The sequence below is a fragment of the Fundulus heteroclitus genome, chromosome 13, assembly GCF_011125445.2.
Source record: "Fundulus heteroclitus isolate FHET01 chromosome 13, MU-UCD_Fhet_4.1, whole genome shotgun sequence".
In the NCBI taxonomy this organism is placed as follows: Eukaryota; Metazoa; Chordata; class Actinopteri; order Cyprinodontiformes; family Fundulidae; genus Fundulus; species Fundulus heteroclitus.
In genome coordinates, this window is record NC_046373.1 from 15,225,475 (window position 1) to 15,368,751 (window position 143,277).

The 143,277-nt window shown below is 39.1% G+C and overlaps 4 protein-coding genes across 9 annotated transcripts; 1 reads left to right on the top strand and 3 right to left on the bottom strand.

Moving 5' to 3' along the window:
• Positions 1 to 1,548: 1,548 nt before the first annotated feature.
• On the bottom strand, positions 1,549 to 85,295 carry LOC105935149 (ras/Rap GTPase-activating protein SynGAP). 5 transcript variants are annotated; one of them, XM_036145179.1, is made up of 20 exons: positions 84,073 to 85,295; positions 72,489 to 72,592; positions 50,329 to 50,417; positions 50,114 to 50,235; positions 43,868 to 44,021; positions 42,214 to 42,312; positions 41,881 to 42,120; positions 41,458 to 41,793; positions 39,954 to 40,098; positions 37,517 to 37,661; positions 35,545 to 35,781; positions 31,349 to 31,550; positions 29,380 to 29,570; positions 27,567 to 27,774; positions 24,945 to 25,535; positions 15,569 to 16,102; positions 15,312 to 15,458; positions 13,663 to 13,874; positions 6,773 to 6,845; positions 1,549 to 4,029 (listed from the first exon to the last, which is right to left on the bottom strand). In XM_036145179.1, the coding sequence occupies exons 2-20, from the start codon at positions 72,586 to 72,588 to the stop codon at positions 3,991 to 3,993; spliced, it is 3,864 nt and encodes a 1,287-aa protein (XP_036001072.1). In that variant the 5' UTR covers positions 72,589 to 72,592; positions 84,073 to 85,295; the 3' UTR covers positions 1,549 to 3,990. The 5 variants fall into 5 exon arrangements, with proteins under 5 accessions (XP_036001072.1, XP_036001071.1, XP_036001075.1 ...); XM_036145178.1 differs by having other exon boundaries at positions 41,881 to 42,132; XM_036145182.1 differs by lacking the exon at positions 72,489 to 72,592 and having other exon boundaries at positions 41,881 to 42,132; positions 85,080 to 85,295.
• Positions 85,296 to 104,707: 19,412 nt separating this feature from the next.
• Positions 104,708 to 110,729, bottom strand: vps72a (vacuolar protein sorting 72 homolog a). Its single transcript, XM_036145183.1, has 6 exons — positions 110,409 to 110,729; positions 107,442 to 107,594; positions 106,775 to 106,895; positions 106,412 to 106,588; positions 105,983 to 106,127; positions 104,708 to 105,199 (listed from the first exon to the last, which is right to left on the bottom strand). The coding sequence occupies exons 1-6, from the start codon at positions 110,523 to 110,525 to the stop codon at positions 104,809 to 104,811; spliced, it is 1,104 nt and encodes a 367-aa protein (XP_036001076.1). The 5' UTR covers positions 110,526 to 110,729; the 3' UTR covers positions 104,708 to 104,808.
• A 3,610-nt stretch (positions 110,730 to 114,339) lies between these two features.
• On the bottom strand, positions 114,340 to 121,844 carry LOC105935086 (leucine-rich repeat and immunoglobulin-like domain-containing nogo receptor-interacting protein 1). Of its 2 annotated transcripts, none has more exons than XM_036145184.1 (2): positions 121,550 to 121,844; positions 114,340 to 117,081 (listed from the first exon to the last, which is right to left on the bottom strand). In XM_036145184.1, exon 2 carries the CDS (start codon positions 117,071 to 117,073, stop codon positions 115,244 to 115,246), a length of 1,830 nt encoding a protein of 609 aa, XP_036001077.1. In that variant the 5' UTR covers positions 117,074 to 117,081; positions 121,550 to 121,844; the 3' UTR covers positions 114,340 to 115,243. The 2 variants fall into 2 exon arrangements, with proteins under 2 accessions (XP_036001077.1, XP_012730768.2); XM_012875314.3 differs by having other exon boundaries at positions 114,340 to 117,085.
• A 3,632-nt stretch (positions 121,845 to 125,476) lies between these two features.
• On the top strand, positions 125,477 to 142,493 carry LOC105935107. Its single transcript, XM_036145870.1, has 16 exons — positions 125,477 to 125,693; positions 127,760 to 127,883; positions 127,973 to 128,095; positions 131,033 to 131,185; positions 131,288 to 131,512; positions 131,833 to 131,998; positions 134,005 to 134,110; positions 134,188 to 134,284; positions 140,714 to 140,761; positions 140,959 to 141,087; positions 141,178 to 141,300; positions 141,393 to 141,542; positions 141,629 to 141,850; positions 141,934 to 142,099; positions 142,180 to 142,282; positions 142,350 to 142,493. The coding sequence occupies exons 2-16, from the start codon at positions 127,761 to 127,763 to the stop codon at positions 142,447 to 142,449; spliced, it is 2,034 nt and encodes a 677-aa protein (XP_036001763.1). The 5' UTR covers positions 125,477 to 125,693; position 127,760; the 3' UTR covers positions 142,450 to 142,493.
• The last annotated feature ends 784 nt before the right edge of the window (positions 142,494 to 143,277 follow it).

A 143,277-nucleotide genomic window follows, 5' to 3' on the forward strand; every position in this document is an offset into this window, starting at 1 on the left:
ATAAGAATTAGTTTTTGCCACAACTTTAACATGCCTGAGGGCCTACCCTTGATTTTATTACATTTTACATATAAGAATAGATATACATTAAGCTATTTTATACATTTCTTGTAACATAAACATTTAACCTTTTATCATTTATCTTGAAGTAAAATGTATTTTTAAAGGCAAGAGGTTAAGATAAAATATATCAACAATGAAATTTGTAATGTAAATGATTCTAATAGAGTTAACCGACACACTGCTTATTAATTCATCACCTGACTACAAAAAGTACATTTAATATACAAAGTTTACATTTTTTTTTTTTTGTTTTACTTTTTTCTTTGTATTGGTTTAGTTATTTTGGGCCCTGTGTGTACAGACTGTAAGGCAGTCAAATCATATGCACATATATACTACATATCCCTGTTTCTTAGTCATTAGATGTTTTAATCAGTCCATTTCTCTCCATTCATGTTGTGTAATGCAAAAGGCTCAGTGCCACACTCTTCTGGATAAAAAAAACGGAGGAGCCGACAGGTTAGCTAAAAAAATATGCCTTACAAGGAGAAAACTGGCTCAAAGCATGGCAATTGTAGCAAATTCATAGACTTACAGACTTAATTTTTCTTGCCACCAAAAGCACATGCAGAACTGATGCAGATGTATGCTTCAGAAACATTAAAAAAAACAAACAAACAAACAAAAAAGAACACAAGTATTCCAAAGCTTATTTATGTGTTAATTGTTAGCAGGGTTATAGTCAAAGCTATTAATATACATTCTTATGGCACATTTGAAAATAGTGTTACAAAGTAACTGGCATAAAAAGGTAAACTAAGATTTTCCTTTAAAGATATTGTAAAGAGGGGTTGTCTGAACTAGTTATGAGTAGTTAGTAATGGAATGGGAATCAGGGAGGAACTCTAAAAGGAGAGTCTGATAACTAAAAGCCAGAATCAAACTAACAGCCATTCGAACTGAAGCTAACACAGTCAAGCAAACAGCTACTCAGAGTCAAGCTAGCAGCTACTTAGAGTCAAGCTAACAGCTACTTAGAGTCAAGCTAACAGCTACTCAGAATCAAGCTAACAACTACTCAGAGTCAAGCTAACAGCTACTCAGAGTCAAGCTAACAGCTACTCAGAGTCAAGCTGATGGCTACTCTAAGTAGAGCTGTCTGCTACTCAGTCTGTGTTCTATTTGTCTTGGAAGCCGAATCTCAGATCTCAGAAATAATATCACACCAGCGCTGACTGTGTTTATGACCATAAAAGATGTTTATATAGATGTTGTACAGTCAACACTATGTTTAACTCACTGGTTTAATAAGATACAATTTGTCAGAACTGCCAGTAAACAGTTTATACCTGTAACTTTCTTAAAGGTTTATTTGCTCGGCAGCCATATTAGATATTAATCTCAGGCTGCTCTGTGAATTTGGACTTTCCCACTTGGAACTCTAACTTCATGGGGAGGTGTTCCTGTTTTTCTAACTGTGAAATTGAAATATTCTTCTCAGAGCTCTCAAGTTACATGAAAGTCTTGCATGAGATTTATGTGTACACGCGTGCATGTGTGTTTGTGTGTGTGCCACGCTCTTTGCATTCTGAAGTAGGCAGAGCTGTCAAGTCTCATGCACTTAGAAGCCACCATCAGAATCAAGCTAACAGCTACTCAGAACAAGGTTGATTTAAAGGAGCAATAAGCGAAAGTTCACCACTAGGTGGGCTGTTGAGCACCGTCTGTAGACCAAAACATGATGTGTGACATGCCATGACTCTATCTACCCCGACTCAAGCTGCAACCCAGCCCCCCTTACCCCTCCCCTTCTCACCCGCGTCACCTCATATGCACATATTTGAAAAGGATAAATACACAGAAAAACATCATGACATTTCGGGGAACATGTCTGGAGAAGAAGTAAGGAACTTATAACTTTATAATGCTGTTAGCAAGCGAACACTTTGATCCACGGCGCATGCTCTTCGCCATTTTGCTCCTACGCTACGCTGCTCTGACAGTGGCATTTTATGGGCAGGAAAGGGCTAAGCCCTGAGTAGCAGCCATTCACATGAACGTACATGGCCGGCCCTGCTTTGTAAACAACAGACTGAAGAACAACAGAGAGAAATGGTGTGTGGAATTATACCATAGTCCATCTAAAAAGACACCTATAGTTCTTCACATCACAATTTTTTAGTTCTCTCTATGTAAAATAATGAAATTTTGCTTATTGCTCCTTCAAGAATAGATTATGACCAGTGAAACAACTTTTGCTTTACACATTTAATACAAATTTGTGATGCTCACAATTTTGCACTGCCCAATTGCAATATTAATCAGACCTGCTATGGTAAATAAAACATCGGAACACTTTTCATCTAAGTTTGTGAGAAATGTATGTCATCTGCTTAACTTACATACATCAACTGTGTGTTCTTTTTGCTTTTGTCACCATTAAAATCTGACTCTACAGATGACTTTGGATCAAGCCAGGGGTGGGTGGTGGCTAGTTTGTCAAGGAAGCAGGATTCCTTCAAACAGTTGTAGAGGGGATGTTGTTTGGTTAGGAAAATGACATTTACATCCATCTAATATGTCAAAAAGGGACAAAGAACACTAATATCTGATGCTGTCTTTGTTAAACTTGTTAATAGTTTTTAATATGAGTTGCATTAATTTGGCCCTATTCTGCGCAGCTGTTAGCTATACTCAAAACTCTCTCTTGTCCTCCAAAGTCAGTTTGGTCTGAGTGGTATGTACAACATGTACACACACATGTTGTACACACTGTAGATACTGACTGCTAATACCCAAACCATACTTTAATTTACCCAAGGGTATACATATTTTGTATTTTATTATGGTTAGAATTCATAGGAGCTTCAGTGTTTTCCTTAGGTGCCAAAAAAACTGAATTGAGATTGTGTTCAGGAAAGTTCTGTAAAATCTTGGAGCCATCAAATAAATTGCCAGTTAACACATTACAATAACGTAACAAACGTGAGCGTTTATGAATTTCACTACCCAATGAAGTTTGATTTATAGTATTCTAGTTCTCCAATGCATTGTAGGAATCTATTCTCAGACATAATACCAAAGTGTGCAGTGTCCATGTACTGTTGTCACAGTAGACTTTTAGTTCATCTGTTTGTACCCAGCATTTTCCCTGGGTTAGGGTTAGAAAAACACAATTTCTCATCATAATATCCATCATTATTAAAATTAACATTATAACTGTTATAAAATGAGATTGATTTAAGTGCTCCATTTTTAAATATATTTAGGAGATTTAAATATACATTTCTATACACAATGAAGGTCAAGCATTTGCAATATTTTTCCACTGTTAAAAAATAAAATCAGAGAATTCAGATTGTACTATAATCAGCTGATTGTAGAACTTGCCTGCTTTTTTTCAGATGAGATGGCTCTAATATAAAGAAGCAAAAAAAAAAAAAAAAAGAAACGAAAAGAAAAGAAAAATTCTACCAAACCTAAAGTAGAAAATATTTAGTGATTCAACAACATGCTTGTCTCTTGTCGAAGGCGTCACTATGTAGGAATATTGTGCTTGTAAAAGCCTCTTTTATAGATTGTATCCTCAGCCACTGGAGTGGGAAATGTCTTGTAGAAATGGGGGGAAAATAATCTTGAATCCATCTTGATCCCACTGTTTTCGTCCTTCCACTGTCTCCAACAGAAACTCATTAGGAACAGTATTGCCATTAATGTGGCACTGGCTTATATTTCAACCAAACAGTGCAAAGGATTTGCTGCACCCATTGGTCCTCTTGCTGAGTTGATTGTCAAGTTCTGTTACAGGCTAAGTTTTAATATGTGCAACAGTTTTTAAAATACTGTTAATGGATAATGTTGTGAGATGACACCATCAGTAGTCCTTTGCAGAGCTTTGATTTGACAGTCCTTCAGAATGAGCCGGTTTGATCCACCTTCTTACACTCGGGTGACCATCATGAATTCTGGTCACCTTGAAAGTGGCAGTCAGGATCCAGGGAGGCCCCCATAGACCTGGCTGAGAGACTGCAGGAGACAAAAGAGATGTAGTTATTATTATTTTTTTACAGTTTAGCAGAGATAAACATTTAGAATCATAATTTAACATTTCTTTAAAGGAGCTATAAATAATACTGTCACCTTGTGGCTCAAATAGGTCCAACAGCTTGCCAATCATAACAATCTAATATGTAATTTTTAAACGGTATGGTACAGTTGTGAATTTTTACTTACACGGGATAGTTATATGATGTTGTATGCTGTTCTATTTCTGGATTCCATGCTACCAGGCTGCTGCTCTTTTGCCAAGATCAAATACCAGGATGCAAACATAGGCTACAGTCTAAACCGAAGTAGTTTCCCACTGTATTTCTAAGTTTGAAAGGAGAAAAACCTGACTAAGGCATTGTTGATGGAGAGGACCAATTGTTTATAGGGAATGTTACTTCCATTCCAGGTGACAAATGAGAATGATTTAGGTTGATTTTACACTAAATCTCTTACTTATAGCTCCTTTAAAACTGTTTCTTTTCCCCTTTACAATGAGATAAATGAGATGGCAGATGTCCCTTAGATGCCTGTAGGATAAATGCTAAGACATGAGAGCTGGCTAACTTAATTTAAAACACAGGAAACCACAGAGAGTTAGACTATTATCCAGGCCTAATGTTGACTGAGACGCTTCAAGATGGTCCCTTACATTTCCCCACAATGTTGAAATGAGATGTATTGTTCCATGAGGATTATTTATTTCAAAGCAGGGATGCAGAGAAGCCTTCTCTTTGTGGAAACAAACACTATCCACAAGTCCACATCAGCTATGACCAAATGACCATATTCCTTTACAGGGTTAGTGTCCATGTATAATTTAACATGGAAGTACCAATCTACTATCTGGAAAATCTTATTTTAAGATATAATATAATATAATTTAAGACCCAGTAACCAAACCACTAAAAAGAGGACTTAATATCATCACTCTGAAGACAAAATGGAGTGACATGATGGGAAAAAAATTCAAATGATTTGGATATGATAGGATTTGTGCTATGCTAAAGCACATTGGTTAGTTAGGGATCCCGAAATAAAATCTTGAACTAATGCCAAATAGCAGCAGATATGGGTTGTTGTTTCTTTTCTTTTTCTTGTTTGCAGGGAAAATTTGACAGGAGTATATATGGGTAAAGAAAGGTTCCCCCACAGTCTCAGGACTTCAGACTGGATTACAATTCTATGATATTGAAAACTGGATAACATCATTGAATATCTTTAATAGAAAAAAACAAGAAGTTTAGCATAATTCATTTCATATTAGCTTCAAAGGAACCAGACTTTTATAATGCACATCAAATCTGTTTTTCTCAATATCTAGATTTTATCTTCAATATCTAGAAGCTATTCAGGATTCCAGTGTCACTACAGGACTAGTTTCACATTTCACACCAGAACACGGTCATCTCTGGGGCACATAACCCGTCACCCTCCTGCACAGTAAGATGACTAGACATTCCTGTTGTTTTTATATGTGCATATAATTGGAACATGTTGGGCATGGCACCTTCAGGCACCTAAAGCTTGTACTCAATGAACCAGACTTGTGGAGATCCAGTTGTCTTCATGATATCTTTGCTGATTTGTTTTGATTTTTCCCTAATGACATATAAGGAAGCAGCAAGCTTGAGGTGTGGCCTTATGTATTTGCAGCTTAGCCCCTATTTAACTTAAAAGCAGCAAATGTATACAGAGTGTGTAAACATCTGGTTTTAACTCTTCACACATCCCTCCATTTTAAACAATAATCCTATGACTTCAAACTAATAGCCAGGGGGTGTCTGGAAATTGAGGGTTAGTAAACAGGATTTCATCTTTGTGTTTTGACAAATAAAATGAAAAAAAGAACCTCATATTAAAAGAACAACTTTGAAAGACCCTCAGGGGACTTGGAAAGCTACTAAAGTCTGGCTTCTTAGAAGGAAAATAGAAATCTGAGATGACAATTTTCACAGTACTCTACTTCTGACAGGGCTTTAAACCAAAGATTGGAGGCTAATTCCACAGAGCCACAACTAAACTATCCCACCAGACTCCAAATCAGATTGCAGAATTTGGACATTTAATCACATCCCATCGTATTTGTTTTAGCTTTTTGGTGTTAAGAAACAAATTCGCAGCCGGCCCGTTGCTGAAACGTTTCTGTATCTGGCCGTCTTTCAAGACCCAATTTCATCCGTTTGCTTGTGATCTTGAGAGCTGGGGAGAAGGTGACGGTGTATTTCAAGGATAGCAAACGTTTCCTCAGAGTTATTTAAACACGAACAGCCTCTTCACCTGCGTCATCGATCATCCCACATGGTGCATTCAGAAACTTGAATTGCACTGACGCTGTTGGTGAGTCACAGCCCCTCAGAGATAAATGCATTCCATACAATAATAATCTCTTTGAGGTAAATAATATCTAATTTCTGCGATTTGCTGTTCCTTCCCAGAAATGGGATTATCTTGCCTGGCCACTATTTTGCTTTTTAGTTTGTATGATGTGCAATCTGTACTTCCCCCACCCTCCAAACCTAAGTGTGTGCAAAATGTGGTGAAATGTTGCTTTTCGATGCGACAAAAAACAGTGGATTGAACAATGGAGGTGGCTGACGTGCGTGGCAGATGCAAACATCTCAACCTGCGCTGGCTTCTGCAAGAAATGCCGTCGGATGCGATGCAATAATGAGGCAAACTGATTTAGGACATGACTGGTGGTGTAGACACAGGCACAAACCTGGTCTGTGAGGATTCGAGGCTTAATATCAGGAATGGCACCCCCCCTCAGCTCATCTTCCACAGCCATGAGTCTGACAACAGGGAAATAGAAACAAACATACCGGTTGACAAAGGTAGAGTTACGAAGCCGGCGTTCTTCAGATGTACTGTGAGATCGTGCAGCCATATGATGATATTAAGGTCCTGGAGTGTTTCTGGGTATCCTCTGAGATGTCTGAAGGTGAATCTGGGCTTTGTTCAGGTGCATAAAATGTAAAATGAAAGTGTGGAAGAGTGAAGTGTTCAGTCATCTACTTGGTGGGTTACTATCTGGTTACCGAGACATTGTGGTTATTCAAAGTTATATTTCATTACAATCTAGACCGCTATGATCGTAATTTAGCCTGTCTAGGTTTAGTTCGTCCTTCTTTTCAATTATACATTCGAGACCTAACCACATTTTCAGTTTTGTTATCTGTTTCAAACGGTTCTTTCTGTTTGAAGTGTGTTCCACATCTTTTTTATGGCAGTACAAAATTGTTTACAACATAAACATACAAAAGTCAATGAACAGCTAACAAAACATGAAGGTAATTCAAATCATCATGTAGGAAAATGAATGAACATTAAAAGGAAAACAGAACAGAGTTTCACTAGTATGTCTTTGATAGTGGGAATACTGGGGTGCAGAACAAGTCTTCTCGGATGGCACAAAAGTATCCACAGCCCTTTTTTGTGTGATAAGCAACGTGAAGTAAGAAATAACTGTAACGTGGAAACAATAGTCATACATTTTATTGCACCAATCTGAAAAGTGTGGCGTGCATTTGCGTTCAATCCTTTTGGGAAAAAAGCTGAAACACTAGCAGGAACTGAAATGATCCAAGTTGAATTTTAACTGATTTCAAGAAAATTAGAGAAACATTAGGTGAACCTCTGCCCAACTTACAAGTCCTGCAGCCTCTAACAGGTTTTCCTTCATGCTTGTTCAGTATTTAGCCTAATCTCTCTTCCCATACACTCTAACCAGTTTTCCTGTACCGACTGACTGACAGCATAATTACTGCTACGTTTCATAGAGTGTGTCCTTGTTGATGTGCAATGTTTGCCGCCACACACCGCATTTAGAATGTGTGTTAAAAGGTTCTGTTTTTGTTTCATCTAACCAGAACACCATCTCTCAGTTCCCAGTGGAGTGGCTTTCTTATAGTTACTCTTCCTTAATGACCAGATTGGTGGGCAGATCTTGAATCTTGTCTACAGGTTCGCCTGCCCATGCAGTGCATCTCTGCAGCTCCTCCAGAGTTGCCGTGCTTCCCTGATTAATGCTTTCCTTTCCCATCCTGTCAGTTTAACTGGATGACCTTGTATTGGTAGGTCTACAGTTGTCCCAAACGTTTTCTATTTTCAGATGATAAATTGATAGAGACGCTCAAAGCTTGGGAAATATGTTTTAATTACCTTTCCCCACTTTACACAATTCCCTTCCCACTCCCATTTTTATTTGGAAAAAAGGTAAAAGCCTGTTTCATTTTCCTTCCACTTCAAAATTATGCTCTATGTCATGTTGGTTTATCACATAAATTCCCAATGAAATTCATTAATTTTTGAGAATGTACATGAGACTTTAGTGTGTGGGGGGTGGGAGAGACCTTTAGAGGAACAAATACTTCTACAAGCTATTCTTTATATAATGTAATTCTTAACTTTAAAAGTGTGTTATTCTTTAGTTTCATTATTTTTCCCAAGTAATGGACTGATACCAGAGTCAACACATCAATAAGTCAGTAAGCACCGATGGATCTGACACATTGGCTACAAATAATGCAGTCCTTGTGTCAAGCAACTCTTAAAGCAGAGGAAAAATTTTGAAATCAAGGTCCCAGTGGAGAGGCAAATAATCCAGGTTGCTTGAAGTCCAGTGTAAAATTTCCACAGTCAGTGATGGTTTGGGGTGCCATGTCATCTGCTGGTGTCGGTCCACTGTGTTTCCTGGAGTCCACAGTCAATGCAGCCGTCTACCAGGAAATTTTAGAGCACTTCATGTCTCCTCCTGCTGACAAGCTAAATGGAGATTGCCTCCGTTGCTCGCCCCATTGATGCAGTAGTTCATGCAAAAGGAAGTACTGAGAGGATAGAAATGAACTCTTTTCAGAAGCCATTTCAGAAACATTTCAGTTAAAATATCATTTTTCTACATGATTTAATGTAATATTCTCATTTCCTGGGACTCTAAACTTTGGGTTTTCATTATCTGCTAGACAAAAGCATCAAAACTACAAGAAATGAAGGCTTGAGTGCTTGAAATACTTTCCCTGTATGTAATGAATCAATATAATAAATGATTTTCACTTTCTGACAGTAAGTCAGTAAGTAACAAAAAAAATATTTGAATTTCAAGGTATTCTAACTTTTTTAGCTGTACTTGTAGAAGTAACGATGTGCATAAACTATTTGAATGAAGGTTCAAAACTGAGTTGTTGCAAGATGATAGAAATGTACTTTTATCTTGGCCTTCTCTGACTAGCCATAAGCTCCAAAATTCAGGTAAGATACGGATCGCTCATGACCTCTTAGCTTAATCATTTTCCAAAACTTAGAATGCACCCTTATTGTTAATAATATCTAATAACGCTGCCCATAATGAACCAATTTATTTAAAATCTATGACATGAGTTGATTTTCAAAGGAAAGCAGATTAAGGTAAGAACTACATTTGACAAATAATGTTTCAATAAACATAAGTACAAAATGGAGTAAATATGCTGCTGTTGTTTCTTTAAACATATTTATAGTTGTCTTGCCTTGATATCCCACAATATAGCAGGAAACTTTAATCAGGCACAAAAAAAAACACTGAACAAGCAATCGTGAAATTTCAACATAACTGTGACAGATCGGTACAGGGCTTTTATTACGGGGTCAAAGATAAGTATTAAGTTAGCAAAGGCAGAGTACAAAATGATGGTAGAAGTTCTTAGGATAACAACTAAGGAGTATACTACCAGATGCCTTGCAAAAGCATTCACGTCACTTTAACTTTTCCACATTTTGTCATGTTAAAACCACAAACTGCCGTGCATTTTATTGTGTTTTTATGCGATAGACAAACAGAACGTAGTGCATGACTATGAGACAGAAGGAAAATTATGGATGGTTTGGATTTTTCTTTTCACAAACAAAATGGTGAAACGTGTGGTGTGTTTGTTTGCGTTCAGATCCCTTTTAGTCTGATACCCTCGATAAAATTTCAGAACAATTAACTGCCTTCTGTAGCCGCAGTTTATTCTCTGTAAGATTCCGCTGTATTGACAAGGCTTCAGACGTTTGTTAGAGAAAACATTAATGAACAAAATCAATGGAAAGAGTACGACACAATTGCAAAACCTGCAAAGACATGGGCGTGCATCTGAACTGACAGATCGGGAGCAGTCACAGTACAGAATCAGTGACAACGCTTGAAAATTGTGAACTGCTTCACATTGCTCTATTACCAAAAAATCCTAATAATAAACTATAAAGTTTTGTTTTTTTTTTATAAATGTGACAAAATGGGGGGAAAAAAGCTTTCTAGTGGTTTTAAAATACTTCTGCAAAGCACTGCAGGTGCTACAAACCACATTTTCACCCAAACAGCTCTGGAGAAAAGGCTTCACAGCAGTCCTGAGTCAGACCATCACAGCTGGAGCCTTGTGCCTGCATACAAGCTTTCTCAGGTTTATATGTCTATCTTTAATCCATCCTTGAGACAAGCCTCCGTTCCAGACTGCCTAATTTCGGCCCCCTCGTGTACACACCCAAAGAGAAAACTCAAATTTACAGCAAACAGCACTTAAATCCATCCCAGAAAGCGCCTTCCGAGTTTGATTTTCCATCAAATCAAAGCCAGCCTCCCTCCCACGTTTGATCCTCACCAGTTTCCGCAGAGGACAAACAGAATCACTGAAGAAGCCGCATCCAAAGCTCCTCAAGCTGTGCAGACTGCTATGGGAGAGTTGTTGCTGTGAATGCTTTGCAAACGACTGCAGCTCAACATTTGGCACCATTACCTGAAATATTTGTGCGGGTTAACGGGCTGATTTTCCCCTGCCACTGGCTAAAGAGGTTCTAATTTTCCCTCCATCATCCTGATCGGCACTAGCTCTCCACAACACAGTAGCTAAGCCCCTCAATGTGCTTCCTCTACGTCTACAACTGCAGTTCACCCCAACCAAGAGATGAGGTCCTAACTCAAAAGTTACAGTTCTCAATCGATACTTCTCACAAGACTGGTGGACCTGTTTCGGATTTCATAAATATTTAAATATAATATGAAGATCTAACCTGAGGAGATACAAAAAAAGCGATTTTATTTAATTTACCAAGAGAGTAGAAGATATCCAAACCAACCATGCCCTATGTAAAAAAATAATTTTCACCTGAATCTAATATCCGCTTATTATAGATCAGAGGTGAAAAGAGCAGAAATCCAGTTTCAGTCAATTATACAATTAGGATTATCATGATCGAATGGCTGAGAATTTATACCGTTAAAAAACTGGTTGTACCCACCGCGTTGGCTACAACTCCAATAGAGCATTTCCGATAACATGCGAAAAACATTATTTAAGGCACATCGGAGGGTTTTCAACCAAGAACAGCGTGTTTAAGCTCATGCAATTGCATCTCATTGGGATTTAAGTCTGGATGTGGATAATTTTAAATAGACTGAGTTTTATTTAGCGCTTTTCTGGTCATAATGACCATTCAAAGTGTTTTGACCTAGAGCCACATTTACTCAATGGCACTCGCTAACGTATACACCCACACGCAGTTCAATAGGCAACTTGAGAACACATTCACAGATGAAGCTGGAATCAAACCGACAACCTCCTGATTGCAAAATGACTACTCCCCTGAATTTGCTGGATTGCTACCAGTCATTGGCTGGTTGCAACCCGATCTAAGGTCTCAGACTGGTGGCTGGATTTCCTCCTTCGGTCTTTTCTGGTTGCTTTAATTATGGCGAGTCACAGAGATCCTGAAGCAACAAAGCAGCACCAGACCATAATACTACCTCCACCACGACTGGCTGAAGGTTTATTTAAATAGTTGTTGTTTTTTCCATGAGGTGAAATTATTTAATTTGAAAATCGTCGTTAGTTTTACTCAGGGTATCTTTGTACCATATTGTTTGATGACCTGAAACATTTAAGTGTGACCACAAAAAGCAAAAATTGAAGAAATCTGTGAGGGAGTAAATACGTTTCACAGCCCAAACTAAAAAGCCACATTTATAACCTTTGTTGTAGTAGGTATTATTTTAGTAGCCATGGTAATGGTATTTGAAATTTTAAAGGGAATTTATAAGAAACAGGCATTTTCAATATAATGGAATATGCATTCCAACAAGGCAGGTTTGTCAGATTAAAAGTATTTTTTGAAAATAAATGCTTTTAAGCATATAATAAACATATTTTATTAAGCCTAAATTTTAGTATAAAAAATTTACTTTTTTATTTCTGTGATGTAATTTTCTAATCTTAAAAGTCATGTTTACATTTGCTGTAAGCGGAAAATAAAAGTAGAATTATCAGAATGATTGAAGACATTGATCTGTGTATAACTGATCTCATTGTGTTTAGCTCTGTAAATAAACTTTTCAGTAACATTCAAATCTATTGAATATGATCGTTTATTTTCAGTTTATTAGTTTTTAAAACTGCCATAAAACAAAACTGGTACTTTTGAAGAGGCAGCTGATGCCTTCAGGCTCATTCCTGAGTTTCTTCTCTCTGCTGACCTCTCCTGGACTGAACGCGTAACAGCGGCCTTCAATAGAACTATGCATTTCTACATGAATTTCAGTTAAATCAACCCGAACCGCCGATGGCGCTCAACTGCTTCTTCCAGGAGCGTGCGCCGATGACCTTCAGCTGCACTGGAACAGAAAGCAGGAGGCTTTAGAGGATCACAAACCGGCCTTCTCTTCTCCTATGGCTCCGCAGGGCACACTAACATATGGTTTCCTCGCTCCCACTGCCAAACACTACAGGTTCAATAAAGACACTTTAACCACACTGAAAATGTTTCTTCCTCAACGTCACACACACACACATACATCTCTGTTATGAAAGTGTCAGAGCTGGGCCAATGTCGAGCCAGACAACGTATAAACTCCAGTAACAAAGGGAATACTGGACTACATACATTACGTGGCTCATCATTGGTCAAGGTCCTCATGTTTCTCTACTGACAAAATCTAATATCTGCTCAATTTTGTATAATAATGCTATTTTTGTGTTTGCATATTCTAAATGACGTTTGAATGTAGAAAAGTATCTAATTTAAATGGAAAACTTGCATGTTACGGTGCAAAGTTGAATCAACAAAGAAGATTTTGTGTTTTCTTTTTTTTCTCTTGGTTATGAACAGCATTTGCCACGTATAGATATTAAGGATGCACGACATATCGGTATTAACATCGTTATTGGCCAATGTTAGTCTTTTTTTTTTAACATATTGCTATCGGGTCCTCAAAGTAAAACTGGACCAATGTTAACAACAGAGGTTTATTATCATCTTAATGTTATGGTAGGGGGATGGGAGGGGAGGGAGTTGGCCAATGTAAAAGGCAGCAAAATGGTAGGGAAATACATGTAATATGGTTAAATATCAGCTATTGGGCATTGCAGCAACATCAGTAACGGATATTGATATCAGCCCACATTTTCATATCAGAGCATCCCTAATAAAAGCAGATTTTATTTTTAACACTCCTTATTCTTGTTGTATGTGGATATTTTGCTGATTTTAAACTTTACGAAAGAATGTGTAACACTCACCTGAAACACCTTTGTTTTGTGTGACAAACATGAAGACAAAGAGGGAGCCAGGCGTTACCTTCTGCTCAGCCTGAAAACTAATCACCTGCTGATGATGCCTGTGATCTGAGAGTCCTTCTCTAGCTGCTGCTGCTTCAGGCGCCGCTCGCTGTCCTCCAGGCGGTTCTGGTACTGCTGCAGGATCTTGCTTGTCTGCTGCTCCTGGCTCATGAGCCTCTGCTCGTACTCTTCCAGTTTGCGATGCGACATCTTCAGCCGCTCCTTCAGGGAGTGAATTTCCTCCTCGTATTCCCTCACCTGAAAAGTGAACCAAATAGCATTGCAGCGCTTTACACAAAACGTTTCAGGGTAATAGGGGGTTTGACTCATAAAGTGCATCGGAAAGGTATTCCTGCTCCTTGTCATGTCACAACTAGAAGCGTCAATGTTTTCTAACAGATTTAATGTGGAAGGAAACTTATTAGTTTTCTTCAACTTTCTATTTTATCAACATGCATAAAATAGTCAAAGTGCAGGGCATAGTGATCCAAACGTATATATTAAAATACATTTAAGTTATGGAAATTACTTACTTTTTTATTATGGAAAAAAATATTTTATGAATAGGAAGAAGTTATTAATCTCAGTGGACCCAATCTTAACAACAGTGGTGGAAATGCAGCCATGACAATACTACTATTAGTACTACTACTACTACTACTACTACTACTACTACTACTACTACTACTACTAATAATAATAATAATAATAATAATAATAATAATAATAATAATAATAGAACTGCAATAGACCAAGGGTGTACCCCACTTCTCGGCCATTGACAGCTAGAGATAGGCACCAGCACCCCTCGCAACCCCACAAGGGATACACATGTTAGAAAATTGATGGATGGATAATAATAGAAATTCTATATGACTTTAAAAACATTTTCAAATGAAAATCTTAAAGTGTGACAGGCGTTGTATTCAGAACCACTGCTTTAATTCGCTTAGAGCCACGTTTTGCTGCAGTCACAGCTGCAACTCTTTTGGTATGTGCATAAGCTCTACCATCTTTTTACATCTAGAGATATGTCTATTCTCCTTTGTGAAGAAGCTCAACATTATTCAGTTTGGATGGACAGAATCTACACATCTCAGTTTTCCAGTCTTGAAATAGATTCTCAATTGGATTTAGGTCTGGACTTTGACTAGGCCATTCTAAATAAACTATTCTGTCATCAATTTGGATAGATGTTTAAAATGGATTCTTCTTGAAGGACAATCTCCACCCCAGTCTCACGTCTTTTGCAGCCTCCAGCAGAATTTCCTCCCGGATTACCCTGGATTTACCTCCATCCATCTTCCCATCCACTCTGACCAGCTTCCCTGTTGCTGCTGCAACAAATGCTTCCCTAGAGCTGCCACCACCACCACGTTTCACTGTGAGGGTGCAGATTCAACCCACTTCACAATTATGTGCACCTACACGTTGGTTTAGCACATAAAATCCCAAGTTTGAATACTTTAGCAAGGTGCTGTATATGACACTGGTGCAAACAGTGAGAATAAAGCTCCTACGTGACTAAAATCCCACTGGGCGCTGCTTTGGGCATTAACTTCTAAGAGAAAGGTTAATCAAAACGCAAATACATCACTACCAGTCTGGGAAAACAATTTCTAAACCAGCAGAGAACTCGTCACAAGAGATCGGCAATTCTTTAAAACGTTCTGACGCGTGAAAAAGGATGCTGACCCTCTCTAGTCGTGACTCATCCATACTCTTGGAGTACTCTTTCAGCTGGCCCTCGCGGTCCGGCCGCAGGCTCTCGATGTCGGCAGAGAGGTGTGGCATGTTGGACACCCAGGCGACTGTCCGCTCGTTCATTCCCGGGCTGTTACCCTGAAACCGCAATCGAGATGAGATTATACCAAATTAAACAGTTTGCGCTTTAAAGCTATTCCAGAGAATGCGGCGCTCGTCATCATGCAGAAGGTTTCTGAGGGTTTCACCTGTTTGTTCGGGACAGGTTTCAGCAGATGCTGCTGCGGCGGCTGCAGCTGTGACGGCTGAGGCTTCTTGGTGCTTTTTGTGGGCGTGTCTGTGGACTCCTCTGCAGCTGCTGCGGGAGCCTGGTTTTCTTTGGCGGAGCTCGTCTGGTAGGGAAGCCCCGGAGCCGGGCTGTCTGTGACGGACAGCTGCCCGTCCTGCTGCACCGGCGGCTGCTGCGGCTGTTGTTGCTGCTGCGTCGCTTGCTTCGTGGGGCGGGACTTTGGGTGACTGCCGCTGAAGCTCGCTTCCGAGGAGTTGAGCAGGAGGTTCCTGCTCTGCGGACGAACCTTCGGAGGCGTGCCGGTGGCTGGAGTGTTGATGGAGCGCTGGGACTTGAGGTGCTGAGCTGCGATGGACGACTGGCGGGACGGATGGACTGTCGTTGGAGGTGTAGCCAGGGAAGCAGGCGTCCCGGTGCCGGTGCCAGTGCCGGTGCCAGTGCCGGTGCCGGACTGAGATATGATTCCCATCAGGTGATGCTGCTGGAGAGACTCCTGAGAGGGAAGTAGTTGCAAAGGAACAGGATGAGTCGCACTGTGAAGCAGTTTCAGGTAATTAGCTGAAGATTTTCAGAGGAATGTTCACTTTTCTTTGTTGTGCTTCTGAACTTCAACCTATAGCCATGAGGAAAAACAGCCTGGGTGTTTTTGTCCAACATTTTTGGACCCAGGGATAATTATTATCAATTTTTAAAACTACTGCGAATTCCAATTAATATACGCATGGACTAAAACTCAATATAGATCTAAAAATTATCTGTAAAATGTTGCTAAATTTACAATTTCTAGCCAGGAATAAATTTGACAATTCTCATTTTATTTTTCACTTAAAGATGCTAAAATGGCACGTAGGTTTAGGAATTCTGAAGAATTTTTACCTCGTCTAAACCTGAGACGTTAAGTTTGGTGTTTATTTCTGAAATACGAGTGAGCCCCATGGTGAGGTGCAAAGAGCTTTCCCATTTTTTCCCCCCAATTACTGTATGGTGAAAAACACAATCTTTGACTTAAGGGATTAACCAGTTTTGTTTCTACACCCTGGTTGTACTCACTTCACCTTTCTGTGTATGTTACTATCAGTGTTGAAAATATTAGACACACTTCCACCAGACGGGGCAACCTGATCCAACAAACTCTTCATATCTCAGATCTTTCACCTGATTATAGGGCTGCTCACACCTTCAGGTTACTCTGGCTGAGACCTTCCATCTGTTCCCAAATCACAGTTGCAGACAACTGGGTCAGCAGATGCTCATGGAGACGCGACCTTCCTGATCTTTTGCTAATTCCAGCAGATGTTTCTTAATAATCATCTTCAGTTTCTCTCCAAATTTGATGTCTTCTGCATATTTTTTGTGTGACTGCAAAGCAATCTGAACATTTTGTTTTGATTAACATCCTGAATAACTACAATCATTTGTGATGGATGGATAGATTAATAATTAATTCCTAAAGCTCTGCCCTGAATGCACCATCTGTATAAATAAGCAGGTGGCTTGCAATGTTTGTTCCATTAAGGCCCACGCAGCGGGACAGAAATAGCTCAAGACGACACGACAGCATCATTAAGCACTGTAATTTTACATCCACGCCTCATAGTAAACTTATCAGCCTGACGGATCAACGGCCCGGCTGCATACCAACCGAGCCGTTAAGTTCATTCAAATATGCATCAGAAAATACAGGCTTCTCTCGACTGCATCAGACAGTTCAATTAAAGCTGAAACGTGTTGCGTTTGAAACGTCTCCGTCTTTGCTCTCCTGTAGAAGCGCAGCGACACATCTGCAGGACCCATGTGACAAAGAAAGACAACGATTATGTGCAGCATCAGCAGCTCTGGCGCTTTTATCTGCCCCGTTGGCTGGCCGACAACCAATAACCAGCGCTGTTGAAACAACGACGCACATAGCGGCGGCCGTCAAGCGCCCTCACAGGGTTCAGCCGGGCAGGCGTGGGATTTATTTGGATTCAGAGGGTTGTCTATTGCAGAACAAGGGCCTCTTACTTTACTGCAGCATTTGCATATTACGTCGCTCAACCAAAGGCCTTTGATCAAACACTTCACTGGGTTCCTGCTGATTTCAATTACTCAAACCTAAGCCAACCTATAATTAAAGAATACATTCCAAATTCTGGGGTAAACAGGGCAGTTCCATGTGTTACACAAACCGCTAAATATTGACATCTCTGTCAGCCTATTACAATAATCAACCCTAGAACCACCAAAGTGGGTTATTTGGAGCCGACATTTGAATTTAAAGGTCATAGCTACAACTTTTTCATCAAAATGTTTCATTTTTCAAAAATAATGCATCCACAGAACTTCTAGAGTGGTGCAGAATAAAAGTATTAATTTAACTGAAAAAATAAATATATGGTTTATAAATAATTGTTTTGTAATTTTTGACAGGACCAAAATATATAAATATTTACTTTTGGTTACGATGCCAACATAACCAATAGGTTGAAGTCACATGAGATGGAGCTCAAGCGTTGCCAGAACATAGTAGCTCCACGATAGGGCTGAGAAATAGCTTCCTCTCTACGTTATATTTCTCAAGTTCCAAAAAAGAAGCAAAATGAGGGTGAACATCGGTCAAGCCTCTGAGCATTGGTGGCAATTTAAGGAAGAAAAAGGGGCTAAGATGCCCCACAGTGGTTGCCACCTTTCTTCTGGACAGGTAAGTTAAATGTTTGCTAACGCTAACCAAAGGACTTGGCAACCGGCTGGGAAACAGCAACTGAAGGTTGGAACGAGAGCTGGCGAGTGCGCCGCCAACTGGCTGGGAGGACTTACACTTGTAGCTATCTCCTTTAAAGGGCTGGTGCACTGATCTGTTTAAACAGCTTTTTAAACACAAGTAGAAAAAGTGTCTTGGAAAAAAAAGAATTGTTGAACTGAAACTGAAAGATTAGTAAGAAAAACAGTTTTGTATGTTGTAAAAAAAAGCATTTAGAGTAAAGTAACTGTATTGTTAAGCACAGTGCTTCTGTGTCATCCTTGATTTAGGTTGGCCAACACTAAAAAAAATCTCAGTCGTAAAAAAAAACTGAGTGAGTCACTGTATGAAAAACATATTTTGAATGAAAACAAAAACATACACACCGGTGAAACATTTAGCGCAGTGCATCATCATGCATTGTTAAAAAGATGATTTTGGGACTGTTTTTGTATAATGCTGGAGATGTACTACAGAGCTCACAGATGACTCATACTGGTGCATCTCAGTAAATTATAAACCAGGAATTGTTTTACAATTTTTCCATTAAACAAGTCAATCTCTTCTATTGTTTACATTTGAATACAAATATTTACATAGATAGTAAAAACAAAGATAGCTATTTGTTTCTCTTTCTGTTGGACATCAAATCAGACTAAACCTTTCCTGTTTTAGGTGAGTTAGGATTACCAAAATTTGAGAATTTTTTATTGTTTTTTACTGCATTCATATCACAGCTTCCATATACTACTGTAAGACTACTTTTAACCAGCTTTGGAAAGAATGGATGGTGATTACTTTATAAACTTCTAATAAGTTCAAAAAATTTGAGTTACATTGAAGCACACCTATTGACACTTGTGAATTTAAAGAAAGCTAATTATGGGATTCTTCATAAATAAAATTAATTCTGTTAAAAATAAAATCATTGGTATCCTCCCAAACATGATTACTTCGTCCTCAGTAAGTGTGGCAGCGCTGGAGGAATCTTCAGAACCTGATCAGTGTTTGAACTGTTTAGACGCAGTAGAGCTTTCTGAGTTATCTACAATTTTGGCTTCATCTAAACCTTCAACTTGTATATTAGATCCAATCCCAACCAAGTTATTTAAGGAAGTATTCCCTTTGATTAATGCCCCTATTTTAGACATGATTAATCTATCCTTAGTAAATGGACATGTACCACAGGCTTTTAAAGTAGCTGTTATTAAACCTTTCCTTAAGAAACCATCTATTGATCAAGGTGGCTTAATAAATTACAGGCCTGTATCTAATCCTCTTTTCCTATCTAAAATTATTGAGAAAGCAGTTCCTAATCAAGTATGTGAACAATTACAAAGTAATGACCTATTTAAAAAGTGTCAGTCAGGGGGAACCAGTCTCCTTGAGAGGGGCTGGACATTCTTCCACTCTGGAGTTGCCCATGGTGAGAGGCGCCGAGCTGGGGTTGGCATACTTGTTGCCCCCCATCTCGGTGCCTGCACGTTGGGGTTTTCCCCGGTGAACGAGAGGGTGGCCTCCCTCCGCATCCGTGTGGGGGGACGGGTTCTGACTGTTGTTTGCGCTTATGCGCCAAACAGCAGTTCAGATTACCCACCCTTTTTGGAGTCCTTGGAAGGGGTACTGGAGAGTGCCCCTCCTGGGGACTCCCTCGTTTTGCTGGGGGACTTCAACGCTCACGTGGGCAATGACAGTGGGACCTGGAGGGGCGTGGTTGGGAGGAATGGCCCACCTGATCTGAACCCGAGTGGTGTTTTGTTGTTGGACTTCTGTGCTCGTCATGGATTGTCCATCACAAACACCATGTTCAAGCATAAGGGTGTCCATATGTGCTCTTGGCACCAGGACACCCTAGGTCGCAGTTCAATGATCGACTTTGTTGTCGTTTCATCTGACCTGCGGCCGCATGTCTTGGACACTCGGGTGAAGAGAGGGGCGGAGCTCTCCACCGACCACTACCTGGTGGTGAGTTGGCTCCGATGGCGGGGGAGGAAGCCGGTCCGACCGGGCAGGCCCAAACGTACTGTGAGGGTTTGCTGGGAACGTCTGGCGGAGTCCCCTGTGAGGCGGAGCTTTAACTCCCACCTCCGGGAGAACTTTAAACACGTCCCGAGGGAGGCGGGGGACATTGAGTCTGAATGGACCATGTTCCACGCCTCTATTGCTGAGGCGGCTAGTCGGAGCTGTGGCCGCAAGGTTGTCGGTGCATGTCGTGGCGGCAACCCTCGAACCCGCTGGTGGACACCAGCGGTGAGGGAAGCCGTCAAGCTGAAGAAGGAGTCCTACCGGGCTTTTTTGGCCTGTGGGACTCCGGAAGCAGCTGATGTGTACCGGCAGTCGAAGCGGCAGGCGGCTCGGCTGGTCGCCGAGGCAAAAACTCGGGCGTGGGAAGAGTTCGGAGAGGCCATGGAGAAAGACTTCCGTACGGCTTCGAAGCGATTCTGGTCCACCATCCGGCGTCTCAGGAGGGGGAAGCAGTGCAGTACCAACACTGTTTACAGTGGGGGTGGTGTGCTGCTGACCTCGACTCGGGACGTCGTGCGTCGGTGGGCGGAATACTTCGAAGACCTCCTTAATCCCACCAACACGTCTTCCATTGAGGAAGCAGAGCCTGAGGACTCTGGGTCGGGTTCTCCCATCTCTGGTGCTGAGGTTGCCGAGGTTGTTAAAAAGCTCCTCGGTGGCAAGGCTCCGGGGGTGGATGAGATTCGCCCTGAGTACCTTAAGGCTCTGGATGTTGTGGGGCTGTGTTGGTTAACGCGGCTCTGCAACATTGCGTGGACATCGGGGGCAGTTCCCCTGGATTGGCAGACTGGGGTGGTGGTCCCCCTATTTAAAAAGGGGGACCGGAGGGTGTGTTCCAACTACAGAGGAATCACACTCTTAAGCCTCCCTGGTAAGGTCTATTCAGGGGTTCTGGAAAGGAGGGTCCGTCGGATAGTCGAATCTCAGATTCAGGAAGAGCAGTGTGGTTTTCGTCCTGGCCGTGGAACACTGGACCAGCTCTACACCCTCAGCAGGATTCTTGAGGGGGCATGGGAGTTTGCCCAACCGGTCTACATGTGCTTTGTGGATCTGGAGAAGGCATTCGACCGTGTCCCCCGGGGGATCCTGTGGGGGGTACTCCGGGAGTATGGAGTACCGGACCCTTTAATAAGGGCTGTCAGGTCTCTGTACGACCGGTGTCAGAGTCTGGTCCGCATTGCCGGCAGTAAGTCGGACTCGTTTCCGGTGAGAGTTGGACTCCGCCAAGGCTGCCCTTTGTCACCGATTCTGTTCATAACTTTTATGGACAGAATTTCTAGGCGCAGCCAAGGTGTTGAGGGGATCCGTTTTGGTGGCCTTAGGATTGCGTCTCTGCTATTCGCGGATGACGTGGTCCTATTGGCTTCATCAGGGCGTGATCTACAGCTCTCACTGGAGCGGTTCGCAGCCGAGTGCGAAGCGGCCGGGATGAAGATCAGTGCCTCCAAATCCGAGACCATGGTCTTGAACCGGAAAAGGGTAGAGTGCCTTCTCCGGGTTGGGGAGGATGTCCTGCCCCTAGTGGAGGAGTTCAAGTATCTTGGGGTCTTGTTCACGAATGAGGGGAAGATGGAGCGGGAGATCGACAGGCGGATTGGTGCAGCGTCTGCTGTGAAGCGGGCGCTGTACCGATCCGTTGTGGTGAAGAGAGAGCTGAGCCAAAAGGCGAAGCTCTCGATTTACCGGTCGATCTACGTTCCTACCCTCATCTATGGTCACGAGCTTTGGGTCGTGACCGAAAGAACGAGACCCCGGATACAAGCGGCTGAAATGAGTTTTCTCCGTAGTGTGTCTGGGCTCTCCCTTAGAGATAGGGTGAGGAGCTCAGTCATCCGGGGAGGACTCAGAGTAGAGCCGCTGCTCCTCCACGTCGAGAGGAGCCAGTTGAGGTGGCTCGGGCATCTGGTCAGGATGCCTCCTGGACGCCTCCCTGGAGAGGTGTTCCGGGCACGTCCCACCGGGAGGAGGCCCAGGGGAAGACCCAGGACACGCTGGAGGGACTATGTCTCCCGGCTGGCCTGGGAACGCCTTGGGATTCCTCCTGAGGAGCTGGCCCAAGTGGCTGGGGAGAGGGACGTCTGGGCCTCCCTACTGAAGCTGCTACCCCCGCGACCCGACCCCGGATAAGCGGAAGACAACGGACGGACGGACGGAGTCAGGGATCAAAGCTCATCATAGCACTGAAACAGCTATGGTGAAGGTCACTAATGATATTCTCATGGCCTCAGATAATGTACTTGTGCCTGCACTTGTCCTGTTAGATCTCAGTTCTGCATTTGATACAGTTGATCACAATATTCTCCTAAAAAGACTTGAACATTCTGTAGGGATTAATGGAAAAGCAATGGGCTGGTTTAAATTTTATCTTTATGACAGACTCCAGTTTTTTATGTTAATAATAAATCTTCAAACTCTAGGGCCACTTGTGGATATATATATATATATATATATATATATATATATATATATATATATATATATATATATATATATATATATATATATATATATATATATATATATATATAGGATTAATTTCCACTGTCATGTGGATGACACCCAGCTATATGTATACATAAATCCTAACGAATCTAATCAATTACTTTGACTACAGGCATGTCTTAATGACATCAAAACCTGTATGACCTTACATTTTCTGCTTTTAAATTCTGACTGACAGAAGTTCACATCTTTGATCCAGAGTCCTTAAAAATAAACTTTGTAATCGATCATCTAATAAGAATGGCATTAAATTGGCCTCTGGTAATAAAGTAAAAAAAAACCTTGGTGTTATTTTTGATCAACACATGTCATTTAAATCCCATATTAAACAGATTTCTATGGTTTCTCTTTGTTAACCACAGGAATTTTGCCAAAATTAGAAATATTCCGTCCAGGACTGACATTGAAAAACTAGTCCATGTATTTGTTACTTGAAGGCTGGACTATTGTGATTCTTTACTATCAGGAAGTCCACAAAATGCAGTGTGAAGCCTTTAGCTGATCCAAAATGTGCAGCAAGGGTTCTGATGAAAATCAACAAGAGGGATCATATTTCTCCAATTTTAGCTTCCTTTCATTGGCTTCCTGTTAAATCAAGAATAGAATTTAAAATTCTCCTTCTCACGCATAAAGCTCTTAACAGTCAAGCTCCATCATACATCAGAGCTCTGATTACCCAATATGTTCCTTTGCTCTCAGACTGCAGGTCTGCTGGTGGTTCCTAGAGTCTCTAAAAGTAGAATGGGAGGCAGATCCTTTAGCTATCAGGCTCCTCTCCTGTGGAACCAACTCCCAGTTTTGGACCGTGAGGCAGAAACCTTGTCTACTTTTAAGACTAATCTTAAAACTTTCCTTTTTGACAAAACTTATAGTTGGAGTGGCTTTGGTACCCAGAGCTATCTCTGTAGTTATGCTGCTATAAGCTTAGGCTGCTGGGTCTATTTATCTCACTCTGCTGAACTCTCCTACTGTTCCTCAATTTTGCTTTGTTTGTTGTTATTCCAACTTTTAACTTTTTGTTCTCTGTCATTTTTCTCTTCACAGTAGGTACACCTGGCCTGGCATTTTGTTAGCTGTGACATCATCCAGGGGGGCAAATCATCCTCCATTACCATATAACAAAAAGGATCCCTCTGTGGCTTTACACTCTTTAAGGAGGAGTGAATGCTGCTTGTCAAGACTCGATACAATGTGCAGGGTTTCCTTAGATAGGAAACTTTTTGATGCAGAATGATTTGATTGAATTTGACTTTGTAAAGTGCCTTGAGATTTAAATCCAATTACTTCCTACTCTCATTACTTTATGCTGTTTAGCAAGTAGTGATAATTTTGTTAATATTGAATGTACGTTGTTATGTGTGTGGATAAGAGTGTGTGCATGTGGGGGCACTAGGCTGGGAACGTGTGAATGTGTACCTAGGTTTCTGTTTGTCTTTTTGTCAGGTTAGGTTTGGACTGCCCCCTCTCCTGGGATATTTCAGGTCACCACTAGAGGACCCCCAGAGCAAAGGCCCCTTTGCTCTGGGGGTCCTTTTGTGCGTCTGGGATTCTGGTTTACCCCGTGTCTGCCATGGCTCCTTACAACCCAAATTGAGCATTTTTTATGAATAAACCTTACATACACAAGTGCGCTCTTACAAACGCCTATAGGTCTACGGATCTAGGTGCTTACAGATTCACTTCTATACAGAAAACCTTATAGTTAGGTTCAGCTGTCAGTTTATACATCTCGTATTAAATAATACTATGTATTCTTCAGTGATGCTATCAAGACGTTGGTTGTTTGCACCTGTAATATTTCATTGGTTGGTGTTGCTGTTCTTTACTACATATTAAGAGCGATAAAAAATCCTTTTGTGTTAATACATGTGGTGTGGTCCACCATGGAGAGTATTGTTGTTATCTTAAAGTATTTGATGGATACTTAAGATTTTCTTTACATCTGTAAACATTTTATATTTGTAAAAAAATTAAAGTCATGCTCTTTTTTTACTTATTTATTTTCTTGCAATAAATTATTAAAGTAGATGCACATTCAATGCATTAAATCACCTTTCTGCATGTGTGAAAACAGTGGAGCGGTTCCTACCTGCACCTGCAGAGACAGCTGGTGCCAGGCATAGTCGCTGTTCTGATTCTGCCGGGTGAAGTCGTCGCTGTAGCTGTGGGAGTGTACAATGCTGGGCTGCACCAGGCTGCTCTGTGACTGCAGGGCAGAAAGGTCCTCACTGCGGGAGAAAACACTGTTGCCAAAGGCGGGCGGGTAGTCCGGGTGGCCGTTCTCAGCCTCGGGGGTGAGGAGCAGGGGAGGGGGGACGGCACCCGGAGGAGCCTGGGACTGTGCCGGGGAGTTCTGGGCAGCCAAATGGAATAGCGGATTCTGGAAAGACAGGGGATAATGCATGGCTGCAGCTGCCTGCTGTTGCTGCTGGGAGATGGATTCTGTGGGTGCCCCTATGTGGCCCATCTGGCTCAGTCTGAGGCCAGAACCGGATGAACCTGGGGGCAAGTGGCCCCCCATGCGCAGAGGAGCTCCCAGGTTTCCGAAGCTGTGGCCGAGGCCAGCAATGGAGGCCTGAGAGGAGGCCAGCATGTCCCCGACAGAGTTTAGGTTGGAGATGCTGTTCATTCGAGAGTCCTGAAGGTCCATCATGGAGACACTTTTGTTTACACTGTGGACCTGAGAGAGAAACAAAATTAATACTCACTGTTCCTATCATCAGCCGCGTGACACCAAGGTGCTTAGTTATGTGAACCGCAATATCAACACTCTCTCCCAGTTCAAGCCTTAACCCAAAACCCATCTGTTCAAGAGGGATTACTTTAATAACCCTTCCAATGAAAGAATAAATTAACAGAAAGGCAATTAAAGCTCTTAAGTTTCAAACTTTAATTTTAGAACTTTAATTTTAAATCTGGTTTAATTATATCTGATTTTATGTAACAAGGATCCTAATTACAGACAGGCGTGAATGCATTACTATTTATTGAAACAGAACAACGTCCTCTTTTCAAATAAATCCATAAATGAAATGAAAATATCCATCCTTTATGAATATTTTCATATTCATACAGGATATACAGGAAATGAAAACTCATTCCTAATTTCCCCCCCAAAAAATCCTAACCTTTAGACACAAAGAGTTCTGGTTTCCTACAGTGAATTATAATTTCAGCATGCCTACAAACTATCATTTTGCTATCTTTTGAGTCCTTTACATTGGACTAATGAGATTAGTGAAGCACTGAAATACTATTTTCCCCTAAATCTTGTCATCTGAAGAGAAAACGTTGACTAATACAAGGGTGACAGAGCCGGTCGCAAACATTTGCTGTGTTCAAACCACTCAGGGACTAATTTATCTCTTCACCCGGGAAATAAACTGCTGCCAAACCAAACAAAAATAAACCAAGGCCCAGCAATTTGGTATGATATAATTTTCTAGTTTTGCTGAGTGACCTGTGACCTAGGTGTGACCATCTTCCCCAACAAAGATTGATTGCACGATTGACTGATTGGTTGGTTGATTGATTAATTCAAAAGGCACGTCTATTTGTACAGCACATTTCAGCAACAAGACAATTTAAAGCGTTTTACATTATAAGAGTGATTAGAGATGGGCCTGTAATTTTGCAATAACTTATCCAGATTTTGCTTTTTCAGTAGTGGTTGATTTATTGGCTCGTTTGCCGATCCATTCATTCAATTAATTACAGGAAAGCCTTAATCAGGCCTGAACCATAGAGGCACCTCTGAAAGAACTCCAGAGATCCAAATGTCAAGTGGGAGAGTCTGATGACAGGACAACTATTAAGTCATCCACTCCAAAACTCTGAGAATCGTGGATGAATGGCTTGATAGAATGCCGTAATAACTCCAGTTTTCAGTTTACTAGAAGCCATGTAAGGGACACAGTTAATATGTGGAAGATTTTCTGGTCTAACTCTTTGCATCCTTAACGCACAATCGCCATGGTGAAACATGGTGTTGGCAGTATCATGCTATGGGAATGCTTTTGTTCAGCTGTCTAGAGGCTGCTGGTCTGTCTACGGTGAACGTTCACCTTCCAGTGTGACAGTGACCCAGACATAAAGCCAGAGCTATAATGGAATAGTTTAAAACGTGTTTATGTTAGGACGACCAATTTAAAGTCTGGGGCTGAATCCAACTGCGACACGACTGGAAGATTGGTGATCAGAGACGTAGTCTACCCAGTCTGACAAAACCTGAAGAATTTTTCAAATAAGAGTGGGTAAAACTTTACAATTTGATGCGCAGATGTGTTTTAGACATCTCACATAAGACTGCAGTTATTACGGCTGTGACAGGAGGTTCTGCTTTGTGTAGGTCACTGGAAATATCCAAGTAAAATGCAAGAGGTTTGTAGTCGTGTCGTGACAACATTTGAAAATGTTCACGGGGTATGCAGGCTTTAGCGGTAGAGGTCATTCTTATTTTTATCTCTAGTGCGTTAAATGCAAATGGATTTTCAGAAAGCCTATATGGTCGGCACCAAGTGAAAATGGAGCAAATATTCTAAAACAAGTTATCCTAGAAAAATCTTTTTAATGTCAACTTTTTAATTTTCTGAAGCTTGACATTCACACATTAGCAGACAATGGCAGTTTTTATTTAGATTTGAGAGAGCATTAAAACAAGGTCTTGACATTAGACGAGGAAATAAACATGCCAGGATCTGGTGCACTCTACCTTGGGATCAGGTTCTGTGATGTCCGAGCTGCTGGTGCAGTAGGCAGGGCTGGATCGTGCCAGAGGTGGGCGAGTGACGTAGAATACTTCCCTAGATGAAGAGCGGAGGTCTCGCTCGGCCTGTCGCCTCATATTCAGATTGGAGGAGAGGGATTCTACAGCCGAGACTCCAGTCGTGGGCGAGGGGAGGCGAGAGATGTCTATTGAGCTGCAGACAGGCAGAAGAAGTGATGTAACAGAGTTCTATACCATGGAAGGATGTCCCTCAGCTCTGGTGGATTATATATTCGTCATCAAACACAGCCTGACTTTTATTTAGGACTAGGGCTGCAGAATTGCTCGGTTTTGATCCCACACATGTCTGTAAGACAAATGTGTGGGATCAAATTATACCCATGTTTAAATATGTAGCTATTGCGTAACAAACCGGATGCCTACATAATTTTTCACGGATATGTTTCAGATCTTCAAAACCCAAATTTCAAAAGTTTTCAGCACTTGATATTTATTTTAAAATGTAATATATAAAAGTTACCCATAAAAGTATGGCAGATACTCCTAGAGACTGTGTAGGCTCTAAATATGAAACCTGGAAAAACTGAAAATAGTAAGGAACGAAAGAAGATGAGGAGGACAAAAGAAATAAAGAAAACAAAGTACATAGAAAAGAAAGAGAGTGAGAGCACAAGAAACGGAAGAAAGAAAAGAAAGTATTAAAGGAAAAAATAAAGAAAAAAGGTAAGGACACAAAGATAGGTAGAAATGCATAAAAATGGGAAAGGAAGGAAGGATACAAAGAAGGACAAAAGGAGAGACAGCAGAAAAGAGCTAGGACACAGGAAAGCCCTCAAATAAGGAAAAGAAAAAGAACACAAGGAATGAGGAAAAGAAAGGACACAGAAGTAAGAGAGGTATGACACAATGAAGGAGGGAAGGAAAGCAAGGAAGAACTACATAGGGGAAAATTTAAAGAAAAAAAGATACAAAGAAGGGTACAAGGGGAAAAAAGAGCAAGGAAGAAAGGAAGGAAGGATGGAAGGAAGGAGGGATACAAGGGAGAACAGAATAAGCACAAAGAAGGGAGCAAAATAAAAGGACAAAAAGACAGAAACAAAGTAGGAAAAAACATTTAGAAACACATTAAATTTTGTTTTTGCAGACAAAGAAAACACTGAAATCAAATTCCATAGTGCAGGGTTCCTAGACTCTGCATTCAGGGTGTAGGAACCCTGGGCATCGCTGGTCACAATAATAGAGCTGTCAGAGCCACCTGAACCAGATTCACATCACCATAGTGCAACGTAATCCTCTAATGATGACCCTCCTAATTATGGTCCTTTTTATTCCTATTAAAGTCCAGTGCAATGCAGCAACTGTCTCCTGACAATCCTGGAAAGCAGCAAAGAATTAAAACCAAAGTGAGAAAAGACTCAGGAAAAAAAACAGATGGTTCTGGCAATTAGGGATTGATAAACGACTCTGAAAGCCTGTTGAGGTGCATTAGCATTAGCATTATGGGCTTTTAGAAATACACCGGGGTTGTTATGAGCCGCCGAACTCTCGCTCCCTGTGTACACTTGCCCTTTTTATGAGTCCCTGTTAATAACACTCTCGCGGAGCTGCAAATCCTCTCTTTATGCAGCCTAGGTGCACATTTGCAATCACAGCCATGCACAGGGTCTTTATAGAGCCGCAGCAGGGACCGATCCCGCTGGCGCTTTGTTCTATTTGGGGACATGCAAATGTAGTTTCGTGCCCAGAAATAATGACAACAGAAAATGTGGAAAAACAACAGGGGACCATTATAAGATACCTGTTTAAATCACGCATCATAAGGCTTTGGAAATCGGAGGACATAAGGCGATTGAAGGATGGGCGGGAGAAGAGTCTGTCCTTCGGTCTCTCCGGCTGGTGGTTTGTGGGCATGTGGAGCTGCGGATTCCTCAGGGCAACGCTGATGTCGTTCAGCAGCCGTGGCAGGGGTCCGAGTTTGAGGATGGCATCCTGCAGGGGGGATTTGAAGGCGCAATCCTTAACCTTTTGCAGGCCGCCACAAACGTTCGTACACATAACCACGAAATAATGAGTAAATACGATGCTGCTTTCAGCTTGAGGAAAAAGTTCTCATATGAAAAATGTTCTTGTTTGCTTTCTCAACATGTTCAAGAAAACAAAACATGCAGGACTAATTTTGCTTCTACATTGTGTGCGATTTTATTTTATTAAAATATTTCTGCACAAAACAAATAGTTCTTTCTGAGATTGGAAACATGGAACAGTGGGGGAACTTTTCCAGGAGAAAAATTACTCCGAGAGAGCATCAGCGGCTCTTCCAGTAGGTCACAGAAGAGATCATTACTGTCGTTGCTCTTCCCATCAGTGTCAACAGTTTTGGTCCATATTCTTACTGCTGGTTGTGTTGTGCTATTTTTTTTTTTTTCCATTTTTGTTAGCTTTGGTGGCCAAAGGAGGATTTGTGTAGCATCTGGTTGTCTATATATTTTCTTACTGTCTTTGTCCTTTCTCTTTCCCTCTTACTCTGTCCTTGTTGTCCCTCTTCCTCTCATCCCCTTTCATGTTTGGCATCAGTTTGTACATAATACCTAACAGAGATATAATAGATCATCATGGGTTGGGCATCATGGAAGGATTTATGGTTGTAACGTCTCTCATGGTAAGACAAATATGTGTGGCATAACTACAGCAGCCAGAGAGCCATCCTGCTTGCCTTGGTAAATATGGCAATATCTACCGATTACAATCTCTGTCCGATTGATTGGTGCTTCTCAAATGATGGGGTTTGTAGTTTTTTTCACAGCATAGTAACTACAAATCAATAAGTAAATAGATGTCACATAGATCATGTATCAGATTTATGACAGAAGGTCAAGGCTTAAGACCAAACAACGAATATTTTAGGAGCTGTTGTGACATTTTAAGGCTGAAATTGCAGTTGTTGAATTTCAGACTTGATGAATTTTTTCAGCGCTTGGAGAAACTCTGCAAATACACAAAACTGGTTTTCCTGCAATGTGGTGCAATTTCATGATTATCCTTGTGTAAAAAAAAAAAAGTCAAAAATAAACATAATAGGGGGGCATAAACTATCTGTGAAGGAAATTATTTATTTATTGAGTTTTATCTGCACTAGCACCTCTGTCCCTCACAGGCTCGTCATACTCTGGATAAAAGTATTATGTTGTTAGTTGATTTTTTTGCCATGAATATTTAATTCCTAACATACTCAACAAATTTAAATATGCTTTCCGATGAGGCTCTGTTGACAGATTAAAAGTACCTTTTGAAAATAACCTTTCTGCAGGTATTAAATATGGTTTCACAGAGTCCATGTTTCTTTATTAATTGTTTTTGGGGTTTTTTTTGTATGTTGTTATATTTTATTCTTAATTGTCATGTTATCATTGGCTGTAAATGGAAATTCATTATGATTAAGAGTGAAAAAGGTTTGGAAACATTGGCCTGTGTATAATTAATCTATGCAATGTTTTTACATAGTGAACTAAGTTACTGAAATGAATGAATGTTTCAATAATATTCTTATTTATTGAATGGGTCTGTATTGGTACACAGTAAAAATTACAGAATCACATTTGGCAAAGCTTATAGTTTCATCTCTAACCAGTGCCAAATTCCTACATTTATTCACGCAGAAAAGCCACAGAAGAAGCTGATAAAAGTTGATCAGATGACTTGTAGGACGATTTAAAGCATTGCATAAGATTATCAGAACTTTGTTCAGGTCATATTGAAATTCGACCCACCTTACTCAGCTGTCCCATGACTTCCCACAACAAGCTGTGCAGCATGGACAGCTCCCTGCCGAGGTCGATGTAGCCCTCAAAGCCTCCGGCGTTTCCTCCGGTGTCCATGTTGGAAATCTCATAGAGGAACTGCTGCATGGAGCCCCACTCCATCTCCAGAAACTCGTTCATGAAATACATGTATTCCTCCTTGGGTCCAAATCTGGAAAAGTGATAATTACAAGAAACAGGAAGAAATGTAAAGGTGGTCTACTCAGTGTTAGTGGCTGGCTCCTGTGAAAGAGGCACTCCACAAATGAAGATGCCAGACAGGTTTACATAAAGCAAGAATGAGACGCTGAACTCTCTGATCTGATTAACTAAAAATCCAGGCTGCAATGACTAAAGAGTGTGTGCTGAGGAGATCACCGAACCGCCTCTTGTCTGACCAAAAACATCAGGTCAGCCTAAGAACTGACAAGAGTTTCTTCCCTCAAGCCATCCACCCGGTTCAACTCTAGCTCGAGCACTAATCTATTTTCATTAAACATTTTTATTTTACGTCTGTTATGTTTATCCTTTATATATACACAATTCAGTTCGGTTTGTCGATATACCGCCGATTCACAAAAAAAAATGTCTCAAGGCTCTTAACAAAAAGATCCAATTGATAAACATAGTCAATCCAATCCAAGCTCCAGCTGTGACAAAAGTATCTGTGGCTGTCAAGAAAATCTGATGTCAGAGTGTCTGGAACATCATTGGTGCATGGGTTAAGTGTTAGATTATATCAATAATACTAAGATCTGATGAAAAACAAATTGTGATTTTTATAGCATATAAGATGTCACTGACTATAGTGACATATTATTAAAAGAATCCCACAGGTTCGTGATCTGATTGTGAATTATTGACACTGTCTCTCACTTCCTAATGTTCATTTGCACACGTTTAGCTTCTCAGGGAATCTTTGGTTGGACATCCATGCAAATGGCAGTTCTTTAACTTAAAGACTCAAATTTTTGCTAATGCCTATTTGCACACTTTTAACCTCTCTGGGAATCTTGGTCTGATACAGTCATGCAACTGCCCAGTATTTTTATGTCGTCCTGTAACCTGACTGCTATCGGCCTTTTTGACTTGAGCATCAAATGACTCGCACATTTCAGTTTTTGCTAATTACTATTTGCATACTTCTCAACCTCTCGGGGAGGGTTTTGTGTCATACATTCATTACACTGCACTGTAATTCACATCGTCTGTGAAGTGACTGCTGTCTTTTTTTTTAGTCAAACATTTAAATCTTATCAGATGCGAAGGACTATTTGCACACTATTAGCTTCTCGGGAAGTGTTGTCGGTGCATTCAACTATTTGAACAGTATGTCTTGTTTTGTGTCTGTGTGTTATGTGTGAGTCTCTTTGAATTCTGAGCCGGTGTCTCACCAAAATTTCATTATGGTGACATAATGACAATCATGTTTCTTGACTCTTAATGAGCCTCGCTATCGACAAATAAATAACCCTAAATGAATCAGATTGGTGACTGGGAGAAATCAAATTTCTAGTATTTCCTTCGAGTGGGAGCTGGCATCTGGCTTCTATAAGAGAGGTTTCTATGAAGAAAAGAAACTGTAAACACTTCTAACATTTATATTGTATATATCATTGCAGTTGTGCCGGTGAACAACTTGGTATTTCTAGCTGTTGCTATTGTTTTAGTTTGTCCCTCTTTTCTGTCCTCTCACCTCCCAGGTGGACCAAAGAGACAGAGGCTATTTCTGATTCTGCTGGAGTGAATTTCTCTTTCCTGCTATCCCCCGCCTCGCCGTGCAATCTCACGATGAGATATTAAGTCGAAGGAGTGATTCATACAATCCCTCCGCGTTCAAACAGGGATTTTGTAATTATACTAAATAAATCCATCGAATCAGGCTGCACTTAACTGAACTGGTTTACAAATGAAATTGATTAGACTGTAAATAACTGGATTTCAATCAGGCCTGTTTACTTTTTAAGTGCCTCATCTACTGATTCATTTGTTTTAGATTAGAAAACTCTATTAAGAAACAGACATCACGCGAAAGTTGGTGTTGACTGTTTGAGGCATAAAGAAATACACACCTTAATACTGCTCCGTACAAATTACTGCAGAGTACTGCAGTACAAATTGCCCTGCAGTACTTTTATGCCAGAGCTGCTTTTGCATATTTACCTTGTTTTTAAGACAATGAAGGATGTGTATAAAGTATGCAGCATTGTGAAAAAGTGTTTGGCCCCTTGTGGACTTTTTTTGTTTGTACTTTCAAAGAAAACTAGAATAAAACGAAATAGATTTTTTTTTTCAAAAGATGACTCCATATATACTGGGGAACAAGCTATACAAACCAAACTGGCCCTAAGTGACAAAATAAATTGCTAAATTAAATGATTTAGGTGTTGTTTCACTACTCTAGTCAAACCCTGGCCTTAATACTGCCTGATCTCTAGAACAAGGAAATCACTTGAACAGAACCTGCTTAATAACATGAAGCAGGCAACAACAACAACAAAAAATCTAAAACTGCAACACGTCATCACGCGGTCTAAATAAATGCAAAAACAGATCCGAAGCCCTCCTCATTATCCACAAACGGAGGAACCAGTGGAGAAGCTTCCCAGAAGTTAAGAAACCTCTGTAAGGCATGTGTCCAGCGTTCATCTAGCGTAAAGCTAACAGCGTTTCAGAATATAGTGTCAAACAACATAATTCCAGCAGTCAAACGTGGAAGTTGTAGCGTGATGATCTGGAGCTGCTTTGCTGCTTCAGGTCTTGATCGACTTCCTACAATCAATGGAACCATGAATTCTGCTCTCTAGCAGAAAACCTTGAGGGCGAATGCCCATCGTACATTTGCTTATGATCATAAGGCCAAGAACAGCAGGACAAAGACTGAAATCACATCCAAAAGTCAACCTAAGAAGGGGTCAAACACCCTCTAAAGTGGCTGAATTAAAACAATCCTCAGAAGAGTGGACCAAATTTCCTCCACAGTGATTTAAAAGACTTAATGCATCTTACACCTGATGGCAGCTGTCAGCTTGGTTCGGGTAAGGTTTTTTTTCCCCTCTCCATAAATGAAAACATCATCTGAAAACTGCATTTGTCTTTACTCGCATCATCCGTATCTGGAAAACATCGGAAACATTTAAGTGTGACCAAAAGTAATCTTAACAGGGTGAAATTCTTTTTCACTGCACTGTAGCTTTGAAATCAAACTGTGTTCATTAAATATCCATTCAGACACAGTAAAATATCAATAACATAAGTTTGAGTACAATATCAGTACAATATGATGACCATGTTCTACATATATTTTATAGAGTCCATACTCACTTTCTCTGCCATCTGCTGGTTTGCTCTTCTTAACGTAAAGAATAAAAATGCCATATCCAAGATTATCAAGGTATGTAGTAAAATCACAGGCGTCCAACAGAAAAACATGACTGAAATATACAACGAGCAGGTAATTAGGAAGGCTGAGTCCATCTTGGATAATTACACCCATCCCTTACACAACCAATTTCAGTTTCTACCCTCTGGTTCCCGTTTTAAATATCCACCAGCCCGGACAAATAGATACAAACACTCTTTTCTTCCCTCTGCTGTCCAGCTGCTAAACGCTACCAGGAAAAGCAGATAGTCATACGTTGCATACATATAGGCCCTCGCTTTATTCATTCTCTGCGCTGCACATATTTATATATATTTATTCACCTTACCTTTGTATTTTATGTGTTTCTTGTGTTTTTATGTGGGAAGTGTGAATGTTTATTACTACTACTGCACAAAAATTGCCCATATTGGGACAAATAAAGTTACTACTACTACTACTATATCAAATGCTGTTCGACAAACTTGGATAAATCCCAATGACGACTTGCAACTAAACTTTTGAAGCTTTAATCGCCGGTGCTTCTTTAAGCCAGAGGTTTAAATAAACACGTCAGTGCTCCGGTTTAAATCAGAGTGAAGAGCGCAGACTGAAAGGAACGTGTCGCTGCAGCAAAGCTCTGAGCTCAGTGTGTGAGTAACAGCCTAAACCCTCACAGGAAAAAAACTGCAATCCTCTATTTCCGTGATGTTAGGCCATCCCACACGACAAGAGCGCGAAGCGTCTGCAGATCTGAAAAGCGAACCGCATCGAATCCGTGTGAGAGAGCCGAGGGGACACTCACTTGTTGAAGCAGGCCAGGTTCTGCATCACCTTGGCGATGAGCGTGAGCGTGCGGGACGTGCGCTCGGCCGGGTACTCCTGCATCAGGTTGAACAGCGACGGCGACATGATGGCAGGGCACATGAAGCGGAGGAACAGGGAGGAGCTGATGAGGCTGTCGGCGAGATCCTCTCTTCCTCGCTCGGCGCATCTGGCTCTCCATGAGGCGAAAACCTCCTTCAGCTCCCGGGGGAAAATGCTAAAACAAGAATATTGTTCTTATTACAGCAACTGTCAGGAAGTACAGCGAGGTGGAAACGCCGGGAGACTGACACTTATAGAAAGTCACCCAACCGTATTACTCTCCTCAAAGTGGAAATCTTTCCGTTTATTTCATTTGTTCATTGATTTGTTCATCACAGCAGCCAACCGGGCAGCCAAAGTGCTTTTCTAAAAAATATCATTGAAATCATTCAAAAACAGATACAACAAATAAAACAGACAAAAGTTTGAAAAGTTAAATAAAATGCCAAAGTGGCACTGAGTATTAAAAGCCTTCCTGAATAAAACATCTTGAGTTTGGATTTAAAAAGACCTAGGTCTGTGGTTCTGGAGTCTGGGTGCTGTGACTGTGAAGGCCCGGTCACCCCAACATTATTTTTTATTTCTCAGAACAGTGAAGAAGAACTGGGACGATGACCATAGGGAGCTACCTTTCTCGCAGAGACTCAATAAATCAGAAGTGTAGAGTGGGACTAGACCATTAAGAGCTTTAAAAACAAACAACAAAATTTTAAAATGTGTTTGTAAATGGACAGGCAGCCAGTGGTTGTTGTGCTTGCATCTGGAGTTGTCAGTTAAAAGAAGTGCAGCAGCATTTTGGACCAATTCTATCCTGTTGAGAGATGACTGAGTGACAACCGCATAAAGAGCGTTACAGTAATCTGAGCTGATAAAACCATGTGTAGCCTTCTAAAGATCACAACTGTCTGATAAAATGGTAAATGGCTGTACTTGTTTAGCATTTATCAAGCCCTGAAGAGCCTAAGGCAGTTTACACTGCATTTAGTCATACACTCATTCACACACTGACGGTGGTGAGCTACATTGTTGCCACAGCTGCCCTGGGCAAATTGACAGAAGTTGGAGCTGCCATATAATTTGTGCCATTAGCCCCTCTGACAACCGGCAGCAGTCAGAGCAGGTGAAGTGTCTTCTTGCCCAAGGACACAACAACTGAGACGATCGGAGCGGCTTCGAACTGCCAACCCGCCGGTTACAGGATGAACTACCTAGCCCCTGCGCCAGTCTCGCCCCATTAATAAAGGCTTAACTTTAGCTAGAAGCAATACACAAGAACACGGTTAGCAAAAACAATTTGCTATTTTTTTTGTGTTTCCATTCGCTAAGGGCCATTTATGCAAACGGATGATGATGTCTGGTGAACTTGTGAGGGAAACTGCAGTACCATTCCGGCCCAGTGAGTGGCGGCAAAAAGACAGCATAGGTCAAACAGACAAAAGCAGACTGAGAAGCTGCATTCATGTCCTCCTGCCACTCATCCGGGCTCCAGATAAAACAGGATTGACAACTTTTGCAGGGACTGGTCAGTAATGATTGTTTTCTATAGAACAGTTAATGATCTAAAATTTGTGGACAGCTACTGAGGAAGAAAAACGGTCTAAGATCCCTTTCTCTACATGCTTCAACCCGGTGAAATGTTAGTATAGAGGACTAAATGCTGTCCTACTAGCAAAGTAGGACTGTAAAAACTATTTATAACATGGGAGTCAAAAAGTGCAGTACATATAATTTCATGTAAAATATAAATGACTTGATATATGATAAAAGATTAATCTGGAATAGCCCCTGGAGAGAATAAGTAATTAGTGTCAATGATTGTGTAGAGTGTATTACACAGTCACAGAGTGTTTATGTGCAAAACAGACAAATATAAATTAAATGTTAGCAGTAAATGTGGAATAAAAACTGACCAGAGGGAGTTGATGATCTTGCAGAGTAAAAGCTCGCAGCACATACGTAGGTTGGCTTGGTGGTCAGCGAGGACTGATGGCGGGACACGCATCGGGTCCACCTCACAGTTCTCCTCAGACTCATATAAGGCTCGAATGAAATCACCTGAAAGTTGGACAACACAGCGTTTTTGCATTTCTGGGAAAAAATCATGTTGCTAGATACATAAAATTAAATAAACAGAGTATTGGGGCAATATTTATTGTTTTTTAAAAGAAGTTATGAAATAATTAAAATTCATGTGACAGGTCAAACTTGAACTTCTCCCAGATATGCTATGCACCACAGTGTAAAAGCAACCCATTCCATATTAACTACAAATTCTTCCACCCTTCTCCTTCCTTTTACCTGCATCAACCTTTTCTTAATAACCAAGAGGGTGTCAAGGTTGTCCAACTTGCAACTTGGAAAACTGCCCATAACTCCAGCTAAAAATCATCGCTAATCCGCTGTCTTTCCCATGTCACCTTTAACGTCAAAGTCGAAGATTGGATTTGGGAACTGTCACACCCGAGTTCAAAGCGCCGTAGTAGCAAGTCATAAAACCAGAGGCAGTTGCTGACTTTAGGTTACTAAAATCTTATTAGCATTACAACCTGATAAGAATGTATTGCAACACAAATGTTTCCAAAAAGGTACTGCTTGTGTATCTGCTGAAATGAGATACAAACCACCAGAGACAGATTGGCACCTTCAACGTTTCCATTATTTATTATGCATGGCAGCCATATTGGATACGGAAATTGGGGTTTCCTGAGGACCTCCAATTTTCAAGTCAGAAAACCTGACTTCAGATAGATGTTTTTGTGTTAACTTTATAGTACAACTGGAAATTTAGAAAATCTAGGTTCCCCTGTTCAAACGCGCCATTATGCCCCTACAACTCTGGCAAACAAAAATGGTGGATAGACAATGGATGGTCTGAATATAGGGTAGCATAACATCATATGAGGACAATACCTTGTACGAGAGGTCGGTAAGGTGGAATATTTGCTATGAGGTTTGTCAAACATCTATGGTTCCCCACTAGGGAGTCCAGCAAGAGCTAGGGTGGTATATAAAAGAAAAATTCTATTCCTTTTCCATTACAAGCCCCAGGATTTAAAGCCCCAGACTTTGGTTTCCCGAGGTAAACCAAAGTCTGGCTTATTGAGTCTCCATTTGCTAAGGGCCATTTATGCAAAAAGAGTTATGACGTGTGATGAAGTCGTGAGGAAAACTGCAGTACCACTCCGGTCCACTGAGTGGCGGCAAAAAGACAGCATAGGTCAAACAGACAAAAGCAGACTGAGGAGCTGCATCCGTATCCTCCTGCCACTCATCCAGACTCCGGAGAAAACGGGGTTGACAAGTTTTGCAGATGGAGTTACACTTCCTTAGCCCCTTTCACACTGATCCTGCCCTATTGTTCAGATTTGCCGGGCTTTATTCTATTCTACTCCTGTTTGTATAAATAAATGAAAATAAAGCACAGCTTCTCTCTGTGTGCGCAGGGACCACAGTGGTGTGGCATGGGGCAAAGTATATAGCACCTCCCAAGATAAAAATCCCAAAGTGCTTTACAACACAAGATAAAAACACAGAAAAGGATAAACAAAAGCAGATTTAAAAACATGTGTTTTTTTAGCTGGCCTTTAAAAGAAATCTCAGAGTCTGCTGAACAGTCAGCAGGTCTTGATCACTGGACCTCAGAGCTCTAGTGGGCATGTAGGGGTGTAATAACTCTCTGATGTCCATGCAGAACTCTTCAAGTCTAAACTAAGATTTTGAATGCATTCTATATTTAACCCAGAAGCCAATAAAGCTGCTTGAGAAGTGGAGTGACATGACACAATTTAGACAATCTTAAACTACTTTTTGTGCTAAATTAAAGTTATAAAATGATAGGTTTGTATATACTAGTCAACTCCTTACTGTTCCTTACTCCACTATAGTTTTTGTTGCTGCACGCAACCCCGCCCCATCAAACCCTCAGGCCGGCGATAGCAGAGCAAGGTACTGGGTCGCTTGAGGGACCAAAGGCCCAGGAAAATAAAGCCCCAGTAAAGTTAAATTAGCCGGGTGAATGTGTATGGACATGCTACACGTGATTTGAATCCCAAGGTTTCTCAAAAGCTCCAGGCTTTTGAGTGAGAATGGAAAAGGGACTAAAATAATGCAGTTTCCATTTCCATAAATTTGCAATAACCTTGATAGATCTACTTAGCCATAATCTTACCAGAAACACTTTTTTTAATTGTTTGTCAACACGAAGGGCAACTTAACAAACAAAAAGGCAACTACTCAATGTATTTCGGTGTCTAGATGGGGAGGCCACCATCATGTGGCAAGTCACCATCTGTATTTTGGACATCTTAATTTAGATGTTTCTCATACCAGAGCTGCTTGAAGACTTACCTATAGCTTCCTTGAGGTATCTGTGACCTATTAGTTTGAGGTACTCCTCCACAGCCTTTGTAGCAAGTGTGTTCTCACGGAAGATCAAGTGTTCACGGTCCATGAATCGATCCACCTCACACATCGCCATGTCTGAAAGAAACTCCTACGAGGAGACACAACGAGATGTTAAATTAAATCCATAAGTTCCAGGTAACGAAAATGTATCTCTTTAGCACTAATAATAAACAAGATAATTCAAACTACGGTACTTTAATTCAAACTACACAGGTGTTTGGATCAAGGTGTTTACAGATCCACTTCTATCCAGAAAAACTCTATGGTTAGCTTTTGCTGCCACTGAAAACATCTTGTATTAAACAATGCTGTGTATTTTCAGTGATGTAATCAAAGGCATTGGTTGATTGTACCTGTGATACTTTTTCTGTTTTTTTTTCTATATATCCTCTTGCAAGTGTAGAAGCAGACTCTGAGGATGTTACCTTGCACCTCTTTTCCCTCTACTCTATTTTGTCACCTTCTCTCCCTTTTAACATCTTGTCTGACCTTTCTCTCTTCCTCTCTTTCTCTTTTACCTTTCTGTTTCTGCTTCCCTTGAATTTGAAATAATCCTTAAATAATAACCTGTCCAGTCAGATTGATAATGTGTAGTACTCTCCATTCTGCACATTATCAATCTGGGACTGCTCCAATCCAAACCATTTGGGGAAAGAAGGGACATTCAGCAGAACTTTCCGAGCTGATAGGGGGAAGTGACACCTAGTGCCCACCTACCAAAGGTTGGTTTTAGCCAATCACAGTATCAAATGAAAATGTAAACAGCAGTCACCATTAGAAACCACAACAAGTTACGCTGCTCAAGGCACGTTTTGCTGTTCTTTCAAAGAAGAACTCATGGATTCTGACAAAACAGAAGTGATAGCAGCAGCTACACGTGCCTATAATGTGCTGTGGTCATAGGCAGACAAAAAAAATGTGTCTATGTTTGATAAGAGATTTTTTAATTCTTCATAATCTGAGTGAGGGGAAACATACACATGTTAATTTAAAGTGGGTCAAGATTGCAGCCTTGGGGGACCTCACATATGACCGTTGTTTACTCAGCTTAGTTATTACCAAATGACAAGAAGCAGTGCTGCCCTTTTAAGTGAGCTATAATAACAAGCTAGCACAGTACCAGACAATCCTACCTACTTTTCCAATCTTTTAATCAGTATTTGTGGTCAACCGTGTTAAATACAGCACTGGGATTCAGCAATACCACGGCAGTACTGTAGCTCTGTAAAGGTATATTTAAAACCTTTACCGATACAGACTCTATGCTGTGATGTGGTCCAAACTTGACTGCAAAGCATTAAAGACAGTTTTCTTAATGCAAAAGAGTAAATTTGTTAATTAATTACATTTTGAAATGATATTAACCAAAAATGAAAAGTTAAGAGAGTCTTCTTAAAAACCAGGCCAATTACTATATGGATGGAATAAATTTGATAATTATAATTACCTTTGTTTTCCCTGTGCTCTGAAGAATGTGCACCAGAGCAAATGCGACCTCCTCTTTACTCTTCACGCTCAGCAGCGGCTCCAGTACTGCGCACAGTGTTCGGTAGTTGTTGGTGATGTACTCAGCAAACTCCTTGTACAGCTCCATTGGGAGAATATTCATCGTCTGGTAGCGAGACTTGATGCGCAGCGAAGCGTTGATCACTTTGGTACTTCCAACGCCACCACTTTTGGCTAAAACACTGGACTGTATCACCGGGTACCACTGCTCGACGAACTGCCGGCCTGTGATGCTGGATATTGGGATGCTGACAAGGCCAATGTATGTGCTTTTCTCCTACATTTCAAAGAAGCAAAGTTCATTTTAACATTTCGTGCTTTTTCCAGGCTAAACATATAACAGGTCGTAAACTGTAACGTTTACCTTGCGTCTCTTTTTGTCGGTCTCTTTGTAGAGGTGCAAACGAAGGCTACGAATGGTTGGCAAATTGTTAAACTCAAAATGTTCTCCCCAGAAGACTGTATCGGTGCGGGGTTTGCTGGTGGTGCGTGCATACAGCATGTCATCCAGACACAGCTCGCAGTAGTAGCGTTTCTTAGCTGGAAGATCTCGGGCCTCGATTATCCACAACTTGAGCACATTCTCCACCCGCCTGCTGTTGTCCTGAAAAGATTGCTATTACTGCGTTAAACAACCCTGCAGGGTTAAATGTTAGACTTAATTGATGCGAACAAAACAACAATCCACTGAGAATACCTTGTTAGGTTTGACAGCTCGTTGCAGATTTTCTATCCATTTGTCTCTCTCTGAAGCTGATCGGCATGCAAAACACTTTGTCCCTGAATTGGTGGTTACCTGCAGACAAAAAGCAACACTTCTTTTGACACTGATATCTTCCTTATTGGGTAAAACTTCATTTAGTTTAGAAACATAAATTTTTTTCAATCCAAACAGCTATATGTGTAAAAAGATTCAGTGACATCAAGCGGTAAATATGCAGATTATGGCTAAATTAGGCTTCCGTTGCACATGGGCTGATTAGTTTGCAGTTGCTTTTTTTTTATTTCAGTTCTTTTCTTTTTTTTTCACTGGGTATACAATGTATGAACCAGTGTTTTTTTTTTTTTTTTTTTGCTTCCTAAGAGGCTATAGTGAAATCTGTATATCTCTGAGTGAAACACAGCTTTTGAGCTGAGCTAAAAATAGTCTGAGGTAAGAGTGGCTCATGTTCATTAATACGGAGGCGTGCTGTGTGCGAAGGTATTTATGACCCAAGCATTTGCCTCCAAGTTATAGCTCTCTATTTAGCACTAATTAAAAAAGGGCTACTTTCTTAAGGATTCTGGACAACGTCTAACAACCTGCTGTCCAAAATATAAAGCACCTATAATGGAAAGTACTGATCTATAATGATCTACGGTGAACAGAAATTCTCTAAAAACAAGTTTGAGATTAATGAAGCCTTTATTGCTTGCTCAACACTGCTTACACATGCTTACTCTTGGTGAAGTATTGCTGCAAAATCAGTGACTCGATGCAATTGGCTTGCTTAGACAGACAACTTTTCACAAATTGGCATGATAAACTGACTTTTACTGCATTGAATTTATAACTAGGCCACACAGTTGCATGGTCAGTCAACACTGTTGCCTTGCAGTAAGAAGGTTCTGGGTTCAAATCCCAGTTAGGTGCCTTTCTGAATGGTGTTTTGCATGTTCTCTCTGAGTACTCTGGCTTCCTCTAGAAGCACATACACATGCATGTTAGGTTGGTAAATCACTCTAAATAGTCCTGTGTACCTTTGTGTTGGGCTTGCAACCTGCAAACATCATCAAACTTACATGGATCAAGCAGGCCTAAAAGGATTACACTTTGATTAATTTTGTTGGCACTAGTAACCTTTATTTAACATCAAGCTGACAGGAAACGGGGTTGAGAAAGAAGGGGGAAACATGCAGCAAAGGCCCAAAGGCTGGGACAGCCACAGCGAGGACTGAGACCTTCAAACACGGGTTGCATGCTCTACCCCTGCACCACCCCCATGGCCATTTTGAATTTATCTACATGACTGATTTGATTGTACATTTTATGTGTAAAATTTGGATCAGTTTGTCAGGTGAAGTGTTTTGTGAAGATGACACACTACACAAACCCCCCAAAACCTGCAAATTTGAGCATTAACCAATTAATATCTCTACATTTCTGCTTAACAACAGTAAATCAATAATTTATTAGGTTTTATCGGCTCTAATTGAGTAATAGGTCAACATATTCATCAAAGACTCTAGAGAGAAATGAAGTGGCTTTGCAGTTGTGCCTCAAACATTGCAGAATTTCAATTAAAGATGAAAAAAATTGCGACAGGCAAGCAAAAACACGGGAAATAAAAAGGTTAAACAGATTAACACACCTCAAAGCAGTACTCTTGTCCTAAAATGCTAGAGTGGACAGGCTTGATAATGGCGTCTTCATCCAGAACTAGGTCTAGAGCCTCTGCAGCACTGCTGGGGGAAAGGAGGGACTCGTGGGAGTGGGATTCTTTGAAGCTTTGCATCAAGCGGGTCCTGGGGAGAGAGGTAGACATCGACTTATATTCAGAATTCATATGGATTTTTTTTTTTTTTACAAGATGAGTCACAGCAGAGGGAAATCATTAAGTGCCAGCTTGTATTCCGGAGCATTTCCCTGAAACAGTCCCTTTATTTCGTTTTTATGGAGTCAAGACGAGCAAAAATGATTTTTTTTTTACAGTTGTATCAGTGGAGTCCATCAACATTCAAAACGGCTGACATGAAGAACAAAATATTCATAATAAATCAATGCAACGACCTGCTGAGAAAATCTCGGTTCCAGGGATTCATTTGGATGATACTTCAACACCCATCAACAACAACCTACAGCACTTCGCAAAAGTATTAACACCCTGCAGCACATTTACAAATTTCAAGGTATTTTATTGGGCTTTTATGATACACCCATGCAAATTATAAATGACAGTCCAAAGTGTGCAGTTGTATTCAAGCCCCTTTATACTGATCACACTAAATAAAATTCAATGAAATCTATTCCCTTTGAATGTCACCTTCTTTAGGCTCAGCTCCGTAACTGAGCCGACTCGGCTCAGTTATGAGTGTTTCAGGAGCAGCTTTTCTTTTTTTTTTAGGGCCAGCCCGGGGTTCCTGCGGCTCTGCTGAAGAGCCGGGTCAAACCGCGCTGACTCGAGAGGAGTTTTGAGTAAACGCCCCTCTTTTCAGCGATTGGCCGCGGGGCGAGGAGAAATGAGAAGGTTTTCTCTGAGGGAGTCCAGCAAAACTGAAGAGCGACGACATTAATGTTAAGGACTACTATTAGTGGGTCAAACCGAAATGCAATTTCCACAATTTTCAAAGCATGAACCACGCCTGAAGGTTAAAAAAAAAGAAAAAGGACACTCCAGCTTTCTATACCCAGTATCATTTATCAAGGCTTTCCCTCATTTCACACTAAAAGCTGTTAAGTTTTGTCTGTGAAGTGTCCATCCATCCACCTAGAGCGGTTCAAGGTAGTGGATGTCTGCCTCTCCCCGCTGCCGGCCCGGCTTTCTGTATAAAGCACTTGGGGGGGAGCGGCAAGGCGCTTTCGCAGAGGTGCCCCGCTGAAAGGAACTCAATCACGGTCAAGCTTCACCCTCCCTCCGCTGACATCAGCAGCCCGCAGCCTGGGGTTAAGTGAAATTATTACTGTGATTCAATGTATTGTCCAACTTAACAAACAAGCTATCGAAATGCAGACAGATCAAACAACAAAGAGAAGTAAAGAAATGTATAATGTGACATGAAATGTAGGAAAAACCGAACTTTAATTGTATTGTTTGTGATTGTTTGTCCTTGGTGAGTCGGTTCAGAGGCTTTTTATTCATTTGTGCTTGGTGCTCCATATCCTCAGCAGGACCATGTGCTATTCTAGCATCATAAAAGAGACTCTTAAGCCGCAGAAGCCGAATAATAACGGAGACTTCAGGGCCTCGGTTTCACACAGAATATGGCACTACTGGATGATGTCCTGATGGGCGAGAGGTGTCCTGAGGCAGGCCCCCACAATGACAGGCAGAATGAGTTATTGTTGTGGCTGGTGCATAGTGGTAGAAAACAGCCCAGAGTCGCTGCTACTGTGCAGATGTTTGGAAAACACGGTGCTTTGATTTGCTCTCACTTATTTTTAAAGAGAAAATGTAACGTACGTCTGCTAATAGCAGCTCAGCACTCGTAAGGCTGCAAAAAAAAAGAAAAACACCACGGAGCTGAAAGGTGGGAGAGAGAATTACGGGCGTGCACATGAAACAGGGAGAGGGTTTGTGACAGACTCAAAGCTGATGATGGTGTCATGACTTTCTAAGCTTCTGTGAGCTCAAATCCCAACATTTGACTGAAACGGAGGCACGCCTCTAGATGCTTTTTTTTTAAGGCAACATGTCAAACAGACTTTGTTCATGTGTGCCACCGTGGGGAAATCAAATCAAACCTAACAAGATATCAGAAGGAAAATTTGGGACCTCCACTAGTCTGGTTCAATTCCCAGATACCTGAAGGCGCTCATCTGTTAAAGAAATTATACCCGACTATAAAAACCACAGGAAAATTATGCACAGTGTAATGACTCCCACAACAACAAAGGTTCCCAAGGAGGAAAGAGTCATAACTCCAAAAGAAACATAAAGAGGCAGACTGGAGTTTGCAAATACACTCAGGGAGACAGATCTTGAGTTTTGTAGTCATGTCCTGTAGCTTGGTGAGACTAAATTAGAAGATCCTGGCTTTATTTCCCAACTATGAACTACCGTCATGATCACCAGGTGTTTGATTGATTATTGGTTTTAGGTTCCTGAAATCAAACAACTTTCTGTTGTTTTCCCTTTTGTGTTTATGTTTATTAGTGGATTACATTAGACTTTGTATCTTGTTTCTGTTTATTGTCTGTTTTCCCTGTCTTCAGTCTTCCCCTTCAAAAACCTGTGGTTTTTCTCTTTAATTACTTTCATCTGTCCTTCTGTTTTCCCTTCTGTCCTTCCCTCTCTATTTAAACCACCTGCTCCTCTCCCTTACTGTCGGATCCTCCTTTGTGCTATTTCCTCCTTTCCTAGTCCTTGTTATCGCCTGCCCGGCCTGTAGGTTTGTTGCTTTCATTCATTAAATTGTGCTTTATTCACCCCATCATGCGTCTGCCAAGCTCCTGTCTGCACTTTGGTTCATCTACCACCCCATTAAACATGACAACTACGGGAGTGGCAGCGCTAAGCTAGCTTTATACTTAATGCATTGTACAGGGCCCAAGGGTGCACTAATCAAAAGTGACAAAATCGTACCGCCGACTTGCGCGGGCCCCCACGCGTTGTCGTGGCGTGAGATTGTGCACCTCTGAGATTTAACTTGGTGCGGAGCGAGCGCGAGCAAGTTTCATTCAAAATGGGGGAATTCAAAGGATCCCTTGCCGACCAAGTTCACCTGTACTGACATAAAATGGCACAGAAACTTCAAGCAGCACAGCTTAGTTAAATGCTATGTTGTTGGTGTTTATTCCGTGACTGAAACCAGCATACGCATATTATCAGCATGCTTTCAGGGGTGAGTTTAATGGCCAAGTTTGTGGGTACAAACAATGATTTTGACTTCTGTTTCCATCTCTTGCAGTGTAAATCGAGTCTAAAACAACAAGCCACATTATTTATAGCAATCAGCTTTCAGTTAGTAAAGGTAAATATTTTTTAAACCTTTTATTTAAAAAAAAAAGATCACTATGGGCTTTACAGAGAGGCTGTATTTCCCATCTTCACGTCTTCCTGTATGCAACAGGTGAGCATATCACCTTCTTCTACATCTCTAACCCTTTGCTTATTTATGTTTAGCAGCCATAAACACACCAACTATTATTTAAGATTTACAATACTAAACGTGGCCATTTTGTGTGAGCGACAACCCAACGTGCAAGTAAAATGGAGCCTTTATGTTATCGGGAGGTTTCGCTGCAAGAGGAACTGGTGCACTTAGCACAATAGATTTAATCAAGAAGAAAGAACATTGTGTGGAAATATTGAAGCCACATCTTAAGAAATGAGCCAGAAAGCTACAGCTTTCCTGCAAACTAGACATCTTAATTTAAGCAAGATTTCTGTTAAAGAAAAAAAAAAGTATATATATATATATATATATATATATATATATATATATATATATATATATATTTATTTACTAATTTTGGTAATCCTAACTGACCCAAAACATGAAATGGTTAGTATGATGGTTACTGTTGAAATGTCTGGCTTCAAGGGTTCTTCAGTACAACATAATAGTTTTATAAAGGGTCCATGTTCGCATTTGGAGCTGGCAAACTAACAGCTTGAAAAATGGATGTTAATATGCAATATTTTCTAAATGCTCTGAGCTTTTATAGAGCATTTTAGGAGTAGCTGCCTTCCCAGTGCAAACCTAACTGCACAAAACAGCACTGTCCACAGTTCAGTTTCCTAGTCCCTTTACATTTCCCTTCAAAGCATTGAGACTTTCCTTTAATCTTTTCAAGTGGATCTTCGGGAACTTTGCTGTTAAACAGGGGAAACCCTTCATTTAAGCTTGATCTGGAAATTGTACTGGTAAAAAGACTATATATCCTGTGGCACGTCCCTCGTAAAAATCGGTCTGACATAAAATAATCTCTCAAGGAGGAAGTGGGGGAACTGGATTCAGAAAGATGAACCAAACTGAAGCGCACCGCAAAAATAAACCTTATTGTTGAGGCAGGATGGGAGCGTTATCGTCTCGGCTAATAACAGAGTGCCTGCTCTTCACTCTCCACTGCAGCGTTTCAGGGTCAGGTGAATCAAATTGAGACTGAATAAGAAGCAGTAAATTGATTTGCTGGCACACAGAGATAGGAGTTTAGTAGCAGGAAAAAAAACTATTATTAGGCTGGTCAGTTGGAAAATTCAATTCTCTCTCTTCATCTTCCCTATGAGAGAATTTTTTTTTTCTCCTTGTAATGTTTTCTCATTTAAGAGCGGGACTATTTTCAAAAGACAGGCAGACTGACAGTAACAAAAAAAGTAAGATCCTCATCAAGCAGTTGATGCCTGTGCAGCAACGAGGATTTACTGTTGATCATCACTGAATAATCATGACTGCAGCGCATGAGAAATGCTCTGATAAAACCAACCGACTTGGCAGCTGAGGCCGAGCAGCTGCGTCAAAAAAAAGCTCAAGTGTGAAGTTGGTTGCTGAGGGTTTACAGCAAAGTCAACTTAACGCTACGGAGTGAATTAAGCGTGTGTGTGGGCAGGACTCAAAGCGAGCTGTCTGAGGCAGCGGCGAGAAGGGAGCTCTGACTTAAACCCCAACATCGTTTAGCTTTCGCTCCATCGCTGCTGCCCCCACACATTCCACACGGTTAATTTATGATTTGTTTCAACATCTGAAACATTGTGTTTTAGAACAAAATGTTTTCCCACATCCTCTGCTAAACGGCACTTTCCTCGTTTTTTTCCCCCCACCGGACCTCCACACCAGCCCCAAATATGTCTGTAAAGTGTCTCCCTCTGTGACGGGAAAGTGTGGCGTCAGCACTACATTTTTACTCCCTGTCGACATCTTTGTATTTCCCATATGGGCTTCGTGACTGGATTGTGTGAAGGTTGCATAAAATTTTGAAGAGCAACATCTAGCCAGGGATGTGACCCCCCCCCCCCCCCTTCCCTACTTCAGAATATAAAACAAGTAAAGAAGCCTGTCAAGAGACACTCCGAAGCTACCAGCTGCTACATCCTGACATGATGTGGGGGAAAAAACAAACTAAAAAAAGAAATAGAAAGTCTCTCAGAGGAGGTAAATGCAAGCACAGGGTAAAGCATAATTGTTTAAAAGTCTGTTATCGAGACAAAACGTATCACAGTTGCACATGAAATTATTCGACGCCCCCACTGCAAATTTGTTTTAGCTGCACAATTTGTTCAGGTGTTCGCGATAAACACATTACATAAGAACTGTTTAAATAGCTTAATGAGATTTTATCCAAACTTGACGCTAAGTCGTACTTTCCATGGCTACCCATCTCTCAATGTTACGGATCGCAGCGCCTGTTTGTAGAGCAGGTGTGGACAGAGCACCACGGCGGAGTCCGATGCTCTGCTCTCCACCCCGCAAAAGAGCAATCTGCCGCGGGGTGGCGTTTGACCGGTTTTACTAATATGATTGTAGCCAATCAGAGTTAAGTCAACTAGGTAGAGCCGCATATCATTACTGCACCCAACCCTTTTACTGAGAAGGAACATTTAGCCTGACAAAACAACAAGCTTTCGTTATTATTATTTTTTTGTATTAAATTCTTTGGATAATTTATATTTGCAGCAATATCGACTGCAAGAAATAGTTTATACAGTGATGCAATGGCACCTTCAAACACCAGGACAGATAATTGTGTATTGCATGCTTGAAATATGGTTAAATATGGAAATTGATAAAGAGGAAGGAAATTAAATCTATCTGCAGGGAGAACTGGATGAGAGCACTGGGGTAACTAAGGAAAGTCTTCTTGCTGGCCCGGAGGGCAGCGTGACATACTGCATGTACGCAGCAGCGTAAGAATTTAGAGAAAATATTGAGAATTTGGGGATTTTCGTTTCATTACTCACCTCTCTTGGTCAGCACTACGAAACCGGGGCAGAATCATCTGTTTGAAGCTGCTGGTACGGTCCAGTTTGGGCTGACTTTTTGCCCTCTTGATGGAACCCTTCAGTCTTCGGTTGAGAAAACTCTAAGGATTGAACCCAACAAAAACAAAGATCCCATAAATATCACAAGGACCACATAGAAATAAAGCTCCTTCTAGAGGTTTTACTGTACTCACCGGCTGCCTGAAGGGCTGAGGGGTCGTGTTAGGAGGGGTCTCCATACTCGACTGTCTTACAGAGGCAAAACTTGCCCTGCGGGATTGGTCTAGAAGAGGACAACGTCGTAAAAAAAAAAAGCAAGAAAAAAAAGTCAGCAATAAGAAATGTGCTCTAAATTACCTTATTAAAATAACAAATACTTTACTTAGACATCTCAATAGATGTGTCAGTAGGACATCTATTGAGATACAGTATATTTTTGTTCTCCTTCTCAATATAGTGGCAAGATTTGAGTGCATTACTGTGGTCAGAAATACAAAATTTAGACCTTGGGCTTTTGGGCATGTTTGGTTTATGTTGAACTGCAAGACGTTTGATTTTTACTTATTATCGGCAAAGAACATTATTAAATGGTGTCAAAACACAGGTACATTTGTCAACATTGTTTGGGACAGTTTTCTACAACTTTGTACTAATTGCAATTAACTTGAACTCCACAAAGCATCTATGTACAATTTATGAAATACAGACACAGAATAAAATTATTTATTTCAACATAATTTATTTCATCTCTACTAACCTATTCAAACCAACTGGGTCAAATGAAAATGCAGTTGCAAGTAGCTCCCTCTGGGGAGGGAGCTAATTAATTCCCTCTGGGATTATTAAAGTATTTCTGATTCTGATTCTCTAACTGACCATATTTTTAGGAAAGCTACATAAACATTTATGAGGCACAACCAGGTCTGATTCCTGCCACAACATAAAACTAAGAAATCACTTAAATAGGACCTTTATGACAACATGAAGTACACCAACAGACACCCAAAAGCCACACAGCATTAACAGATCTATATAAATTTAATAAATTCAAAAGCAAATGAAAAACAAAGCCACTATTATTATCAGTCTGAAAAGCCATTTTTCAGTGAGAGCAATTATCCACAAATTGAAAAAAACACGGTGAGCCTTCCCAGACATAGTTGGCACATCAAGATTACCGCAAGAGGAAATCCACGAATCATCCAGGAGTTCACTAAAGAAAGCCGAACAGCTAAAGGGCTGCAGGCCTTCAGGTCAATGTTCATGATTCAAAAACAGGAAAATAAAAACTTGGAAAAAATAGCATTCACCCGAGAGTTCTCTGTAAAAACAAAACTCCTGTTGACCAAAAAGAACATGGTCTGCCTCACATTACTGGGGTAAAAAAAAATATCTTGATTATTCCCAAACTTTTGCAAAAATATTATGTGGACTTACAAGATAACAGTGAAATTGAATGGAAAGCTTGAATCGTGTTCATTCTGGCGTAAAACCAACAGCATTTCAGAAAACAAACCAACGGAGGTGTGACGGACTGGGGCTGCAGTGAAGCTTCAGTATTCTGACAACTTGTTAGTAAATTATTGACCCATTAATTCTGTCATCCCCTGCGATAGACAGGCGACATGTCCAGGGTTTATCCCGCTTCTCGCCCATTGACAGCTGGAGATAGGCACCAGCACCCCTTGCAACCCCACAGGGGATAGACGTACTAGAAAATGGGTGGATGGATAATCCTATCCTCCACCGTAAAAATCCCGATCCAAAGCACACAAGCAAGTCTACATCTAAATGTCTCAAAACAGCAAAAAAGAAAGTTAAGATACTGAGAAGGCATAGGGAAGGTCCAGACAGATGCTGCGGTTCAATCTTAAACAGGCTGTTTGCCACAGCACACAAACCCCTTATTGTCAGTTGTGGCAAACACTTGATGGCAGCTTTACCTGCCAAGGGTGGTACAGACAGTAATTAGGTACAGGGGAGTTACACACACTATTTCAATTGAAACATAAAAATGCATCAACACTGTCATAAAAATTTTGATTAAAGAGGAAAAAAGATCAACAAAGGAGGAAAGGAAGACATAGAACAGCTTTTTTGATAGTTATGCAACTGCAATTTAATGCAGGAAGAATGGAATTTGGTTCTGTTAAAAAAAATTATGGTAAACACTGAGAAGTGAGGCTGCAGCATCTAATGGGGACAGTTTTCTGCTGGTTGCACTTCAAACTCCCATCCCAGTATGTACACTGCCACACAGTTCAGTCAATTTTATCCTCTTAATGGGTTTTTTTAAGTGGTAACAGTGTCACAACTCTTATTAGTGGTTACTGTTGACAGTTTAACAATGACTAACAGGCTCATCAAAGTCTCTTTTTTTGTCTCCGTTGAGAGAAATTTGCCAAGGACATATGGGCTATGCTGCACAGCATTACACGTTGCACTCTTCCATTACATCACAAAGATAATAATAGATTTAATGAAGTCATTATTTAAAAAAATATATATTATTATTAAATAGCACATCACTAACAAGGTTTCAATGGAAAATGTTTGCTAAGAAACAAAATAAAAATGTATTTACTTAAAACAGTGCAATATTATCAATATTAGAAAAAAACTGAAGGAACCCATGTAACCATAGAAAGAACAAGTACATAACTAGTCAGTGAGGAAGTAGATTTATCTAGGTAGCTCTGCATTCTTCCTGACATGTTCATCCTGCGTATAATTTCTATCACTTTGATATCCACCACATTACTCCTTATATTGATTGACAAATACATACCATCATGTACTTTATTACCCCATCAAACCCAGGGTATTTTTGGTAAGTAAATTGCTCATTATTAAGCTGTATATTTTTGAAACCCATGGTTAGGAATGGCCAGATAATACCATGACCCAGAAGGCATTGCTCTGTAATTCACTACATTTGGTGAAACTTGTTTTAAATAAATTCTGAACATTTCAAACATTATCACATTTTCAATAATTTACAAATGAGTGATCATGATTTCTTTTGTATACTTGGACTCTTGTAGTCCAAAGGTCAGTACAGGTAGCCCTTCATATGACACAGTACCGATGAAGTAGCTCTCAGTTTCAAAAAGGTTGGTGATCCCTGCCCAACATTAATTTAAGGCAGCTTATGGTCAGTAACCTCAGCTATTGTTGGGACTCCTTGTAAAGATGTGTGAAAAACCTAAAAATAAACTTATCTGTTAGTGTAGCAGCATTTCAATCTTGAAAAAAGGGTGCAGTGAGTATTTTGCATATTTTTCTGGCTGTTGATGTGTGGAAATGTAAGCAGGTAGCTTTTTATATTTTTACCATTTTCTGACCCCAGAAGATCAACACATATTTGCCCTAACCCTACGACATGCTCCCTTGCCTATTCCATTTTGTGGAAGTCTATTATTATTGTAATATTATCTTATAAAATCTTCAGTTTATTTTAACTAAAAGCGACTTAGCATACTTTTACCCTACAATTATAATGGAAGAAAACAGTGTAAAAAAGATTTATTTAAAAAAATACATTTCAGGTTGAGAAAAAAATAGGGCACCCTTCAATTTATTTAACTTAATAAGGTTAAAATTATAGATTGGCTCATCACCTCAGTTGCACATGATTAGAGCACCAGTACTTCACATTTTGAAGGTCCAAATAGTTCTCTGAGGCCTTCAGAAAGAATTTATTTAACAGCTTAAAAGCCTGGGAATGGGTTTAAAGACGTCTCAGAAGAATTTGATACAAATGATTCCAATGTAAGACAGTAGTCTACAAGTGGACGATATTCAAAACAACCACCAACGTGCCCTGATCCAAGTGGGTTCACCAAGAAAACACTCCGCAAAATCCTAAAATGTCATTAAAAGACCTGCAGAAGGCTCTTGCTACTGTTGATATGAAAGTACAGGACTGTACCATATTTAACTTTCCTGGGAGATGTGCAAGAAGGAAACCTTTGCTCTTTAAGAAAGACGAGGGACAAAATGAATTGGCCATTAAAAATCCAGGCAAAAATCAGCACTCATATATTTATGTTGTTAGAACAAAGGATATTTGTTTGTTATAATACAAATACAACATTTCAGGAAGAGAACCTCATACCAATTGTGAAGCAGGGAGGTAAGAGTATTATGCTTTGGGATGCTTTGCTGCAGCAGGACTTGGCCAGCTCACCATTATAGAATTAACCACGAATATAACCTTGTATCAGACGGTGTTTGAGAAAAATGTAAAATTAGTTACCCATTGGGACATGAATAACAATTTGAATCTGAACCTGAACCATCGGTAAGAAAGATATATGCTGAAGTAAAAACCGGCACTTTAACATAACAATGACCCAACACATACCAATAAATCCACCAAGAACTACCACAGCAGCTTTATTTATAGATAAACCCACATTTATACACCCATGGGACCAATTTTTTGTACACAGAATAAATAAACAGAAGTCATGTGATAGAATTAAACAAATAATAAAATCAATAAGACCTGAATTAAAAATAGCCCTATATACAAAAATAAAAGGGTAATCATAAAATTACATTAGTCTATACAATTAGTAGTAAAACAAATTGAACAATTTTAAAAATCAACATCTCAGATAGCCAAGGAGAAGAGATTGGTTTTAAAATCAGAAAGTGAAGAGGTCATTCCACAGCTTGGGAGTTGTTACAGCTACTGGTCCACTGACCTGAGGAAACGGGAGGGTGTGTAGGGATGTAGCAGCTTGGTTAGATAGGGTGGGGCAAGGCCTCTTAGAGCCTTGAAAGCAAATATAAGGAAGTCCTAAAATGTACAGGCAACCAGTTCAGAGAGGCTAAAATAGGGGTGATACGGTCAAACCTTCCTGTGACTGTTAAAAGACGTGCAGCAGCTGAGAGATGCTGGAATCACTGACTCCGTTTATAGAGCACCTTACAGTAATCCAGATGAGTGGTTACAAAGGCACGGATTTGTGTTGTCAAGTGCTCCTGAGAAGGAATAGGCTTTACCTTTGCTAGCGGCCTGAAATGGAAAACACTTTATCTGGCAACAGCTCTAATATGATTTTTCCAGCATCCACTTTGACCCTTAAATTAATAGTAATTTGTCCAATGTACACGGCCAAGAAACCAACGTCTATCAGGGGTTCTCAGTGAAGCTTCCAAAGATGATCATGATTCCAAAGATGAGCTTCCAAAGATGAAGTTCAGAGCCATTCAGGCTTGCATGTCTTCCAATAAAAACAGAGACCTAATAGATGGTGGATTCCATCTTCTCTAGTAGGACATAAATCTGGGTATCATCCGCATAACGATGAAAGGAGATCCCATGTTTTCTAAAAATGAAGCCAAGAGGGAGCAGGTACTGCGTGAAGAGGAGGGGGCCCAAAAATGAGCCCGGTCTGAGTATTTAGGAGTGTGTAAATGCAAAAATACTCAAACATCTCGCAACTGAAAATAAAGAGTAAATTATTTCAGCCACTGTGGGATCTTAGGGGTGTCTTAACATTTTCCTCAATGTCCAAACACATTTTATTTGTATCTTTTCTTTAATCATTAAAAAAAATATTAAACTAGTGTGTGTGTGTTTTTTTTTTTCATTTACATCTTAGTTGTTTTAAGCAAATAACATGTTTCTTTCTCAGAGATCAAAAATAAGCTTGTATTTTGATATGTGGACATTTCTTAATAAAACAATGAATCTTTCATGGGGTACTCAACATTTTTTTCAGATGATTGTTTTATTCAGTACCGGAAACTGGCACGATGAATGCACGACAGACTTCACACAAATGAGAAAAATCTCAGTCTGAGGAACATCAACATCTAGGGCCTTCTCAAGCACACAAAAAGCAAACTGTAACGGTCCAAAGGTGCTTGTATATGTTGACCATGAGAAAATTAGCTACAGCTTGTGGTGGAAAACCTTTTGAATCCCAGCTCAATGGAGAATTATGCAAATGAAAACTCGATGCAAGAGCAATATCGGAAGTGGGGCCCACACTCTATGATGACTCATCTGGATACCAATAGCTTTGGTCTGTCTTTAGGCTTGAACAGCTCAGCAACATATAATAGAATGATGAAAGTATGAGCAACTATCTTTAGGGAATCTCAGCTGATTTTTTTCTCTATGTGACCAAAAAAGATAACATCAACATAAACCAGAACGAGGTGGGTGCAAATCCTGCGCACATATAACCTCCTTAATTCTTCTTCTCTTTGTTTTCCGAATGCAAACTTAAGGAGGAATTTAAGACAAACAGTAGGATGTGGGGCATTTCTTATACTTAACATATATTGTTAATTGTTTTGGGAACTTATCATCCTAAGATTCTCTTATTCCAATGATTTCGGTGGAGGACCAATGTATGGAAACAGTTATTCCTGCAAACAGAAATCTTAAAACCTTTCTTCCCCATTCTGGACACATTGCTTACCACCATTTATGATCTCTGGTCGGTTAAAACAGCACTACAGTTATGTCAAACAGAGAATTGACAAAGCCAGCAAATTGACTTAAAAAGTTTCAAACAGTGTTCATTAATTTGGTGTGGAGCATTTTTATAAATTCAAGTGAAAACACTGACTGCTCTAAGCAGTCCACTGGGCAGCTTTCACTCAGTGATTGAAAGTAGGTGGAAAGCAGTCGCAGAACTCCGTCGTTAAAGGCAAGTTGATTAGATCCTGAAGCAGAATGGTAACCCCAAGCTATTATACCACTACTATCCCCTTAAAAAAATATTTCCAGGATTAAAGGACTAATGTCTCAGCAGGATCTCAAAAAACTAATCTGTGCATTTGAGTACTGCAATGGTGTCTTCACGTCTGCCAAAAAAAGTCAATCAGACAGCTGCGGCTAATCCAGAAAGCTGCTGCCCGCGTCCTCACTAAGACTAAGAAAGTAAAGCACATCACCTCAGGTCTAAAATCCTTACACTGGATCCCTGTATCTCAGAGAATAAACTTTAAAATAGAACTTTAAAAGGTTAATAAAGCTTCTGTAATCTGTATAACAGTGAAGTGGTAAACATTCCAGAAGACATAAGCTAAGTCTATGTGTTTAATATTAGCTGGACAGACACTGCTAGCTCAATTAAGGTGTTCTGTCGACCTGAACATCCCTGATGAGATGTGCTCGCCAGGTGCGTGGTTCTTTTACAAGCAATCTTTTAGCCTATTTTATCTTCTCTATTTCTTTTTCCAGCTACATACAGTTCAGTCTTAAGCATAGAACAGCAATTAGCATTATATGTTAAAAATGTGAGTATAAACCCACATTCTCATAAACTTGTAAAGTAGTTCCTTAATTTTTGCAATTTCATACCTGTATCATTCTTGTTGTGTAATAAAAAGTGCCGACTGATCTGCAACCTGTGACTATCTTTTAATCTAGAACCATGTTTAATGCTGTTTCTCACTCCACGGTTCTATTTTTGTCTGGGAGTGATCTGTTGGGGGTTTTATTTTAGAAATTGCCCATTACCCTGAGGAGCTGTTTCATCCATTTTATTTATTTATTTATTTATTTATTTATTTATTTATGTATTGCAAAGAGAATCAAGACACCTGTCATCCTGTGATTTTGATTTCCTCGCTCTCAGTGCCTGTAAGTAGGCTACTCTCCAGGTTCTATTCTGAATCACAGCTAATTGTTTGGTACCCATGGAAACAACTCCAAGGGCCTCTACTTGAAGTGTAAAAGATATTGGCACAAAAAAACTGCACAGCAAGGATGATAGAAAAACACCAAGCAACACGCTGCAAAGCGTTACATTTCTGCAAACCAGACATGAAGACAGGAGCAATCAGAAATATCAGCACGCCATGGGGTGCAATTACCCTCAGCTGGAGGAAACACTTCAGATATTTACAAATGTGTCGCATGTGGGGTCAAATCATAACACGGCAAATCAATTGAATGACCTTGCAGAACAATGTTTTTGCGCACATCTACCCGCCCCTAAAACAGTCACTTGAAATGAGGCGGGACTTAAGTAAACGTGACATGTTAGAACACATGGATGTGTTCGGTTGGGCCATTCTGAATGTAAATTGCTCTCAAGACGGAGCGTGTGGGCGGCAACAGCCTCTAGCTAACTGTGATACAGAGAGAGAAAGACAGAGAGAGAAAGACTAAGAGTGGGTGTTACAGAAACATAGTCAACCTTTATCATGTCTATTAATAAATGTTGGGAAACTTGGCATTTTTGACACTTTTGTACCTAAAATAGTGTATTAACTTATATTAATTCCACAGTTGCTAATAGGATAAAAACGCATAAGAACCTTAGATACTATGTTGTGAATTTTAAGAAATTATTACAACACTGCAATTATGATCCATGTGTTACTGAATTTGAATGTGACTATGTAATTGAGTTTGAATGAAAGGAACTAATCAGAATCAAATTTAGAACAAAACTAATTCTGCACTGCCTTGCAAACAGGGGCAGTTCTAGACAGGGGCCAACAGGGGCCCATGCCCCTGTAGAAATGGTTCTGGCCCCTGTTATGGCCCCTGTACTAAAGACATGATAATAAATACACATCTCATAATTATTTGCAATGACAAAGAAACCATAACTGATTGGTCATATTGACCAATATTATTTTTTACCTATACAGTTTTACTCTAAAAAGAATTTAAAACTTAAGATGTTTCACGTTTAGCTTATAAGCTGGGGGCAAAGTTTTAACTGCTAGATCAGGGGTCTTAAACCTGCAGTTCCAGAGCCACACATGGCTCACTTAATATTATTACATTATATTAATATATTATATTATTATTATATTTATTGTTTTTTAAGTTTTTTGTTCTGTCCCTGTGAAAAAACACTGGCCCCACCTTGGCCCCCCTGGTAAATTTGGTCTAGAACCGCCACTGCTTGCAAAAGTGTTCATATCTTATAATACTAAAAAAAAATCCAGTGCAACAAACATAACATGCAGGAAAGGTAAGGGAAGCATTGATAAGCCAAGCAGCCAAGAGACCCCTGGTAACTCTGAAGTATCTGCAGAGAGCCACAGCTCAGGCAGGCAAATCTTTTGACAGAACTATTGCTTGTGCACTTCACAAAATCTGGAATTTATGGATAAGTGGAAAGAAGAAAACCATTGCTGAAAAACAGTAGTTTGAACTCCTGTTTGTAGTTTACCACCAGCAATGAAGGGGACACAGTGAACATGTGGAAGAAGGTGATCTGTTCAGATGATGAGTTTTTGGCCTATATGCAAAACGCTATGTCTGGAAAAAAAATTAGCTTTGAACTTCACACAGAGCAAAGCATCCCCACAGTTACACACAGTTGTAGCAACATCATGGGTTAGGTATGGCTGATGCTTGATGTTGATCCGAATTAATGGAAAGATGAATGAAGCGAAACACAAAGCAATCCTGGAAGAGAGTCTGCTGGAGGATGTAAAAGTGCTGAGACTAGGAGACAGTGTGGGGCCCAGTTGCAATCCAGACTAAAATGTAATTGAGAATTTGCATCAAGGTTTAAGAATCGATGATCACAGACACTCTCAATCAAATCTGACTAAGTTTGAGGTACTTTGCAAAGAAGTGGTAAAAAAAAGCTGGTAGAGACACACCCAAAAAAGGCAGATAATTAAAAGAAAACTGATCTGGTCCCATGATGCAGCCATCGCAGATTGTATATTCCCACTGCTTTGATACTTTACAACTCAACAGTTTAGTTGCGCTCTGGTTTCTTCTGTCAAGGGACTATGCAATTTTAAATATTATCATGTGTATAAACTCATTTTTGTATATCTGTATTGCAATTGCATTCTTATTTCTATCTTTTTTAATCTTGTATTTTATTTCCTTGCACTTTATTTTGTTTTTGTACCCTGCTTTAACAATCAAATTGCCCTGAAGTGGGATCAATAAGGTTTTATGTTATTGTATCCTATATAAATGTAAACTTAGATTAAATTTGTTGTCATTTGGAGCCATTTAAATGAACTAAATTGAGTTGAATGTATACAGGTTTATGGGACATAATCTTATAAGATGAATTACTGCTGATTTAAAAAAAATCACACACACAGAGGATTACAGTAACCCTAAAAACAGAGTTTTAAAGTCATTGATCAGTTATTACCAAACCAAAAGTGACTGTGTACATACTTAATGAACGGACTCATTTTCTGTATCAGTGGTGACTTTATTAGGCAAAATGTGGGTCACCAGAGACTTTCTACAGAAGAGATTAAAACTACTTAAACATCCACAAGTAAAATCAAGTAGAAAGCAAGGTTATGAAAATAATCACATCAGAAATATCCTGCTTTATAACAACTAAAAAAAAAAAAAAGCAACCATGTATTATCACTGCAGAACCAGCACAAGTGCCGTTTATCTCGGGTTCTATCTAAAATCTGTAGCAGTTCCGCTAGAGGTGTCAGAAAAGGCTTTCTAGGTGGAGTAAAGCATCTGTGCTTTCATAAAAAGATTTTTAATGAAATGTTAGATCCAAATAGGCAACTTTCGTTCAGCCTAAATAAAAATGTAATTATGATTAAAAGAAATTATGCTGACTGAATGTATGTGCCACAAGAAAAAAATTATTGATCCCAAAATGTATGATTTAGAATGTATTGACACATTAAAAAGTTATCAGGTCTATGCTGATTTATGCCATAAAAGATTAAGGCCTGTATAAAAATGTCTTATTTCAGCAGCATTTGCGCTGTATTTGTATGTAGAAGTTGCAACATGTAAACATGTAAAGGCAGTTTCCCATTTAGTTCAATGCCTGAAGAGCTATTCCAATATAAATGCCATTTTAAGATAAGATAAATAACATATTTAATGAATATTGATAGAGAGATGTGTAGTTTCAAACCATAAAAGTAGCCAAAGTAGTCCCTGTTCTCAGGTTTGCAGACACCTTTGATAAAAACAACTCCCAAGATTCAATGTGATCAAGATTTTGCACGTATTACAGAAGCTGTTAAGAGTTCCTCACAGTTTCATTTGCTCACTGTGTTATCAGAGTGTGGGTTCTCTGGAGAACACTGGTGGCTCAGAAATAAAATTCTGGCCCAAATTTTCACGGACATAAAAATAGACAGGTTTCAGTTTGGTTATGTCATAACAGACACAATACAGCTAAGTCCGGCTAAGTCCATTTAAGTAAGTTGGTAGTAATAGGTGAAATCAAGTAACTGCATGTATTAAATGTGTCTTTGATCCAAAAAAAATAATAATTAAAATGCTTAGATGGATGGTAATAAGAATTGAGTAAGATTGGCCAGAAGGGATTTTATTGTGGCTGCTCATATTGTTGATGTTTGGAGAGATCATGTCTCCAGTCACAGGCCACAAACGGAGGAGCTCAGTATGACTAGTCATGAGCATCTAACAACAACAAGCCAACTCCAGTTACTCACAGACAGGCCTGCTGGGGCAGATACAGTATTTCATTCATGACACAAGGAAGAATCTGTTATTGCCATACTCCATCTAGTAAATACAACTAACCACCAACTATGGTAAGACAACTAATTTTTTGTCTGATAGCTCCAAAAGTCCATAATTTAGGTCAACAAGGCAATCTTAAAAGATTTAGAGCTATTTTTGCAATATTTTGCTATCATAATTAGAATGACCCTTACATTTACCTTTGAAAAAATAGGTTTTGAACTAAAATTACACTGAAAGAAATAAGTATTGAACACGTTGAATGATTTTGCTGGTAAATATAGTTCTAATGATGATACTGACATGAAATTGTGGCCAAGCGTTAGTAATAACCCAAGTAAAAATCCACTCTTGCAAATAAATCAACAAATACATATATAAGTTAGGTTATGTTTGATAAAGATGAATGACACAAGAAACAAACACTATTGAGCACTTTTCTCACAGATAAACCTTACATATACACCTGCACTCTCACAAACACCTACAGGTACTTGGATCCAGATGGTTACACATTCACATCTATACAGAAAAACCCTAAAATGACGGCAGCTTTGGCTGTCACTTTACACATATTGTATTAAATAGTACTGTGTATTCTGATGTTATCAAGACATTGGTTGTTTGTACCTGTAAAAAGTTTGATAGATAGATAGATAGATAGATAGATAGATAGATAGATAGATAGATAGATAGATAGATAGATAGATAGATAGATAGATAGATAGATAGATAGATAGATAGATAGATAGATAGATAGATAGATAGATAGATAGATAGATAGATAGATAGATAGATAGATAGATAGATAGATAGATAGATAGATAGATAGATAGATAGATAGATAGATAGATATCAAGCGGAGCACTGATATCTGCCACTCTTGTGGCATGAAGCTTGAACTGAACAAACAACTTTTTGATCTCGGTACAACAGTCATACTGTTGAAAACATATAAATTACACATTTTGGTGTTTTCGAATTAATTGACTGGGACAGAAATAAAGAGACACAACACACCTCTTGCATGAATATTAATATATCTTACTACTAAATTATAATAGACCAAATCATAATTACACAAGTGGTTTTCACATTCTGTTGTGAATAATGTCTAATAAAACGGCCCACATTAAGTTTGCTGCATTTGTGACTCCCACACATCTTCTCCAGATAAGAGACTTAGACTTAGACAACTTAGTCATTTTGTATGCACAGAGTGCGTACAGAACGAAATTTCGTTTGCATACAGCTTGAAAATTACAGTGAATTGCAGTAGATTACAGGATAAAGTAAATTACAGGATAAAATTACAGGATAAAAATTGCAGGATAAAGTGCAGCAGTGATTTAACAGTATATGCATAAATATATATTCCTAACACGAATTGCCAGCAACACCAACCTCCGGGACATTTTACAAATTTGAGATTGAACAGCTAATACGCCTTCTAGTTACCATAGTTGAAAACCCATTTCCATGCCAATCTCTTATCTAGAAATTTGGTGTTCAGTGGAGCTCACGAATGGACCGCCTTGTAGTTCACTGAGGTTAGTCATAGTAATATCTCACTTTAAAAAGGGACAAACATTTTGAGCCTTTTTATTTGTAATTATTTTTCCTATTGTCCATTTAAGATGGTCTAAAATGCTTCAAGATGAGTGGTGCCTCTTTTAAGACTCATATTAAAGCTTTGCACTTCTATGCAAGCACAACAGCATATAATAAGAGAGCAGCCGTGGGTAAATCTCAGTCAAACCTTCTACCCTGTGTTTATCAATGTACAAAAGACTTTAAGTGGCAGGATAACCTAATCGCACTCTACTTTATGCCAACACTTAGTCTGCACTGATGAAGATTCACTCACTTCAACAGGCAGAATTCTTTATGTGGCTGGCATGACAGATGCTTTAGCCCTGTATCTAAATAATTCAGCTATTACCTCTTTAATACATTAGGTGAAATCCTAAACTGTGTATAGATGGTCAGGCAGTTTTAAGTACTGGAAAAATAAAAAAAAGGTGACATAAAAAACAACTTGTCTTTCCCTGTGCTGTAGCACAGCTTAGATTTTACACCCTCTGTCCAATTACACACAATGAACCTTGCCTACCATAAAGTATACAAATAATACTGTGTATATGTAAAATCTTCTCTTTTCCCTGCAATTTAGACCAATCTAAAGCTTATTTTCAAATCAGCATAATGTGACAAAATGCATAGTGATTGCTAAATCAATAAATTTGCTAATGCCCAAGATACAAATATAAATCACATAACACATTTATCAAATTCATTTCACTGTCATGGCAGTTAAATACTTCATATCTCTCTTAAAGACAGAATCTTGCCATTACTTATGCAAAAAAAAAAAAGTTCAACTATGGCGGCAAAAATCCTGTTCAAAGTCAAACCGGTCAACAGTTTGAGATGCTGAAATCAATGCTGATTGCGGGTGAAGTTCACTGCTTGGTTATTGCTAAACTATGCTGCATTTTATGACTAAAAGAAACTCTGAAGCTACAAAAGTGGATCTTAAAAAACTGAAATCAGATAATCTAGCAGTTTGCGTCAACGCTGAGATGTAGCCCTGATCTAACAAAAGGCAATGCAGGCGCCTTTCTCTCAAAGAGGCCCATTGTAACAGGATTAAAAAGTCAGAAATGTAAACTTTTAAAAAAAAAATCTGAATTTAACAAGAGCTGTGTTTATACAGGAACAGTGAGTGAATATGCTTGGTATTTTAGTTTTTATTGGTGACTTATTGACCACCTCTTATGCTTCATTCAGGCTAAGGAAAATATTAAAAGTAGAAAAAAAAAAACCTGGAATAAACAGTGTCTGTTTCAGCTAACCAAGAGAGGTCAAAGTGAGGAGTTGGTGGTGAATTAAGGCTGAGAAACAAGAAGCCAGAAAAGAATAACATTAGCAATATATTCTATATTTGGGTGTTTTTCATTTAGTCATTATAAAAAGAAAGTACACCCTCTATTAAGTCTAGTGTTCTTATGTTTAAATGATCTATGCATTACCAGGCTATACTGTATCTAAACTCAGGTGTACGAAACACACCATAGATTGTACACTGTGATTATTTATTTAACAAAGATGAAGCCAGAATGGAATTTGCGAAAATTAATTCAACACAGAATCCCGGGGTCCATGTGAAACAAGCCAGGTTCTAGAGTTTGAAGGTCAAATTGCATGATGGGAATCATGTTAGAGGCTTTTACTGCAAGTGCTTTAAAAAAAATATGTTTTTATTGTTGTGGATTTTACCCGAACAGATTTACGGCTTTACAGGTTATTAAAGTAAAAATAACCAGGAAAAATTGTTATGGTAGATTCGGGCAAGCATTTTTCTATTTGTTAACATACTTTGTGTGGAGACTGGAAATGATTCAATGTTCCTACTTCCGACTGGGTCACAAAGATGTATCATGATGTCAAAGCTTTGGCTAGACAATAAAAATACTAATGCTGAAGATTTCCTGTCTGAGCTCTGCCTGTCAAATCTCTGAGCCGCTTCAAATCCAGAAGGCTCACTGGAAGCCATATTTTTAGACGTAGTTGGCCAATTCAAAGTGACAGGTTGGTGTTATGTCTCAGTTTGAGTGGGTTGTTACTGCAGGTATCCAAATAAATGTGCTTAAGCAGAGTAAAAGTATCATATATCCACTTTTGCTGCAGAACTCTTAGCGAGGGATACAACAAAGTTTGACCAAAACTAGAATCAAAGTATTTTTCATTTGTTTGGGATTTTTACCCTGAACTCCAGAAGAACTTTAGATACGATGGATGTCATTATGATGTCATCCATCATAATGACATCTAAAATACTAACACTGATCAAATAAAATCATTTTGTCTGCTAAATTTTCTGTAATTTTTTTTGTTTTCAGTAAAATTGCTAAATTTATGCATTGCCGTTTAAATACATGAGGGAACGGTGAGGTGAGGCAGTGAGGAGCTGTGCCTCCCCCCACACTGACTGTAACAGGCAGTTGGCAAATGTTTGTCGCTGTCTCTCTTAATATTGCTGATATGCATGTTAGATTACACATCTAAAGCACCTGCTAAATTTCCACAACCTTTCTGAAATGCATAATGAATAAGTGTGACATATTTAGCATTTGTAATTTGCCATAATTGTGCTATTAAAATCCACTGAGTGATGCAGAAAGTACCGTGTCTCACTAAAGGGGGCAGTGCTGAGCCTGATAGATGCAAAGGCTAACAGGTGCACGTTGCTGCCACTGAGCTATATAATACACTGGAGTGCTGATTTTGCCGAAAAACTGAAGTCACTGGCCGCCATCTTGCTACTCCCTACTCTCACAGAATCCCATAGGATTTGGTTGCAACAACAAGCAGTTTTCTGGCTGTATGAAAACGTTTCACAGGTAATTCTACAGTCAGTGGATGTACTAACACTATCAAATACTAGGAAATTAGGTGCTGAAATATTTTACATGTTATTCATATTAAATATATATATATATGTATATATAGGTATGTGTATATGTATATATGTATATATATGTATACACATATGTAAATATATGTTTTTGTATATTGTTATTTATATATTTATAAATGTTAAACATATATATTTAAATGAATAAAATGCAAAATATTTCAGCACATGACTTTCTCAGTACTTGATAGTTTTAGAACATAACATAAAGTATATGGCATTTGACATATTAAAAGTCTTAAGCTCCCCCTGAACATGAGAAAATCCTCGTTATTCGATGCTGTAGCGCACATATTCCCTAGTTACTGAGGGGAAAATAGGGAGTACCAATATGGCGGCTGGTGGCTTCAAAGCGACTCGTTCAAACAGACGGTGATTAGCACTCCAGTGTATAATAGAGCTCAGTGGTTGCTGCTTGCTCACTTCTTTTACGCACAAGTCTAAACCGGTGTAGGTACCAGATCGTCTCGGGCTGCCAGATCGACTCTGGGCGGGGTCTGCGCTTCTCGATGACGTCATTATATGGCAACTCAACTCAAACAAACTACATTGCGCCCGCGGTCACCATTTACAAATGAATTTTATTTTGCTAATTTACGGTTATTTTCCCGTAAATTAGTCGAAGCATGAAAACTTTTAATATAATTTTGGAATACTTGTGTGGTAGTCTGACAATTTAATCGGTAATTTTGCAGGATCAAAGTTACAACCTTAGAGAAATTTCATTCCTCCAATTTTTTTTTAAGTTGTGAAGGGAAACTAAACCATAAACTTATTTCATTTTTAATAAAAGTCAGCAGCCAAATTTAATTTTATCACGGCATTCACCACTTTAAAATAAAAAAACGTTCATTCCTCCTTTTTGTACTGATGTTGTTCTTTCTGATCACATGTTATTTTTATTATTCCAGATGAAATTGTGATGAATTTGATTATTTTTTTATTGTGATATTTGGTACATTTAAGATATATGCTGGATAAATTAGTCTGGCTAGCCCTTCCATTTTTGTTAACAATATTCTTCCAAACATTGAGCCAATTGTCAAATATTTGTTGATTTTTTTTTTTTTTTGTAAAATGGCTTGAATATTTGTTCAAGCTTTTGAGAAAAAAGAAACCGCTAATTTAACTTAATAAAATTGATTCGTTACAAATGCAGACCGCGGGCTAAATGTAGTTTGTTTGAGTGGCATTGCCATAATGTGACGTCATCGGGAGGCGCAAGGACCATGGCGAATTTCTTCGTAAAATTGTCCGTTTACAAACCACAATCCCGCTCTCGAATAAAACCTACAGCCCGCTATAATTACTTTAGTAAGTTGTCCAGACCAATTACAATATTTTGCGCAATTGAGCGAACGTATGTATAGTGACGTCATCAGAAGGCACAGGACCCACAGACATATATACGTAGACGCGTCATAGGGCGCAGGTTCGCACGTCAACGTCACCGCCATATTGTATGTTGCAGAAAAAAGTTGAGTTCTGTTATTGTGAACGTGGATCAGAGAAGATGCCTCATTCCTGTGCTGCATGGAAATGTATTCTGGCTGATTTCACTACTTGTATCTGCCTTCTATATACTAAGGCTACAGCATGTTGCAAAACTGGACACATTAAAGCTGCAAAGTGGTAACACAGGCTATATATATATATATATATATATATATATATATATATATATATATATATATATATATATATATATATATATATATTTGTGTGTGTATGTGTTATGAATATAAGGATCAATTTGTTAAATCTAAACATTGTGGTCTTCATTATTTCATAAAACCGTGTCACATGTGAACCTTTAGGAACAGACTTTTTGGGTGAGTATTAAAGAGGTAAAATTAATAATATGAGAAAAAAGTCCTACGTCAATAAAGTAAAAATAAACAAACAAACACAAAAGTGATAATGTTATGATAAATACATCATATTATGACAATTAAGGGGGAACATTTCCAGAAGTCACAGTTTGCAGAATTATTTCACTCCTGGAGTAATAGGGCCAGGTTAGATTATTTTAAATATTTTTATTCTTTAGGAGAATAAATTCAGGAGAATGAAGCTAAAGGGATACGAAAATAAACTTGTAATATTACAAAAAAATACTACGAATACAAAGTATATTCAGAGATTAAAGTCCCTCTGATACTGTTTAAGTGACTGAGTAACTGCAGATTTGCCACATTTAAGATGGCGGATGCTCTGACGCATCGCAGCATAGGCAGAACCCGCCCAATGACGAGTCTACTCTTATATTATGTCTATGACAGGACCCGAGTTGATCTGGTACCTACACCGTCGCTCACACTGACTACGGTGCGGGTTGCGGTCCTGATCCAGTTGTGGTTTGCAGCAAACCCCGATTCACACTGCTCCTTGGGAAACTGTGGCCAGCTGCGACTCTGGCTGCGGAAATGTCACGGGTGAAAACAGAAGTTCATGTTGTCCTTTCTGCTGTGCTCCCGCATAAACATTAAAAAAACAGCCATGGTTTTATTTTTTTTAGAGCAAAACTTGTTATCTGTGCGCTTAGATACCCTATCTCATCCTCCAAAAGCCTCTCTGTTTCTTCGTGTTTCTGTGTCGCTGTTTTGTTTACATTAGTCAAGCTAGTTAAGTTGGTGCAGTGATATTTATTCTGAAATTCACCAGAACCTTGTCCTGTTTAGTCTAATGTCCAAAGTTTCCTGTTAGGCTGGTGAAATTCAGGAGCTTGATCCGGTAACCGCTGCGGCCTCAAACTTCCTTCTTGAGGAATTTTTTTATTTATTTTTTTTGCAGCATTGCACAGCCTCCGTAACCAGACCCACAACCGCATGCTACTGATGTGAGTGGATGCATTGACTTAATTATTTGAGTTCCTTGCGGCGCCGCAACAGTATAGGCACCGTATTCAATGTGAGCCCGGGATAACAGTGCACTAATTTAAATTTGTTCTGACAAAATAAAAGATTACATCTCTAAACTAAAGGATTTTTCTAAACAGGATTTTCAGATGAAATTGAAGGTATCAAAGAGAGGACGGCCCATGACTTGCTTCAAACAAGTGAGATGAAAGTAACCCGCTGTTTTCAACCGGAGTGAGACCCCAGACGGCGCCCTTTTCTGCTTTCCATGACTTTTAATTTCATGTTTCATTTCCATTTATTTTCTCCGCACTGAAAAGACTGAAAACATCCAGTCAAGACAGGAGCGGTCCAGGACAACACTTCTCTGTGATTATCTCCAATGAAGCTTTTAAAAAAAGAAGAAGAACAAGGACGATTCTTACAACCTATTGGCAGAGATATTCATGGCAGAGGTGCATAGACTTTATTTATACACAAGTAAAGGTAAGCTCACACACAATTTTCTATTTTAATAAAAACGACAGATAATGTTATACCGCATCATGTAGTAAATTGAGACTTCAAAATGCAATAAGCTTCATTTAAACCACATTTTGTAATAATTGCCGCAAAAATGTGCGGTATTTTGCAGGTTCTGACGTGCATATGTTCTGCATATTCATGAAGGAAACATGTTAAATAGATTACGCCTGCTATTCTGCTTATGTTGCTGAAGAGATCCTGGCAGCCTCTGGTTTGTAGGATCAATAGCATGACAGTTATTAGATGTATATTATTTAGAATCATTACAAAGACTGGTTTGTGATCATTAAATGCATAATGCGTCACATTATTAATTTTCTTTAAAGAGGAACAGCTACATTTTGTAAGAACCAGTGCAAAATGTAATAATATTAAAAAATAAAACTATTACAAAATGCTTTCATGGATTTGATTACATTTTGCAGCGATTATTACAAAATAATTGCTGCAAATATTAAATTTTACAAATATTTGTAAAAATAATTTTACAAATTTACAAATAATATTAAACATTTTTTTGTCTGCAAAAAACGTTGTCTGCACCATCAACACCAAGTCAAATTCCTTGTAAGTGCAAACCTACTTGTCGATTAAACTTGATTCTGAGTTCTGATTAAACTTGATTCTGATACAGTTTTAATGGTATTTTATTACATTTTGTAGCTCAAATTTATTACATACTATAGCTTTACATATCAGCTAAAAAAATTACATTGTATTCTTGAAAAGTATTGAATGAATTAAAGGATAATTAAAAAAAATTTTAAACATCTTAATGTTTAAATTAGGGACAAAATTTTAATTTAAATTGGTGCCTCACCAGTCAAGAAACTCACCACACGTCACTGAAGAACTTACAGACAAACACGGGCCTTCTCCAAAATAAACTTAAACCAGCTTCACAATCTAAAAGCACCAAATAGGTCAAATGTGTGTTCAAAGTTAAAACCAAATCATGTGCAAAGATGTCCAAACACTGCAGAGACTGTGAAAGGGGGAATGATCAACGACCCCCTTCTCTCTGTCTTCTCCATCCGAGCTGAAAACTAAGTGCTATTCAATTGGCCTAAAGGGGGCTGGACACAGTATTGACACAGCATTGGTACCAATGAGTGTGGAACATGGTGTTGTTGTATATCAAAAGGGTCATTTTTAAAAACAGTAAAGTGGAGAATAATTTTTCATCAGAGCCCCACCTCTGACTGTATACAGAGCCATTCTGGTGCTATGTTTAGAAACAACACTGTAACGAGGTAAATGCACGCTGCACACCAGAGGCAGAGCTGCGGGATTTAAAAGAAGTGGTGGGTGGAGGGGTTCAGAAAGAGGGGGCACTGTGGGCGGCAGAGATCCACTAAAAAAAAAAAAAATAACTGCAATCAGCCTAAATCCTGACAAGCATTTTGAGGAAGACGGCTAAACGCACACACTCACGGAAAAAAGTTGATTTGCAGCATTTTGTGAGCAGAATTTCCTACGGGAGAGCAATTGTCAAAATGCTCAAGAGCGGCAGCAACCAAAATAAATAAGCAGAAGTTGTTCTCCATCGTGCGTGTATGTGTGCATGTGTGTGTGTGCGTGTTTTTCCAGCATTCCTGTCTTTCTCCTGCCCTTCTCTATGCCGGTGTGCGAGCTCTAGCCAAAGGGAACTGTGGACTAGTTACCATAGGAACATGTTTGCTAGCTTGCGCACTGCTCTCCATCAAACTATCTTCCTGTCTGCTAATGTCTTAAGAAGCCAGATTACTGTGAACGAATAGATCCAGATTAAAGAGCTAGTGTTAAGCAGGGGCGGTTCTAGAAAGGTTCGAATGGGGCGACCAGATATGGGAGCCACTGGTAACTTTGGGCCGGCACCAAAACTAAAAGCAGCAGCAGAACATCAGAAGTCGTATTATAGTGCTGCACAGGAATGGACACAACAAAAGTGGATAAAAAAGATTGATAACATGTGAAATAATAGATCAATTAACAATGCAACTCATCAAAACGTCTTCTCCTCTCCTTATTTAATACACAAATATCTAATACAGTTACAGGATATTTTATGTTCTTGGACATTACCAATTCTTACTGATGTGTTTAAAATAAGCATTTTATTCAATCATTGAATATTTGGATAAGCGGTTGTAAATGAGGGATGAATAATAGTCATAATGATAGTCATAATACTAATATTTACACATTAAAATGAATAACAATTAATTAAGAAATACCGATAGCTATGCAACATGTGTCCAATACTTATAACACACTAGTAAAAAAGCACTTTTTGCCTATATGTTCTAAATAAAGATCAAATTGATTCAATATTTCTAAATGCTGTTAATACTTTTTGCCTGGAGGCTGATGGGATAGCTAAAAATGTATAGTGCCGTTCCAAAAAACCCTTTCTGACATCCATCCTTCACCGATGCCACTGTATTATGTCACCGAAAGACAAAAAGCACAGCTAAAAAAAAAAAAAGGTAAATTCCCTAAAAGCATGTTTGTTTCTGCCTCACATTTGTTTTTACCTTGTTGTTTTAATGTTTGAAATAAAAAAACAACTGTTTTATGCGCTGTGTTGACTATCCTGGAGCCAATAGAAGGAGATGCTTTGATCCGCGGAAGAAGAGAAGAAGAAGGGGGCGGTGTAAAAGGAGGATGGCGCTATCAAACCCAGAGGATGGAAATATAAAACAGAAGGGAGTGTGACAATGTGGGGCTCAGAGGGACAGTGATGTTCCAGTGGAGAATACGGGAGAAAGGGAAAAAAAAAACAAACCTTCAACACACAGATGCACTTTTTTTTTTGTAACTGCTCAAAACAATTTACTAGAAAGTCATGACATGAAAAGCAGAAGTCAGACGGGCATTAAAAGCCTTTCACCACTGTAAACAGAGCAAACAGCAGCCTGGCAGGTACATATAAAAACACAGATAACAGAGAGAGATAGAGGAAGAAAAAAAAAACCTCAGCGGACCACAGCGAACGGACTGGAGGACGAGGCTGGGCAACGACACAAAGCTGACAGGAGCAGAGAGGCAGACGGGTTCGTGTCTAGACTGACTCACTTGGCGTTAAAACTCCAGGTCCACCACAGCAAACCTCCGCTTGACCAACCAAGCCAAACTGACCCTGATGCGGCAGCCACGTCTTTGAAGAAGTGTCCATGCAGCTATATGGCACAGACACAAGTAGAGTTTGGACCTTTAGTGTTGATGAACCAGCAATCTCAACAGTGACATAAAATATTAGGTAAAAATAACATCACATGAAAAGTGGATTTTAAAAAAAAATGTAACTTTCAAACGGCTAAAATTAAGAAGGAAAAGAGTTTTAAAACATGTACTCTTTGAACCATGGCACATGTTGAAAACATTGCAACCATAAAAGATTTTATCTGATTGACCAACACAAAGTGGTGCATTGTAGAGAGATGAAAGGATAATAATAAATGGTTTTCAAACTTTCTCACATTTAAAATAGTTTCAGAATCTGAAAAGTGCATTTCCCCCCTCTTTGATGCCCCTAAATAACAATAAAAACAACAATACACATAACAGTCTAGTGAACATGCAGCATCATGGAAAATAAGGAACACAGACAGGTCAAGGATAAAGCTGTAAAAAAAAAAAAAAAAAAAAGCAGTTTTTTGAGAGAAGGTATGAAGAAGTCCTGTTCGCGATTTTCAAAAAAGCGCGTAGGCCACACAGCAAACATGTGGAAGAAGATACTCTGTTTACATTAGACCATTATTCAACCTTTTGGCCTCAGTGCAAAATACTATGTGTGGTGGATAGAAAACTAACACACCACAAACCCCTGAAACACAACGTCCCCATCGTGAAACATGGTGGTGGCAGCATCATGGTGTGGGCATCCTTTCCTTTAGGCGGGATAGGGAAGTGTTCAGCGTTGATGGAAAGGCGACCCCGGAAGACAACCTGTTAGACGTCGTAAAGACTTCAGTCTTGGGCAGATAACCAAAGCTACAATCACCTGCTTTTGGATGAAAGGTCACCGACACCCAGACTGTGGTTCAAACCCATTTAAAATGCAAGCTATTTGGGACCCCGGCCAATCACTAGATTTTGATGGAGCTATTTCACCCTTTACACTTTTTCGTTATTTTCCGCTAATCCAAGTTTTACAGCAACCACTGTATATCATGGCTATGTTCTAATCGACCAGTGTGCTACGTGGGCCACACATCCACACTGGGAGAGAAAAACCAAGCAAGAAGAGAGCTGAAGAAATAACACTACGGCAAAACTACTGTATACCAGAAGTGAGTTTGGAGAGGCGCCACGGCTTGGTCCGAAATGAGCAAGGCCGTCATGGAAAACTGAAGACTTTTAACTCAAACGGGCTGTCTCTTGGTGGGAGAGTTTCCTCTGCATAGTTCAAGGCCATTTTATTTGTTCAAAGACTGTGGCGATTATTAAAAAGCCGAAATCAAGAGAGAGAAAAAAACAATAAAAGACCAAATAACAATAAAATCAGGCACAGCTATGGAATACAATGAGTCCTCAATGGTTGCAGGACACAGGTTATTGGTTCAACATGCCTGAACCAAATGACTAAATTACCTCCTCAGCATCCAATCAAGTTCTTCAAAGTCCTGCTAATGACCTTATTAGGTATAAATGTGCTGAAGCAGAGACTCGTCTAACATTTGAAGGACACCAACCCTGCAGAGAAGGAATTTGACACCTGTGGATTATCTGGTCAACTGAGACTAATTGAAATGTGACAGACTAGTTTAGTTACTGGCTACTCCAGCTCCAGTCCTCCAGAGCCACTGTCCTGCAACTTTTTGATGCACGAATCAAACGGCTGACTTACACGTGCCTAGGTTTCTCCAGAGGCTGGATAATTATTCATGTATTGGATTAAGATGCTCAAACGGGGATGCATATAAAAGCTGCAGGACAGTAGCTCTCAGTCTAGAGCTGGGGACCCCTGGACTATTAGACAGCACGTTAAGACGTATGGAAGCTGTGATTGAAAGTTTGGGGTACTGAACTCTTCCTAAGGTAAAACATTAATATTGTAAAGTTTAAAGATTAAAATGAAGTTTTTTTTATTATTCTGAAATGACGTTTGCAAAGACAAACAATTAAAACCCAGAGTACACTTTTCAGATTTGTTATAGTGAAAAAATCTTGAAAAACCATTAATTGTTTTCCTTCCTCGTCACAAGTAGGCCTTACTTTGTGTTCTCTCGCGTAAAACCCTCTAAATACAATGAAGTTTGTGACTGTAACATGAGAAAATTTGAAATAAAAAAAAAAATTCAAAAGGTTAGTGGGGCTCTTTTCTTGGTTAAGTGTTAATCTGTTGATACGGGTGAGAAGTAAATTCCTCTCAGAAAAGCCAACATTTATCTGAGTGAGTTGGATGAAATAACAACATATTGGAGGTATAATCAGCCCTGATTGCATCCTCAAACATCATGATTTTATGCAGGTTTTTCTACATGCAGCCTTTCATAGTTGCCCTTTCCGAGCTAAATGTCACCAAGCTAGTCAACCACAAGCTGCTACCATGATTAATTGATAAGCATTCCTACAGATCCATCAGTATTCTGAGATTCCCCTCTAGTCATGTTAGCAGGTGCTGGAAATCACTCTGTGTTGCATTTTCACTCGTATCTGATGGGATTTTTTTGCATTAAAATGGTTCAATTACCTGCTCAAACACCATTAAAATGCAATATTCTTCTCCTTGCCTACTGAGAAATCCAAAATCATTAAACATGATAAATTCATTAGTTGTTGAATATCTCTCCTGTCTAGAGCGGCTGATCAAAATGCAGGCTTCACATCTCTAAACTGCACTGAGGGAAGTTTTTTTTCATTGGGCCAAAACTGTCTAAAGTAGCTTTTAGGTGAGAGCTTTTCTGCTGTGAAAATTTCCTCTGATATCACTACTAAAGCTGTTCTAAAGGGGTTCAGATTTTCTACAATGAAGGTCAAGTATTCAAGAGAGGGAGAGAAAAAAAAACATAAATTAAGTAAAACGAAAGTCTCATTTTTTAAATTCCTTGCTTTTAAAATACAACTGAGGTCATTACTAAAAACTCAGTGTGTCTTTTGTACCTTGCTGACTAAAGAAAAGGAAACGCATGATGATCAGTTCTGGTCCTTTAATGAGGGGATAAGGAATTATGGTAGACCAAAGTTTCAAAAATTCCCGCTTTCAAAACTGCTTCACTTATATTTAGATAGGTTTTTGGTCATCCTAATTAGTGTTGGGCAATTAAAAATTATTGTAATAATTTATTGAGAAACAGAAATTGTCAATAACTATGATAAGAGGTAGGTATTAAGTTTCAATAAGACAGACAATATATGTGCCCCATCAAGCAGTATGTGGGGTTCCCATAATTTAAACATTTAATATTAATGTTTTTTTTATTAATGGTGAGTTATTATTAATGGTTTAGCCCAAATTTTAATTTGTTTTTAGGTTTGTGTTGAAACTGTCTTAGAAACTACACTTTGAATTTGATAATAATTATCTATACCGTTCAATACAGAAAATAATATTGTGATTTTTATTTTTTTTTTGTCCATGTCGCCCAGCTGGACTCTTAAAGGGAACCTATCATGCTTCCATTTAAAGCAATTATGATAGGTTTATAGGCTATACAAAACATCTGCATTACTTTTTTATGCACGAAATCATTCTCAGATAAAGAGATGTCCCCTCATCAGTTTGCCCTATTTTGAGCCCCTTTCAAAGTAAGCTGTTCTAGGGCTCTGTCACTTTTATGCTAATTCACTGTAGCTGGCTGTAGCCCTCCAACTCTGTTATAATCAATATGCTTTTAGATTAATATTGCTAAAATCCTGTTTAATTTCATGATCTGGATGTGTCATAATATATGTATATATCCTTAAATCAGATCATATATACATTTGTTTTAAAATTTTGAATAACTACGATGATTAAAAAAGTGTTATTTTTACTCAAGGTGAAAATCTCACACCGACCAACGCCTGGTAACAAAATAACTACTTTATCAGAAATATTTGTAGTATCAACTTTTCTGTTTTTATAGTGAATTTCCATCCTACCCAACTTGTCTTAAGTAAGCTTTTATTAAGAATGTTGCTAAATTCTAATGTTAATATTTCCAAAATGAGCGTTATCCACTATGAGTTGTTGAATATAACCCTAAATTACAAAAAAAGAAAAGTCATAGGATAAAGAAAACGCCTAAAGAAAAATAAAGTCATTCTTACATTTTTTTAATGAAGACCTGACTTTCAGTATTAGCCGACATAATTCACATTATTTCTCATAAAGTCTTTCCATTTTTCTTACATGCATTAATTCCTGGACTTCAAGCAGAAACCAAATTCCAAAGAAATTGGCTTGAGCGCAAGTCGCTGCTAGTTAAGGTGTTAAAAATTAATGAGGTTTCTGCTGAGGTCAATGGCTGACTGGAATCACAGAGTCCTTAGCCCTTTCCCCATACGTACTCTTAATTTGAAAGGACAGGGAGCGCTGGTTAAAAAATTTTAAACCAAAAAATGAGACATCTGTTTTGTGACAGCATCGGAGAATAGCAGATCACATTTTTTATGCATTTTCTGAAATTTTGCTTTGATGCCAAAAGCAACACAACGCAACACTTAATACCAGGTTTTACTAATTTTAGAAAAGATGATATAATACCATTGGTGAATTTATTTGTGAGCAGCTGTTTAACTGAAGTGGGACTCCTAAAAGTGCAAATCGTGTTACAAATTTACCTTACCCCCTATGAAGCCTGCCATCTTAGGGTAAGGTAACAAGAGAGAATTTGATCCATATTTCGCCTTTTAAGAACAAAAATGTAGATTTTTCTAAATAGACCTAACTTTGTAAAAACAAAACAGCCCTTGAAGATTATAGGTCTATCATATATCAAATTTCAGAAGGTGTTTCACCATTTCAGAGAAGCTGTCTGCCATGGAAGATTTCACTCTGACCATGCATCAGTTTGCGCCGTCCTAGTGGGGTTTCTTAGTAAAATGTGGTTATGTGACTCCATTAGGTAATGCATAACATTGTTAGATCACTCAAAGTTACTTTGGTTAGATCAGAGGTTAAAAATGTGTCATACTGCACATGGCTCTACAGACCCAAATGAGAATTAGAGTAACAATAGATATAAATGTCGTGTAAGCTAAAATATCTAGAACTTAATTATGTGAGATTTGATTTTCTATATCAGATATAACCACAGAGAGAAAAAAGTGACACTCTGGTTTAATTACATGGCTATGAAATAGTCATTATAACACATTATAAATGGAAGCTGTTTCAAATCAAATGGAGCCCTCCAGAGAATAACTGGTTCAAGAAGCACTTCAACCCAGAGCCATTTTATTCTAAGGAGGATAGAGTAAAGAAACACACAAAATCTTACATCCTGCAGATTGTTTTACGTCATATACATTCATTTATTCATACTTCTAGAGAGAACTACAATGGGTGCAGGATTTCATCAAACGAATTTATAGAAATCTCCCACAGATCAATAATGTAAATAAGTACTATATGTTATCCTTGCCTAGATGTTTTCATTAACTTCTCGTGGCCATCATAAAAAAAGAAAGAAAATCTGCAATCTTTATCTTTTTAGTAGGACATGGACAGAAAGTTCCCCAGACCCAAAATAAAAGGGACCATGTGGACTGTTATCATCAACAGGTCTAAATGCCAAGCTTTGTGAGATTATATCAGGGCCCTAAAAAAAAGCACTTTGGGACTCTTTTCTGAAAGGCGCAAAGAGAGTTTGGACTAATCTCTTTCAGATGGTTTTGTTACCAAGAATAATATAAATAATTTATCACCATATTTTTTCTAATACCTCAAAGGCATGGCTACGGAAAAAGAAGGTCCAAGTATTGGATGTCCCTTCTTGCTCTCCTGAGCTGCTCCTTCCACATAATGTGCCTTGCTTTCTATTTTTTTTTTTTTTTATTAAAAGGACCTTGTCTTATTGCAAGGGGAAAGGGGAAAAAAGCTCAAACAATTCATCTTACAAGTCATTTATACCAGAAGAAAATGTTGTAAGAAATCTCACAGTAAAGTTTCCTCTTACTCTTCATCAAGAATTTGTGCAAACCTAATATTCAGAAATCGAAGTGCATTCACAAATCGTTGAAGCTCATGAGACAACATGTGAAGTGCGTTATATTCAACCATTCAAGCACAGAAAACAGCACACGAATTAAATAATCACCGTTTTCTGTTGCTCTGGTTTTGCCTTTTTACACATTCAAATGTACTGGCACACTTTTACATCACAAAATGGGAACTTCACCAATACAGTAGTGGCCATGTGGGCAGTTATTCAGATAGCACATATATTATACTTCAGTGGCAAACTGGTTATTCTCTCAGTTTGTCCCTGTTGTCTTTTTCAAATTCTGAACATTATTTGTGGCCTTAACATACTGCACCTTTAAATGTCTGTTTCTTTTTGATGATGAAATCCAAACATCTGCACTGCAACTGAGAAAGCTTTATTTAAATTCAGGGAACATGTTTTTTGTTTTTGCACACTTGTCAATTGACTGGTGAACTGTTACAATGCAACAGTGGAAAAGCAGGTGTCTGCATGGCGCTCTGACAGAAATCTACATTGTAATGTTCACCAACCAGATTTGACCTTTTACACACATTTGTCTCTGGTCATCCAGGCCCTATAAAATGCCCTTTTACATTTAGCCAGAACAACCTCTTATCACACCCCTATAGTGACCTGAGTTTTCAACATATGAATTTCATAGCAATGCAGAACTGTCACACTGCAAAAACTGAATTAAAAATAAGTAAAATCTTCTTAAAATTAGTGTATCTGTCCTTGATTTGAGCAGGTAAATAAGATGATCAGCCAATGGAATAAGATTTTACCTCTTAAAATGGGACAACTCATCTCCATTGTCTTATTTCAAGTGCAGGATGTCTAATTATCTTATTTTAGGGGTCAAAATGCTCATTCCATTGGCAGATAATATAATTTACCTGCTCAAATCAAGGACAAAAACCCAAATTTTGAGAACATTTTACTTATTTTAAGGTCTGTTTTTGCAGTGTCACAGGGGCTTGTCTGAATTGTCTGTCCATACGTCAGAGTAACTTGTACTGTATACGTCTTGGGCTGCTAATTTAGAAATTGAGAAACCCGGTTTAAACTGATTCATGATTGGTCATAACTTGGCATGATAAATACGATCAACCGGATAGAATTATTACACGAAAACCTTGAACACAAATTGGCTTTAGATAATACAAGGTTAATGTAGCAGGATAATTAGCCCTATTTTTGCCCCAGTCTTTCCCTTCCGACAATCTTAAGGACACCCCGATCAACCGGATGCCTCTTAAGATAATCTTGTGTGGTGTGTTAAGAGTGATCTAGTCTGCTCAGCGGGACATCGGGACTGCTCCGACCTCAAATTGAGGATATTTAACATGTTGGATTGACTCGGCCCCATATCCTAGCATGCGTGGTGTTCCCTGAGGATAAACAAGCACGCCGCCCGTTGAATGTGACGAGTAGCCAATCAGAAAGCGAGATAATGGAAACCTGGAGGGAACAAAACACAACAACTCACCTCCACGTCATTTTGTACCAAACGTAGAGCCCCTGTCTCCACTCTTTTAACCAACGGTTTTTGTTTTTGTAATGTTTTTTTCTCTGTTAAAATTAGTCCACAAACTATCTCAATCGTTCTTCCTCGTCGGCCACGTTTTTTTTACTCTGAAATCACGTTTGATCTCGAGAAGTTTTGCGAAATTTCCCGTCTGACATCTGAATGTTTGTGTGGAAAATCTGTTTGTGGGTGGTGTGTTGTGCTCGTCGTTTGACCGGACACAACACACTGTATGAGCAAACCTGTTATATCTATGATTTATTTTTTTAAAATCATCGTGTATGGGGTCTCTCAGGTTTTGAAAACTAGCCAATTTTAAAATCTTGTCGTGTGGCTCAGGCTTAAGACTGTTTCATCGACAATATGAGATTGTTTACATTCTTCTTCCTTATCTTGTCTAAAGAAAGAAAAAGTAATAGATTCTATTTTTTTAATCGGGTGACTAGGGCAACGTGGCCACACCTTGTCCAAAATCTGCTCTGATTGGCTTACCAGGCCCTCATGATGACTCCTTCCTAAACGTGTTCCCAATGTAGTTCTGTGACTCAAACGGAGAGAAACATAACCAGCATGAAGCGGCCAAACTGAGCCATTACCAGGCCTGAATAACTCCTTGCTCTGTATGGTACGCTTTGTTAATTTTTTTTCATGAAGTTTTATTTTGTTTCTACTCCATGCCTCCAGCTTCAATCTGAAAAACCTATCAAATCCTCCCTCATTGTTCCCCTTCTCCCAGACTCTCCTCCTCAAAATAACCCCCTGAGAGGCTTGTAAATGGTTGATAAAAATTAAACATTTTATTATCTTAAATCATTTTATGAACAATAATTCCTATATCAAAAAACTACTATTTTATCTCATTTCTTTTGTATTCAATCACTAAAAATACACTTCAGTGTGATAAGGAGTATAACCCATGATATGACTTTATTATTGATTAATAAAGCTTTAATCTGATAAATATTCAGAACCACTTTGATTCTTTAAACGTGTATATTTAGAGCAGCCATGGTTTTTGGGACAGCCGCCTATAAGAATGGACAATTTAACAAGACAGTCAAATTGCCTAGATTATTAGGTTTGAGAATAAGTAGGAGGGCGAATATAATGTATCTGCCGTGTTTTTCTGTTGGGTCACTTCTGAAAAATGACAAGGGGAGCGATATTCATAGCCTATGGTAAAATAAAACAATTTGAGGAAACTCCAGGACAGACGTTTGTTCAGATAGGTTTCAAACATTTTTTTATTTTTAGGGAAAATTTCAAGCAGACTGACAGATCCTTTCTGTTCTTGGCAGAGCGATAAAGTTCCACCCATGCGTGGCACTGACAATGGCTGAAGAAGGGGAGAATTATGACGGAAACTCAGTGCTGGAGGAAAGCAAACGCTTTGCCGGCTGTCAGACTCTCAGTCGACAACTGCGACAGAGCGGCAAGCAGTCCAGACTCTCAACAGTTTGCAACGAATTGAGAGAAATTAATTGACGTCAGTGATTCATGCCTTTTTATTACAGCTTAACCAACAACATCACTCTACGAAGGGTGCATGAGACACCGGTAGGTGTTTGATGTGGATTAGGAAATCCGGCGAGGTGGAATGATTAAGAGCGAAAAGGAGGTAAGATCAAAAGTGGAACCAGAGATGTTTCATTAACAGAAGCCCTTTTTTCCCTCCTCTGCCTTGTTTTTGGGTTTAGATGGGAAAGCCCACTGGGTACAATAAGGACTCTACGTAATGGGCCATGAAGACTGTGGCCATCCAAAAAAAAAAAAAACATTAACTACATCTGATGCCAGCTGAGTTGCAGGGACACCGTCACAGCAGTGAAGAAATAACTCACTGAATGGATATCTGCAATATTATCCATCCAGTGATGCAAGAAGCTCTCCTGGCTAAACATTTTTCGCAATCTATGAATCAGTTTTTATTAACGGGCCTGGCATTGGCAGAATGTAATCAGAGGTGAAGTGCACAAGAACACAACTTTTCAATGACGGCTGCAATCCAATTTAGATTTAAAGCTGTATCAGATTGATACCATTGGAGTATGAACGTGTTTCAGACCCAGCCTTTCCTCTTTTAAGTTTTTTTTTAGAGGGGGGAGGAGAGTAGTGAGTAATAATTTCTGTTTTACTTAAAGAAAGAGGATAATGGGGGCTGCTCCAAGAGAATTAACCAGGTTCACAGCCTAAATACATGAGTTAATTTTCTGGATTAACTATTTGCCGACAAGCTGTTGTCTCTCCCTGTTGCCAGAGGAAGAATAATCGTTCTGAACTATTCGGCTTCCTCCTCTCTGCCCTTACCTGGGTAAGTGCAAGACACCAACTTGTTAACGCCAAATGACCCAACGACAACATTAGCCAGAAGTCTCTCCATTGCGACTAAGAAATGCCTGTTCTGGGCTAATTGGCTTTTTTCTTTTGGAGGCTTCCTACTATGAAGACTGGTAGCATAGCGCTCATCGCTGAATATACTTCTGCTTCAGCAAGTGCGTTCATTCTTCCTGCGATAAGTTAATTCTTTTTTCTCCCATCAGCTGCCAACAGACAAGGAATAGAGATGAATATGGCGTCTGAACTGTAGGCAACCTCTGAAAACGTTTCTGCCTTGTCAGCTAAAAGCAAATGGAGGAAAATCCTTACGCCTTGCTTAGGGTACAACCAACCAGTGGAGAAGACCGTGTTGGCTTTCTAAAACAATTGCATATTACTAAGAGCAGACCAGTTAGAATTTCAGTGCAAGAAATGACAATATAATGTAGTGTTTGTCCTTTTATAAAGAGTAGTAGTTCAATGGCGCATGACTTCCTGGTCTTTTCGTCCCTGACCACATTATCCATTTACAGCAGAGAATCACCAGTCAAATAAACAATTAGCTTGCTCTCAGGCATCTAAAAGGTCAATATCTAATTAAATTATATTTTTAAATTTATTCTGTTAGCAGCAGTGGAATTGACAAACAGATAATATTCTAAAATGCATAGCTCAAGACAATTTCTTTCGGTCATCCTGCTAATCTCTGATGGATGAAGATGCGGCAATGCTTATATCATCCCAATTAAATGATATTCCAAAAATCTCTAATCGGTGTTTCCTCTACGAGAGACCCTTTGCTCACATGTAACAAAGCAAAGTCGTTAAATTAAAGCAAAGCTTCACGGGTTGCGGATATAAGGCGTACGAGAAAAAAAATGACTACCCAACAACTAAAATAACCCACATTGGCGTGGTAACTTTAAAGTTAGCATGCTAATGCTAGTGTTAGCGTTCTGGGTGAAATTAAGTTAAAATGTATTATATATTTAAACAGTGCATGGGGTGTTTATGCTTCTGACCTTCTGTAGCGGCTAGCTTGCTGAAGGGCTGGCCCTAGCTTGTACGTAAATATAAATAAATGCATTGTGAACCATGATACTGTAGCCTACAAGCACTACGGGTTAGTTACTTGTAGTTTTGTTCATATCTTCGTCAGACACCTTAAGGAGCCCCAGCAGCTCGTCCTCCCACCTTAACACCCCAAACCCCTAAACGACTAGTTTGTACCAGAAAGAATGATTTACCCTGAGATATTATAGGGCTTTATTCTATTAATTGCTTGCATACTTGATTAAAACAAAGCTCTTAACAATCAACAATTAGAAGGTTTCTAAAATACACACACAGCCTAAATAAAGACTTTTAAACCACAGAAGAAAAAGAAAATTGTTCTTTGAGCAGATGTCCTATAGCGACTGAACGGCGGGGTCCACAGAGGCCAAAAAAGCAGCTCCTTGACATATCTGTACAGCTCTGACTGGTTTCCTTTCTGCATTAAACTGCAGTTTAGGACCATCTACCTACGCTGTCCACATCCAAGCTGCAAAAGGTTTAACACCTTCCTCAGAGCTGCTGAATTCAACACTCCTTAAACACTTCACAGTGAGATTAAGCATTACTGCAAACCACTTTTTTTTTTTTTTTTCCTCTCAAGACACCCACGTTTGTTGGCACTTACCCAAAAATACAGGACTTTCTGGAGAAGAAATCAGAACATCCGTGGGTGCAGACTGGATCCAGGTGGGTCTCCAGGGCACTTAGGGCAAGAGGAGGGTTGTGAGGCTTAATTCCTTCTCGGCGCGCAGAAGGAATCAGTTTGTAAAGGCATTACAGAGACGGTCATCCAGGTATATTCTCTTTAAAGCTTGAAGTATTTCATTCATTAGGCCAATTTGTTGGGTCTCACTGCTGGCGACAACTCTTCATCCTCAGCTGTGCTGCAGAGTGTCCATGGGTGTTGCTTTTTTTTGTTATTATTAAGAGTGAAGGCTTCTGGCGGGGGGGGGAAATGATGCTGATGCTGTGACAGGGATCCCTTCACCTCCAGCTCAGTCCATCACTGAAGCCACAGCTTGCCCGTCAGCGGAGGCTCAGCTGCTCTCCTCTGCTTCTCTTTCCTCTTTTCCTCCTCTACTCTCTGTTCCCCAACGAAATGCAACGCAATCCCAACGCAGATCGCTCTGTAATGGAGACAATCGCCCTTTTTTGTCATCTTAATTGTTTGATCTGGGCGCATGAGACTCCGAACTGCCAACCCCCCCTATATCTGGGAACGATCTCGTCACACAGCAGCAGACTGGTTCATCGTTTCTCACAAACCTTAGCGTTTTTTTTTTTTGTTTTTTTTTTTTTTTTTTTTTAAAACGGCATGAAACTGTGACAGCTGCTCATGCCAGTTATATTACAATGAACGTTACCAATCAGATGGTGATGATGGTGATGATGATGATGGTGGTGATGATGATGATGATGATGAGGATGATTGCAGGGTATGCCAATAACTCTGGGCTGGAAACAGCCCTGCTGCTGCTCACTGCGCGCTCCAAGCCCCCCCAAAAAAAGCGTCCGAATACAAAGAATATTCACAGAAAAACGCGCAGCAGCAAATTAAAAGAAAATCGCATTCATGCAGGTATTTTGTTTTTTTTTATTATTATTTTTTTAAATCGTGATCCTTTCTTCTACCTCGGATGATGGTTTAATCTTGGCAAGCGTCCGTAGTTGGCACTCACCGACGTCCCCATAATCCAGAGAAATTGCAATAGCGAAGAGGGCAGAGTCTTTTTTTTCCCCTAATTGATGCCGAATTGGCCTTTTGAGCGCTTGCAGTCACACCTAATTTAGATTTAACGGCGGAGCTCGGAGGAGGAAAAAAACTGCTCGTTGCGCGGAGAAGTCTCTTCCCCCGGAGGGCGGAGATAGCGAGCAGGAACCATGCAACGCCTCCAAGAGGAACCGAGTCCACCCGACTCAGAACCAGCGAAGGATTATTTTAATTTTTTTATTTATATATATGATATTTTTAAAGCACAACAAACATTTATGATAGAAAGGGGAAACATTTTTATATGATCTGCCTTCAGTGGCAATACAGGTGCATCTCAATCTGTTAGAAAATAATTCAAAAGTTCCTGTTTCAGAGATTAAGATCAGCCTGTTTCTGTTTGACAGATTATGACTTATAACTAATGAAACCCCCAAAATCCGTAAATTATTAAACTATATTTATGAAAAATCAAAAATAATAATATGGAAGTAATAGAAAAGGCCAACACTTAATCTTTCCACATTAAAGGAAAGTTGATTGGAAGGAAAAAGTATGTTAAAGAAGCACAGTGTAAATTGTGACCCAAGTATTATCTTATTTTGAAATATATTAAATTACTTCTCAGGTCAATATACAGCACTTGACGCATGCGTGTGCATATATTCAATTTATTTATATAGTGCCAAATGCATGAAACATGTCAAGGCACTTTCCAAAGTGAAATTCAATCAGATTATACAGATTGGGTCAGATTATACAGATTGGTCAAAACATTTCCTATGTAAGGGAACCAAGTTGATTGCATCAAAGTCTTGACCAGCAGCATTCACTCCTCCTAAAGAAGTGCAAAGCCACAGGGAGAGTTGTCTGCATTGTCCATGACTTTGCAGCAATTCCTTACACTGAGCAAGCATGAAGCGACAGTGGAAAGTAAAAACTCCCCATTAACGGGAAGGAAAAACCTCCAGCAGAACCGGGCTCAGTATGAGCGGTCATCTGCCTCGACCGACTGGGGTTTTATATATATATATATATATATATATATATATATATATATATATATATATATATATATATATATATATATATATATATATATATATATTTATTTATTAGGGATGGGCAACGATTAAAATATTTAATCGCGATTAATCGTGATTAATTGCATTGTATTTACAAACTCCAAGAATGAATTCAAAAGTAGTGTAAAGAGCACTTTTATTTTAATGTTCTGCTGCCATATGAACAAAAGTGTTGTAACATTTGTAGCACTTATCAGTAACACATATTTAGTGTAAAGCTCAACTTAAACATGTAAAACAAAAAATAGCAATAATAATAAATTAAAGCTTATTGCCACTGACAGGGAATTCTCTTTATGGGGAAAAAATCTACCAAAAACAGGCAATTTCTGAGGTAACAGCAGGGAGCAGCATTACCATTTTATGTTCAATACCAAAGTTTAACTTGGCAGTGGTTACAACTAACTTGTTTCTGTCATATTCGATGCTGGAAGAACTTTAAACTGAAATGCTTGCTAACTCGATATGCTTGCGTTGCTTGCGTTTATTTGACGTTGACACGCGGTTTTTTGTTGTTGCTTTCTCGCGTGCATATAGTGAATGGCAGGGAAAAACAGGCAAAAACACATGGATACTTTGAAACGCGAAGCGACTTCACCGACGGCGTCGATGCAGACCCCCCCCGCTCCGCTCCGCACAAAACTTGTTCCGTTCGCCAACTCACTGCCTCGCCTAAGCAAATTCCTGCGGGAAACACCGCCTTCCGCATGTCGGCTTTGTTTTTTTCCGGCCAGCACCTTTCTTACTCTGAATCCGAGGTTTGGCTGACAGCGAGGTTATTGGCGCATTATCGCCACCTACTGTTCTGATTCAAACTCCTACACCGCAGCAACAGACCTTCACAAAATAAAAGCATGTGAGCAACATGCGTTAATGCGCGTTAAAGAAAATATTGCCGTTAATAGTCTAATGAGTTAATGCCAAATTAACGCGTTAACTTGCCCAGCCCTAATATATATATATATATATATATATATATATATATATATATATATATATATATATATATATATATATATATATATATATATTCAAGCCAAACACAGCGTATGCTTAAAAGGTTTATTGAGAAGAGTGGAGGGATGGCAAGCAGGAGATGACAACCATCTGGGGATGGTGGATGGCAGGCAAAGACAGGTTGACCAGGTGATGAAGGCATAAACTGACATGACCAGATGCTGCGGCAGAGACAGACTTGAACAGATTCAGCAGGCAGGAACAGATTTGATCAAAATATGCAGGCCAATGGCTCACCAGAGCGATCAGAACAAGCAGCAGGACCTCACAGGAACACAGAGCAGTCTTGACAAGCACACAGGCACAGGAAAACCTTACTTCAGTGAGGACAGCTCAATTACAAACATCCAAGGTCTGCAGACTGAGCACACAGGAAGTGGGCGCGGTATTCAGGCAGCGCAAACAAGACAAGGCGAGACGTTTTGGCGGGGAGTGGAGAGTAAGGCAGGTATATAAGGGCAAGGAAACAGGTGGAATGAATAGGAGGTAATTAGCGGCAGCAGGATCTGATTATGGTGCTAAATAGTGGCTGGGAGGTGACTGAGCAGGGTATGGAGTAATTGGAGAAAATCAGTACAAAACGAATCCATAAAAATAAAAATCATGACAAAGAGTTGTTGTTAGGCAACAAAACAGATATGAAACTTAGCTGATCAGACATATTTTTGGTTCTCTGATGTAGGATTTAATCTAGAGGGGTGAATGTGGTCTTGTCTTTACGAGTAACTCAATGATTTTTCAATATGTTGGTCCAAAATGGTCTGCCATCAGTTTCCAAAACATGGAGGGAGACGGTCTAATTTTGACACAGGGCAGTATTGCCAGTGGCATTCACGGTTGCTAAACCTGAAAGTAAGTGGTCTAGCGCCCCTAGTGGCATAAATGTACACAGTGCTTTAAAGGAGCGTAGAGTAAGTTCCAGGATTTTAGCAGATGTCTGCCCCCTCTGGCGACAAGTTGAAAGGACACCAGTGTTGCAGTGTTGCATGTGTATGAAAGAGGAAAAGCATCTGTCACTGTGACTGCACAGGTCTTTTGGTTAAAGGTGCAATGTCTTCTGAAGTAAGAAAGCTATAACCATTGAAGTTAGCCTGTGTTTTCTCGCTAATGCATCAATTACGGGGAAGACTCAACAAAGTAGTCAGTCACGCCCAGAGGATTCGGTCCTAATCCTGCTCTCATAAATTGGCTAATCCAGCATACAGAGGCAACTCATTGCACATGTCAGGTAATTGTAAATAAATAAGTAACATTTAACTTCAAAATGTGTACTATGCACCTTTAAGGAAAGAAGTGCTCAAGCAAAAGTCCATTTTTGGTTTCATATTATTGTTGTTGTTGTTGTTGTTGTTGTTGTTGTCATCAATAAAAACAATAACAATAGTATAGATAATAGTTGTGGTAGTGGGAATAGTATAAGCTTTTACTGAATTACTTATCTTTTTATCTAATTCCAACCCTTATCTGGTAATTTATTAACTGTTATCAGTCATGGTTGTTATATCACTGCTAATGTTTGGTTTTGGATGAAGTGAATTGGCACACACCCAGACTTAATTATGTGAAATTATCATTTGTCCCTGTAATATATTGTACTTATTTGGCTTCTGCTTTAGTTCACTATTTTGTGTTGTTGATGAATTTGGAGACTCCATCAGCTCATAATCAAGTCATAATCATCAAAACAAGTAAACATTTACAATACATATCTTACTGAGTAACAAATCTATATAATGTGGGTTTCATTTTTTTGAATTCAGTTGAAGAAATGTCAAATTTAATATGTTCTGTTTATGCACCTGAAGACCCAATCAAGCTATAATAAGGATGAATTTATTAAAGTCAAGAATCAGTTCATGAAAAAGAAGACAAACAATTTTTCATGAACTGATTCTCATTATGGTATGCAGAACTTGTCCTCTTGCTTAGTTTTTGTTGTAATCTCCGCTTAGCCAAACAAGTCCATGCCATCAGCAGCCTAAAAGTTTACTTGCGACAAAATGGGAAATAACTGAACTAAAACAAGCCATTCTGTGTCAGCAGGCACTTCCGATTTCTGATAACAAGATCCCCAGGGTGTTGAAAAGCCCCAGGCTTACCGTGTAGAAAAAAAACAAAACAAAAACTGATTTGTTCGTGAGTTCAACTCAAGTTTGTAATTTAGGGAAATGGAATCAGGACTCCTGCATTTAGCTTCAGTGTACACTTTCAGATTAATTCAATGCGCTTTAATTTGCTATTTAAATGCAACAGTCTCTGCTGAGATTTTTTTGTCATTATATAGGATAAGATAGAGACTCTCTCCTCGACTAACCCCATACTCTGTTACAAACCAACACAAAAGGAATGATTGGGAAGTATAAGTGATTTAATACAAGACTTCATAGATTTTTGACAGAAAAGAAACGTGGCAAGCATGTTTTTCAGCCCCTCCTCCTTTAAATGCCCTGAAGCATAATTCAATGCAACCAAGTGCCAAAAGAAGTCACCTAACTAATAAACGGAGTCTACCTGTGAGTAATTTAATCTCAGCAAAAATCTTTTTTTGTGTCAAGGCCTCCGAACTGGTTGGAAAACCTACAAAGAAATGTACGTTCAGCCAAAAGGAAAGGTTTAGGCAAGGCAAACATTATTCAGAGAAGAAGCCAGTAGACCAATTGTAACTCTGTAGGGGCTGCAGGGACCCACAGCTCAGGTGGGTTAAATTGTCAACTATGAACTCCTGAAATCTGGAGTGTAAAAGTTGGCGGAAGAGTGGCAAGAAAGTCATTGCTGAAGCAAAATCTACAAACAGCTACAGCCACAAAGGATTAGCTTCACACCAAGGTATGTACATGTGTCACAATGGCCCAGTCAGTGTCCAGACCTAATCCAATAGTGGCAAAACTTTTTTTTCAAAAACATCAACGATCTCTTCACAATCTGAAAGATCTTGAGCTATTTAGCCTTTAAAAATGATCAAACGTTTGCTCTTGATATGCAAAAACTTGGGTCTTCTGGCAGTGCAGTTAAAAACGGGTTCTACAAGATATTCATGCCTGGTGGCTATATACAAATGCACACTCAGATTATTTTATATAAAAGAAAACTGTAGAAACCACGTACTGTAGCCTTTCACTTAATTATGCAGTGTTCTCTGTTAGTCTTGTAACACAAAATCCCAAAGATCCATTGATGTTTGTGGTTGTAGCCTTTGCAAAATGTGAATATCTCCTCAAGGCGCTGTATTTCTTCAATCCAACCCTTGATATATGAGGTAGAGGAACTGGGTCCAGTCTGTGCAGAACCAGTGTGCAGGTCCAGTACAAGTGTGCGTTCTTCATTCATCAGACAAAACTGACTAGAAATGCTTGGAGATATTATCCTTAAATCTGTTGCAGCTAGGAGCCCAGGACATCCAGTATCCAAGTAAAATAAAAATGGCCAGAGGATACAGCTCTGGATGGTTCACTTTGTGCTCCTTGTCTTCCACAGCGTTCCTGGTTTTAACATTTCCTCCAAAGTGCAGCCTAAAGAGTAAATGTGAAACATTTATATAATGCTGAGCTCTTTAGGTAGTAAATAGTCAAATCAACCAATTAGAAAATGTTTCATCCTTCAACTAAAAAACAAAATCAGCTTTATTTTCACTTCTTGGTTGTAAAGTCCTAAATTTTTAAGATACATCAGATTCATTATTAAAATTAGGGGTTTAATGTCCAAAACTACCTCAGACTACTTGAGGAATACATTCACTGTCTCTAAAGGCTCTTCAGAGACTGTCCTAACAACTGGGTCTTACGATGCATGTGACAGGACTCCATCGAATTAAATTAGAGGAATGCTCCTTTAACCTCAAGGGAAAAAAAGTGAGACTGTACCAGTAATTAAGTCAAATGAAGTACGACTTTCATGTTTTTTTCTGAACTGCAGTAAAAACATTTAAAAGAAGTAGTCAATCAGACGTCGCAAATGCAACCCTCCATTTGAATAAACGCCACCAAGGACATGTTCTCACATCTTTACTAAAAAAAAGGATGAGTTTGGATGGAAAAATGTAAATATGCCCCTTTAAGTACTTGCTTTTTCCCAGCAGCCCAAACACAGACGGCTAATGAATATCTGTGGGTGACTCATTGTAAAAGTCTAATGGGTTTCTGTTCTCATCACTGAGAGAACAAAGGCGTCCATTTAGGTCCAGATGTGTGGAGGCATCAGCAATGTTGCAGTTGCTGATTCTGACATCTGCTATGTAAACAGGTTACATAAATACCTGCCAGTAATTCTCACATCCTCAACGTGTCATAGATTGTTTTTTTGTGGGTATATGTAAAGATAGTGTTATATAAGGCTCTGGAAAAAAACATTTTAAGCTCCTTTATAGCACAAACAAATGTGGCTTATAATTGTGGATTTGAGACAAAAATAACATTCCTTATTTGTAAATGATTGGTAGGGTCTGAATCTGATGAAAACAAAACAAAATTATGTTAAATCTGTTCACTGCAGAGCCCACGTGATATATTAGTGTGTTTTCACTGTGCTCAAGTCATGTTTGTTGACCTTGTAAAGGCTATTCATAGAAGCGATGAGGCTAAAACCATTCATTGACAGGTTATAAATAGATACTGCATGTCAAACTATTAAAACCACAAAATTTACAAATTGTCCCTGCTTCCATTTTACATATTTTATCTCTTTTTTACACATGTGAAAATACAGATTCTCAATTTCCAGGTATGATTGAAAACACCTTTACGTTCACTAGCCCCACTAGTTAAGATGGGTAAAGAGCTTAAACATAAATTAATCTGTTACTGCAGTAGCATAATGTTCCCTCAAACTTCTCATCTGAACACATTTATTCAGTGTGGAAGAAATTAATCCATTATGTCAAGACATTTTTGTGACATTCATAAAATCAATTGTTTGCTTCTTCTCTGGTTTTGTGTAACTACATATGCAAATTGAGGTCAACCGTGTATTTTTTTCTAAATTTACAAAATTAAAAAGTGCCTCTTGAAAAACAAAGATAAATGTATTTTGAGAATATTTTTACTTGTAAAAAAAAAATTACAGCACCTTTTATGTTTTTCTTATTTATCTTTATCTTATTAATCTTTTATTGCAGTATTTCCATCTCACTTTTTTTGATGGAAAAATCTAACTTCTAAATTGAATGCCACATTTATAGAGTGGAAAACATTGTATGACTAAAAAACATTGCTTGAGTTCTCTAATGTTACTAAGCACTTCCAAAAATCGATATAAAATAACCAAAACTGAAGGACTGTTTAATATAAAAGTTGTTTTTACTCAAGTTTATCCAAGTACTGAGTTAGTTTACTAATCTATACCTTCATGTTTCTGTTGGCTATATTGATGCATGAGATATTGGCTCGTTTCACTTAAACTGACCTCAAAATGGGAAAGACAAGAAAACATGCCATTCACTTAAAACAATGAGGTGCATTGATCTTTTTAAATCAGGGAAACATCTCACTTGAACTTGCTCACATCTAAGATAAAAAACAAAAAAAACTACGTGTTTTAAACAACAGAAACTGTGACAATCAAGTCTGGTAGCGGGTTCGCGTTTATTTTGTCAACATGTACAGTGTACTTACAGGCAGGCATAAAAACATGCTCATTATTAAAAAACTGCTGTCATTTCTGGTCATTCTGAGATTATTCTGGAGTAAAAGATGGATTTAGTTTAGGCTTTTTTTTATCTTTACCATGGCTGCCAATACTTGTAGACGTACATGAATAAACAATGCTTTTTTATATGTCAGATATTGAAATTGATTTTCATATATTTGGAAAACATTTAATATTTCTGATAAAATGCATGTAGCAACTGTTTTTTTTTTAAAAACAGGGCATGTTTTGTGCTTATTTTTTATTTTTTTACACCAAACATAAAAAAGTAAAATCTGTCTTGGGACACTTGAATGGTTGATGCAGTCATCGACACCGCACCAATAAAAAAAAAAAGGAAATGAAACATTCTTACTCTTTTCACCCAGAGTTCTCACCCAGTCACCATAAATACGCACACACTAAAAATCTCCATGGAAACTGATAAAAGAATAGCCTTTGTGCAAAAAAAAAAAAAAAGGGAAGGATTGACAAATCACAACATACAGGAGAACTTGGACAGTCAACAAGAAACAAACAGGATAAAATAAATAAATAAAAAAAAAACCAATTTGTTAGGATGTTTTATGGGAATTTCGGGGGAAAGGTGGCTACATTTCAGCACACAAAAAAAGACACCTCAGACATCACAGTTGTGGCGTTCTTAATTTTAATTGACAAAATTCTACATTGAACTGCTCGTTTTTGCCTTGTCCAAGTCATTTTTATTTTCCCCCAGCGTCTTATTTCATTATGATACCCCATTTAAAAACAGCTCCGTGCATCGGAATGAGCATCCCAGCAGCGACCTCCGAGTAAATACGAAGGATTGAAAGTTGCACGGATGTTGCAGATAGCAGAACAGAGAGGGTGGGCAATAGAGGAGGGGTGGTGGGGGGGGGGGGGAGAGGACACAGAGAAGGAGTACAGCACGGAGTACACCACCTACACTCCTCTCCATGGCAACTACCACAGTAGAACGAGCCATAATGCAGCTCGCTCTCTTCCTATTCTGCAAACTGTTCATTTGGTGCCATATGCAGGGTGCAGTATGTGGGAGACAAAGCATTCGGCGTCCTGTTGTAGGAGAGGATTAAAGGAATGTGAGAAGCATCTATGATACTGAATATTTAAATGCATATATATATATATATATATATATATATATATATATATATATATATATATATATATATATATATATGCAGTTGTCGATCCAGCAGAGATGTTGGCTCAGCTTGACGCTGAATTAATCATGGGCGCTTTAAGGGATGGCTTGTTAGTTTTGAATTAAGACGTTTGGTCTTTTTTATCCCGCACCAAAGCAAGCGACAAACTGCGTGGGAGGCAGCTGCTTTCAAATAACCGGTGTTGAGGTTGTTGGAGTTTAAAAGGCACAATAAAATCCTTTTTCTTTTTTTTTTTTCTCCAGTGCAGTCCCTGTTTGTTGCTACAAGTATAAAGTGACACCATAATAACACTGTTTGGTGTAATAGTTCCTTCACTGTCAGCTATGCGTCATCTTTTAGCTAACATAGCCGGGTGTGATGTATTACTGTGAAGACTTAACGGTAGTGATACAACGCAAAGTGCTTAACAATGTGTGCTAAGATACTATACTTTAAAAGTTGGTATAAAACATCTTGGTGAGTTGGAGCTTTTATTCAAGTCATCTCCTTCTGTATTGGTTTTGTTCCCTTAAAACTGCTCGGCTACCTTTCTTTTAGTATCCGGACAGAAAAGATACGTCTACGTTCAGCACCGTCACACACAAAAAAAACAATAAACTTTTTTTCAGTGCTCTTGCATGAGCCGCCACTTTTGTAGAAAAAAGACTAAATTCATACAGACTTTTTTGGCGAAAGTGAAGACATCTTATCGACTGTAAAGCATACATGTGGAGGGTTAATGATTTCGGAGGTTCTGCCGCCAAAGTTGCTTGGGCCACCATGGAGGAGCAGGAGAGTCACTCTTTCAGTTTGCTCAGGGAGCAGAAGAGTCACGCAAAAGCTAAATGGAAAGGGATTCATGAATTGTGGTTTTTAAATTTCCATTTAGAAATAGTATTTGAAAATGCATTTTCAAATTGCAGCATTTAATAATCAATTAATAAATACAATTTACAATTTAATAATTAAATTCAAAACATGCAATTACAGAACACTTCAAATTGGATTTCTAATGGTATGATTTAAATGTTAAATTTGAAATGGTTGTATTTATTTTTCAGTGACACTCCTGGTCCTCCATACGTTGCAGCCTTTAAATTGAACATTCACTCTTCTGTTTAACAAAGTCAAAGAACCTAATGTCAGACCTTCTGTCCAGCAGCTGAATTCTGGCCAAAATTCGGTTTCTCAATGAGACGTCATTGAAAACATAGCAGCAAATTTACACCAGTGAAAATCTAAATAGTCAAGGTGTTGTCTTGTCCCAATCAAAGTACCGACCTTAACCCAATCAAAATTATTTGATGAGACCTTAAAGTGCTGAGCTTGTACTTTACAGAATTCTACACTAACAACATAACTGGAGATTAAGATGAAAACTACTATTTATAGGTAAAGGTGCAAGTCCCGCTCGTAATGTCTCCACAGAAAAGAGAATTACAAACACACTGGAGTCATTGTTTTAATGATTTTGGGATTAGGAATGCGATACAACAAGCAGTACCAACGTCCAAAGTATTATTTGTATCTGCTAAGGGGATAAAGAGGTGGAGCCAGATGTAATAAACTACCTCCAAACTTTTCTCCTTTGGTGTCACTGTATGTCAAAAGAGATGTGTTCTGCAAATTTTGCATACCATTAACTTTCAGAAATGCTCTTTGTTGCCCCACGGTGTTACCTGACAGAGCCCGGAATATAACCAACCTGCCTTGGTTGCAAATTGATGTGTTGTATTAGTGTTAGTATTTAATGCGTTTTTTAAAAAGAAAGGTGAGCGATCGCCATTGCAGAGGCTGCTCAGGTAGATAAAAAGCTGCCAGGCAGACGCTGCTGAGCCGTGGATGGTTGGCCTCTTCAACTTCACATGGAGGACTGGGGCAACACATTTGAAGTGGGGGACCAGAGTTTTGGTTTTGGCCCCTGACTTTAAAAACAGGAATTTTGAGAGTGACTCCCATCTACAGGGTTTCATACTTTTCAGCATCGTTGTAAAAAAACGTCTCTAAATTAGTTTTAGGATTAACGTTGCAATTTCAGATTCAAGAGTAATCGGATATTCTTGACTGTGGGCCAGACTATTACTATCATAGAAATGCAGCTTTGGTTGCCCAGTCCATGTGTACTTTGTGGATCTGGAAAAAGCTTAAACTCCCAGGGCAGTAGTTAAGGGGTGTTGAGGGAGTCTAAGGTACTCGTGCTGCTTTTAAAGAATATCCATGTTTTTCTAAACCCAAAGCGAGAGGTGTCAGCATGCCCACAACAAAGCTGAGCTTCTTCCCTAGAGCTTGTTGAACTTGTTTGGGCTGCCTCTGTTCGCCAGACTTTCTGTTTTGCTCTCAGCATGACTATTTGCAGATGGCAGAGTTCTGCTGGAGTCCAGACGTTCGGCATCATGGCCTAAGGTTGACTGGCTTCAGAGACAAGGGGTGGGTCTCGATTATCCGAGGGAAACTGTAAGTAGCTCTTCTGCATCAAAAAGAATCGGTTGTGGAAGTTCGTGCATATAAAAGAGGCGACTTTTAAACGCATCTCTTCAGTTTTAAAGGCAAGTTGCTGGTGAAGATTCTCCGTCATCCAGGTCATGGTCATTCCAAAAAAAGTAAAAAAACAAAGCAACTGGACTTGTTTTCCGTAGTTGAAGACGTTTCGCTTCCTCTCCAGGAAGCTTTCTCAATTTAAAAAGTCTGGAGTAATGTGGAGTAACAAGCTTTATACTAATGCCAGACAAAGGCCTTGTAATGGCTTAGATATCTAAGAGGAAGCGAAACTTCTTCAACCACGGAAAACAAGTCCAGTTGCTTTGTTTTTTACTTTCTTTGGGATTAAAGGCAAGTTCCTCTGGAAGAAGAAGACACTTTATTTTACAGCACCTTTCACAGATAAATCACAAAGTGCTTCACAAAAGACAAGAAACAGTATGGACAATTTAAAATATAAAATAAAATAAGTCCAGTTTACCAGAAGCTCGATTAAACAGAAATTTCTTCAGCTGCTTTTTGAAAGAATCGAGAGTCACACAAAGAAACAGAGGAAGGACAAGTCTCTGGTTTTAAAGCGGGTCTTTGGACACATGAGAAGATTCTGACCTGAGAACCGAAGCGTGCAGCCAGGGCTGTAGGGACACAACAGATCAGATGCTTATTTGGGAGCTTGGCTGTGCAAGGCTCTAAAAGTCAATACTAAAATTTTTAAATCTATTGCAAATTTTATGGGAAGCCAGTGCAAGGAGTCTAAAATGGGAGTAATGTGTGTCCTGTTAAAAGCCTCACTGCAGCATTTTTGGGCCATTTGGATACGACTACGAGCAGCTTTGTTAAAACAAGTAAAAAGAGAGTTGCATTCATCCAAAACGAGAAGAATGAAAAGCAGGAATGCATGGAAGGAGACCCCAGAGCTGGAGGGACTATATAGTAAATCCCTTTTGGGGTGAGATCCACCAGAATAGGCAGGAGACGGATGTCAGGGTTTCCATACTTTCCGACAAACTGACTCAGACCTAACATTTTCTACTTGTTTAGCTCTATATTCTTTAATTGTTTCAACATAATAATAATAATAATAATAATAATAATAATAATAATAATAATAATTCAGGTTTAAAGTAATCCAAAGTTTACCGACCATAAGACCTGATTCTCCCATATTCCCCCGAAAATGAAAACAGACCTTTCAAGGAAAGCCAACGTTTCTGTCTGATCCATCTGCTTTGGGCCATTCCAATGAGAGGGAAGATTGCAATATATGTAAATAAATAAATAAATAAATCTTCAAGGCCAACTTTGTCTGAAGGCTAACTCTGGTCTAGATGCCGAATGACTCTTGGTTAGCAACATGAGAGGTCAGAGGTTTCCACATCGCTGAAATGTTGAGGGGCGACTTTCTTGCTCGGTCATTGTACACCGAGAATAGAAATAGGAAAAAGCTCGTCTAAAGCCCCTGAGGGATCAGCACAGCTCCATTGTTCAGGACTGAAGCTCAGGCAATTATCTGCTATTAACAAGCAAGCGCACTTTTAAAATGTTTGTTCGCTGTCTGCTTCATTTAAATACAAAGCTCTGCAGGGCAAGACAGCGAGCGGTTAGACTTTAATGAAAAATGTTTCCCCATTACACCGAATGCTTAGAAAGGAGGAGGATATGAAAACGGAGACACTAAAGCTCAGGCACCACAAAAAGAGAGCATTATCCTTACTTCTTTGTTCAGACTGCCAATGTGTTAATAAAACAATATTAAGAAACAGCGATAAAGTAAATTCCAATAGCTTTGCACTATGATTTCACATTAATCATGAAACTAAACACCTGACAGGGTTTCTGATGGATGACATCAGCTGCAGATAACAGCTTGAAAATGTTTTAATTTGTATATTTGAGGAAGAGAGATCCAAACCACTGTCAGGTTTTTCATTATGGTTCTCAGATATCCATCCGCTTATCCATGCAGGGTCGCTGGTGCCCATCTCCAGCGGGGTGTATCCCGGACAGACCGCCAGTCGCACACACAGACTTATACTTAAAGGGGCCATGACAGCAAATTTAATTTTTCTGAGGTTTTGGGGGCATAATATGATCTGTTGTGCACTGATGAGACAATATGAGAATATCAAAACTGAATATCAAAGGACCTGCTTAGGGGCGGTCATCTTTGTCCCTTTGCTCAAAAACGGTCAGATCAGAAAACGGGTCGTCTTTCTAGGTAAATTATATTCTCCAATCAGAGCACTCCTGAGCAACAGTCTCTCCCCTCCTCCCCTCATCTGATGCACCGGCTGCAAGTCGCGCTATCATGTCTTTGACTGAAGGAAGGCGGAGGACCGATTTTCCAAACATGGCTGGAGACAATCAAAATGAAGTCAACTTGGTAGCAACTGCATATGATTACTGCAACCAACGCTTTAACTCCGGAGGGACATTTGGCCTGACAAAACAACAAGCTGACGTTATCTATTTTTTATTTTTATGAATTTACATATGCAGCGATATCAACTACATCAAATGGTTTATACAGTGATGTCATGGCACCTTTAAGGGAAAGTTAGAGACACCGCTATTGAGCATTTTTCTTCTGGATAAATTTCACATACACGAGTGCGCTCTCAAAAAACACCCACAGGTGCTGGGTTCCAGGTTTTAAGTGTTCACTTCTATACAGAAAGTCCGTAATTTATTTATTTATTTATACTTTCTTTTTCAGGTATCACATTATACATGTCAGTTTAAATAATAATACATATGTTTTAGCAACATATGTATTATTATTATTCTGGAAAGGAGGATCCGTCGGATAGTCGAATCTCGGATTCAGGAAGAGCAGTGTGGTTTTCGTCCTGGCCGTGGAACACTGGATCAGCTCTACACCCTCAGCAGGATTCTTGAGGGGGCATGGGAGTTTGCCCAACCGGTCTACATGTGCTTTGTGGATCTGGAGAAGGCATTCGACCGTGTCCCCCGGGGGATCCTGTGGGGGGTACTCCGGGAGTATGGAGTACCGGACCCTTTAATAAGGGCTGTCAGGTCTCTGTACGACCGGTGTCAGAGTCTGGTCCGCATTGCCGGCAGTAAGTCGGACTCGTTTCCGGTGAGAGTTGGACTCCGCCAAGGTTGCCCTTTGTCACCGATTCTGTTCATAACTTTTATGGACAGAATTTCTAGGCGCAGCCAAGGTGTTGAGGGGATCCGTTTTGGTGGCCTTAGGATTGCGTCTCTGCTATTTGCGGATGACGTGGTCCTATTGGCTTCATCAGGGCGTGATCTACAGCTCTCACTGGAGCGGTTCGCAGCCGAGTGCGAAGCAGCTGGGATGAAAATCAGTGCCTCCAAATCCGAGACCATGATCTTGAACCGGAAAAGGGTAGAGTGCCTTCTCCGGGTTGGGGAGGATGTGCTGCCCCTAGTGGAGGAGTTCAAGTATCTTGGGGTCTTGTTCACGAATGAGGGCAAGATGGAGCGGGAGATCGACAGGCGGATTGGTGCAGCGTCTGCTGTGAAGCGGGCGCTGTACTGATCCGTTGTAGTGAAGAGAGAGCTGAGCCAAAAGGCGAAGCTCTCGATTTACCGGTCGATCTACGTTCCTACCCTCATCTATGGTCACGAGCTTTGGGTCGTGACCGAAAGAACGAGATCCCGGATACAAGCGGCTGAAATGAGTTTTCTCCGTAGTGTGTCTGGGCTCTCCCTTAGAGATAGGGTGAGGAGCTCAGTCATCCGGGGAGGACTCAGAGTAGAGCCGCTGCTCCTCCACGTCGAGAGGAGCCAGTTGAGGTGGCTCGGGCATCTGGTCAGGATGCCTCCTGGACGCCTCCCTGGTGAGGTGTTCCGGGCACGTCCCACCGGGAGGAGGCCCAGGGGAAGACCCAGGACACGCTGGAGGGACTATGTCTCCCGGCTGGCCTGGGAACGCCTTGGGATTCCTCCTGAGGAGCTGGCCCAAGTGGCTGGGGAGAGGGACGTCTGGGCCTCCCTACTGAAGCTGCTACCCCCGCGACCCGACCCCGGATAAGCGGAAGAAGACGGACGGACGGATGTTTTAGCAATGACATCAAGGTACTCTATTGTATCTGTTGCTTTATGTCTGTTGGTTGTGCCGTTTTTTTTTTGCATCTCTCTTTCCAGGTGATGGAGCAGACAGAGGATGTTTTATCATTCTCTTCCTTTTATCTCTTCTTTCTTTCACCTCTTCTCCTTCTTTTTTTCTCTTCTTGTTCTTCCTTTACTCTCCTACTTTCCCATTGTAGTGTCCACATAATTTGAAATTCTCCCCGCAGGAATCACAATAAAACTATTTACATGCATAAATCAAGCGGAGCACTATGGCGAAAGCTGATTGCTCCACTTGTGAAAGTAAAATCTGTATCTATTTGTATCTATCTATCTATCTATCTATCTATCTATCTATCTATCTATCTATCTATCTATCTATCTATCTATTTGTATCTATCTGTATCTGCTCTATTTGGCATTAAGACAACAATTCTTATTGCCACATTGCTAGACAGGACACTGGGAAAAAGAGAGAGAAAAAAAAAGAGACACCATTTAACAAAACATTTGTGTTTTTGGACTGTGGGATGAAGCTGTAGTACCCAGAGATAACAAACGCATGCACAGGGAGAATGTGCAGTAAGACCTTAGAGCCAGGATTCAAACCCGGGACCTTCTTGCTGCAACAGTGCTACCAACAGCACCACTGCACAGCCCTGTCCTCAGAAAAATATCATCGTATTTGTCTTCTTTAGCGTCAAGCTCTAAAGACGTTTCCAATCTGCTGTTTACACAGAACACGAGGATGTCAGGCATTCATAAGCCTGCTATAGATTGTAAGTTTGTGTTGACACAGAAGGCTGAGAAACTCTGTTAGGGTGTTTACACGTCATGTGATCCTGTCTTTTATCCAGATACCAGATTCCTAAATACATACATTACCTTGTAAAAGGGTTCATGTCCCTTTAACTCGCTGTCTGTACAACAAATTTGAATTATGGGGATTTAATGTGATAGTTCAACAGAAATTAGGGCATTGTTGTGAACTGTATTTGTATTTCTCACAAATCTCTACATCTAAGAAGAGTCGCAACCATTTCTATTCAGAATTGCAGAACTGCAAACCTCTTAAGATATGGTTGTTCACCAAAACGTACAGGCTGGGCAAAGAGGGCGTCAATCGGAGAAGCAGCCAAGAGCCAAAATCCACAGCTCAGGTGCAAACATCCGTGCTCCATGAAGAAAATTCAAGAGGTATTGTGTTTTTGGAAGGGCTTGACTGACATAAATGCCAGATATGTTTCCATAGAGAAGTTTTAGACACCAAACTGCATCAATCCTGTTTTTTGCCCCCAAATACCAGGTTCATATTATCTTGTTCAAACTGCCAAACTTCATCAAGCACAAACGCTCTAATCTCTTCTTTTCAGTTTTAAATTCACTATTGAACATTTAATGTAATTTGGAGAAAAACAAACAAAAAAGCAAAAACATTAATTTCCTATTCAAGATACTGCAGCGTTTACAGCTGTGACCTCAAAAGGAAAAAAAAAGAAAAAATGTATTCAAAGTTTTTGGTGCTCTGTTCAGTTTTATTTGTTGATTTTGTTTTAAACCAAGTGTCCCTGATTTGGGTTTTAAGTCAGACAGTGATTTTAGATTAGATGGTCAGATCAGAGCAGTTGTTAGATCACATTTTTATCACTTAAGGCAGCTGGCAAAATTGAAATTCTTTCCATCAAGACGACTCCTTGAAACAGCGATCCATGCTTTTATATCATCCCGCCTGGATTACTGTAAAGGACTCTATGTTGGAGGGAATCAGTCTTTGCTTTCTCGTCTACAGCTGGTTCAAAAAGCTGATGTGCTTCTTTAACAGGTACTCCAAAAACAGAGCAGATTACCCCTATTCTGGCATCACTCCATTGGCTCCCAGTACGTTTTAGAGTTCATTTTAAAATTCATATTGTCATTTTTAAGTATTTGAATGACCTTGCCCCGCCGCACCTCTCTGAGCATCTTCGTCTCTACTCGCCCTCTCATCTCCTGCAGGTACAGAGGTCTAAGAGAAAGCTCAGAGGGAGCAGGGCCTTTTCTATTGTTGGTCCTCAATTACTGAATAACCTGCCCGCCTCACCTTTAAACCCACTATTGTTCTTTGACTTTTACCACCAGCCAGACTTAGTTTTCATTTTAAATTGGTTTTATTGTTTCTTTTAAGTGTTTTCACACATTATCTTTTTATCTTGCGCTGCAAAAACAGATCTAAAAATAAGTAAAATGTTCTTAAAGTTAGTGTTTTAATCCTTGATTTGAGCAGGTAAATAAGATTATCTGCCGACGGAATGAGTATTTCTACCCCTAAAATAAGATAATTAGACATCCTGCACCTTAAAATAAGCAGATGGAGATGAATTGTTCCTATTTTAAGTGCAAAAATCTTATTCCATTGGCAAATCATCTTATTTACCTGCTCAAATCAAGGACAAATACACCCATTTTAAAGAATATTTTATTAATTTCTAGTTCTGTTTTTTCAGTGTGTTGTTTTTAATGGATGTCTTTAGCTTGTAGTGATTAACAGCCCTTTGTTTCAGCTGTTGGCTGTTTTTAAGCGCTTTACAAATAAAGATGAAATGGATATTCATCATCATCTATTCATTAGCAACTTGCTGTTAAGACCAAGTTTAACCCTATTTACCCTCTACCATAGCGGTTTGGTTTGTGACTAAAAAGGTTTTTAGGTTATCGAGCCATCTACTGTACCAGCTCATCCTTGCATGGTCGTGGAAAGTGGAGGATTGGTTCCTATCTCCAGCAGTCAATTAGACGAGATGCAGGTCACCAGTCTGCCACAGGACAATAAAAAGACACACAGGACACACAACTACGCACACACTCCTAAGGGTTATTTAGAGAGGCCAATTAAACCCAACAGTCTGTTTTTGTACTGTGGAAAGAAGCCGGAGCACCTGGAGAAAAACTATGAATGTATGGGGAAAACATGCAAACTCCATGCAGCAAGAAACCAGGCAGAGATTTGAACCCAGGACCTTCTTGCTGCAGTGAGTAGACCCAATAGAGTGCTAAACTCTATTGGGTCATATCTTCAGGTAGTTTCTAGAGAGCATGGAGAAAAAAAAAAGTATTTGTATGGAAACAGATTTCCCTTTGTTTGGAAGATTAATACATAAAAATATAATCCTTTAAGACATTTTGCTCCGTCATCCGTCACAAATAGACTTGATCCGTATTTTTTGACTAGAAAGGATTTTATTTATGACGTAGAGGAGAACGCACGTCTGATGGGATAGGTGTGAATGAGCGGTTGGACACAAAGAGCTGCAAACCATAGGGAAAAGATAAACAGAGAACTAAATCCCACAGCTCAAAAGAGCAGGACCCAAGAATAAACTAATAAACTAAGCAAAAAGCCTCAATATGGCAAGACCTTAATGGCAATAATAACAGAATATGGCAATACTTTATTGAACATAAACAAAGAAATACTGAAATCCCAAATAAATAGAGAATGTGACAATATTTGGGTTCCCAAAACCAGCAAAAAATATACTTTTCAGGTTTCTCTGCATATCCGAACTCAATCACTGCTACTTTAGATTAAAAAAAAAACAAGTCAAACAATTAACAACAGTTTCAAATGTTTATTCTTTTTTTTCCTCAAAAAGCAATCCCACTTTTGGAAAATAAAAAAAGTTACATGTGAAAAAAATGGTGAATATTTAAGTCAGACACATAAAAAGCAATCAAGTTGCAAGTGTGCACAAACAAATCAACTTTATCATAAAAACAACTTATGTTCACTTTTCTCATGTAAAAAATGCCAGACTTCTCCAGACTGAGCTTTCCTTAGGCCACAGGGAAGGAAATAAGGACAAGGAAAACAAGAAAGAGGCTCACATATAAGGAAGGAAGGAAGAAAGGAGAGTTGCAAGGAGGGAAGAAAGAGCAGAAAGAAGAAAGGACGGACATGATCTAGAACAAGCGAGCCAGAATTCAGAAAAAAGGCCTGGAAAACCATCTATTTTTCCTTTTCCGTTCTTATCTAGCCTGGGAAAACACTGAAATCAAATTCCAAACCTTTTCCAGACTGTAAGGAAACTGTACGGTCAGTGCTGCTTTTAAAGAGGCGCTTCAGTCCACGGAGCCCACCTTATGGTTTGTAGACAGTTTAGTCAACATGAAAAACTTCTGCTCAGTCACCAAATGATCTGTAGATGTTCCCGTAGGGAACAAAGAAGAAGAAAAGAGACGGCTCCCTATGCGGAAACACCGCTTTGCTTGACGACCATCTTCTGGCGGACCCCCTTCATCGCAGAGGGGTCCGCCCCCGCGGCTCCCGCCGAGCTACTCGGAAACCCGTGAGCCGCCACGTATTTGCGGTACGCCTCTCGGATAATGCGGAAGGCCCGCGCGTTGGCGTAAGGGATGTCCGTGACCGGGTCCCTGTACAGCGCCGCCTTGTGCGTGACGGGGCAAACCTCCTGGACCGGGATCTGCGGGCCGGACTGGGCGCTGGGGGGAAAGGCCGCCTCGAAGGCCTCGTCGTCGCTGAACGTTACGTAAGTGCGGGAGCACAGGCCTCCGGTGGGCTGCTGGGAAGTCGCGGGGGGGTTCTGTGGTGCCGTCTGAGAGACGTCCTGATCCAGCCTGTTGAAAAAACGGGATTAGGACCATCAATAATTGTTGTATGCAACAATTTAGCTATAAAGAACAGGATTTACTTTAACATTTTCCACATCAACTTTCTTTCTTTAATCTCTTGCTTTTTTTCCCTCTTCCTTAAGAAAAAAAAAGAAAAAAAATTAAAAAAAAGGGAAAAAAAGAAAAAAGAGAAGAAAAAAAAGGAGAAAAAAAAGGGAAAAAGAGAAATAAAAAAAGGAAAAAAAAAATAATAATCTCTTGCTTTTTTTCCCTCTTCCTTAAGAAAAAAAAATAAAAAAATTGAAAAAAAGATAAAAAAAGATAAAAAAAGAAAAAAAGGAGAAAAAAAAGGGAAAAAGAGAAATAAAAAAAGGAAAAAAAATAAAAAAATCATCTCTTGCTTTTTTTCCCTCTTCCTTAAGAAAAAAAAAAGAAAAAAATCGAAAAAAAAGGGAAAAAAGAAAAAAGAGAAGAAAAAAAGGAGGAAAAAAAGGGAAAAAGAGAGAGAAAAAATAAAAAAAGGAAAAAAAAAAATATTATCTCTTGCTTCGATGAAAGCCCAGTGGAGCCCAACAGATACCTTTGCAGGAGATCTTTTATTTTTTTATTTGATAAATCTTCTTACTGCATTGCATAACAGCTAAACATGATATAATGTTTGGGCATACGTTAATCTCGAAGAGATTAAATGCCTATGAAGCAGATTATACTGGTTGCAGACAACAAACAAGTTTTATGTCTGCAAAACTACGTTAAAGCCAACTGAGCCTGGCTTGCAAACCCACGTACCCCTCCACATCGACGTTTTCTTCTTTAAGGAGCGAGTGAGAGACCAGGGGCATCAGGACCGAATGGAAGCGGATGGTCGGCCCCTCGAAACGCCGCTTCTTGTGGACCTGCTTCTTCTTGTCTGCTTCCAAACGCTCGTAGTTCTCTACAGAGAGAGAGAGAGACGTTAGGGTTCTGACTGCGGGCAAAACGCCTCACCAAAGAGAAATTGATGTTATTAAAATGACAATCCACCCCGGTAGTGATTTAATCGGTAGCGTCTTTTTCAATGTAAAATCCAAAGGGACATTTTAATCCAGTTTACTAGACGGTCTGTTGTCATTTCTTTCATCCACTTATCTCACTCAACCTGAGGAGTTTCGTTCAGCCATTCTCTCGATACAAAAGAGGAAAGAGTGATCAGTGATCCATAAAAGCTCAGCTTCTCACCCAGAGACCGGATGTTGACCTCAGCGGTGATCTTAGCCTCTGCCAGCAGTTCTTCCTGGGTCAGGGGTCGGTCCCGGTGGGCGCCTCTCCGTCTCCGGGGAGCATCCTGGCGCTCCTGTAAGCGCAGGTTTGTTTTCCTCGTGTGTTCACTGGTGGACTGCCGCACAGACTTACGAGCTACGGAGCGACAAAAGATCAGTCAACTATAAGCAGCCAAACTGACGCAACAATGTTCTTCTCATACAATAATAATGTGCTTATTGTGATTATACGTGTGATTATTACTTATTGGGACTATTTATGAAGAAAACTTGGAACTACTGAACATAGTTTGAGAAGAAAGAAAAAATTGTGTCGACTTACGTTCAGCAAAATCTTGAAACTCTAGAGGAATTCTCCTTTTGAGCTCCACTTTGGTTTTCTCTGTCCTCTTCTGCTCCTCGTTGGGCTTTTTAGGTTTGGGTTTTGCCACCTTGATGGGTTCCTTGGATTTAAAAAACACAGAGATGCCACGAACAGGGAACTATTTAACAACACGGGCAGAATTACGTCACATAGCTTGTTCAAACAAATATATTGTGTCTCAGCTCAGGATTTCACCAGTTTATAAGCAGCAAGGTGATCCTGCAAATGATGCTGATGGCAGCTGATTGAAACAAATACCCCATGCTGGTAAATTGTTGATCCAAAGAATAGGATCTTCTTTTAGGGGTGTCCCGATACCAGTTTTTTCCAGACCGAGTACTTCAGTTTGTACTTAATAAATTGGTACTTATAGATCACACATTACATCATTGACCACAGAAGATGATTGATCACCAAGGGGGATTAATTCGACTAGAGCTTTAGTTGTCTTCTCTTCTTCTTTTTTCTTCTATTCCCGGTTTTTCTTTTAAGTTCTGCTACGGTTCACCAAAATGTGACAGGGAAAAAAAATGCTAGTTTCAAAAACTCTATAAGAACTTTCCATTTCTAACTATTTTGAATAATTTTAGACTTAGACACTTCATGCCGAAGGCTCATAAAATACCTTGTAAGCTTTTGTGACAACCCGACTCTTCCTCTTGGGAGCGTCTTCCTCCTGGTCGCTGTCTGGCTCGTCGCCCTCGTCGATATCGAAGTCACTGTCCACCTCGTCCTCTGTGTCCGAGTGTTCTCCGTGATATTCGTCGTCTCCCGATTCCTGGGTGCAAGCGAACGGAACTATTTAGATAACATAATATGAAATGATGATAGGGGTAAAGGTTTCTCATTCAGGTTAGTTACACTTCTCCGGGGTTTTGGATGACGACAGGAATGTTGAAGACGCTCTGAGATTCATACCAGCCGGCTGAGAGGCATTGTTGTCCAAAGAGATATCTGTACTGCTATAAATTCATGTAAAAATCCATTCTTGACTTCATATATGTCAAATAAAACAAAGCAGGTATAGCCTTAAGTCACAGGTATTCATTCCTTTTATCATTTATCTGTATGTACAGATTAGGGGTAGGTTGGAAAATTAACTTGCTCATAAATTAAAACAATATTTCCCTTTTTCTCCTTTTTTTTTTTTTTTAAATTGTACAAGCTCTGAAAATATTTACCGGATAAACACAGTAGAGTATCTGTGAGCAGTGCAGCTTACCCGTGGCTGTGCAGACAATAAAGCTGAGGCACACCTGGCTCTACAGCCTTCATTAAATCCACCAGAAAGCAAAAAGTCCCAGATGGGAGCAGGACACTGCTCTCCATAATGAGCCGCAGTTTAGAGAGAAGTAAGTTCCAGGCTGGCAGTAGCAAAGTGAAACAGACATATTCCTGCTTTGTGTGAAAAACCTTCATTCTAATTCAGTAGGTCTCAGAAAAAGTAGGTTTGACGGAGGGCTGGGCGACGTGGACCAAATTAAGATCAAGATTTTTAGGCTGAATACAATATTTATCTCAATGTGGGTTTTTTTTACATTAAATTATTGTAAAAAGGCATCTCTGAATCAAACCTTTACCCCTTAATGTCTTACAGGCAATTTTTTTTTTTTTACAAACAGCTGTAGATAAATATGAAAAACAGGTGAAAAATAACAACCGGAATACACAAAAGTATAATTCTAAAGCAAAGTAGACCATCTCGATATAAACGTTACACCTTATATCTCTTTTTAAGTCTCGATACATTGCCCAGCCCTAATTTGACGTTTTCATTTTCATCCTCTGTTCTTCAGAGGCTGCGTGCAAAGAGGAGCAGCTCAGTAAACACGAGGCATGATGCGATTCCCCTGAAATGTCTTGGCTACCGGGTGTCTAGAGGCACAAAAGAAGAGAAAAGCAGCTGCTTCTAGCTGAACTGACACATGTCATGGTCAAAGAAAGGGGAAAACATTGGTATCCCTCAGGAAAGATTAATTAAAAGGGTTTCTGATTCAATACAGCAACAATCTAACGCCATGCTGTACCTAGAGTTTACAGACCGTTTAATTAAGCTCCACAAAAAAGGTGAGTGGAGATTTCTCTGGTGATGTAGAACATACAGTAACACAGCATCTCCCATCTGTTCCTGCTCACTGCCAGTCAGCTGGCTAAAGAAAAGCTACCAAAGCTGTTCTCTCTTAGAAGGAAGACAAATTTGGCTGTTCTAACAGTAAAACGTGAACGGTCATGGTGTGGAAACTGAATATGTGGCACTTCTGTTTTAGGTTAAGAGTTCTTTTAAAAACAACTGGTGGCAGTTCCAGTCTACCAAAGACAGACTAATCTGCTAATATCGGCCTGTTATAATTGTTAAAAGAAGAGATAATGGGTTGTACAATAGGAATTCTAACTGTGCTGGTGTTTATTCTTTTTTTTTTGCACGAGTCTGTTTAAAATGCAATCCATGCTTAAATAATAGTTGAACATTGTAACCATTAGGTATGGAACTTAAAATGTTTAGTGATATAATTGTGATGATAATAATAAAAGTGATAAGAGACCAAGTCATTTCTAGGTAACTGTATACCTGTGACTGCATGTCACAGCAATTGTAGCCCCATAAACACAAATACTGTCCTTAAAAAATATATTTGATAATATTCCATATTAAAGCAAAATTCTAAATGCTTCATCAGTACACTAGCTACATAAGGAATTGTGATTTTATCATGAAACTGCATTAAGTATATTTTCAACTGATGCTGTCAGGGGACCAACAGCGGTGAAAATGTGCAAAAAACAGCATTGTTGACAATACTGGCAGTTTTATAGGTTTTCATGCACCATTAATTAGATTTATTGTTGTCAAAACAGATCCAAATTGGTATCATGATAAGACATTTTTCATGGTAACAATAAAACGACAAGATAAATGCCCACCCCTAGAAACCATGTTAGAACTGTAATAACCAATGTTACGATATTCATAGCAGCAGTAGGAAAACGCTTTGTTTTTCTACTGCTTTTATATATATATATATATAAAAAAAGTTAATAATTTCTGTGTAAAAAAAGTAATAATTGCACTATTTGTTTACATTTTTAGTGTACAAACCATAATACAGAAATCCTTTTGTGTTTTAATGTGTATAAAATTACCAAAAAATACGTTAACTTTAAAGAGAAGGGGAAATTATTGTTAAAACTGGTTTTATTTTTAAAGATAAAAGGGAAACTATTGTTAAAAGTTTTAACCTGATAACTTCATGTTTAAATGTTTTCTCTGTTGCACTACTACATGTTTTTTTTTTATCTTTGCTCGTTTAAGCAAGTCTGCTCAGAGAATCAGACTCGTCTAATCGATCATCTCTCTTAAAAAACTAAATAACTCTGCTTAAAATATGCTAGGTATAAATACTTTGACAATGTATTATTGTTTACCGATTGTCTCCGAGACTATCATGAATAGAGGGAGAGACAAAAAATTATTGTCACATCTTTGAACAAAAATATTTAAAAAAAAGAGCCTCAGCAGAATGTTTACCCCGCCTTAGCTGGTGAATGCTAACCAATAAAGCTGTTTCATTTTTCTCAAGGGTAATTTACTCACATCGTTGAACCCTCCGTAGGTTGTTTTGTAGAACTCATCCTCTTCTTCGGCATCCAGGAGTTTGGACATGCGGTTTCCCGCAGTCTTCCTGGGTTCGCGTCCAACTGCCAGAGTCATAGTTGTGAGGAATGCTAACAAACCTTAGCCTTTGTTCGTGCTGCCCGTTGTTTTGCAGTCGTTTTGCTTTTGATAAACTAAATGTGTCTGTTTGTTACCATGCTTATTTCATAATATACTAACACCCTTTGGTCTAATACAACAAAAAGGTAAATTACGATATATTCAATATAAAAACTCAGTCAAATATGGAGCTAACCGCTAACATAGACATAATATAAGAGTAGACGCGTCATTGGGCGGGTTCTGCCTATGCTGCGATGCGTCAGAGCGTCCGCCATCTTAAATGTGGCAAATCTGCAGTTACTCAGTCACTTAAACAGTATCAGAGGGACTTTAATCTCTGAATATACTTTGTATTCGTAGTATTTCTTTTTTGTAATATTACAAGTTTATTTTCGTATCCCTTTAGCTTCATCCTCCTGAATTTATTCTCCTAAAGAATAAAAATATTTAAAATAATCTAACCTGGCCCTATTACTCCAGGAGTGAAATAATTCTGCAAACTGTGATTATTCTGGAAATGTTCCCCCTTAATTCTCATAATATGATGTTTTTATCATAACATTATCACTTTTGTGTTTGTTAGTTTATTTTTACTTTAGGACTTTTTTTTCCTCATATTATTAATTTTACCTCTTTAATACTCACCCAAAAAGTCTGTTCCTAAAGGTTCACATGTGACACGGGTTTATGAAATAATGAAGACCACAATGTTTAGATTTAACAAATTTATCCTTATATTCATAACACATAAACACACACACACACAAACATATATATATATATATATATATATATATATATATATATATATATATATATATATATATATATATATATATATGATATGTGCGTGTGTGTGTGTATTTATTGCAGCACAGGAATGAGGCATCTTTTCTGATTCACGTTCACAATAACAGAACTCGACTTTTTTCTGCCACATACAATATGGCGGTGACGTTGACGTGCGAACCTGCGCCCTATGACGCGTCTACGTATATGATGTCTATGACCGCTAAGCCCAAACGTAGCGATAGCGAAGCTTTACTTCCGGGACCCTTATTGTACTTCCGGGCTATCATACCAATGGATTTTAAAAATAAAAGAACTCTGGACCGTGCCTGTTTTGACCTAATAGTCATTTTCAGTAAATTAGAATATGAGTTTCAACAGGGCTCGTTTGTCACATTAAATGTACATTTTGAAAGTAAATTGAAGCGGGTAGTAAACATTTTCATCAAGCTCATGTGTATTAAAAATGTTATTTTTTTTATTGGGCTGATGTAATATTCTAATATTAATCATGTTTCCAGCTAGAAATCATCGCAATTATCAAAAAACAAGAATCTATCTATCTATCTCTATATCTATATATATATATCTATATATATATATATATATAGATATATATATATATATATATATATATATATATATATATATATATATATATATATATATATATATATATATATATATATATAGATAGATAGATAGATAGATAGATAGATAGATAGATAGATAGATAGATAGATAGATAGATAGATATAGATATATACATGTGTGTGTGTGTTTCACTTAGTGAATTTATTGAAATAAATTGCTTTTCGATGACATTCTATATCTGTTCAGTTATTTCTAAAGAATCTGAAAGATGGAAATGGTTTCCAAATTTTTTTGATTAATTACTTTCATAAATGTATTAAACAAATAATTGTTGCTCTGAACGCAAGAAGAAATGCACAAATAAAACAAAATATTTTCCATTTGAATTTTTCTGATTTTATTCATGACATAAAAGAAATCGCACTGCAGGATACTTCATAGCTCAAAACCTTGAGCCTCCAGAATTTTGTAAAACATCTGTATATCAAATTCATTTATTTATCTATTTTTATGAATGACCTTTAACAGCTGGACAGCCTTTTTAAATAGTAGAACTGTAGCATTAACATATTTTATGTTATATTTATCGAATCATTTTATTTTTAAAAAAACTTTCATAAGATAATGTTTTTAGATCTAAACCTCCCTCATCAAGAGATAAAAAAAATCCTAGAATTTTCTTTTAAATTAAATTTAATCTTTTGATTTTTTTTATCTAGTTAGTTAGTTATTTAGTTAGTTTAGTTTTTTTTACATACGTCACCAGTAGCAAATTTTGAAGTAATAAAAAATGCTGTCAAAAAGAAACAAAAGCTAACATGAGAATAAAAATAACCATTTCAAATTAAGCTTTATTCAGTGTGGATTTTTTAAAATATGAATATTAATCAGTCTTTTACCCAATAAGTTTCCCTAATAAAGTTTCCAAGTATCTGACTAAGTTGGATAGTTTCTTCCTTCATTGGAAAACTTCTGCTTTCACCTGTGCTCTCCCCGCTTTACTGCACTGGAGGCTTGTGTTGAACGTTGCTCTGGAAACATTTTGGTTCTTCTCTCTCAGCCGCTGCTCGAAACTGTTACCGTGTTGTCGTGGCAACAACCTCACTCTTCCAGCGTCACAGCAACGAACGGCTGCTGTGGTTGTGGTGCTAAAAGAACGCCACCATAAGCCAGTTGTCAAAAGCAGTCGTTTATTTCAGCAGTTTCTCTCAAACACACAAATGGCTTTCACTCAGTGTTTCTGTGCTCACAGCTTGTGCAGCCATAGCTCCCCTCTCTGGTGGATGCCTCAGATATCTGCTGTAGTGTGGTAAACATATCCTCAAAATGGGAGCAGAAGCTTCGGACCCCACTTGGGATGCTGTCTGAAAAGATGCCTTCATTCTCACAGCACTCACACGCCAACATAAGTGACCCACAATGGAAATGGACCCAAATGAACATTTTTTCCGTGATCAATCATTTTCAGTTCATGCAGCTTGCAGAATATTAAAAAAAAGCTTTGTTCTATAAACACATTGAATAACATATAGTGCATGTGACAATATTATAAAATCATACATCCTAATCATTGCTAAATAGGATGATAAACTGAAGGTATGTGGCTTACCATAACCTTAATATATGGCTAAGATCCCTCTTGGCATATTATCCAATGTTCAAAAAAGCTCAAGTTATAATATGGCCATTATATTCTTCCTCTAGAGAACAGATTAAAATGTAAGAAAACATACTACTAATATGGCAAATCTGTATCCTCTTGTTTCTTGATTTGTTCTTTTTTTTTTTTTTATCACAACCCCGTTTGCACCCGTGATAAAGACGTGTTGGTAAAGATGTGTGAAAAACCTTGAAATTAATTCATTTCTAACTACAGCAGCATGTCACAGATCTAGTGATCTAACCATTAATTATCTATTTGACTGTAGGTATTTGCAGGTTTAGGCACTTTCTTGTAGCCATTTTCCTGATTTTTTTAAGATCAGCACATAATGGCTCATTTGAATGGCATTTCCTCCCGTCTTTCCCATTTTGAAGAGAAGCCAACAGAAATTGACATCTGTTTTATATCACATTCGTACAAATGGGAAACACAAAGTAATGGAGGCTAAATAGCAAGTAACCAACATTCTGTCTAACTTAAAAAGTAAAGTATGCATTACAAAGACTTCAATTATTAATATTATACAATCTGTACATTTTGTCAGATCCAGTGACACGTGAGAAAATTAAAGTGACTTTAAAGGAATGTAGACTTGAAAATCTACATGCCCGTGGTAAAACACCAGTATTTTCTGATATAGAAAATAATGAAACCATACAAGATATTTTAAAAAAATCTTCCATCTTTAACGAGACATTTTTCCTCTAGTTCATAAATTTAAAACAAAAATGTCTGTTAGGGGGAAGCAGGTAAAAAAAAAAACAAGCTCCAACGGCCTGGTTATTTTATTTTTTTGCTTAAACAACTTTTAATATAGATTTAGCATTCAGTGTTCTTTGGCAGGAGTCAGCATCCCACTTCTTTGACTCGGCAGTATTTAGCTAATCTACCTTGCAAAACGCCTTTAAATCTGTCTGACTGGGAGTACATCAAATGTTTCTGTCGAATTTAGTTCTGGAATGTAGCGACAAAACGATTTTAAAACATAACCTTTCTGCAGGGTAAGTAATTCTTTTACTGGTTTAAATGTTTTTTGGACGTTTATTGATGCCGATAACAAAGTCCCTCATACTTATAATTGTCTCTGCGGGATATACTCATACATTTTCAACATTTTTGATTTTATTAAATAATTGCTGTTGCTTAGATACACTGGTAGTCTTGTAATTCAGTCTGATACTGTGCAATTTTAAAACTCACCCTCTACAAAAAAAAAAAAGAAAAAAAACCTGCTGCACAGAATTTTCTTCATTTTTTTTAGATGTTGTAATCCTCAAGGAAATAAAATAAAATCTATTAAATCCGAAAATGCAGCTCAGGCCTGAAAGCAAACCAGAAAATGGCTTTGTCCAGAAAAAAAAAAAATCAGATTGGTGCATCTCTTGCTTTTATATCTTAATCTGTCCACATTTTGTTCATGTGATGCCCAGTTAGAGCTGAAGTGCAAACTGTTTCTTCTCAAGAAAACAAGCATCAAAATAATCCCAGTCAATGTCGATTTTTTTTTTTTTCGAACACACAACTTGAAACCCTGGAACATTACATGTATGTATTCATTTACCCCATCAAAACCTGCTAGAAGGGGATCGCAGTTATTAAACGGTAACATGTTCATGCATAAAATTCAAAAAGCCAGCTTGGTTTTGAGCCAAAATCAAAAACTGACTCATATGAGCTTCATGGTGAACCTGCTCGTCTCCATGTAGTTCGACGTCCCCGTGTTGCTGTTGGACATGGCGCTGCGTGGCACGTAGGCGATCGTCGCCGTGTGCTTGATTCGCCCCTTCCCTTTGCTCCAGAAGAACATGAAAACGAAGCACACCGACACCGAGCCGAAGAACGAGAGGAACCCGATCGTCGCCGCTATCAGGAGAGTCTTGATGTCGAACGTGAGCTTCTCATCGCCACCCGCTGCTGGGGGAGAGGAAGGAAAGGCCGGCCAGCCTTTAAGACGAAAGTGTTTCTTAGGAGGGGACGGCAAGGCTCGCACATGAAGGCTGACACGCAGGCTTTCATTTCCTGCCGCATTGGACGCCACGCAGATATAAGCGCCGCTATCGTGTGGCTGAGCGTAGCGGACCTCCAGGGAGCCGTTGGAGAGGGCCCGTATCCTGCCAGCAGGCGAAACCTGCCTTAGCTGCGGATTAAGCCAGGCGACAGATGGCTGGGGTTCACCTTGGGCGCTGCAGTAAAACGCCACCGAGTGTCCTTGATCAACCCTCACATCTTGGGACCTGCGGTCTACGATTCGAGCCCTTCGGCAGGTAAGCAGGTTCAGCAGGTCAACCTCGGAGAACTCCAGGATGTTCCAGCCCTGCAGCTGGGGGGAGGTGGTGCAGGTCGGCGGACGCCCGCCAAAGTTCACATACTGCTGTCTCCGAGCCACCCAAAGCAGACGGCAGTCACAGGCAAGGGGGTTGTCCTCGAGCCCCAGGCTTTTTAAGGTGTCCGCCGAATCAAAGGATCCCACCTCGAGGGTGGTGAGGAGATTTCCTGAAACGTTCAGCAACCTTAGATATCGCAAACCTTTAAACGCTCCGAATTCTATGTTCACCAGCGAGCCGCCAACCAGATGAAACTCTTCGAGTCGGAGTAGGTCTCCGAGCAGGTTCCCGTGAATGCAGGTGATGGGGTTGAAAGACAGGTCGATGGACACGAGGTACACGAGGTGATGCAAGGCGGTGTAAGGGACCTCATTAAGGTTGCAGTGTTTGACGGATAAGGACGTTAGATTGAGGTCGAAGAGACTGTTTCCCGACAGAGTCTCCAGCCTGGGGAAACGCGCGATGACAAGCTCCTTTAGGTGCAGCAGAGGAGGAAAAGAGTAGCTTGGCAGCATGTTGAGGGCCAGCTGGTGAATGTGGAGGCTTTTCAAATCACTCAGCTGAGCGAGCGCCTCAGTGGGCACAGCAGTGAGGTTGCAGCCGTCGAGGTCCAGCCTCTGCAGGCCGCTCAGTCCGCTGAAGGCTTGAGGAGAGATGAAAACAAAGTCGTTGTCGTCCGCTAGGAAAACCTGCAGAGACGCCAAGTCCCTGAAAGTAAAGTCTAAGAGTACAAGGATGCGATTGCTGCTTATGTCCAGCAACTGCAGGTTCGTCAAACCGGCGAACACGCCCACTGAAATGATCCTGAGGTGATTGCGAGAAAGATTCAGCGTCAGCAGGCTTTGCAGGCTGAGGAAGGCCTCGGCTTCAACCAACGCCAAAAGATTGTCACTTAAGTCGAGGTGCAAAAGCTGCGTTAGCGTGCCGAACTGCTGATTCACCAGAGTCTTGATGGCGTTGTGGGTTAGGTTGAGCAGCTTGGCGTCCGGGGGGAGACCGTCGGGCGCGGCGCTGAGCTGAGCGTAGGAGCAGTTTGCCTCCAGGACGCCGGCATTGCAGCGGCAGGGCGGCGGACACAGCCAGAGCGTTTCAGACGGCAACGCCACCCCTGCGGCCAGCAGGTAGACAGCTCTCCAGTACAGACATAGGTGGGCTGCAGTCCCCTTAAACATCTGGAGACCTGCCTGTGCGGGAGAACAAAAGACAGCGTGAGGTCTGAAGCAGTGAAGCCCGTTTAATACAAAATAGGACCTCTATAAATTTTTCGAAATATTCAAGAGGAACTAAACATCAAGCATCTGTTGACTAAAACATGCAGCTTAGTTATTCTGGATGTGAAGGATCCATGTCTTTGAAGTAAAAGAGAAATGTCATTTAGTTAAATAAGGGTCACTGAGTTGAGCTACTGATGCGATTTCTAACGTGTCTGGCAATTTTCATGTTTTCTTTTTTGTTTAGTTTTTTTTGGGGAGGGGGTTTGCCTCACAACCAAGATTTTAAATTTATTGTTTGACAGTTTGCAGCATTTAATTTACAGATTATACATAGCCTACAACTTAGAAGATTAGAAGATAATAAAAACTTAATCAAAAATAATAATAATAATAATAATAATAATAATAATAATAATAATAATAATAATAATAATAATAATAATCTTTGGGTTGGTCTTTGACAGGCCGAGATGTCACTTTATTGCAATCGTGCCCTGTGCAAAATTCTTTTCATGCTCAAAAAGGACTAAGTAAACACTATCAGGACAAATACTTGCTGTGTATTGTTTTGTTTGAAGATTAATATTTGTTAGGTTTTTTTTGTGTTTTCTATTTATGGTCAAAATACATGACTAAGCCCCTTTAATAGATTAGAACAATGTCCGGCTCCTTGGAAATAAACCATTAAGAAATAAAAAAAAAAGACTCAAGACTTTTGCAACGTACTGCATAATCCTTTCATGAATGTGCATAAGGATAAGATTTTATAGGAAGTTGCTTCTTGGATTATCAAATTCACAATTTTACAAATAACAAAAGCATTTTGTGCTGATCATTTCTTTTTATTCTGCTTTTAGAGATGAAATGGATTCGATGGATCCACCCTTAAGGAATGCGGGTTAACCGAACTCTCAGCTGTAAACGGGTCATCAGCTTCCCTGTTCAAATTCAACCCTTAAGAAGGTGTGGTTGAAAAAAAAGTGGAAGAAAAAGAAAAAAGAGAATAGTTATGATCCGTTTATCTGTGTAAAGTCAGAGAGTCGACATGAGAACATGAGACAGTCACCTCTAGCCACACACACCAAATACTCTGGTTAGTGTTGGAGGGAGGATGATGATAGCCTAAAGTCAAAGCAGATTAAAAAAAAATTGTTTTTGCAACAACTGATGGTGACGATGTAACCTTAGCAACAGGGATTGAGGCTCTTGGATGCTTCAGTCCAAAGGATGATTTTATTTAGGCTTGACAGCTCTTGCAGGATTTATAAAGAAGAAAAAAAAAATAGCAGCCAAAGAACAGCCAGTGTGCTCCTGTTTGATCTGTGCAGATAGCGTAATAAAGGAAGTAAACTGGCATCACATGAGGACTCATAGCTTTAGCCATTAATTCATTGATTTATTGATTAATTGAAATGAGTTTTGTTGACTTAAAAGGTTTAGATTAAAACAGAACCCCATGTTCACAGCATTTCTATTTCCCTTAATAACCAATTGTCACATCATATTAGGTGAAGCTGCAAAAGCTAAAATGACGTCTCCATTTTAATCAGCACACGGGCTGTTTGAACAGAAGAGCAGACGTACTTTAAAACACCGTCCTCCCACATGGTCCCACCTGTTAATACTGCTCTTTGGATCGGCAGGAAAACTGAGCATTAGAGGTTTAGTTGCACTGAAGAAGGCTTCATATGAGTGCCAAGAAGGTCTCCTCCTGAGGAGTGCACCACATGCAGTGGCCTTCAAAAGCGTAGGCCAAGGTCAGAGTATCAAGTTTTTGTGATGTAAAAATAAAAAAAAATCAGATTTTTATCATGTAATGTGATATTTATGTAGGATTCAAAAGAAAATTAAAGTTCAATTTAGTACTTTGTTGTAGCATTTTTTGATTCAATTTCAACATTATTATTATTTATTTTTTACCTGAGACAATCAGCATCCCAAACCCTGGCTTGGCAATATTTGCCCGCTCTGCTTAGCAAAGTTCTTCAAATCCATCGGCTTATGAGCAATTATCTTGTCCAAAGGACACTTCAGGCGCTGCTGAGAGCCGAAACCCCTCATCGTCTTTTGCTTTCTAGCAGACACCTCAAAGTTTAGGGAGAAAACTGGCATTTAGGACTGTTTGGACTGAATAAAAACAGTTCCATCTTAAGAAGACTAACTCCATAGCACGATGCTACCATCACCAAACCTTTGCCCAAAATCTCAAATGTTTTAGAAGACTTAGATTTGGCCTGTTTTATTTAAAAGAAAAGAGACACTTCTAGCCACCTCACTTCATACTCCAGACATAAGGAGATTGCTGTCGTGTAGAAAATAACCAGCATTTGTTATAAATTTCTGCAGCTCCTTTAATGTTGCTGTCTGCCTCCTGGCAGCCCCCCTTATCAATTCCAACCGTGTCTTTCCCTCCGTCTGGAGAAACATCTAGCCTCTGAAATGCACTTGTGCAACATTTTCTTAAATTATTTATGACCATCTTCTCAGTGAACGTATGTATGTTTGATGCTGTACATTTTGTGTCATTGTAACAACTGCCTTTGTAAAACTTGCATCTTTTTGATGATTTGCAACTTGTCTGCAAAGCTTTGGAATGCAAACAAGCCAACGGCAAGAATATCCAACAAGGGAAGCTGACCTTTACTTCATCAGAGTTACCATAATTGATGTAAAGTGTGAGCTCAAGAAAACTGAACGCTGAAATTGAATCAAAAGGTGCTATAATGAAATGTTAGGGGTGATTACATCTGCTCTGCAAAGACCTTTAAATACCAACCTGGTGTAGTTACTCACAGTTCTATTCAAACTTCCTGCCATGCAAAAAAATAGTTTTCCAGCAATCAAGGTACAATTTAAGGACAATATGAGTATTATCCAACATGATGGAATTAAATTTTATAAGGCAAAAACTATAAAGAAGTGGTTCAAATATTAAAAGGTGAAGTTTTGGTGCTGTGGTGAAGAGTTTTTTTTCCTAAAAATGCTTTAAGAATTAGACTTTTTATATCAATTAGATGTATCTCTTCATGAATGACTTCAAAACTCTGATTACTCAACAAATAAAAAAAACCTTCCAAAACAGTCTAAAAATTTCAATGTTATGAAACAAAATATTTTGTTACTGTCAAGTTAAGAGATGATCATTATATACCTAATTTATAAAGCCTTAATCTCCAAAGGTGTTATTCTCCTTAATAACACCAGGTTGCTACAATTGCAATTGCAAAAAAATTGCCATGTTGACTGATTGTTATCCCTAAAACCTGACCTAAAGAGTCTTAAAAAAATACCATTCATGCAATAGTGATATAATCCTCTAGTCAAAAGATATCAGAGAGGTATTAAAGCGCTGACGGTAGACGACTGCAGCTTGGAGCACAGAGATCATGGCTTTATTATTCCTAGAACTATGATCACATAACAGCTAAATATGAGCTGTAATATTAGGAAAGACTGTTAGAGGACCTAAAAAAAATCCTAACCTTTGAATCTTCCTAAGCTCTTTTCATTCATTTATATATATATATATATATATATATATATATATATATATATATATGCATGTTTGGACAGTTGCAAAACCCACCAGCAGGGGGCAGAAAAACAGGCATATTTGTTTGTTAGCTCATATCAACAGCTGAGATGATCTGTCACTGGGGAAAATGCCCAGTTCCTGTCACACACGCACCCAGTGAGTTATCCCTCTTGTCTGTGGCTCTGATTATGCCCTGCAGGCACGAAAACAACAATCTCTTGTTTAGAGCGATTAAAAACAGAACTGTCTCATGCAGCAAACCCGCTGCAGGTGTGTAACGGTTCAGCTCATCAGAAAATGTAGGATAAAAAAAAATTTAAAATCTCAGTAAATTGGCAAGAAGGAGAAGAAAATCAAATGACACCTACAAGTGTGATCGTTGCTGGCGGCTCTGCTCACAACTTGCAACGCTCCAGAGCGCCCAGCACATTAGAAGAAGAGAGACGAGGATGGTGGTTTATTTCTGTGTTCTGCTCTTGTGTCCATGAAAAAAATGCATCTAAATGGACATATTAGACCTTTTACCTCTTTTTTTGTTTTTAGATTACTCTGTTTTGCATTAACTGTTGCATGCGCAATTCCACCTCTTTCAAACTCATCTCATTTAAAAGCTGCGCTGCTTCTCTGTCCAGGAAGCTGAAACAATCTTAAGCAGCTCATTGTATGGATGAAGCATCTGATGATGTTGATGATGATGATGATGATGATGATGATGACAGAGGCTGCATAGCACAGGCGTTTTTGTAAACAGTGATCTGAGGTAGAATATTAGCTTTTTACTGTCGCTGCAGTATCTCACTCAACCCATACACATTGCCTAACAGAGCTCGCATAATTACAATGATTTGTTGTTTTTTTTTTTAGAGAGAAGAAAAGAAAGATCAAACATGGCAACTCACCTTTTCTTCAAAACGAAGGGCTTTTCATTCGGATCGCTCACTTTTCAAATGCTAATGTGCCTCCTTGCCATTGTTGTCTGTGGCGAACATTCGCAGAGATGATTCAGTCACTGCATCCAAGTAAAACAAGCAGTTCGAGAGAGAGCAAACAATCAAGGAGCAACAAGAAAGCTTCATCCTCCTCCTCCTCCTCCTCCTCCTCCTCCCCATTGCGAGAATATAAACTCCCGAGGAAGCGTGATGGTGCAGCTCGGTTCCCTCTACAACTCAGCCGTCCTCATGGCAACAGCAACAAGCCGGCTGTGGATGCGGTGAGTGTGCAGGGGGATTATATGCGATAGCTGCTGGACTCCCTCCAGCACGCAGCACTCGGATGGCAGGATGCAGATCTGCCCAGTGCCGGGATGCAGAAGCAACACTTGATGGGAATGAATTTGAGCAACAGACACGGTCTAAATGGAAACGACCATTGGAAAATCTGCAAAACTTGTTCTATGTGAGGTACTTTTTGGGGGGGATTGTAGTATTAGTTGCTAACTTTTAGTTAACTACAAATCCTTTTCAATGTCCAAGGCCTAAAATAAGTTGAAGGAGAACTTTAGAATGGTTTCCCCCGACTCAGGGATCCCACTTCTCTGTCTGCCTGAGAGAGTTTACACCGGGGTGTTATAAAAAGGAAGTTTGGACTGATTTTCACACCGTGAATTCCTCCTGGTCTGAGAACAGTCGGCCAGACAGAATTACTCAGGGGGTCTTGGGGGTTTGGTTGCACGGTCCGGTTGTTTTGTGGATCTTGGGAGCATTTATGATTGTGTAAGTCTGGGCATCATGTGATAGATGAAGGAGGTGTTTGATAACTGGGTTATCGGGTCCTTCTAAGCAAGAACTGCGTCTTCAGTCTCAGCACAAAGCTGAGCATGCTCCAGTACACTGATCCTGTTTGTGCTGTTGAAGGACAGGATGTGGGTCCAGAACCTCAATATCTCCTGCTTGTTTTTGTTTTTTTCCAAATGAGAAAATGTGGTTCTGTTTGGTGTCGTCCAGCGTACATTGAAACAGTATGCAGTCCTTCAAGCCTCAGGACGGCCATCCTGACTGGAAAATGTGGATTTTCCAGATCAAGGGTTAGTCTCTGCTTTAAGCAGAATACTTTGAGTATTTGTGTTTTATTTAGGAGTTATGGTGAGATCGAGCAGGAGAAGGATAGAAATATTATCAGTAGTGTTGCGCCGATGCCATTTTTTGGCCCCGATCCCTGGCTGTGCAGTATTGGCCGATACCGATACCATTTGTTTGAAATTGATGTGTGTGTGTGTGTATATATGAAGAACTTTTTATTGCCTACCTGGAATGGGTGACAATAGTTGAATAAACTTTTGGCTCTCAAAGGCCAAAATAGTGCAACATTTGTAAAATTATAACACCTATTAATAGTAGTGCAACAGTAAGACAGTAAAAGGACATTAATATTAATATTAAAATTGAATAATCTCTTTTAAACCTTGAGTTTCGGCTCTTAAATGCCAAAATAGTGCAACTTTCATGAACTTCTATAACATGTATAATACTAGTCGGGAGAGAGAAGGCTGCGTTCAAGTGACATACAAAGATCAAAATGGTATCGGTGCCCTATTTGTTGGTACTCGCCGATAACGATACCACCATTTTAGTGCTGGATCGGGGCCCCGTCTGATACTGGTATCGGTATCGATGCAACACTAATTATCAGTAATAACATATTGAACATGACTAAAAGAATCAGTTCCCAGGTAGAAGTAGCTGAATTATCTGTCCTCTGTATGGTGGATGATCCTAAATTAGAAATTAATAAGAATTGTTGATCTACTTCCCCTTATAAAAAATTAAGAAGTAATTCTGTGAGTAATACATTTTTCTTATTGAACTATCTGCACCATCACATGGTCCATTCATTGTTGCCATACATCCTGCTGGTGCAAATACTTTCACATTGTCTCACACATAGCTATTCAGCTCATATAAAAATACTGTTTTGTTTTGCTGCTACATTTCCTGGCAAGGGAGTATTTGTAAAGTATTATTGTTGGCATTATATTTATAATGCTTCTCTTTTATCTTCCGTTTTTACTCAGAGCCTTGCGACGACATTTCACTCAAACGCACATTGTGAATAAATGTGCAGTTGAATGAATAAAGTCTGTCTAAGTCTGCGCTTTATCAGTGTCTGTGCAGGATGCATGGTTAAATATCCGATTTTTAAATATATGTTAGCTCTTTCAACACATCCGCTTTCTGAACAATGATACTTGTATTTTTCAACCGTTTAAATAAATAGCCAGACTGCAAAACTACAAAGGCAAGGAAAGCTTTGGCGGATTAATGAATCGAGGTCAGCAGCCAGGAGGCAAGTAAATAATCCGAAAAAGGGAAACGGTTCAGACTAAGATGACCTTCACCATCGACTCTATGCTTGGAGACATCAGGGAATAAAGCTCAAACAGCGATCAAGGAAAAGTGAGGTGTGTTGCAAAATGTTGTGCAAAGATGACATCCCATTCCATCAAGTGAAGGTTATCTCTGTTTAGTGGGGGAGAAAAAAATGCAACTATAGAGACGGCCACATGGTTGCCTGACGTCATCTTGTGAAGGTGTTAAGTAGATCCACCTGCCGCTCTGGTCAGCTGCAGGATGCTGAGGTGTGTTGACACGCAGGCTATCGGTGATTTCTGCACAATAAGAGCTTGTGCTGAGTCAGAAACTCACCATCTGCTGCCGTACCTCAGGGAACCTGCGCTCATCAGCAAATCTCTTTCCAAACCCGGATCCAGGAAGATAGAGGACAGTAAACGGTGAAGTAAATTGTACAAAAGGAGAAGCAAGGTGAGCTGGAATCCAACAATAAATCACTTTTTTTTTAACTGAGTCTCTCACAACTCCTTTTGCCTTCCCGCTCAATTTTTAAATGTCATCTTCCTGTCGTGTTTCTTGTCCTGTTTCTTTGTGACAATGTGAGGAAGTTTATGTGTGCTTGGACATTTATGTATAATTGTGAGAGCACACAACGGCAAATCCCACCAAGTGTTATTGTGGTTAAAGCCGTGTACAGTACTAATGGTTGGCCCTTGTTCTGCAGGATGTTCGGGTACAAAGAAAATTCACAATCCAATCAACCGTGGCATATGCTGGTGAAGATTCTCAGTCATCCAGGTCACGGTCATTCCAAGAAAAGTACAAAACAAAGCAACAGGGCTGTTCCAGAAAGTTCTAAAAAATTGTCTGGATGATTGAATGTTAGATAAAGTTGGTTGAGGTTACAGGAAAATTAAGCTAAACACATTAGACCTTGTTTTTGCTTTGATAAACGAGCAAAACGTTAACCTCACAGAACAACCCTCAAATGGAAACTTTGCAAAGAAGCTCAGTCTGCAGCAGGAAGCCAACCAGTTTAAATGAACCAATAATGCAGAGAAGAATGTTCACTTATTCAGGTCAATTTTGCCAAAAGCTTGTTGATGGTAACAACAAGTTTGGTTGAGGTGCAACTTGCTGAACGACAGCTATTGAAATTCTGGTGGGCATGTATGTATATAGTGGAGTTTGTGTGTGTATCATTTTTCAGCCAGCAGGGGACTATAAGAGATTTACACTAAATTTAAAGTGAATCCTTATTTTTATTTTTGAACATTTAAGTTGGTAGTTCTATTTCTATTCAACTCAAAAAAAAAGCAGCAGTTCAACTGCATCAGTAAATGCCCAAATGTAATCTAAATCTAAATCTAAACCTCTGACTGTAACCGTTTCCTCAACATACCAAGTCAAAACATGACGCAGCATGCCAGTAAACAACTTAGTCACGCAGTAATAAAACCGGTTTCACTTGAACTCCGTTCCTAAGCTACTGCGTTCGTAGGACTTCCCCACCACCACCAGAAGTTTCCTTCACACATATCGGCATGCTTTCATATTTCCGAGCTGCAGCTGAGCTACAGGAAGGTTAAATTGGGCCAAATGCAGCTGGTAGTAAATGGGATTCACATGACGAGCCACAGAGCAGATGTTTTAACAGGAAAGTACACTTCCTCTTTTGACGGCGAGCTGGTCTGCGTTGGTAAAGGGTGTCATTTCTTCCTGGGACATCGTAAACCTGCTGCTTGTTCCCGTCGAGGTGAGTGCGAACCGTGTTTTTGTGTTTTTGGGTAATAAAGAGCTACGCTACTCGGTAAACTCTGAGAGCAAATTAAGCTATTGCGCAAGAGCAAAGTTGTTGCGAAAGTAGCTCGGTGATGCTAGTGGAATCTGCTTTGACTTCCCCTTTGTGAGCATGTGTAAAAATGTAAAAATATATATACTTCTCTATGATAATTTAAGGAAATACCCCACAGACTTTCTTTACTCTCACAGGTTCTTGTGCACCAGCACCACCCAGCAATGTTTCATTTTATTTGTGATGTTTCATTGACAGGGTTTTATATTAGTTAAAATTATTCAAGCAACCATTATTATATATTTAGCTTGGAACAGGCACAAAGATCATAATGGCATCACTTCAAAACTTTTTTCTACATGGTACAACAATTTCCACTGCTACATTTCATTGTGATATTCATGCACCATAGCTGATGCTTTTCTTTGTTGCTTTCTTACACACTCTGTTGTTTTCTGAAATGTTTGCATTGATTTTGGTTCTTAGATTTTAATGGTAAAGATGTTCGTAATTTTAATTTTACCTTTTATATTTTTGTGCTTTGATATTGGCTGGGGACACACAACCACATTTCTTCACTGTCTGATATTAGATCAGGCAAATCTTTTCCTGTTAAGGTCAGTGAGGATTACCAAAGTTATTTCTATTTGCTAAATGACAGAATAAAAAGGAAGATATTTGTATTTCTTTTAAATTTAGTTATTTAAATCTTAGTTTATGATCAAACGTGTTTCCTGGGTTGCATTTTTGAGTATTCTTTCTCCACTTTCAGCAGTGTTTCTTCACTTTGTAACTAATTTGGCAGCTTGAGTAGGCGCTTTGATCATTAGGAAGACCAACTTGTTCACAGCTTTTAACTTCCTGACTGATGTCTTTAGACGTAGCTTCAATATTTCCACATATTGTTCTTTCCTCACAATGCAGTCCTTCCAAACCCAGACTCAAAAACATAGAGCATGATGCTATAACCGTCATACCTCCCAGTTAGGATGCTTGCAAGCAGTTTTTGGTCAAAAACACTTGAATCTTAGTCTCATCAGACTACAGGACATGTCTCCAAAAAAAAAAAAAAAAAGTTATTTGTCCCCGAGTGCATTCGTAAATTATTCTGTCTTTTGATGTTGTTCTTGGGATAAGAATAGAGTGGCCCTTCCATCCATGCCAGTAATGGCCTTGTTTACTGTAAATAATGACACAGCATTCAGTTAGCATCTTTACAAGGTCTTTTTGCTTTTGTTACGGGGTTGATACACACATTTTGCACCAAAATACTGTATGTTCATGACACAGAAACTGTTTCCTAGGACATTCCCATGGTGCTTATACTTGCATATAATTCAACAAGAAGTACATTCAAGCTGCTGTAAATTGTAGCCAAGAAAGGTTCAGACTTGTGGAAATCCACATTTCACTTCCAGATTATTTTGGTTGCTAATTAATTTCCCCATGATGTCACAAAAAGAAGCAGTGTGTTTGCCATGTGACCTAACATACGTTCACATGTGTGCTTCCATTTAACTAAAATGGTGTGAGAAATTGTAATATAAACTAAGAAAGACATGACATCATCACTTGGGCTTTCCCAATTGGGTATTAGTTAAATACATTTAAAATCCTCTCTCACGTTATCCTGACATTTTGCAAATAAAAAGAATTGAATTTATCCTAACAGACCAAAAATGGAAAATGAGCAATGTCTGATTACATGCCAATGAGAAAAGGGTTTTCTGTATTTATAAATCATACAGTGTATTGAAATATCTTTCTTCAGGAGTACATATTTGATCAGAATCACTAAGGTTGGGGTACATTAAAAATTTTCACACGTTAAGACTATGCAGTCAGGGTCTTAATCAATAAAAAGAAAAATGTATTCATCAATACTGTCATTGTTTTCAAACAGAGAAAATTAATAGTCAAAAAGTGCTAACATACATTTTTTTTAAATATCTGATTAGTCAGATTATACCCCAACTATAAGTCTCAAATGAGCCATGATTCTCTAATAATTTTCTTTTTCCTTATAGGATGCTTGTTTGGTTGAGTGCCGTGTTGGTTTTGGGCGCTGCAGTCTGCAGCTGTTCTTCATCGGCCACAAATGCATTGTGGGAAGATTGGAAAAATCAACATGGCAAAGTTTATGAAAATCAAGTATGATTTAAAAAAAAAAAAAAAAGGTTTTATTAAAACACATTTATTTTCATTCAAGTGTGAAAGCGTATGTAATGTTATTGTTTCAGACTGAACTGATCTTTAGGAGAGCGGTGTGGGAGAAAAACCTTCTCATGTTGCTGAGACACAACCAGGAGGCATCAGCAGGAAAACACAGCTTCGTTCTGGGTCTGAATCACCTGACAGATATGGTAGGATGATCTGACATTCTGCAATGTATTTACACATAACCTAGTCTCCCTGTTCTCAGCATCAAGTAGCGGGCTCCAACTCCTCATTGACTGTATATGCATAAACACACTGGAATGCTTGTTCAGAGGGCGATTCAGTTTCAGTTCAGTTTATTTGTGTGACGACAATTCACAACACGTGATATCAAAGCACTTTACTATAAAAACTGTAGGATTCGATAGAATCATACTGTGGACAGGTGCATATAAACACATGTCATGGTTGCAGTAATTGATTGTGTGCCCATATCAATGGTACAATCCGATTTATTTTTTTTTTGTTTTTGATTCCAGATACAGCTCAATCCGATCGTGATACTTTGAGCATGTAAACATAGCTACTGAAAGACGGGGTCAAGTGTATCATCTATAGAAGGAGAAGTTGTTGGCGGTAGTAGCTCAGCTGATGCTCAGGCCATATGTAGCTATAGAATGAAGCTACAAACAGAATGCCAGGCCAGATGTAGCTACTATGAAGACAATAAAAGAGAGCAAACGTAATTTAAAGTTGAAATAACAGTAAATAAGGCAACATTGGAGAGTAGTAGGAGAATGTAGCAGAGAGAGAGTGAAGTGGTAATTATGTCCTCCAGCAGCCTGAGCCTATAGCAGCATGACTATAGAGATGGCTCACGATAACCTAAGCCACTTTATTAGCTTTATCAAATAAGAAATGTTTTAAGTCCTAGTCCTAAAAGTAGACAGGGTGTCTGCCATGCAGACTAAAACTGGGATTTGTTCCCACAGGAGAGGAGCCTGATTACTAAACGATCTGCCTCCCATTCTACTTTTAGAGACTCAAGGAGCAACCAGTAGACCTGCAGTCTGACAGAAAAGCTTTATTTTTTTTTATCTCAAACTTGTACGACACCCTTTCCAAAACATCTTTTCCAAAAATTGCCACTGCAATTTTAATCGGGAATTACTAATCCTTCTGAGTCAACCTCAATAAAAAGAAATCATTGTTTGATGTGAAGAACTTTGTGTAAGTTAAATGTTAAATACATTTTTCTGAGGTATAGCACATGCAGCAAGAGAGTAGTGAGCTCGGCAAAGGCTTCATTTCAGCAAACCTCAAAGCAAATGAAAATTTGTCCAGAAAAACTTTAAAACTCAGCCGAGCTCGATGCACACATGAAAGTCTTTTTCAGTTCTTCAGCAGCGTCCAAGCAATGAATGGAGAGAAGTGAAGCGTTTAACAGCTTTGGTGCAACTGCTTCAAAGGCCTGATCATCTTGTGATGTGTTTGGCCGACTGACCTCAAGCTATCGACTGAAGAGTAAAGGAGGAGGTCAGAGATATAAGGTGGAGCTTGAATTTACTGATGAACATTAAAACATGGATGATAAGAGTTTGTGAGTTCCAGATAAAAGCTTTGCAGCAGATTGCTGGACAACCTAACTGCGTTTAAGCTTTTTCTATTTAAACTGGTGAAAAAGGTTACAATAATCTCCTGTTTGACTGACTGACTGTGCCGTTAACGCAGCATATCAGTCTGGAAAGCAACGGGTAGAGCCTGATTTCAAAGTCGGGACCAGGGTGGGAATAACAGGGTCAGCGGAGACAGGTCCGAACCAATCAGATAAGTACAGATTTTTTATTTTATTTTATTTTTTTTGAGTTTTTAAAGATATATCCAGCTCATTCAGGACGTAATATTGGGTATAAATAAAACATCGCGCTATTGTGTTATTCTGAACATGTTTCTATTCTTCACTTCTGTCACAGCAACCGTTTAAAAAAGCCATCAGGTCAAGTTGTATATTATGAGCAATCATTTGAAATAAATATTTCAACGTTGTATTTTTTACATCTGAAATAAACATGATTTGCCTGAATATCACGTAAAACCTGATGTCATACAAGGGATAAAGTGAGCCTGAAGAGTAATATTTGCGGCAAGCTATTCATGGAATAAGAAACATAAAAAAGATGGGACATCAGTCGCTATTTTCTTTTCCCAAAGACTTGGGAAAAACTAAAGCCTGAATAGATATTCAGTAATGAAGATGAGGGGAGGCCTTCTTTTGAAGGATATCACAAGGTGGTTTTTATTTGGCTGAGAAAGCCGGAGCAGAAAAGCCCGGATGGGTGTAGCATGTTAATGCTTTGCAGGAATCTGGCACAGATCTCTGCTTTTGGCTTTTAAGGCTTTGGCTCTCAGTCAGAGGACAGTGCACTGCGGTTGCAATGGAAACCACCATCACTGTTATGCACCAAAGAGAAGTCTGTACACGTGTGTGTGTGTATATATATATATATATATATATATATATATATATATATATATATATATATATATATATATATATATATATATATATATATATATATATATATATATATATATATATATATATATCCTTAAATAGGTACCATACAAAATTACAGAGAGAGAGCAGCCATCAAGTTCCCCTTTAGAGAAAACGTTGTTGTAGCATCTCTTTTATGATTTATTGTATTAATGCATATTGTACAGCACCATAATCCTTAATATATTGCTGCTTTTTAGATTTTCATGTGAAAAAAAATTTTTCAATTCGAAATGTTCCCAAGACAGTGAGCTACACTTTACATTCCAGCACAACACTGGAACTGGGATTTTCTTACCTGTAAGACAAAAATATTTGCAAAGATCTTCAGATTAACTGAAATTTGCAAAAAAAAACAAAAAAAAAAAACATTAGTTTCCAAAGAAGCAAAACCTTGCTTATGATGTGTAAACATTTTAAATAGGTGGGAAAGATTTGTAAATTTGATGAATAATTCAACAAAGCCATCCTCTTTGCTGCATTACGCACCCAGGGTCTGAGCACTGATGCGGATGCTGCCCCTAATTTTGACAAACACACTTCATGTGTTCTGCTGTGCTGATTTTTTTTGTCTTTCTGCTTTAAGACAGTGGAAGAGATCAACGAGAAGCTGAACGGCCTGAAGGTGGAGGAGCCTCTTGATCCCAGCAATGACACTTTTAGGGACGTGAACAACGTGTCGCTTCCTGCAAGTGTTGACTGGAGGATGAAGGGACTGGTCAGTCCTGTCAGAAACCAGGTACTAAACGAGCTACTCAGAGGAGATCAGCAAAATATGAAGAATAACAGCTGCACTGAATATGTTTTATTTATTTATTTTTTTTTGGTTTGCTTTTTTAAGGGGTTATGTGGCTCGTGCTGGGCCTTCAGCTCTCTGGGAGCTCTTGAGGGGCAAATGAAGAAGCGAAAAGGTGCCTTAGTGATGCTGAGTCCACAGAACCTGGTGGACTGCAGCGCCAAGGAGGGAAACCTCGGCTGCAGAGGAGGGTACATCACAAAGGCCTTCAGCTACGTCATTAACAATGGAGGCGTCGACTCGGAGAGCTCGTACCCCTACGAACACAAGGTCATCTTCTGAGTGATGTCGAAAACCCCGCAGAAAACTCAACCTATATCCCTGCTTTTTACTAATTCCCTACTTTCATTGCTTACTTTAAGAAGCAGGACAGCAAAGTTTCCTATTTACTGAATTCTTTCTTTTTCGCTGATGAATCACATTCATCTTTTGCACAAACTTTAAGACAAAGGCATGGGATAAGCGAAAAGGAAAGATATATATTAGGGATCTGCACTTGCATTTATATTGTTCTGAATCATTTAGAAAATAATATAAATGATTTAGTAAGAATCTAAAATAATTTCTGCACTTCCCGTTTTTGTTTGCAGGATGGAAAATGCCGCTACTCGCTGAAAGGCAGGGCCGCGTACTGCTCCAGCTTTCACGTCCTTCCACGGGGAGACGAGTCGGCGCTGCAGGCTGCAGTGGCATCCGTTGGACCGGTGGCTGTGGCTGTGAACGCCATGCTGCCCTCCTTCCATTCCTACAAAGGAGGTCAGCCTCGGAAATTAGGAATCCTGCCAGAGCTTACGTTCACAAATCAACGTCCTACCTTGAAAAATCACTTTTTTGTTTCTGAAAAGCATCAGACTTCCGATAAGTTATTTAAGATTAAGATAGTCTTTATTGATCTCACAATGGAGAAATTCACTCGACACATCGTCTCATACAAGAAGGTGCAGAGTAGGAAAGGTGCATTCAGTTATATACAGTGAATCTTCAAATATACAATGGATCAAAAGAATACCAAAAAAATAAATAAATAGATAGGAATGGGCATATGATGTCTTATTTCATAGTGGTCTATATATATATATATATATATATATATATATATATATATATATATATATATCTATATATATATATATATATATATCTATATATATATATATATATATATATATATATATATATATATATATATATATATATATATATACATTGTATACATTTGTACATACATACATACATGTGTATTGACATATGTTCAGGTGTTGATAGCAGCAGACAGTGTTAATGTTAATTTAAAAGATAACGGTCCATATAACCTCCACATTTTCTTATTTTCTAGTTTGAACGGGAAAGACTGACATTTGGTCACCTTTGGTTAAAATGATTAAAATGAACAAATCTTTTGCGGTAGAATAATCTCACCCAGAAAAGTGAGTAACCGTCTTTTACAAAATAACAGATAGCTCTCTTGGCACAGATTGGCACTCATGTTAACATGGTTAATGTCTCCCTTGTGCTCATAGAGCAGCACTTGGTCTTCTCCTGTAGCACATCCCAAGGTTGACGCATACAGAGAGGCTCAATCTCTGGTGTCTTGGGTCTTCCTCCATAATCACCTGTGGATATTAGGTGGTTTTCCATATATTTGCCCTTAGTTTTTACCCCTAACCCACCCTGACTGTATGTCGGTGAAGAGCTTAAGCTTGGTCACTTTGAATCGTCTTTGAAACGCGTTTTATAAATAAACTTACATTGCCTAGTCGGATTGGACCAAAACAAACCATTTCTGTTTTTTTTTTGTTTTTTCAAATTTTACATGCTTAGTTTTGGGATGGTAGGATAGAGTGGGCTATTTCCTGGTGCCCCTACCAAACAACAACTTGGTATTTACACGTATGTAATGGTTGTTGTGGAGATTTAGTGAATCTAAGATATCGTTCTTGATTTTAACCTTTTTTTTTACCTCCCTTACCATCCCCCGCTTGACTAAGAGCAGCGGCAAGTTAAACTTGGGGTCTCATTCAGCCTTATTTGTTACAACTTAATTTAATCCTTTTTTAAGGATTGCTCTGACTGTATATGGGCAGGTTTAGGTGATTATTTTCTATTTTCTTGAGGCTATCGTGTGACTCGTGTCACCTAAATGTTTTCTTGTCTTTCCCATTTTAAGGAGGGGCTAAAAGAAATGGTCCTCTGTGCCGTGTATTTAGACCCCTAGGTAAACAAAGTCATGGATTACATATCAAAAGTCCCCAGACACTCTGATTAACCCAAAAATGTAAAGTATACATTTAAAATGGCTCAGTTTTTGTTATCTGGAAATTGTCAAGGATCGGTAAATTCCTAAAAATAAAAGGAAAGTAATTTATCTCTATTTTCACCACTAAACCAATGTTTACACATTCAAGGTTACATTAGAATTTCAGTGGGTGCTTATGTTACTCCAATAAAAGATTAATTCAAGTTTTTTTTAGCATCTTTACCAGGCGGGCAATAAGTTGGGAAGGTTTCACTCCTTTCACCTTGTTTCTTGCATAAAAATTATTTGTGGGTTACTATAGGCTCCTCTACGTTCCATGTCTCCCTTTGTCAAAATATTGGAGAAAAACTAGCTTGTTATTTGATCCTTCTCCTTACAGAAGAATAAACAACTAAATACTATGCAAGATCTGAATAATAGAGTATTCAGTATATCTGCTTTTTATATAAAGTGGGCATATATGTAACTTTTTTAGTTACCGGTGCTAAACACGTCATTCTTGCAGGTTTATACAACGTGCCAGGCTGTAACCCAAAGTTGATCAATCACGCTGTCCTGGTTGTGGGTTATGGCACAGACAGAGGACAGGACTACTGGCTGGTGAAAAACAGGTAGAGTTGTTTTTCTCAGCATTTACCCTTTTTGTAACATTTGTCCAGCGATAAGAACGATGTTTCTGCGGTTTCAGCTGGGGAACGGCTTGGGGAGAAGGAGGCTTCATCCGGATTGCAAGGAACATGAGAAATCTCTGTGGCATCGCTTCGTTAGCGGTCTACCCCACGTTGTGAAACCAACTTAGATTCATTCTGTTTTGATTGTATTTAATAGTTTATTTTTTTAAAACAAGCCCACTTTGCTGTTACACCCCTGGAGGATTAACTGTGTGTGCTAAAGACACGCTGTTGGTTTATGAAGCTTTAAAGGCCCAATATAATGAGGCATTTTGAAGGATTGTGTCAGCTTTACGGGGGCTGCAGCAGTGGCAGGTAGGTGTTGCCTTGCAGCAGGAAGGTCCTGGGTTTGAATCCCAGACTATGTGTTGCCCTATGATGGACTGTGGTTATGTCCAGTGAGGTTCTCTGCCCCTCGCCCAATGACCGCTGGAGATCAGCAGCAGCCCTACGCACCCCTGCAAGGACAAGCGGGTGACTTATTTCAGAAAGTGAAACTCGCATAATATATAGATTTATTACACACACAGTAAAATTTATGAAGTATTTATTTCTTGTAATCTGGATGATTATGGCTAACACAAATATATAAATATATAGTATTTACACGTACATTTTATAGCATTTTGCTTTTAACCTTTGTCTGTAATATACTCAACCCTCAAATATCTTTTACTACCCAATTATTAGTCCATCAAATAAAAAAAATGTCAACAATTTGCAGCCCTAGTTATACCGTCTACTATTTTGCCAAACAAAGATATATATATATATATATATATAGATATATATAGATATATAGAGAGATATAGATATATATAGATATATAGATAGATATATATATATATATATATATATATATATATATATATATATATATATATATATATATATATATATATATATATATTCTAACTGTTTTCTGTCTATATATCTTTACCCTTGTGTGAATGTGCATGCATATCCACTTTCACTTCGCTGCCGTTACACCTGAATTTCTGCTCTGTGGGGTAATAAAGGATATTTCTATTCTATTCTATATTAATGCAGTTAAATCTCTCCTTTGCCAAAGTGAGAATCTTCTGACGTCCCTGGTTCAGGCATAGCTTGACACGAGGAATGCAACGTTTTTGTTGCCCATGTGTAGGACTCAGCTGTGCGTAGCGGCTTTTTGGTGTCCTTTTTTTTTTTTTTTTTTTTTTTTTTTTTTTTGTGTGTGTGTCCTTGACGCCTCCGTCCTTGTGAAGCCCAAATTCTTGGTTTTATTTTACTTCTCAGAGTTAAAGTTCTCCCTGTTTTTCCTAACACGCATTTCCTTCCACCCAACTTACAGCTGTCTTCCCCATGATTCTGTAGCCTGCTGAGATTTTTCTTTTTATTAATTAGCTGATTAGTATGTGACAACATGACTTTCCAATATGTAACTTTTTCACAATAGTCTAATTCTCTGAAACACCGAGTTTTCATTCTTTCATTCATGTTAGCCATAATCATCAAAATTACACGAAACAAAGGCTTGAAATCTTTCACACTGTTTGTAATGATTTTCTGAGAAGACTAACAGAAGATATTGAACTTTTTGACAATATTAAATTTATTTTAGACGTACCTTGTAGCTGAGTGGGAAAAGGGCTCCTGGCCCCTAAAACCTTACAGATTGTTTACAGTTTTTGATCCAAACCTTTCCGGTCAATTATTGTGGGCTACAATAATAATTGAGATAAAATGCGAAACAAGGATAACAGTAAATACTTGAGGTTTTGAATATATATTTTTTAATCAAATTACTCTGCTTATAAGGAACCCACTTCTATGTCCTGATTCCCCACTTTTACTGTTTTTATTATTGTAAAAACTTTAGTCTGGATGTAGACATTTCTGCGGGTACAAAGTGGAGGCAAATTAGTGTAAAAAAAAAAACTCCCAGGTTGCAATCTGGTGATGTAGTAATGTATAAAGAAGGTTAAAGTCTGACGTTACAGCTGGCTCTATGTTTTGTAAGCTAAATGGAGGACCATTTCAAAAATGTTTTTTTTTTTTTTTTCAATTTCAATGGAAAAAATATGCTTAAAATTCCCTAAAAGTGTGGTCAGAATGTAAACGGGTCACAGTTCAGTCTTTGAAAATAAGCTGCTCCTTATAGGCTGCATTAATCATGGTAATAAATGTTTTGAGAATATAAAAAATAAAAGTGGATCTTAATCTTATGGACTCATAAATTGTTGCAAACATCAAAACTCTTACCATTACTTTTACTCTGTTGTATTTCCACTGAGAACCAGTCTGCCAGAAGAAGTAGTTGTTCTGTCCTAATTATTGATTCTCTGCACGTAATTCAACGTGTTAGACCGTTATTTCTTTTTAATGTGTTGGAAAGTGCTTTCATACAGTTGGAGTTTTCACAACCTGGCCTTGCAAAAGCATTTAAGTTGCTTCAACGTTCCCACATTCTGTGATGCTACAACCACAAACTGAAACGTGTTTTATTGGGATTTCATCAAACAGACCCACGCAAACCAGCACTTAAAGATTCAAGGTTCTCAAAACTTTCTTATGGATACAAAAAGTGTGGTGCAGAAGGTTTCAAAGATGTCCACCAGAATTATAATTTTGACCTATTCCTCAACACAACCTTAAAGAAAACGGTATAATCCCTGTTTACATATGAGTAAATCCTCTTTCTACTGGTGGGACTGTGCTTAAAGAGGAATTAAAGTACTTGGGGACTCGTGCAGAAGGTATGACCTTAAATCCTTTAATAAAACAAGCATTAAATCTGATACTATATGCGGCTCTACAGCTTGACTAAAGAGAGAATGGTCAGGAACCTCTGCTCTCCTGTATGCTAAAGAAATCCATTCATATCAGTACATTAAAGATGACGTGGTCAGCTAATTTATTTAGTCCATCCATCGTCTTCCACTTACACAACATCGAGGTTGCAGGTGCAACAGGTCCAAGAGGGAAAGCCAGACATACTTCTCCTCAGCAACATCCTCCAGCTCATTCTGGGGAGTCCCAAAGCGTCCCCAGGCCAAACACGATATATAGTCCATCCAGCGAATTCTGGATCTTCCCCGGGGTTCCCTCCCACTGGGGCGTGCCCGAATGATCCCCCAAAAGGAGACGCCCAGGGGGCATCCTGATCAGATGTACAAGCCACATCAACTGTCTCAATTTGATTATTTTGTGTCTTTTAAAGCAGTTGTAAAAACTTTCTTCCAGAAAATGCAAGCCTTTTTACTGGTAGTATTCCTTATTTTCTCTTCTATGTGATGTTCTTGCTCAAAACTCAGCTTCTTACTTGCTTACAAATATTTTTTTTAAATGTTCTGTGTTCAGGTTGAATGCCTCTTGTGCAAGCATCCTCTGCTCCACTTCAAGCTTTAACCTTCTCTGTGCTGCGCTCTCATGGATGCTTCCTCTGCTTGCATGTTGTCTTTGCTCCCATTTGGTGTGAGTACAGACAGCATGGCTTTGACATGACGTGTTTAAATTGTTCCACCAAAAAGGAAATATATTAGCAGTCTCAATGACTACCGCCCAGTGGCACTAACCCCCATCATTATGAAGTGCTTTGAGAAACTGGTTCGGAGTCACATCACTTCATGGCTGTCACTCACACTTGACCCTCACCAGTTTCCCTACAGAACCAAATGGTCTGCAGAGGATGCCATCGCCACAGCTCTGCACAGCAAAGGAGCTCAGCTCGGCTTTTAACGCTGTTATTCAGAGCAGATTGGTGAGCAAGCTGGAGGACCTGGATCTCCCCCACAACATCTGCTGGTGGATAATGGATTTTCTGACAGACCACTCTCATTTTCTCAACATACCGGGGTTTTTTTTAATACTACTCATATTTACTTAATTAAATTTATTTATTTATTTACTTATTTACTGCTTATTTACTTATTTACTGCTTTCGAGAGTTGCTTTTTTTTTATTTAGTTGTGCATTCTTGCACAATGTCAATAAAGAACTCTGATTCTGATTCTGGCATCACTGCCTTTCTTCGGTGTTCTTGTTGTGGTCGTAGAGTTCAGTCCAGAGAGCTCCATGAGCAGAATGGACAGCTTTGAGAGTTCAGGCTTTACCTGCAAGCAGACGGTGTTTTGAGCGGAAGGAGCAGAACATTTCTGCAGGAGGATGTAAATCTGACTGCAGCAACACAGTTTTGAGGGAGGGCAGATTATATTTGTTAGGAGGAAAATGTGAGAGCAGAGTTTTGTGTTGAAGAGCAGTATAACATCTAATAAAAAACGTTTAAAAGATAAGTTCATGGCATTTTAGTCTAAAAAGAAAACACTTTCCAGCTACATTACTGATTCCCAACCACATGCAAACAGCAATATAATCTAAATATATTTTCTGAAACACTTTCCAAAGTGAAGAGGTTTTTAAAACTCATATTCTTCTGCAACCCTTCTTACGTAGTATTTGTTTTCTTCCTGCATGGGATTTACAAAGCAGAAGGCTCTAAATACATGCAGATGCAAACAGGCTAATCTAATCCAGCCGGCGCTAGCAATACGGACCTATTTCGACTCTTGTCGCATTTGTCCTTTCTTCTGCCCCAAACACGACAGCTGCAAAAATAACAAGAGACGAAGAAGATGTTTCCCCGCAGAGAAGCTTGAGGTTGTGACAACATCAAGGCACTTCTCAAAACTTAAATAACATCAAACTGTTGGGTGTGATATGGTAAACCTGGGATTTTTTTTTCCCCAATAAAGACCCAGTAACAAAACTGTGTGGTTTATGTAAATGTAATTGTGGCAAGTGTCTTTCTTAATTAACCTTTTTCTTAAATAGCAAAAGTGTGTCCTGTTCATCCAGCAACATGTTATTTTTCCATTGGGTTGCACAGTTTTCCATTAGCATTTATTCAATTGTGTATATTTATATGAATTGTGTGTATTCCGGTGGGAGTCATAGCTTATGTGTTGATTTTGACAAAACTAACACATCAGATATATAAAAGTATTTAGACTTTCATGACTATTTCATCCTTCTTGTTCAGTGCCTGGATTTTATCCAATTACATTACAGCACAGAGGCAAAAAAAAAAACAAACAGAAAAACACCAAACTCTGTAAATTCTCTGTAAAACCAGAAGATCAACTATAACTCTTTCATCGTTCTGTATGTTTTTGATTTCTCTAAAGGCTAACTGACCTAAAACTAGAAACGTTTGGTGAGATTTGACGTCAGAATTAGGTTGTGTCTAAAACTAGTGAAGCACCAAGAGCTGGAAGGTCTAAAAAAAAAAAGGGGGGGGGGGGGGGGGGGGAGTGGCACTGGAAAGCACATGGTTGCATGTTTCGCTGTGCTAAATTTTGACGTTAAATGAAAGAGGGGCAAACCTATGAGTGTGCACTTGTAGGCTGTACCCTCATAATCCTCATCACTGATTGTAGAAATGCCAACCTAATTGAAAGTGCAGCTAAGCAGCTAAAACAACAGGGGACAACACGCACTTGAAACAATAAAATAAGAAATTACTAAAAATGTAATATGATACCGCCTCGTCATTTTAGTTAAGTGTTTCCTTTTTGGCTATTCAGATGGAAGACGGCTGAAAAAGAACGATGTAAAATCCCACTACACCTGTCTTGCTCAGCACCATGGGGCTAAAGTAGGGATGTCTTTTTATTTTGAGGGCCAAAAAGTCAAAACTACTTCATGGCCAAAAAATATAATTAGGGGGGAAAAAACTAAAATTACTAAACAAAATTATATTGTGATATTTTTACCAACTCCACAAAATATTTGCATGCAATACTTTTAATTAAACAAATCAGAATACATTTTTTTTTTTTACACAAAAAGGGGAAAATAAAGACACTGAACACGTTTTGCCTATTCACCGCAACAAGAACATGATTCGGGTGAGTCTTTCTTCAAAAACACTAGCTGTATTTAGCAAAATTTGATAAATCAATTAAAATCACATTTTGGGGCACCAGAGTCTGCCTTTGAGTAAAAGTCGCTGGATAGATGTGGTTGTATTTACTATGATATCAAAGAGAATTTAAAAACTGGGGTTATAAGAAGTTCAATACTTGGTGTTGTATCATGTTCAATTTTAGGAAGATTTTAACTTGTCTGTAATAATTCTGCTCTAATTAAAAACAAAAGGTCCCCATCTGCATCAACCCCCCTGTGCTGCTGGGTCGGATCATATTTGGACCGCAGTTGGGGGGCCGCTCAAAACCAGTCCAACTTTAAGTTGGACTGATTGTATGTTTTAAAAAAAAAAAAAAAAGTTGTATGTTTAAAAAAAAAAACAAAGACAAAACATAGCTCATGGATTAAAGCAAAACTGATTCCAGGGGGATGGGAAAAGATACATGCCTCCATCTCATATTGCTCTAATGGTTGAGTTCAGGTCTGGGCTGCGTTCGCGGCTTGTTCTTTGCTGCCACCTAGTGGACAAAAATCCTCCTGACGAGGGTTTGATTGCTTGCAGGTGTGTAGCAAACGTGGGCTTAAATACAAACTAATCAAACTGGGAAAATGCTGAGAGTTTCTCCCGCTTGACAGCAACACGGGTGGGTGATTTTTTTAATGGTCTGGAGCAAGACTTTTAAAGTAATTTTATTTGTGCATCTAGTATCTGACATATTCTAATTTCCTTTCACTTAATCAAAATGTAAACCACTGGCAAAACTGGTGCACTCTCATAATGAGGCAGCATCGTTTAAAGAGATGACGGGCCTTAAAATGGTTATTAATTTTTTTTTTAAAAAAACATTGTTTTATAGTTGCTCCTTTTGACTTCCTTTCAGACCTCAACAATGTTTTGGTGCCTGCTTTTCATGCCGCTGTTTGGTATCGCAGTGGCCACTGCCAGCCTGCATTTAGACCAGCACTGGGAGCTGTGGAAGACGACCCATAAAAAACTGTACGCTCATCAGGTAACGCAGAGCTCCAGTCTAAGCAGATGATCAACGCGTTCTGTGTCGCACAAGTTTGTTTTTACCTTTGCTTGACTTTTTTTTTTTGAGGTTGAAGAGCTTGGTCGCAGACGGCTATGGGAAGAGAACCTGGAAATGATAAGTGTCCATAACTTGGAGGCGTCCCTTGGCTTGCACACCTATGAGCTGGCGATGAACCACATGGGGGACCTGGTGAGTATTTTAAGGTGAATACATTAACTGGGTGGGGTTGTCTTTAAAGTTCCTATTACATTGGTGGCTTGTGATGTCCAAATTGTTTTCAGACCGTTGAGGAGATAATTTCGTCTCTCGTGGGCACTGTCGTACCATCAGAACTGGAGAGGGTTCCTTATGAGTTCCTCAGAGTTAACAAATCTCTACCAGCTTCACTGGATTGGAGAGACAAAGGGCTGGTGACGTCGGTAAAATCACAGGTGATCTCATCTCTGAAACGGGTACAAAGTCTGTGGGTGTTCCTCTGTGCATTACATCTGGTAACCTTTTTTTTTTTGTCTTTTAGGGTTCTTGTGGCTCTTGCTGGGCATTTAGTGCAGTTGGAGCTCTGGAGGGCCAACTTAAGAAGACCAGAGGCATCCTGATGTCTCTCAGTCCCCAGAATCTTGTCGACTGTTCCTCAAAATACGGAAACGCCGGTTGCAGAGGTGGCTTCATGGCAAATGCCTTCGAGTATGTTAGTAACCATGGCATCGACTCTGATGCTGCTTATCCTTATGTTGGTAAAGTGAGTGGCTTTTTATTTTTAATTTAAGGCCCGGTAATTGGACTGGTCTGGCATATCCTTAACGTCTGTTTTAATCCTTTCAGCCTGGCCAATGCAAGTATGACCCAACATATACAGCAGCAAACTGCACAGGGTATGGCTTCTTGCCAAAAGGGGACGAGTTTGCCTTGAAACTGGGCCTGGCAAACATCGGCCCCATTTCGGTTGCAATTGATGCTTCCAGGCCAAAGTTTCTCTTCTACCGTCATGGCAAGTCACTGGTTTTGTACCTTTTTCTTTAAATGATTTATCTTGTAAGGGAATGATGCAAGTCTCTGGTGGCCCAACAGGTGTGTTTAAAGACCACACATGCTCTCACAACGTGAACCACGGAGTGCTTGCTGTGGGATACGGTACTGAGAAAGGAGAGGACTACTGGTTGATCAAAAACAGGTTTGTGCGACGTTTATCTGGATTCTAAAATAACTTTTCCTTTTTTGTAATGACGTGTCGTTTGCAGCTGGGGTGAGCACTTCGGAGACGAAGGATACATCAAAATGGCTCGTAACAGAAACAACCAGTGTGGCGTTGCTCTCTATGCCTGTTTTCCCATTATGTGACCCAAAGGATGTTAGGGAAAATAAAACTTGGTTTTAAAGTTTAATTTGGTGTTGCAACAATTTTTTTGTGTGTGTGAAACTACATTAAGATGGCAGCTATGTCTCAAAATAGAAATCTGTGCAAGCATCAATGGGCTTCTGCAGAACTTTATTTAAAAATTATGATTGATGGAACTTGATGGAACTTAATGGAACTTTAAAACTGTGCTTCAGGGACACATGGTGGGAGTGAAGCTCCCTGAAATACCCACATTGCATACCCACATTGCAATAAATGTAAAAGGAAAAAGGTCCCTTGGCTCTTAATCAGCCAAAACCCAATGTCTAAAATTATGTTTCAAACGGCAAGGTTTTTTTTTTTTTTTATTTTTTTTTTTAGCTTGGTAAGTGGGGAAATTACTCCTAGGGTTTACTAGTGGAGAACATGTCTAAAGCATTGGATTCTCTACACTGTTATAGATGGGACCATCAAACCCTTCATAATGGGCTCTAAAAATGGAAAAATTCAACCCTCAAATGTACATTTGACTATCAATTGAGGCTTTAACCAATAGCTTGCTACCTGAGTTGTGAACATTATGGGCTCCAAATGAATATCCTTGGGTAAAGACTCTTCAGCCAAAATGGAAGTGCATCAGCAGTCGCCATAAGCGCTGTCCGAATAGTGCAGTCAGGAAGGACTTAGGAAAAAGGAGCTTGCATGCTTCCCCTCGCAACCGATGTGGCATAGGAACCCCCCTTTTTACCGGCACTAGGGAGGTATAAGGATCCCACAATCCTTTGCATGACTTGACTTATAAGCACAGCCCACGTCACGGAAACTAACAA

Coding starts and splice junctions, on each gene's coding strand:
- vps72a (XM_036145183.1), bottom strand. CDS start 110,525: ATGACTCTGGCAGTTGGACGCGAACCCAGGAAGACTGCGGGAAACCGC. Junction 106,896..107,441: donor TTGTCACAAAAGCTTACAAG/GTATTTTATGAG, acceptor TTTAAATCCAAG/GAACCCATCAAGGTGGCAAA. Junction 106,589..106,774: donor GTTTCAAGATTTTGCTGAAC/GTAAGTCGACAC, acceptor GTCGCTCCGTAG/CTCGTAAGTCTGTGCGGCAG.
- LOC105935086 (XM_036145184.1), bottom strand. CDS start 117,073: ATGTTTAAGGGGACTGCAGCCCACCTATGTCTGTACTGGAGAGCTGTC.
- LOC105935149 (XM_036145178.1), bottom strand. CDS start 72,588: ATGGACACTTCTTCAAAGACGTGGCTGCCGCATCAGGGTCAGTTTGGC. Junction 37,662..39,953: donor ATACCTCAAGGAAGCTATAG/GTAAGTCTTCAA, acceptor TCCAACTTTCAG/GTGATTTCATTCGAGCCTTA. Junction 25,536..27,566: donor TCACAGAACCTGATCCCAAG/GTAGAGTGCACC, acceptor TTTCTCTCTCAG/GTCCACAGTGTAAACAAAAG.
- LOC105935107 (XM_036145870.1), top strand. CDS start 127,761: ATGCTTGTTTGGTTGAGTGCCGTGTTGGTTTTGGGCGCTGCAGTCTGC. Junction 127,884..127,972: donor GCAAAGTTTATGAAAATCAA/GTATGATTTAAA, acceptor TTATTGTTTCAG/ACTGAACTGATCTTTAGGAG. Junction 134,111..134,187: donor TACTGGCTGGTGAAAAACAG/GTAGAGTTGTTT, acceptor CTGCGGTTTCAG/CTGGGGAACGGCTTGGGGAG.